This window comes from Girardinichthys multiradiatus, chromosome 22 (genome assembly GCF_021462225.1).
Source record: "Girardinichthys multiradiatus isolate DD_20200921_A chromosome 22, DD_fGirMul_XY1, whole genome shotgun sequence".
Taxonomy (NCBI): domain Eukaryota; kingdom Metazoa; phylum Chordata; class Actinopteri; order Cyprinodontiformes; family Goodeidae; genus Girardinichthys; species Girardinichthys multiradiatus.
Window position 1 is genome coordinate 21,839,347 of NC_061814.1, and position 121,896 is coordinate 21,961,242.

At 37.6% G+C, this 121,896-nt stretch overlaps 1 protein-coding gene across 3 annotated transcripts; it reads left to right on the plus strand.

Moving 5' to 3' along the window:
• The first annotated feature begins 1,847 nt into the window (after positions 1–1,847).
• LOC124859212 (cGMP-dependent protein kinase 1) lies at positions 1,848–118,252 on the plus strand. 3 transcript variants are annotated; one of them, XM_047351851.1, is made up of 18 exons: positions 1,848–2,510; positions 16,696–16,862; positions 46,232–46,345; positions 74,708–74,813; positions 84,229–84,292; positions 87,500–87,577; positions 91,493–91,587; positions 100,977–101,042; positions 106,435–106,509; positions 112,174–112,270; positions 112,412–112,551; positions 113,494–113,583; positions 113,732–113,873; positions 115,940–116,103; positions 116,821–116,943; positions 117,019–117,081; positions 117,165–117,231; positions 117,378–118,252. In XM_047351851.1, the coding sequence occupies exons 1-18, from the start codon at positions 2,254–2,256 to the stop codon at positions 117,474–117,476; spliced, it is 2,007 nt and encodes a 668-aa protein (XP_047207807.1). In that variant the 5' UTR covers positions 1,848–2,253; the 3' UTR covers positions 117,477–118,252. The 3 variants fall into 3 exon arrangements, with proteins under 3 accessions (XP_047207807.1, XP_047207806.1, XP_047207808.1); XM_047351850.1 differs by lacking the exon at positions 1,848–2,510 and adding an exon at positions 5,390–5,982; XM_047351852.1 differs by lacking the exons at positions 1,848–2,510; positions 16,696–16,862; positions 46,232–46,345; positions 74,708–74,813 and adding an exon at positions 83,901–83,971.
• The last annotated feature ends 3,644 nt before the right edge of the window (positions 118,253–121,896 follow it).

Genomic DNA, 121,896 nt, shown 5'->3' on the forward strand with positions numbered 1-121,896 from the left:
AAACTGATGACTGGCTGCCTACTAGAAACGCAAAAAAAGGATGCAGCGAACACTTTTGTTGCAAAGATCATCCTTTGCAGAAGCTGTGAATAAGCTTGGATGTAAAAATGTTTTGCCAGTAACCGGTTTTTGGATTAGAAAAACCAAGGTAATCTCAGATTTATGGGAAGCAACCACTCAAAGCTGAGAGATGAAGGCACAACACACTTCATACCACAGCTATGACACTTAGCTTGAGCACGGTCAACAGGCCGACCATCAAGTTAACTGGTAGTGTTATTTGTGAGCATAAAGTTTATCGGGTACAAACATTTTTTTTTACCAGAGCTTTTTCCTTTTTAATGTCTTTGGTCGCTATAGCACATCAACTAATGTCATCAGATTGCCTGAAAATAACTGCAGCTCAATCATTCTGCATTATTAAACATAGTAATTAGCTTAAGTTTTAACAATTGTTTTTTTCTGTTTCTGACCTAAATGAAGAAAAGTGTTTGTCTGCAGCTGCACTCCAATTGCATATCAGTATTTTAACTTCATTACCAACCTCCAAGTGTGCAGAATTAGCTTCAATTGACTGGGACAAACATGTTCTGAGAAAGCTAACGGCAGAATGACTTATAGAGTTTGAATGCCATGAAAGAAAGGTGTCCTCAGAGGTATGTTTTGACTCTATAGTGCATAAACCATCGCTAGTAAAATACATACAGAATATGTGGAGAAAACTGAGACTGGCGCAACCAATGCTTGATTTCCTAATATAAAGCAGGCTTTTCTAGGGACACATTTGTTAGAAGGATTGTCCTAACTCATGCCTGTACACATAAGAGTAACAATGTTGGTCAGAATCAGAGCAAAAATTGCAATAGGTGAAGCCTACCAGAAATGTTGCATTTTAAATCAGAGTACTTGTCCCAAAAACATTATTCCAACCTGTTATGAATAACAGGTAGACTGGGCTAACAACAGACACTTTTTAAATCTCTCCGTAGGGTGCCAGTTTGTTAGTTGTCCAGGCTACTGCTCTCAGACAAAATGTTCGCCTTGCTTTTGTTTCCTCAATTGAAAATGCCATGCACATTTTCATTGTATGGACTCAAACTAGAGCTGGAGAATTTTACTATCACTATTTTCTTTGCATTATGTATTGATGTCCCAATTTGTTGTTCCAAAAATAGCATATTTACTCCTCTGCAAGTTTTGGCAGTTTTTGGTTGCATTGTGCTCACTTTTTTCTTTTGCACTGTTTGAAGTGTTTCTCGGTTTTGTACATAGATATGAATGGTAGTATTATGAGTTATAATCATGGAACACAATTTAAAAAGAATTGCCATGTAAACCAACACTGCATTCATCGCCACCCACCACCTCATTACCCTCCTTGTTCCTGAGTCTCCCAAGTCTAATAGTTATGATGGGAATATCTGGATGTACCCAACCTTGCTTTGGACCCAAACAAATCTTTGAACCGCCCTGGTGTAGAAGGTTTGGACTTTTATTGTTAAACCTTTTGATAAGTCCGAATTGGCTGCAACTTGTAACTTTTTAGTAAAATATTTTTAAAAGACTGTCATACAGATCAATCTAAAAACTACAGTCAATTGGAGTCACTTCAATAAAAACATAATCCAAATTGCAGGTAAATATGTGCACTGGCCATATAGGGGAATCACTTTCGCCTCACTGATTTCTTTTTATTTTACAGACAGGCTTGAGTCCTGTTCTCTGTCCGGTGACGTGACTACGCGTGCGGGACAATTGATTTTCGCTGTTTTGTAATCGGGTGGGTCAGGGAAGTGATTTGCGCGCTACTGTCGCCCTAAAGGTAGGCGCACATACATGATAAACGAATACTGCACAGCAGCAGCAGCAGAGTAGAGACGGCGAGGGCGTCTGTGGTTGGGGGTGCTTCCTGCGTGGTTTGCTGGTGAACTACAGGAGTTGCCTCGGCTCTTTAGTGCCAAGTTCGACGGTGAGCTAAGAAGATCTACTGTAATTGGTTTCTCAATGAAGGCTCACCAGAAGCAGCTGCTCCCTGGAGACTTGGCGGACAGTCTCAATGAAACGGCCGCTCCTCGTCATTAAACGCCAGCTTTGCTCTTCTCTTCTGGTATAAACAAGCTGCCAGTGGAAAAGGACTGTCGGAGCATCATATTATCGTCTAAGAGATTAAAGAACGGGAGCGTAGAGTGGCGCCGATCTGTCCGAGTTGCTGGGAGTTTTGTCATCTCGGAGAAGTTTAACGCGGATTTCAAAATGAGCGAGCTGGAGGATGACTTTGCCAAGATCCTGCTGCTGAAGGAGGAAAGGATACGGGACTTGGAGCGGCGGCTGGCGGATCGGGAGGACGAGATTCATGAGCTGAAGAGAAAACTGCACAAATGCCAGTCCGTCCTGCCGAGCGCGCAAGTTATCGGGCCCCGGACCCGCAGGGCGCAGGGCATCTCTGCGGAGCCTCAGACGCACCAGGACCTCTCCAGGCAGACGTTTATCAAATATCCAAAATCTGACTGGTAAGAGAGACTTTTCACCGTGACATGTGCTTTATGTGTGTCCCATCTTTTATATTTGAGAGTTTTTTTCTACTCACGGGCAAAATCAAATATTTTCCATTAAAGGTTTAAATCAATATAAAGCTTTTAACAGTGTTCAGTGTAAAAATTGATCAGACCTGTTTACACACGTTAGTTTGCAGTTCACTCTGTTTGCCCTAAATAATAATGATAAAAATAAACTTTTCTCGCCCTTATATTTAAAAAATGGGAGATTTGGAGCTTTGTCATGAATGGACGAGCACTTTCATTCTTAGGGTGAATGACGCAGCTCCTGAAAGAGCTTTCTAATTGATCAGATCCATCACTCCTGTCCCAAAGGACACAGACTGGAGGAAGTGCTGTGCATTATTGGCTTTTAGTAGCTGGACGCTGAGGACCCAAAGTGCATGTCTGAGGATATTTAATACTCCATTAGAAAGCGCTTTGTTTGACCATATGCTTCCTTCATCACCTTCAGGCGCTCGTTTTAGGTTCACATGCTCTTATTTTGAGGGGTTTCATGAGGCTGAGTTCATCACCATGCTGCGGCTGGCATCACCTTCACTGACTTTGTCTTTCAGGTCTAACCACAGAATGAAAAATTTGACAATTTCCATCTTTTGAATCCATCAGCATCACCGTTGACTTGTCATGTTGAGGTCTGTCTCACACATACTGCTCACTCAGAAGAAGCATGGCTCTCTTGACACTGCCACAGACAACGGGTTAATTTGACTGAAGCGGCTAGACAATTTCCAAAGTTCATTTGCATCAATAAAGAGCAGGGAAAGTCCACACTGTACTCATTAGTAGATGAGATACACATTAGTATCTATCTATCTATCTATCTATCTATCTATCTATCTATCTATCTATCTATCTATCTATCTATCTATCTATCTATCTATCTATCTATCTATCTATCTATCTATCTATCTATCTATCTATCTATCTATCTATCTATCTATCTATCTATCTATCTATCTGCAACCAGCTGTTTGCACTCTTTCTTTTGCCTTTTTTCCTTTTTAAATCAGCGAGCTGATGAGTCACAGGAAATGCTCAGGTGGCTTTTCAGTAAACAAACAGGTTAATTGCGTGTAATGAACATGCCTGCATGTTTGTGAAGGTGACCACTCCTGCTTTGTCAGGAAGGAGGTTGAGCACCAACACGGGGCCAGAGACGGTGTGTGACCTCCTCCCTCATCCTACCCCATTAAGCGTCAGGACGTGGCACCGTGGTGCCGGCGGACCGCCCCTGTACGCTTTCTTGAGTTTCAGTAGCATGGAGATACGGATCCTATTTCTATTGATCTGTATAGGAAAAAGGCTGAGCTGGGTGGCTGGAGAGGTGAAATTTAAAGCGCAGAGGAGCTTTGAAGGACACAAGGATGGCCTTATTATGCAGGGTTGGATACGGGGATGCTAAACGGAACACAGAGGGCCTAAACACAGCTGCAAACTTCCTGATATTGGAAGTCAAATTTGCTGCTTCTAAAGATTTGTGCCAAGGATAAAAAACTTTTTTTTAAGTAGCTTAAAGGCAATCAGCTGTTGGATTAATTAAAATTGTGTGCTGTTTTATTTGTGGACCAGTGCAAAGAAACAAAGCTTTTGGGAGATTCAATCCAGACTATTTACTGATTTAAGAAGACAGTCTGGTGCGCTGCTAGTTGAACAGATGTTCCTCATAGATGCTCCTACAAAAGGCTTTCATTTAAACTCTGTGATTTCTGGCAACGGTTTTGTAACACTTAAAAATCACACATTTGTTTTGAGGAATTTCCTTGAGGCTTCACATACCACTTTCTTGTTTACTGGTTTACCCTGCAATACAGGATGACACATTTTTCCTACAAATACTAAATGAACAAGTCAATAGTTTACAAGCAGACTATTTATTTTTTCTTTTATATTCGGTCTACGTTTTATTTTATGGTATTATTTTATTTTATTTCATATAAAGTTATTGTTTTATTTTTTGCCACCAGACTGTAGATAGATGCTGTTTTAACATTTTCCCTGGTCGATCCATTAAGTCACCACTAGAGGGCAGCTGTGACCTTTTATTCCGCCATCTGTCTCAGTTCTGAATTGTTTACATGCCTTGTGTCATAAAAAAAATATGGCTTACTCACACAGGCGTAGTAATTGCTGTTTTTACCCTGAGTAACCCCCTCGCCTCCCCTCTCCCCCATCCTATCAGATTGTCCTTGGCAGTTTATTCTCTCTCCGAATTTGTCGAGGTCACACGGGGCTAAATTACTTTCTCAGAGCTCCAGATGACTCATTGGGATCATATGGACAGATACCAGAAGCATTCGGATTGCACACCACATTAGATTAGATGAGGTGTGTGGAGGATGCTCCTTGCCTCTTGCTTCCAGCACCTTTTACTTGCACCAGTTGTCATAACATAATATTTGTGGGGTGTGAGCTGCAGCATGGGTCCGTTTCCATAAACCACGTTAAGTTTATGCTTTAATATTCATCGGTTGAGTTAACAAGTGCAGCACTGGGGCCAGTTAAATTTATTTTTCAAATTTTGACAAATACAAGCAGGCAAACACTACATAGATAGAAGCAGCTGTTCATTTCTGCACAGAGACTCATTAAGTTTTCTATCACCTCCAGCTTCCATTAAGATTCATCTATTTGTAACTCGGCGGCCTCGGGGCAAGTTGCTGAGATGTGATGACCGAAGTATGGCTTTCTCACTGACTTCATTATTCATGTGAGACAAATCGCCGTTCTCTCTGGTGTACCAAACTGCACTGTGCCACAGATTCCTGTAGGCGCCCTTCTCGCCATGCGCTCTCTCCGGGTCCCAGCTTGACGCACCCGGGGAGGACGGTCCTCCAATGTCACATCGCAGAGGGAGGGAGTGGAGCGAGAAAGAGGAGGAAACTTTGCGCAATTTCGATTGGAATATTTTATGGCAGTAGGGGGAAAGCCCCAACTACGCCGACAACCTTTAAATGCTCAGCATCTGCCAGGAACCGAGGACTCCCCCCTCAGTGGAGACAGGAGCTGCATCCTCTCGGGCTGTTCATGCCGGAGAAAGTTTGCGCGCAGCTTGGTAGAGGAGATAAGACAAAGATTCGGCTGAACACGTTTCGATAAACTTGTAGGAAAGTCGCACTGAAATGGGGACTCTGCGCGACCTCCAGTACGCGCTCCAGGAGAAGATCGAGGAGCTGCGCCAGAGGGACGCGCTCATCGACGAGCTGGAGCTGGAGCTCGACCAGAAAGATGAGCTCATACAGAGATTGCAGAACGAGCTGGACAAATACCGCTCCATCATCAAGCCGGCGACCCAGCAGGTCCACAAGCAGACCGAGCTGCAGGAGCAGCAGCGGACCAAGAGACAGGCCATCTCGGCCGAACCCACCGCCTTCGACATTCAGGATCTCAGCCATGTCACCCTTCCTTTCTACGCCAAAAGCCCACGGTAGGTTTTCAAAATCTACTTGTACTCATAAAAATAATAATCATTCTACAATGTCGCTTTTTGTTTGTGTGCGTTACCCTTTTGTTCCCACCTGTGGGATTCTTGTGCATAATAGTGGCGTAGCAGGTGCTTCACCTGTAGCGCACAGAGAAACGCACATGCACGCACAAACTCATTGCGCACATTAACATTAACATTATATTTGCAACTTTTACCGAAAAATAGGAAAATTGGGAGACACAAAAGGTTTTTTGACCTCCAGTGGTCTAAATTCCCTATATTAAAGCCATACGCAGCAAATGAAATGCCCAAACCTGGAATAATATCTTTAGATATGGCAGCTGCTCTGTATAATATAAATTCTGAATGCGTGACAGCCAGTTTAATGGCACCCCTGTGCGTGTTTACTCTACAGATCTCATTAGTCTTCTCAAACTCAAGCAAACAGTGTCCGCTGCTCCACCTTATCTGCGAGAAGAGGTCTGAATATTCCAGCTGTGTGTGTGGTTTCAGCCTACGTGCACTTCCTGATAGAAGGTGGACAGGAAGAGCCTTCTTCATACTTCAAGCACACAGCATGAAAAATATAACTTTCAACAGTGAAACTGCAAGAGAGGAATCACATTTTTTAATGAGATCATGTTGAGATCAGATGCTGGGATGCCTGCAAACAATGCTTCAAGGATATTATCAAAGTAGATTCAAAAACGAAAGGTATTATTTGTTTGAACACCAAAACGGCAATTAGTCTTTGTCACACCTGTCAGCTCTGTTGGAGAAACACAAACCAGACTCTCTTTGTCTCTTCTCCTTTCTATTTTTGTGTCTGCCTGTTCCTGGACAGTGGTTTGGAGTGGCAGATGCAGAAAACTCACTCAAGTGACCATTTCATTATGATAATTAATCTTCACTCCAAGCCTTTCATTGTATGAGTATGAGTGCAGATGTGTATCCATTCAAAACATTTTACTGAGACTCTTAGTGAGACAATGACTTTAAGCTCGCCAGTTTACCATACGAGCAACATGGCTTAACACCCAGGGCACCATTTTGCTTGGGGGGATCAGCACAAAAAAAGAAAGTTATATGTCAATTCCACCCGACACAACTTTCTAGTGCTTACTGGAATGTTTTTTCAGATGGGATTGGATGTCCCCATGTATTTTATACAATCTAAGCAAAGAAAGTAAATATGGCAGTAAATAATGTCTGGCTAATGAAGATGGTATCTGGTTGAGAAATTCTGATTCAGAGCTAAACCAAACTGTTTTTCACATTTATTTAAGGACTCTCGGCTGCATTTCATCCCCTCTAGTTCAAAATATAAAACACATAAACCATCCAAATCTGAGTTTGATTAATCTACACAGAATGACATTTTTTATAGCAAAGTCTGAAATTCTATTAAACCTTCATTGTTTTTGTGAAAACAAAACAAAACAAAACAAAGAAAAAAAAAACATTTTCCATGCGCTTGTGGAATTAGCACTACATTATGTTGAGAAAGGCTTAAAAACTGTGGTCAGAAGGAGGGTCGCCCCGGGAGCCATTCCTGCAAGAACTCCCACTGCTTCACCTTCAGTGAATAAAAGAATAGATTAGAATTTAATAGTAATAAACTCTAAAGAAAAACCTTGCTTAGAGTTTAAGCATTCTGACAGCCTTTGCTTTCCATTTCTGTTTGTGCAGCTGGCACAACCATCTATTGTTAATTTCCATCAGTAATTCAAACTTTTGAATTTCTGCAGTCTACCTTTAATGTGGTTTATTTCAATGAAACAAAAATTATGTTGGTGCAAATGCAGTATAAATGTTCATAATACTCTGAAATTTCAAAGAGTTACATAAAGTTCCTAAAATCAAAGCTTTAAAAGTAAAATAGCAAACTTTTATAATATTAATGCACAATTAACAATTGTAGATTGTCACATTAGAAGGCTGCATTTGAAGTCAAAACCCAAACTATGTTCCCTTTTTAGAAATAAATCTTGTTTTTCACTCCAGTGTGAACCTGGCCAGCATCTAAGGAGTTTCTGTGTTTGTGCTTTGTGTTTTATTACTGTATGTCTGCAGACTTCTTGGTCTATAGATATAAATCTCTAGCTTGGCTGTTCCCTTTGTGTCTGTGTTTGTGTCAGTACCACATATGTGCTGCTCTCTGCGAGTGTTTGACTAATGACTGTTCAAAGAGTCAGATCAAAATTCGAAAAATTGCATTTAAATATGCAGGGCCTGTTTCCTAGAATGATAAAAAAAATGGACCTTAAATTGTAAGAACTGGTTACCATGAGGACATTTAAGTCTGTTATATTTAGAGACGTACCAATCAAGCTTTTCCTGGTCAAATACCGATATCTGGTTTTCTTTGAGGTGATTCTGACTTTGACTGGTTTGGATGTTTAGCCTAAGAGCTATAAAACATGAATGAGGCGGTACTTTGAGTCTGACAGAAAATGAAGGAATTACAAGATTTCCTCCCTTCATGCATCAAAAGATATATACCTCACCTTTAACTGATTTTTGTGAAACTCAAAACCATTGTATAAAAGTTTTTGTTGTTGATTGATGTGTTTATAGCTTGAAGATGGTGGGAGTTTGTAGTTTTGACACATTTATTGATAGTAAAACAAAAATCAAATCATTTTAGTGTTTGACCTGCCACTCACCGATCAGAGCAGATCAAAGGAAAATAAGGCGACTATGATCTCGGGCAGTTTGAGTCATGCTCCTCTTATTTTAATAGAGAAAGATAATAATTCAGTCATCAAAGTGACTGTTTTGGATGTTCATAGTTCAGTTTTTTTTTTGCACATGGTTTGGCTGTTTCCTTGCTTATGCTAAAAAATAGTTATTATTTTGCATAAATTCTTTAAATATTGTCGCAGTTACTTTTTGTACGATTTACTGCCTTTGTGATTGTGTCTCTTTAAAAAGATGTTTTAATTTCTATTAGTTCAGCATCAATGTTATATTTCAGTTTTGTTTGGAAAGTTTTGTTTAAAAAAACGTACTATAGTTTCACATTTTGCCAAATAGACAGCTAATTTTTACTTCTTCGATGTAAAGAGACCATGCTAGCATTGATTTTAAAAGTAATCAACAAGCAATGCAAGTGTCCCTTATAGGCAAAAGCAGCTCTATTGTGTTTCCATCATGGTTTTGGTTTTTTTCTGTTTTAGGCGTGTAGTGATATTGCCTGTTTCATTTGGCTAAATGTTTGTGTTTTTTTTCCCACTTTTTTCCCACTTCATCTTGTTTATGAGGCCCATGAAGCATTCTTTACACATACGTTATCCATATATCGCTCTTTGCCTGTCTCATTTCTGTCAGCCTCTCACACTTGTTTTCCTTTTTTTTCCTCTTAAAAGAGCATAGTTTCTCCTTTTAAGGAAGCCTGAACTTGCTCAGCCTAAACTTTTCTGGTAGATGAAAGCAAATATGTCATTCTCACAAAGTAGAGGGAGGCAGATGTTTTTATTGGGTCTGGTTGGACAGGTTTGCTCAACAATGGCTGCAATTAAGACCACAAGGCTGGAGGTCTCACGGATAGAAATATAACAGAGACAGGGTCAACAAAACTCATTTTTAGACCACTGGAGGTCAGGTTTGAAAAAAGGAAGGGTTTCCAGCTGGTCCTGGGTAATTTAATTTGTTTTATTGTAAGTTTACAACAGCATGAAATTAAAAGTATTTTAAGCATCACCTTCTTGGCCAGTTATCAGAGTCCAAAAAGCAGTTTTTATTAAAGTTTTCTCCTGAAAATTTAATAGGAAGTTTCAAGATTAAACAAGACAAAGGTTTTAACAAAGACTGAGGAGCAAGAATATAAAACTGCTGCAACACATCAGTCCTTTCTTATTAAATTTCCTGCAGCTGCATGATCAGACTTTCAAAATCAAATGAAAACTTTTTAAGGAGTATTTGGGGTCATCCAGGTACAGTAGTAGTAGCAGTCCTTCACTTTGCTGTGAAAGTGTTTGCCCCAGTAACATATTTTTTCTGTTTTTGATTTTTTGTCACTCTTCAAAGTTTTAGCTAATCAAACTAATTGTAACGCTAAAATAAATAATTTTTTTCAGAGAGAAAACGGGGATTAAATTTGAGAAAGGGACTAAAATAGGGCTGAAATAATTGCTTGGATGATTCCAGTATCTTGATAACTAAAAATCCTTGATGCAAATGATCAAATTGTGTTTAACTATTCAGTGCACGGTGTTCCGGGTGGGATGTTGTGTCTGTTGCACAATGCTAATGATAGCCCGATGCAGGGATACCAAGTGTGTTTATTTACTAAGGAGGGAGATGGTGAGGGGGAAAAAGAATCGCAGAGAAAACAATTGAAAGTGTCAAAAGTGTGGGATCACTGAATTAGCATTCCATAATAGCATAATTCCTCAAGGCTGCAACACCTGAGCAGGACACATCCGCTGTAGCAGCGGACCCCCGCAGTGCCATTTATTATCAATTCACACTTCGAAAGCACACCAGAGAGAAAGTGAAGTTTGATATATAAAAGGCAGTTATGCCTGAATTTAAATTTGCTGTTTACATTTTGATAGATTGTGTGCAATTATTTTTCATTCCTTCTTTGGTTTTGCACTAAAAAAAACAGGAAGAGTGTAACTTGGCATGTAAGTACACAACAAGGGTTTTTATTTATAACGTAGTGTTTGTGATGTAAAAAACCCAGAGGGCAATATGCAAGTGACACTTAGTGATGTTAAGACAACCAGAAAGGGTTGACATGTTTATGTTAGACCCTTTTTGTTTTAGTTGCAGATGCATCCTTCGCTACAAATGTTCATTTGTACAATAAAGGCGTGCTCTGTTATTGCATTTTTAGAAATAAAATGCAGATTTGATTTTAATAAAGTAATTTAATTATTCTTTTACATTTATTTTCTCTGTCATGTATTTGTATTACTCATAAAATAAGTTTAGTTAAATGAAAAATCTGCATAATATGCCACATTTTTATCTGATTACTCAATTAATTGTCAGAATAATTGATAGTCTTATTGTAATAATTATTCCCACTGATATTCTTCCCACTGCACCATTTAAGAAAGTTTTGGACACAATTGGGTCCACTATTGTAGAACTCTTTAATAACTCACTCTTGAGGTGTGTGGTTCCTAGCTTTTTTAAACATGCAGTTGTTGAACCAGTACTCAAAACGCCTAATTTGGACCCAAAAGAATAACTTCAGGTCAATTCCTAAACTACTACTTTTATCAAAATAAATGGAAAAAGTTGTTGCAGAGCAATTTTCCACTTCTTTAGAAAAACAAGACATCATTCACAAATTCCAATCAGTTTATGTGAGATGCATTCTACAGAAACTGCCTTACTAAAGGTTTCCAGTGATATCATGATGTCAGCTGATTCAGGAAATTTGCCAGACATTACCAAGTTGTCTTGTGGTGTACCTCAGGGCTCGGTTTTGGGACCGACTCTGTTTAACCTATATATACTCTCCCTTTGACAGGTGATTAAACAGTTTATGTTGATGACATTTCAGCTGTACTGTTCATTCAATAAAAACACATTTTGTTTTAATGTGTTGAGGTAGGACCCAAATGCAGAGCCTAGTGGAAGATGAAAAATTGTTTAATAACAAACAGACTTACAAGACAACCAGGTACAGGAACACAGGTAGGTGTGAGACATGGGCAGGAGGATAGCAGGAGCATGGGATCAAAAGACATGGAGCCAGGCAACAAACTGGGTAATAACCAGGAGGAACCAGTGGAGAAGAATGAAACCAGGGAGTATTACAAAACAACTAAAGAACAGAATTAATCTAATAAACCTGAATGAACTCAAATACAGCAAGTGTTTAGAACAACACAGTGCAGAGAACCTACACAAAACTCAAACTCAAAACCTAACACAAGCAGATTATGACTAAGTTTTATGAATTAAGATCCTTAATTGTTTGCTTGGCTAATGGTGGTGCTTGGCAAAGCAACCAACTGTTTGCAGCTTAACTCAGATAAGACTGAAGCTCTGATTATTGCTCCTTAAAATGAGAAAACAAAAAACAGTCCTTCAGTTTTTGGCTCTTCTGTTCAGACCAGCCTTAGAAACCTGGATATTGTTTTTGATTCTGTGATGTCTTCAGAGCAACACGTAAAGCAACTGACCAGAAACTGTTCCATCTCAAACTGTGTAAACTGAGGAGTTTCTTATCTAAAACTGAACTTGAGATGACTATTCTTGCTTTTATTTCTCTCGCTTGAAGTACTGCCTTTTTATATATATGTTTAAACAAGAAGTAGCTTGATCTTCAGATTGATCAAAACTCAGCTGCTAAGTTTTCAACCCACATGAATAGCTTCACTTCACTGCTTCCCAGTTCACTTTTGAATTCACTTTAAAGTGACTTTTAGTGCTTTGCACAGACAAGCTCCCCCTTACATTTCTGATCTGATCCAGCTCCACAATATATCCTATAAGTTAAGATCATTGGGTCAGATGTTGCTAGTGGTACAAATTTTAAATTTTGAGGGGGATAGGTCATTCAGATTTTTGAATGACTGATCCCCCTCTAGTCTAAACTCCATTGATGGGTTTTAAAAAGCACTAAAGATATTCTTTTATAAGCAGGCTTTATAATTCAGACTTGTGTTTGTTAAATTTTACACCTTGATGTGTTTTATGTAATTGTTTAATGTCTAACTGTAATACTATAAGTACAATTTTTATTTTATTTTATTTTATATTATTTTATTTTATTTTATTGTTAAGCACTTTGTGATGCTTTGTCCGTGAAAGGTTTACTTAACTTTACTTATGCTCTACCTGGGCCAGCTCACTCCCAAAGAACCCAGAACAACGTATAAAGCACAGCAGTCCTTCCTTGCCTCAGTTAAGGTCAATGTTCATGATTTAATAATTAAAATGAGGGACTGGGCATAAATGGCAACCATGGGAAAATTTTTAAGGCAGAAACTGATAATGAACAAAAAAGCCTCATCTGCAAAGCAAAACAAAAAACATATTGATGATCACCCAGACTTTGGGAAAATATATGGTAGACTTTTGGGAACGCGTGCATCATATTATGTCTCGCATAAAATTCACAATTAGACAATTAGAAAAAGATCATACCTACAGTTGAACCTTGAAGCACATTAGCAAATGCAGCTCTGAATAATAATAATAATAATAATAATAAAAAAAAAAACAGAATGAAGTTTTTGAAATAGTGTAGTCCCAACTTAAATCCAACTGAGATTCCGTGGCAAGACCTCAGTGAAGCCATTCATGCTGGAAAACCCTCCAGTGTGTCTAAATTAAAACAATTCTGCAAGAAAGATGAAGCAAAAATATTCCGCCACGATGTAAAAGTGGCAGTAAACACAAACACCACATGGCGGTTTTTGCTGCCAAGGGTGGCACAACCAGGTATTGGGTGAGTTATTAGGGAATTACTTTTTCACATAGGCCCAGGTGGGTTTGAAAAGTGTCGTTCCTTCATAAATCATCATTTATAAACTGCCTGTTTAAATTACGCAGGTTATTTTGTTTGATATTAAAATGTGTTTGATGATTTTAAACAACTTTGCTCAATCTGCACAGTATCTGTAAAATTACAATTTGGATTTTTTCAAAAATTTCAGTGGGAGATTTTGCTTCTCCAGTAAAAAAGGGGTGTACAGGGGTACTAAGGAGGATTGCTATTGATGAATTTTACTCTTGAAATATTGTTTCTTGATCTAAAAGAAAAAAGTCGGGAAATTTCTAAGCTTAAATTCTCCAAAAGGAAAAGCTGGTTCTTTTGACCTTAAAAGTTCAACATAACAGTGAGTAAGACAGTGCCTATAAAACACTGTATCATAAACACATGAATGTGCAGAGGAGTTTGTTTTAAAAACATAGACTCTGAGCTCAGTACAGGCCTGGATATAAATCTGGGCACTGCTGATATGGTAGCTTGACGTTCTGTTTGTATAGCTGTGTGGTTTCTGCTGCTGGCTGGTATTTCGGAGACCGCTGTCCTCTGGGTTGTTTGCCCTTTTATCTAAAAGTGGTCAAGGTGATCGGGCTCAACAATGCACAAAAAGTGGCATCAAGCTAAAAAAAAAAGCAAGATGTGGTCCACATTCTCTATTAAATCACGTACACACACTGGATAGGTGGTGTTTATCTAGGTTACTAGGGTGGAAAGACTTCATTTCTCAGTGGGAGTGGTCTCTTCTCTGGATTAGCACAGATGCTTATTAACCTCATTCATTTAGCCCACATGCTGTCAGAAGCAGCCATGCGTTGCTCAGCTGAGCAGCTCAGAAGCTGGTGATGGCATACTTCAATAAACGACTCACGTCATCTCTCCCATCTCTCCTCACCTCTTTCAATTGGAGAGAATCAGACCGGCGCTTTCTTTGAGGTTTTATATTTCATTGCACCTGGCCTGCATTCACCGACCGTCGGCACGGACATGCTTTATGAAGAACTGTCTCCCCTTAGCAAGATCAGCTGGGTTTAAAGTGTACTCTCTGATTTTCAACGATAATTTTCCCATTCATCACAGATGCATGTTAGTTTTAATGTTAATTCTATTCAATTCTTCCATATTGATTGGATCGAGGCAATGCCTCTGCAATTTGAAGGCTAATTTGGCTTTCAGGCATGCCTCCTGAATATTTACCGGTCTTCTACCTTGAGGCTTCGATTTTGCCCCTTTATCTTGCATTTGAAAGGAACTAAAAGTTATACCTTGGCATCATTGTAATGAGGGTTTGCTTTTGAAAAGCAGCTATGCTGTTTGATTTAGACAGCAATTATCTAATGAAGGTAAAGTCCTTGAGAGTATTTCAATCGAACAAGCCAATTGTGCTATTTAGATCTTTTTATTCATGGCCATATGAACCTGTTACTGTGCCTTGCAAAAGTATTAATAACCCTTAAACTATTTCCTATTTGTTACCCTCCTACTAGAAATTACAATGTACTTTAGTGGGATTTTAGGGTGTCAACCAACACAAAGTAGAGTAAATTGTACAACTTAAACAAATGGACACATGGTTTTCAACATGCTTTGCCATTAAAAATCTAAAATGTGTGCATCTGTCATTTTGTTTGCAATAGATCTGACCCACATACAGAAAACACTCCGGAGAACAGAATATGTAAAGGATGTTTATTGTGACAAAGATAATCAGGAATGGAGGATTTTCCAACTGTATGGAAAGAAGGGAAGAGAAATTGTGAAAATAGGGAACTGAATGATTTCAAACTAAGAATACATTAATGCAATCAAGAGAACAGCTTACTAAATAGCTGTGGTCAGGTCACCAGGGGAAGAGGCATTCAGGATTCAGGTTTGAAGAAGGTTCTTAGGTGCTGTTCAGTGTGAGCTTGGAGCAAAAACAGGAATGAGTTCGGTGTGCAGATGTTTATGTTGGAGGGTGGACAGGGTACGCTTACGGCTCCAGGAGGCGAAGGTAGCAGGAAAACTGCCAGCTAGATGTGAATCCAAACAAAAACGGTAGATAGGAGATGAAATCCTCAGAACGTAGATAGTCTTGATCATCCAGAAAGAAATGTGGACACGTAGTCAGTATCCAGTGACATAAATCCTGGATTCAGGTTTACTTAGCCTGCAAAGGAGCATAAACAAAGTTACACAAGGTCAAAGAACATAGCATAGACTTGTGTTTGGCTTGAGCTTGTTAAACTGTGGGCAAAACACTCCTGCTTAAGTACTCCTCAAAGTAATCAGTAGAATAAGTCGCACCTGTTTTTCAGCACACTTGAGAACTCCAGCACCGTCTGAAAACACTGAAGCCATGTAGCAAGCACAAAACACCAACACAAACTCAACACAACCCAGATCCTGGCAGCATCACTTGTATGTAATTCAATTCAATATAAATGCAGATGTTCTGTGAAGGTAACAGGGGTTTTAAGAGAACATTAGGGAACACAAGGCAGAATGAAGACCAAGAAACTAAGTAGACTGGTCAGGGATAAAGTTGCATAACAATTTAAAGCAGGGTTGGGCAATAAAAGGATATTCCAACTTTTCTTTAGTTAAAATCTCTAGATAAAATTTGTTAGAGACATAACCATCTGTAAAGGCAGTGATCTATCTATCTATCTATCTATCTATCTATCTATCTATCTATCTATCTATCTATCTATCTATCTATCTATCTATCTATCTATCTATCTATCTATCTATCTATCTATCTATCTATCTATCTATCTATCTATCTATCTATCTATCTATCTATCTATCTATCTATCTATCTATCTATCTATCTATCTATCTATCTATCTATCTATCTATCTATCTATCTATCTATCTATCTATCTATCTATCTATCTATCTATCTATCTATCTATCTATCTATCTATCTATCTATCTATCTATCTATCTATCTATCTATCTATCTATCTATCTATCTATCTATCTATCTATCTATCTATCTATCTATCTATCTATCTATCTATCTATCTATCTATCTGTCTGTCTGTCTGTCTGTCTGTCTCACACTGTATATAAACACATCTCCTTTTCCTTTCACTTCATGATTATGCACAGGGCTATTTTGGTCTATTATATAAAATCCAGAGAAAATATGTAAAGGTTTCCGGTTGTAACGTGACATAATGTGAACAAGCTAAAGGAGCTTGAATTCTCTTGCTAGGCACTGTAACCAATCTCTCAATTTTTGTTCTCACTTTGTTTTGCTTTGCTTCCAGGTCCAAGGATCTGATCAAGGAAGCAATCTTGGACAACGACTTCATGAAGAACTTGGAGCTGTCGCAGATCCAGGAGATCGTGGACTGCATGTACCCTGTGGAGTATGGGAAGGATAGCTGTATCATTAAGGAAGGCGACGTGGGCTCACTGGTGTATGTCATGGAAGGTAAAGTGATATTTCTGCAGAAGTAAATCATTCATCTTGAGATCTAAATTAGTTTAAACAAAAAAAACAAAGAAGTAAGATTGTGTAGAAGTGTAGAAGTACTCTTTAAAAAGCTTAACAAGGTTCTGGAAGTCTCTCCCCTTTGTTCAAAGACATCCGCCTTGAAAACCTGACAAGGAAATTAAATACTCAAGCGCTGTGTCACGAAATATAATTCACCTGTATGTTTTGCTGATTTTACTTCATATGATGTGCAACCACTGGCCAATTAATTTTAGGCATCAATTTTGAGGTCTGTTTTATTTCTAAAAATGTGTGTCATAAGCCAATCATACATGGCAACAACAGCATAAAGTCTATTTTAAAACTAAAAGGGCAGTTTTCCCCCATTAGTTTTGATTAGAGCTGCTGCAGTTAAATGCTCATGAGCCTTTGTCACTGACGATTTGACCTAAATGAAAAGTGTCTGAATGAATGATTGAAAGTTGAGAAATGGATCATTATGGGGAGGTGAACTTGGGGGACATTGACAGACATGAAGACATAAAATAAGATTGAACACCCAGCACTAAAGCTTCGGTTACTGTGACTCACTTAGCCAAGACTACTTTGCAGTTTCACCCTTAACTCTTTCAAAAAAGATTGCACAACATACAGTGTGTGTGGGGAATTTAAAAACTCTAGCCAAATGGACATTGCACTGGGGCAGTCACTATATGTTGAGTGATTATGTGGCACTGTGGACCACCAGAGCACAGGACTATATTGATTTAGTGGTGAATAATGAAACTATACTATTTTGTTGCAAAAAATAAAATAAAATAATTGGGACATATAAAATATCTGTTAAACTGTCGAGTGTTTATTCATTGTTTTGTGAACTTTTGTGTGAGGTGTCTTGTAAATGTGCTTTTTGTTTTCAGGACCTGCTTTACAATTGCTGATTAAATTTAGCTATTGTGCTAATTAAATTCTGCATACTGTTGATATGTTTATTACTGTGTTCTGTGTTAATTAAGATAAATTATAACTTCACTGCTTAATATAAATAAATGAGGCAGGAGTTCTGCTCACCTACCAAAGTTGTTGTACACTTTCAATACAAAAAGTCGGATGACGTCCACGGATTGTGTTATGAAATAAATCAATAAATACTCTCCCCAAATACTCTCCTGCATGGGTATACCAAAAATCTGCTGCAGCTTAAAGTAAAGATTCACTTTTCGGTGTGGTCAGCCCATGACTCAGCTTGATCTCCCACTAGCTATTGTTGGTGTTCTCTGTGATCATGTTAGACACGCCTCCTGCGAGATATGCAGCTGCAATTTGTGCAGACACACTTTAACAATCCCAGTTTATTTACACTTTGCAAAACTGTAGTTTAGTTCATCCATCTTATTTTGTTTTCCTTCTAGAATCTAAGACTTTTAGATCCTTTACTTAGGCATTAATTGAAATAGATTTAGCACAGCTCTGCCTGCTGCATTCATGTAAACACGGGCAGCTATCAATGCAGCAAGAGCAGCACTTAGCGCAGTCATTAATTTTTACTGCTTTGAAAACAAAATGCTTAGTTTGTATAGCAGAAAAACATTATTATTTCTTCCACACCAGATTAACTGGAACTACAGTCAAACATGTTTCAAGACTAATTATTAACGAGGCATATCAAAACATAAACATGCTAACATTAGCCAAACATTTCTGCAATCTTCTTCAGGTGTGAACGACGTCAGGAGAAACAAGACATAAGTTTATTGAAGAATGTAGCTATATATGTTGAGTCAGACATACAGTTCAAAACCAGATATTTACATATGTATATAAAAAGCACAAGGATAGAGGTGCTACATTCACCTGTAGCACCTACTGTATCTAAATCTAATTGAGTTTCACTTTTGTTTTATTTAGAGTTAATATAGGTTCATTACATAGAGTAAAATATTTCAAGATTTCTTTTCTTGATATTTTGATGATTATGGCTTACACATAATGAAAACCCAAAATTCGGTGTCTCAGAAAATTTAAATATTACATAAGATCAATAAAAATTATATTTTAAACAGAAATGTCATCCTTCTGAAAAATATGTTTATTTCTATGCTCTTAATACTTGGTTGGACCTCCTTTTGCATTGATTACTGGATCAATGCGGTGTGGTATGGAGGTGATCATCCTGTGGTTTTCCTGAGATGTAATGAAAGCCCAGGTTGCTTTGATTGCTTTGAGTCTGGTGTATCTCATCTTCCTCTTCACAATACCCCATCTATGGGATTCAGGTTAGATGAGTTTGCTGGACAATCAATCACAGTAACAACATGGTCTTTAAACCAACTTTGGGTACCTTTGGCAGTGTGGGTAGGTGTCCTGCAGAAAAGTGAAATTAGCATCTCCATGAAGCTTGTCAGCAGAAGGACGGAAGAAGTGCTTTGAAATTTCCTGGGAGGTGGCTGCGTTGACTGTGGATTTTCAGAAAACACACTATATGAACACCTTCTGGACATTTGACAAGACAGCAGCTTTCCCCATGATGGTGTAACCTACTGACCCAGTTTGAGAAACCACTTAGAGGCTCAGAAAACCTTTGTAGGTGTTTAGCTGATTGGGGTGTAACACCATGAGTTTCCTACATTTAACTTTTTCATGATATTGTAATTTTCTAAGACACTGTATTTAGTTTTTTATTATCTGTAAGCCATAATCATAAAAAATACAATAAATTAAGGCTTGAAATATTTCCCTCTAGGTGTAATGAATCCATTTAATAGATATTTCATTTTCTGAATGGAGTGGCAGAAATTATTCAACATTTTCACAATTCTCATTTTTTTAGTTGTACCTGTGTTGAAGTGATGGTTTAGCTCTACATTTTTTTGCTGTTGGAAAACTAAGGAGTGTGAAAAACCAAGTTCTTGGAGTAAACCTTTTACTGCTACCTTACTGTAATGCACTTAAGATTAGTGTTTAATGGCCCACGGACAGAAGCAGTTTGCCAGTCTGTTTGTCTCTCTTTTGGTGCTCCTATACCACTTTCTAGAGGGCTGTAGGCTGAACAGATGGTGGCTTGGATGGAGGTGATCCTTGAAGATTATCCTTTGTACATTTATCAACAGCTTACAGTTTCATCCAGAGAGGTTAAATGACAACCTATAGTCTTTTAAGCTGATCTTATCACTCTCTGTATTCTCTTCTTGTCAGCCACCGTACAGCCAGTGTACCACACATACCAACGGTACAGTACAGTTTCAATTGCTGAACAGTCAAAGGTCATCAGCAGCATCTCCTCCAGATTATTGTTCCTTTGGACTCTCTACAAGTGGAGCAACACTTTAGCACTGATGTATTTGCTGACCACAAAATATCCTTAGATTCTCAGATGGCGGAGGAGGTGTTGGTCCCGATCTTTACAGTCTGCAAGAAAGTCTTTGATATGATACAATATAAGCATTTCAAAGCATTGTGTGACCGCATGTGTTCAAATGATGGGTATATAGTCACTGAAGCTGCTAATGTTTGAATCCTGTGGGGCAGGGGGTACAGTAGCAGATTTAAGATTAGTTGGTACCTTGGTAAATAAAACATGGACTTATTATGTGTAGGAAAGTGAGATGCTTAGCTGTTTCTTTTCTCTGATGCCATTGTTCACACAACCTGCATGGCCTGCTAATAAGCTCTTCTGGTGGAAGTATTTCAGACACAAAGCCGTATGAATGTACAGAGTAACAATGCTGGCCAGAAATTACAACCATCACGTGAATGCTACGAGAATTCTAGCCTTTCAAATTAAAATGTTATTTAAAAGCAGCCCTTCTCCACTCTTTGAATACATGCAAGAAATGTTTTCTTGTGCTGACTGATCAAGTGTTATAGTTCAGATGAACAGTGCACATCCACTTCAGAATCATCTATTTATAAAGGTCTTTTGATTTCTTTACTTGTTTTCCTAATTCATTCAAGGTTTGATTTCTTTGCCTTCCAGAATATTACAATCTTTTTATTTTTGTGTGAATTATTATTTTTTACCATTACATTTTAATTGTGTCATGTATCTTGTGCTTATTGCTGTGGATTATTAATTCAAAATCCATATGTCTTAGAAAGTTTTTAAATTTGAAAAAGCCCTTACTAGTCAAATAAGACCTGCAAATAGAAACTTAATGAAATGTCTAAGGGCAACTGATAGTGGTCTTTCTTTCCTTTTTTTCCGAAGAAACATGCTGAAAATAATGTTTGACATTTTGGTTTGCTTTTCTGAGCCAGATTTGGCTGACAAAGCAATTACGCAGTTAGCCTTGTTGATTGGCGTGGAGACAGGGACATTTAAAGGTTGGTATTTTGTTTAGAAGAATCAGTCACATTAACTAAGTGCTCCGGTCAAATGAGATCCACATTAAACTTTTTGGCCTACGTGCAAAATGCTGAGTGTGAAGGAAAACCAAAGCTGCACATAACCCTGAACGCACCATCCTCACGATTCTCACTGTGTGTAAGCTTCTTATTTGTACAGATTGTTAAGATGGTCAGAGTTGATGGGAATAAGGATGGAGCCAAATATACAGGTCCTTCTCAAAATATTAGCATATTGTGATAAAGTTCGTTATTTTCCATAATGTCATGATGAAAATTTGACATTCATATATTTTAGATTTATTGCACACTAACTGAAATATTTCAGGTCTTTTATTGTCTTAATACGGATGATTTTGGCATACAGCTCATGAAAACCAGAAATTCCTATGTCACAAAATTAGCACATCATTAAAAGGGTCTCTAAACGAGCTATGAACCTAATCATCTGAATCAACGAGTTAACTCTAAACACCTGCAAAAGATTCCTGAGGCCTTTAAAACTCCCAGCCTGGTTCATCACTCAAAACCCCAATCATGAGTAAGACTGCCGACCTGACTGCTGTCCAGAAGGCCACTATTGACACCCTCAAGCAAGAGGGTAAGACACAGAAAGAAATTTCTGAACAAATAGGCTGTTCCCAGAGTGCTGTATCAAGGCACCTCCGTGGGAAGTCTGTGGGAAGGAAAAAGTGTGGTAGAAAACGCTGCACAATGAGAAGAGGTGACCGGACCCTGAGGAAGATTGTGGAGAAGGGCCGATTCCAGACCTTGGGGGACCTGCGGAACCAGTGGACTGAGTCTGGAGTAGAAACATCCAGAGCCACCGTGCACAGGCGTGGGCAGATAATGGGCTACAGGTGCCGCATTCCCCAGGTCAAGCCACTTTTGAACCAGAAACAGCGGCAGAAGCGCCTGAGCTGGGCTACAAAGAAGCAGCACTGGATTGTTGCTCAGTGGTCCAAAGTACTTTTTTCAGATGAAAGCTAATTCTGCATGTCAGTCGGAAATCAAGGTGCCAGAGTCTGGAGGAAGACTGGGGAGAAGGAAATGCCAAAATGCCAGAAGTCCAGTGTCAAGTACCCACAGTCAGTGATGGTCTGGGGTGCCGTGTCAGCTGCTGGTGTTGGTCCACTGTGTTTTATCAAGGGCAGGGTCAATGCAAGTAGCTATCAGGAGATTTTGGAGCACTTCATGCTTCCATCTGCTGAAAAGCTTTATGGAGATGAAGATTTCATTTTTCAGCACGACCTGGCACCTGCTCACAGTGCCAAAACCACTGGTAAATGGTTTACTGACCATGGTATCACTGTGCTCAATTGGCCTGCCAACTCTCCTGACCTGAACCCCATAGAGAATCTGTGGGATATTGTGAAGAGAACGTTGAGAGACTCAAGACCCAACACTCTGGATGAGCTATCGAAGCATCCTGGGCCTCCATAAGACCTCAGCAGTGCCACAGGCTGATTGCCTCCATGCCACGCCGCATTGAAGCAGTCATTTCTGCAAAAGGATTCCCGACCAAGTATTGAGTGCATAACTGTACATGATTATTTGAAGGTTGACGTTTTTTGTATTAAAAACACTTTTCTTTTATTGGTCAGATGAAATATGCTAATTTTGTGAGATAGGAATTTTGAGTTTTCATGAGCTGTATGCCAAAATCATCCGTATTAAGACAATAAAAGACCTGAAATATTTCAGTTTGTGTGCAATGAATCTAAAATATATAAATGTTAAATTTTCATCATGACATTATGGAAAATAATGAACTTTATCACAATATGCTAATATTTTGAGAAGGACCTGTAGGGTGTTCCTGGAATACTGTAGTAGGTTTAAGTTTGTGGTTGCAATGTGACAAAATGTAAAAAAAGTTTGATACTTTTTTAGTCGCTGTAGGTACACATTGATGTGAACAGTAAAATCTCTCAAAATAATGAATATTCAGTGGGACACTTTGCAGCAAATGTAAGTGCATTTTGTGCTTACTTTAGTGCTTAAGCAATTTAAAGGCATGGCTAAAGTATTTCCAGAAAGTGCACCCTGTACTTTCATTCACATTAGCCTTCTTCCCTATACTTTTGGAAAAAAAATACATTATCAGCAAACCCCAAGACAAATATGCAAAAAGTTTATGCAAATCTCATGCAAAATCCTTCTGTGGATTGAACACCTGCAACCTGATATGGAATATTGGCATAAGGGAAAGAGTTGGGTGCTATAACAAAATGAGATATGGAGTTTTTATGTCCCCCCGCCCCCTTTAAAAGCAATGAGAAGCAACATTATTGTTAATTCTCAAAAAGAAACACTTTGCATAAATTGCCAGATCTTCAATATCAGGCCTTTGGATCTGATGTGAGTGTATTTCAATCTCTCCCCATTATGAAGGAGATGACTGTGGCAGAGGGGACTTGTCATGCTAGGTCACCAAGTATCACACTGGCATGATGAATTGGTTCCTATCAAGCGCAACAGAAAGAGAGAAAAGAACGGTTCAAATCTGCAAGGGAAATAATTGTAGAGGGGCTTTGTGGTTTGGTCTTTGACAGAGATAGAATACTGAACTGTAACATAGCTGGAAACAAAGCTTTAAACTCAGCTGTGGTCATTTACCATTTGATATTAATTGTTTGGTTAATTGTTTTTCATTTCAAAATTCCCAGGGTGGGTTTGGGATATTTATCTCCAATGAACACTCTTCATCTCTCTTCGACAGCCACTACGTCGTTTTCGTTTCTCTGTTGGGCTGCTTTTTGTCCGTCTTTCCTGGCTGCTATGTTTGCAGTTTTTACTCTAACTGTCCCTAGCCTTGCTTTGCATCAAATAAATCCAAAGAGCATTCACAGCCCAGAGGTGGTTGACTTTGTATCAAGGTCTTTAAGAGTCGCTTTTAAATACATGCTGACAGGATGTCTGACTATCAAACACACAGATGCGTCATCTCAACACTGTACATCATTTTCCTCGCAAATGAAATGAGCAACGCTGAAGCAGTTGTGTCATTTATGGCCTGATAACCAGTAATGTCTGGTTATGGAGCTGATGGTTCATTATCTGTCACAGAGCATCTACAGCTGGGCTAAATTTAGCAAACAAAGGTACAATGAAACTGCTAACATGAGTGGTGTATGAAATAATTATGGTGACTAAGAATGTTGTAATTGAATAAATGTTTCTATCTTTGTGATCATCTGAATCTGAATCCAATATGAATTTATTGGACTATCAGTGCTCTCCACACTTATTGGTACCCTGGGTAAAGATTTGTAAAAATAAGCCATGTTATTGCCAACACAATCATGGGGAAGACAGTTGTCTGGCCAATTATCATTGACCCCCTCCTCGAGGAGGCTCAACAACAAATTATCATTGATAAAGAAGCTGGCTGTTAACACAAACAAAAAAAAATTGTGGATGGAAAACATGTGGCACCAAAAAAAAAGCCCACAAGAGTATCAGCAAGCCCTCATGCTTATTAGTACCAGTGTAAAAAGCCTTAATATAGATTCATATTCAATTGTAACAGCATGACCTTACAGAGAAAATTCAACCTTTAATTATTTATTAATTAAAGCCATTAATTTAGTAATAAAAATTCCAATGTGAAAAATAGCTTTGGCGAAATCAATGTTGCCACACCTATTAGGAATACTTTTGTATAAAACACATTCAACTAAGGCAGTTTTGTCTTTTATAATTTACTTTTGAAGCTCATCCCACCTCAGCACATGCATGAAGCTGTTGCATCCTAGGTGCTCAAAGGAACATTCTCAGAGGTCCTTCCTCCTAGCATCTGTTAGACTTTAAAACCATCACTGCTGCCAGCAAACTCAACTCAATAAGTGTTTTTATTCCTGCTATTTTTTTGCAGTTTCTCAATTTCTAAATAGTCTGTTGTTGTTTTTATGCACAGACATACATGCACATTTTGTACATTTTGTGCATATTAAGTACATTCATTTATAACATTTATTTCTGTTAACTTTGATTATTATTGTTTACTGCCAACAAAAACTCCAATTTCAGTTTCTTAGAAATTTAAAATATCCTGCAACACCAAAAAAACACCTAAAAGTACTACAAAAATCTACACAACACACAACCATGTCCAGCAGACTATCATTTGCAACATCCTGATTAAGGGCAGGCCACAAAAGATCTTTGCTGAGGAAGCTGGCTGTTCAAAGAGTGCTGCATCCATCATGGGTTTCTGGTTTGTCAATGCAACAGTCAGCATAGCAGTCTTCCTGGAAATGTTAGATAACTTCATGCTTTCCTCTGCTGGGACATTTTATGGATATACTGATTTCCTTTTCCTGCAGGAGTTGTCCGCACAAAAATATCTACTGTAGTGACCATGGTATCACTATGCTTGACTGGCCTGCAAACTGGCCTGACCTAAACCCCATAGAGACTCTATAGAGCGTTGTTAAGAGGAAGATAGGGGACACCAGATCCAACAGGCCTTAACAGATTAGCTGAACCGCAGAATGATCTCCTCCATGACCCGCCCCATTGATGCAGTAATTCATGCAAAAAGAGCCTTGACCATACCTGATGATCAGACAAAACATTGAAAGTATACCGGTATTTGCTTGTTACTATGCTGACGCAGCCTGCTAACAGTTGCTGAAATGAAAGTCTGTTGTATTTTGCCTGCATCTATTGGGTTGTAACAAGCATCTGTCCTTTTTAAAATACTGATTACAGCTGAGACAAAGGCTCACATTTCCATAGAGATGAGATTGGTTTTTGATTGGCAATGTCATCCCCAAAGACACATCCAGGTGGCTAATGATGATGATAATGACTAGTATAATCACATCCAATTACTATCACGTTTTTTTATCCACAGTGAAACCCCCACAATTTCCTTTGAAGCAATTATCCAACTTAATTCAGTAAAAGTGTGTTTTCTAAAACAAATAAGTGTACTGCAGAAACACAACGCAATACGGTAAGAGTTATCAGATATACTCTTTAGTTGTTTTTTTCTGCTTGTATTAAGTTTTAAATTCCTTCAGTGAATATAGCAGGAAAAATGTGTAATTTTGGCCTGCAAAAATGCTTCTCTAAATTAAATAATGGCCCACTCAGTTTTCAGTTAAAGATTTAGATGATTTAGTGAACAAAGATTTTTCACATGTGTTTTTTAGATGTGTAAGATGTGTGGTAATAATTTTTGTTTTAAATTAGTCACATTTTGGAGATTACTGTCCTTTTAAAAGACTAGAATAATACCCAGTTTCAGTTTTTTTTACAGATGCCATTTGATGTATTTTAAAATGTTCTGGTATTTCAAGGCGTCCATGACATGCCAATTAAAATCTTATTGTTCACAGGGCTTTTGGCCCACAGCATCACTGATTCTCCCTAATACTTAATAGTGGGCAAACTGTATTTGCACACATATATGTTTTTTGTCTTGTGCAAGACCTCAGCTGTAGTGTTTGTTGTTAAATATCTAATTGTCATCTGATCTACTAAAACCCACCGCCACAGATATTTTCTTCCCCCATGCATACTTGGACTGATCTCACATTATATTCTATTGTAAAGTCAATTGTCTATATATGTACATTTAAAAAGATATTTTCTATATCCATTATTATATATATAATACAAAAAATCCTTGTTTGTCTGTACAAACTTGGCAATAAAGCTGAGTCTGATTCTGATTTTGAAAGCACATAGTTTCAGATAAAGTCTCAATAGCATTTAGCAAACTATGCATATTTGTGTCTAATGGTTGTTAGACTTAATGAACCCAAAAGGCCACTTTTGAAGAAGTTCTCTAAAGGTGAGCTTTGAAGATATTTTTGCTTACTTTGCCATCCTCCTCACTCAGACTCTTTAATTATTGTTCTCACTGTAGATATGGGCAAGTTTAGGTGAGCAGTTATTTCTTAGCATCTATTTCCCGTCTTTTTGAGGATCAACACACATGTTGCTTTACTTGATTTTCATGTTCTCTTTTCTTTCCCATTTGAAGAGTGGCTAAGTTAAGTGTCTAAATGACATTGGGAAAATAGAAACTTGTGGATCACTAGTTTAACGTTTTTAAGCACTCTTATGAACTTATAATCATTAAGTAGAAATTAAACCACAAACAAGTTATTACATATGAATTGCTAGAGGTGCACATAAATGTGGAACCAGGGAATTTGTATTAAAGGCAGTTTAAAAACATTTTGGTAAATCCTTTTTTATTTGGGTCACTTGATCTATAAATTGTTTCTTTCGACATATCATTTCCACTATTGCTATGTTTTTATAGTTTTTATCTATAGCATGGTTCACAGCTATAAAGTCTGAATACAGTTTCTTTTTGGCAATTTTGATATCGTTAATTTAACCTTAATGCCTTCAACTTTGTCTGAAAAGTGAATGGAGTTAATCACAGAAAAATGGAAAGCCAAGAAAAAACAAAAAATGTATATTTAGATTTTATTTTATTTTTTGTGAAATTCTTCTTTTTTGCTTACTGTAAGTCAACAGGAAGGGGAGAGAAAGAAGCAAAATGTAAAGGAAGAGGCTTTGTTAAAAAGTCAACTCCAAAGCTGGAGTGTTCACGGTACATTGGCAGCTTCTTTGACAGCCTGCTATATTCAGAGCAACTGTAGACCAATTCACTCAGGTGGAGGTGTTCTGGGAATTCAAGCCTACACCCAGGATTTGACAGGTTCTTGACACAAATTAGACTGAATTCCAATTAATTTATTGACATGCTGCCAGGAAAGACAAATACAGTGTTGTCACAGAGGTTTAAGTGAAGCTTAAATGGCATTTTTTTTATCTGACAGAGAAAAATGTCAGTGTGTTGTTTTGAGACTTAAGTTGAACTTCGCCTGGCGGCCATCTCCCTCACTGCTTCAGAGATAAACCACTGAATAACAATGAACTGCATTGTGTACCAACAGAGGCACCCAGGGTGTTTCACTCTGTAAAAGAATTACACCAGTTTATAATGGGGTATTTGAGAATCTTCTGTTTTTATTCAGAGGTGTGTGGATCATCGCAAGACAAGTAACTAAGCTAAGCATGAAGGGAAACAAACAGAAATGTCCACTTAACTGAGGTTGGTTTAGAGGACTGTGGTCTAGAGGTAGACTTAAATTTTCTAAACATTGATCCAGATTTATCACTAATCAGAATAAATAATAGGAACAAAATTATCTAAAATATTTTTTTACTTATTATATTTACAATTAGTATATAATTTAATCAATTGAAAAAAAAATATGGTAAATAAAATAATTTAAAGTCAGTGAAAACATCAGTTCACATCAGTACATGCCATGATAAACTCTTTGAATTTCCAGCAGATTTTAAATGCAAATCGCCACGAAGCACAGTGAGGACGAGGTGTTAGTCAAATGCAGCAAATATTTCATAGTGAGATTCTGATGCAGTGAGAGAATAATAAAGTTTTTTTTTAAACACATCTTCACCAGGTGTGCTTCAGACTGTAATAATATCCTTTAGCCACTACAGGCACCTTATCTCCTTCCTACCACCTTCTCCTCCATTCTCCATTCACTAGCAACATTTTAAAAACATGACCTGAAAACATTCTTCTGTCTGTTTTAGATATTTCATCTTGCCCTTAAATAATCAGCAGCATGTGTACAGATGACCAATTTCCCAACAAAATTCATAGGAGACAGTATTATTGTTTCTGCCTGAGATTCTGATAGCTGTTCTAGGCTAAAGGACCTCTTCTGTGCCATAGGCTGAAGTGCCTGGTGTAGCAGAATAAAGAAAGATGGACCCCTCTGCTGTCTGGAGCACGGAGATAAAATCACTTGAGGCACCTATGTGTGACTCACATCCAAAAGTGTGCAAGAACACAATGTGTAAAGCAAATTACGTGCACTACAGTATGGGTACAATTCCTCGTACCTTTAACAGTACCTACAAGAAGAGCAGCTGCTGCTATTAAACTATCAAGTAATTTTTTTGTGTCATAGTTGCATATTCATAAGGAGGTGTGAAAACGAAAAATGCACTTGGTTACTGAAACGTGAGCTCCCAAACACATTGCACTGCATTGTTGCCTGGCAACTTAACTTATGCAGACTTCAAATAGATGCTGCACTTGCTGTCAAAGTAGCATCGTGGGGAGAATAGGCTCTGCAAATTGAAATGTTGAGGCTCACAGATTTTAGTTTTATTGGGCCCTCAGAACCCTGCATGGAGCTGACACTGACACGACAAGCGCTGCACTTTACAGCAGCCAATCAAATTAATAATGAACCATAACTTTCTGCAGGGGCTCAGACTCACAACGTCTACTTTAAAGGCATCTCGGGCAACTAAATATAAAATTACTTGGAACTAGAAGAGGCTATAAGACTGACTCTGAGTTTGTTTGGGTTTGTCTTCACAAGTACGCAAGGAAAGAGTCAAACTTGCCTTAAAAATGCAGTGTTACAAGTAAAATGTACTTTTAATCATTTTCAATTTAAAGTTTAGGAGAGAACAAGTAAAGATGTGCCTTGAAAATGGTCCCTAAGAGGTTTGAGTGCTAAGGAATCTTGCCAAGCTCAACTGTTTACAGCCATCAATAAAAAACACAACGGGAAGCAATTTCAAAACTGACACTGTGAAACCAGTCCAAATGATCATCAGCCAAAGAAATTTTAATAAATGGTGCTTAGCAAACAAGAAACATCTATACAGTTTTTGTATGTTTTTCATATTGTTTTTTTTTTTAAAGAAGTAATAATTAAAGGGGTTAGATTTGGAAAAGCATTGTCTGTGTCATGTGTTAAGTTTCTTGCATTTAGAGTTTTCTTTTGGTTCTTCTTAGTAGCTTTCTGTTTTAGTTTGGTTAGTCTGACACTTTCTGTTGTGTTCTCTTTACTTCCTGGTTTTTTACTGTTTCAGGGCCTCCTGTCTCCTGTTGGCTTTGAGTGTTTCTTATATCCAGTTGTGTTCTGTTTGTGGACTGCTGTGCTGTCTGTAAAGTAGTCGATTGCAAACTCTAACCAAAAGAATGCCTCTCATATTTACCCATGCCTTGCTGCCACCCATCAACATTTAGAAAATTGTGTGCCTCCATCATAAAATTCTGTTTGCAAAATAATTTTAAAATGCACAAAATTGTATTTAAAACATGATGAGCCATTGCGTTAATTTTCAGGTCTGCCAAATATTTGTCTGGAATAGAAATGGAGTAGATGTTATCATTTGAACGTTTCGGTTCTGGGCTTATTGTTTGATTTCATTCTTTAAGTAAATCATGGATTGGTGTTTACATTATGAGTGCATTCTTGTGTTGTTCTGTGTTTTGTTTATATGAAGATACTGTTCCTCTGTTTTCCTTTGCTCTTCCACTCCTTTTCACAGCTGTTACCTTTTAATTAACTCCCCTGTTCTCTACCAGTAACTCTCCTCAGTACATAAAACCCTTTGTTTCTTAGTCTCCTTCTCAGATCCTCTTTTGCCTGGCATGCCTGTTTCCTTGCCAGTTTCATGTCTTACGATACCTGACACCTTGATGTAAGTTTGGAGTCTGTCATGGAATTTAGAGATTTGGTTTATTCTTAAGATTTTATGCCTCACACCAGCATAAACTTTGCTCCCCTGCCTGAGTTCTCCATACAAGCATTTGTGACAGGAGAGTTTCGTCAAAACAAATTGGTCAGAGTTTTGGTTGCAATGTTCCTTTTATTGTTATGGAAAGGAAAGACTGGATTTAACTTTTCACTGTTTGGGAAAAGCTAAACACAAAAAGAAGATGGCTCTGTCCAGCTGACAAAGAGACTTAAAAATTAACTCACTAAACTGTTCAAGCTCAAAATCATACCATTGGCTTTTACAATTCTCTGACCTGAATGTACATGAATATTTCCAGATGGACCTCAAAAGTGCAGTACATTCAAATGACTTTCACAGAGGTAAAATTATTTTGTAAAGGAAGACTAGCAAGGAATTAAATATGAGTAAATGTATTTACTACCCACCTCTTGACACAAATTGGGTTCTCCTTGGTACATCATTTGAAAACCATCATCAAGACAGATTCACTGAGGTCTTTATGCTTCAGACTTTGTAAGGGAATGCATAGGTATGCAAAGCAAGTTTGTTAAAGGTACCAAAACTTTGCATATTTCCAGGTGTGTAGTTACATTTTGGAACATGACACAGAGCCTCGCCTGACGTCAGCTCCCATGATGAATTTTAACAAGTGCTCAGTGGAGTCTCATTAAGGTGTCACCAGGGGCGGCAAGGTGATGGGGAGTCTGTAATTGGAATTATGGTACACACAAAAGGACAGTTCACAATACAGTTATAGTAGCGCTGCATCAAATTCCCCAGTGCGCTGAAAGTGTAGAATCTAGTTAGGTGAATATGTGTGTGATGACATTTTTTCTGTGTAACTGCTGCTTCGGGTGTCACAGAGAAATAGATATTAACTTGCTCACATCATTTCAAATGCCTATAGCTGCTTTTGTGTGGGTAATATTCTTGTTACTCATCTGATTGATGGCATTGCCAGTCCCATATTGAGGTAGTATTGAGAGAGCGTTTGCTGAGAATGGCTTCACTTTCCGCCATCTTGGAAATGTATTTTCTAATTTAATGATGAGATTGTAGCTGTGACTTAGCCAAGCATAAACCTTCTGAAGGTTTTAGATATGAAGTGGATGATTTTATTCTGCAGCGAAAAAAGGTGAGGAAAGAGTGGGAACGGAAGCGAGAAAAGTAAATAGAGGTATATTTGAATGGCACCAAATACAAGTGGATCATTGACCGAGAACTGCTGGCTTTATAGGAACAATGAATAGCTCAACTGTATAATATGCGTCAATTTAGAAGAATGCAGCTTCACAGCTATTTGCACATTATTTATGTGCAAATAGTTTGACAGAGCGTATCACAAACCAATAATCTCACCTACAGTCAGAAGAGCCCCATCTGCCTGTAGCACACGGCGAAAATACTCTTACTCTGGTGTGTCTTGTCTGATTTGCTTCCTCTGCCAGTGAGAACTTCTTTTTGCCACTTTTTTTTCTTTAATTCCCTCCTGTTGTCACAGACACAGTTCCACTGCTACAAGTTATCAATTCAAAATGCCCAAGCTTGAAATTGCAGATATCCCCCCCCCCCCCCCCCCATTTTCTTGGCTTTGACCCCAATCTGTCCCCTTGTCACTATCACACTTCTCTTGCTCATCAACTCTTTTTCTCTTCTATCTTATTCCCTTTCTTACTCTTCACCTATCTGCCTACCTGATTTCTAATCTGGCTTTTGCTTGTATTCTAACTACATTTTCTCCTTTTCTTCCCTTTTAGTCTTTCTTCCAGTTGGGGGTCTTTGTTTTGATTTTATAATTTTTGAAATAAATGATCCACAGTGTCCCTCCACAGAGGCCAACAAATAATTCTTGGCTCAGGAATTAATGAGTTATTTGCGAATGATCCTTGAGACTAACACTTCTTTTGCAAGTTTCTCATGTGGAAAGACAATAGCAATGAGTGTATGCATCCCATTAGAGGAGCAGAGGAAGAAGAAGTGAAGGCAGACACTGAAAGTGGCAGGAAAAACAGCTTAAAAGCATTTTATGAGTTGAACATTATGCAAATGTTTCAAAAGCCACTCTTTGTTTAGACTGAAATATGTATTGCATTACACGTCCGCTGTCGTGAGTGAGACTGTGGGTTTGTGTGTGTCTGTACAGTATGTGGAGGTGTCGCTCACAGACTGGCAGTAATATAAAGAGTCTGCTGTGACTGGATAAGCTGTGTTTGCTGAGGTTCAGACGGTGGATACAAGACGGCAAAAAAGTAATCTGTTCTTTTACAGTCACAGACGAATCCTTCCCGGCATTGCAAGACCAGCAAAGCCCACTAGAGACATAGTATAAATGCACATGCTGTGCACAGAAATGAAAAAATATTTTACAGCTTTGGCTTTAAACTGCATTTTACCTAAAGAAGTGTATAAATAGCAAGCTTTGGTGCAGAAATGAAGGTAGTTCTTGTTTTCACTGACTCTCTTGCAGTAGAAATCCATATTTTAGTGAGGTTGTAACAGCTAGTTTAATCAAGAAATGCCTCTGGAGTCAGGTGTTGCACACCTTTTTGAACAGGGTTAATTTTGAGTTTCTTCTCTCTTGCTTGAGACCTTTTCTTATGAAGTCCCCTTTTGTTAAAATCCATTTCTTTGTTCTCTTTTTTTTTACTTTATCTCTGTCAAATACCTTACCCTGGGGAGTTTTCTCCGTTCTGTTATAAATCATATATGTGTGTGTGTTGTATGTGTAGGTTGAGTATACAGTGGAAGAATGTCCTCTTTTTTCAAGAATTAATAAAAGAGGCTAGTTTTAGCATTATCCAAACTGAAATATCTCAGCAAATATTGGGGAGATTATCGGGACAGTTGCTGCATTTGGAAAGATAACCTTTCCCTGGCGTCGGAGCATGATCACAGTGACTGTTCACTAACTCGGTGCGTACAAAATCTTGAACAAATATTGACTAATCCCACAAATTAGTATGTTGAGCTTCTCATTTTCCATCAAGTTTCTATAACAGCTTGGAGGTGAAATGTTTCTGTATTTATGGTTGTCCACATTCAAGCACTAGTTCAGCCACCAGTTCAGATTATAGCAATGAAAAATGGCTTCATCTTTGTTACAGTTTGGGACAAAGATAAGGTTCCAGTCCCAACCCTGGAGACCTATGCTTCGTGTCTTCCCTCTCTCCACCCCACATCCTTTCTGCCTACTTTGGAAAAATAACAAAAAATAAAGGCCACTAGTGCCTCAAATAAAATAAATAAATAAATGGCTGGACTTTTATTTTCTGTTTGAAAAACAAGAACTGAATCATGGCTTCCTTTTTTATGGCATACTTTTCATTGTTCAAAGTTTGTTTTAAGTAGACAGGGACAATTTTAGGATGTTTCATATAAAACAATGCAAGCACTGGTCTGCACATTGGCCCTTTTGCCAAAAGCAAATTTCCACACCTAATACCATTTTTTTGTTTTTTTATAAAAACAAAAAAATGAACACATGCACACCATGCTAATCATGATGCCACAAAGCAAAATTTACCAGCCTTCCTAAAATAGATAGTTAGCTAATAAATAATTTCAATTACTGTTTTAATAGATGAACAAGACGTTGAAGCCAAAGTGAGAAGATCTGCAATGAAATGTATGTTGAGGCCACATTTGCAGCATTTAATGCAGTTCTTTTGTACACTGCAATTATTTCTTAAGAAATAAAATGACCAAGATCATGCCAAAGTGTACTTGATAAAGCACACCCTGATAGGACACGAGCTCCTAAGAGCTTGGGCTTTTGGAAGGTCTCTGAAATCTTGACAGTGTGACATGGTACTTCCTTTTTGTTAAGATTTATGCACAAAATTAATCAAGACTAACAGCCAACTTGTTCTTCTCCTGCTCTTCTTCATCTCTCATGTTGTTCTAGATAGTACTATTTATTTTACTCATGGATTGATCAACAACTGCGAAAATATGTCCTAAGTAGAAAGTACAGTGTGTCCTAAAGCTTGTCCTTGCACCAGTGCATCATGGTCCTTTTCTCCCTCTTTTTGTTGTCATTGTTCTGTACATCTCATGATGTTTACCTTTGTGGTCTTATTGTTATTGCTAATGTGAGAGACAAAAAGAAGTGTTTGTTTACAGTATTCTCAGGTTAGAAAGGATTGTTGGATGTTTGCCATTCTACCTACCTGAATTGAATCCCCTTTGTCAGTCAGTCATTTTCTACTGCTTATTCCATAGTGGGTTGCAGGGAAGTTGGTGGCTATCCAGCAGTCTATGGGCGAGAGGCAGGGTACACCCTGGACAGGTTGCCAGTCCATCGCAGGGCAACACACAAACAACCATGCACACACTCATTCATACACCTAAGGGTATGAATGAGACTGACCAATTAACCTAACAGGCATGTCTTAGGACTGTGGGAGAAAGCCGGAGTACCTGGTGAGAAACTCCATGCTGAAAGACCCCAGGCTGGGAGTTGAACCCAGACCCTTTTTGCTGCAAGGCAACAGTGCTACCAACTGCACCACCGTGAATCCCCTTTGTGTTCCACATTAATCACTGAGGAAATAAATAGAACATTTGTTTGTCCCACAAGACCAGTGAAGATAGGAGAGGCTGAAAATTATTAACATTTGTGAAATCAAACCATTTCTCTATCAGTAAAAATGCCATTAAAAGAACTGTATGTGTTGGAAAACTTAATTGCAATGTACTTATTTTTAATTTCAGATTTTAATACTACCGTAAATAAATAAACCATGGTTTGGTTCTACTGCATTGTCACCATAATTGTATAACCTTGTCAATTCACATCATCGATAAACCATCGCTAACTCTCACTTATAAAGCAATTCTGAACATCCTTTCTGTGTAGTAATATAGCTGGGGATGTCTGTGCTGAAGCCATTATATTCAGAACACAAGTTAATTATTCTCTTCTTAAGATAACATCGCTTGTTTTGTTTTGACGTTTTCGTAATTTCTGTTGTCATCTTTGTATTAATTTGATTCAGTATCTATGCCTCAACTAACTCCTCAGTTATGGACCCCCACCGCCACCCCACCCCCTGCGCCCCTCAACCGTCATGGCATCCATTTAGAAATCTGCATAGGATCAAATGAAGGAGACACTCATTTTCAAGCTAATTTTCTACAAGATTATTGGATAATTATGGAGGATTCAGCTCATTTCAGGAAAAAACAAAAGGCGAATTTCTCAGTATGATAAGATAAATTAGTCTGATATCAGTTTTGAAGAAGATATTTTTGTATTAAAAAGGGAGTTTTATTCTACTGCAAATTAACTCTCAAGTCTTCAGTGACACAGCAAGATATTTGAATTGAGTGGGTGCTAAAATTAAGAGGCACTTTCATTCTTATGTTGCCATATTAATGTGTTTACTGTTGTTAAAGCTCTTTAAATTGGCACATTTGCATAAAAAAGAATGCTGCACATATGATTGTTAGCTACTAATTACAAGACTGTATTTTAGTGTATGAATATAAAGTTAGAATTTTCAATAGCCCCCCCTGCCTAGCCAACTAATCAACTTATCAATGGAAAAGCCATAATCAGTTTGATGAGAAGAAGAGCAGCAGGCATAACATCAGGCCTTTCATAAAGTTTTAATGGAAGCAGAGGGAGAGAGAAAGAGAAGCCACAGACAAGTGGACAGCTGTGACATCTTCCCCCATATGTCCTATCACTTCCACAGAATGGAAGTAACTTCACATGTGAAGATGAGTAAAGACCTGAAGAGCTACAGTGTATTCATGTTGAATTACTGTCTCTGAGGTGCAATGATGTAAAAATGGTGAAACCAGCTGCCCTTTCTTTCCCTTTGACAAGTCATTGAATATGGTCTTTAGGTCTCTCTTACCCTCTCTACATAGCTGCGGTGTAATTTTCCTCTGTGCTGGCAGCATGGAGCTCTGCGGGAATGGTCCTCGGTTGAAGTAGAACAGATGTGAAGTTCTCTCATCTTCAATGACGGGATTTTAAGCTGTGTACATCTGTAGCATCAGGTGTCCCTGACCCGCTCACAGAGTCTTCCCTCACCTGCTGTTCCAGTGTTCTTACTATCCTCCTTCAAGTCTGACTTCTAGTGTCTTTCACTCTGCTACTTTTGCTATCAGTCCACCACCCTGCTATCTTTCTTCACCCTTTCTTCTAGCTTCAAATGGATTACATTTAAGAGAGACTGTTTGACAGCAGCAGGTTTACTCTCCGATCTGATTTAGAGAGAGGTGCTGATCGGCTCTGCTGCTTCTTGACAAAACACACAATGTCACAGTGAGGATTTTGCCTACAAGTTTTTGCATGTTTGGCAGTGGCAGAGGCAAACAAAATGTGGTATATGTAAAAAAAAAAAAAGATCATAATGATCTCTGTATTGAGCGATTTTTCTACTTATCAGGACACTATCAATCATTAACTAATGATGTTTTTTTTCAAGACTTGAAAAGACTATTCCCTTAAGCATCACGGTTCATTATGAATTTCAAATCAAGAAGTGAAAACTAAATTTCACTTTCTCAAATAACAATACATTGATGTACACGAGCCATTTGCAATACTGTATAAAAGTGCAAATATTTTTTAGGGCAATCGTAAAATTAGGCAAATCAGGTGCACAGGTTGCAATCTCTTTTCCATCTTATAAAAATGATAACAAAAAATATTGGCTCTACCCACATAATGCTTGACAGGCCACATGTATTTCCTATCTTATTAGATTTTAAAGCCTGTTTTTGCCATTGATATTGACTCCCCAAAAATGAAAACATGAAACTTTGGAATTTATTCACTGAAATAAATGGCAAAATATTACCCATCTGCCAGTTGCACAAGTATGTATACCTGATACAAGTGTATGTTTTCAGCATGTTTTGTATCACTTTAGTTGGGATCATAGAGATTTTGCATATTTTAGGTGTAGAAGAAAGCTTCTAGAGGACAGAAACGTAGGGTCAAGTCAACTGATTGCTCAGTTTCAAACATTTCAGCTGCCCTGGGCTGAAATCTGATAATTACATATACTATATAAGAGAAACAAATGAGCAATTTCTTTTACTGTCTGATATTAATTTAGCAAAAGCCTTTCATGGTTTACATTAGTGAGGATTAACAAAATTATTTCTATTTGCTAAAAGCCAGAATAATAAGAAAGACAATTTGTATTGGTAAGGATTATGATTATTGATTAATATTTATCAAGAATTATAATTTAAAATCATAATTTGAATTTGTTTTTATTTCTTAACCAAAAATCATTACTTACAAATAGAAATCAGAGATGTCCTCTGGTGTTGTGATTATGGGCTCAAAGCTTTTTAATAATTACAAATTATTAACCAAAACCACAAAATGTCTATTCAACCGCTGCACCGAAGGTGGGGGAACTTTGACCTTGTTTTGACAGATAAATCACTCTTGCACGGAATAAACACAAACGCTTCTCTTAATTATATATATGAAGATTTATTGAAGCCAAATAATCCTGATATACCCTTATTCTGGTTCAAAAACCTTCACCTAACTAACAAGCACTATTTTACACAAAGGGAATAAAAATGACCACCTAACAATAATAATAAAAGAAAAATATATGCGCATTGAGTGCCTATAAAGATCAAACCAGCAGTTTTATGGACAAAACGTGTAATTTGGGTTAAAGGAAAGAGAAGTCCTCCTGGTGCTGATGTCTCGATTGCAGCGATCAGCTGGTAAAACGGTGGGGCCTCGCCCCTTTAGCCGTACAGCTGATCGCTCCAAATCTCGAACAAAGAGTCATAAAACTCTGAGGCGGGAACTCAGTGGAAAAACTCCAGTAATAAAATTGGAACAAAGGAGTGGTCAGGCGAGGCCCAGACCGCAGTTGCTTTGAATGAAAAACTTTTAAAAGTCCAACTTCTAACTCCTGGCTGAATTGGGATCAGCCGGACAAAACATGAACATGCACAATTCAGCAACGCTTACGCATGAAATCAAAACACAGCTCAGCATAAAACACTTCAATCAGTATTGCATGCAACAAGTTAATACCTTAGATTAACCACTGGCGATTCGAAATCTAAATTGTTCTTTGAGCAAGGTGATGTTCATGTACGGCTCACTTTGTGCACCAGTAAAAAAACATATCCCTATGTCTTAAATTTGGAAAACAAATCATATTTTATTTATCACTAAAGAAGGGTTCATTGAATGCGCGTATAAAACTGGTGGGTTCGGTACCTCAAAAAAGGTTAAGAACCACTGCTCTAGAGGGACTGTTGCAAATGTGTCTAAAGCAAGAAAACTATTTGTTCTCCTAAAGATTATCCTGTCCAGAAACATAACCTCAACTAGATGGACAACAAACTTGCACACTGTTGCTGTTCTTGTGATAATACAGTTTTACAGCCACTGCTTTGAGAAAAAACAACTGGTCCAATAACTATTACCCAGGGTTCCACCCTGATGTCTCAGACTGTCACAGACCTGTCATTTATAAAGATTGTTGATGGTCAGTCACTCTTTGAGAGGCTAGGAGTTGTCCTGAATTTTCTCCAATTGAACACAATCTGTCTAAACGTAGGTGCAGGCGAAACTCTTCAGAAGTTCAAATAGGTTTCTAACATTTTCTGATCTCTTCAGCATCAAATCCTTCTCTTGAGATTTGAAGTTATTGAGCAATTGTTTTCCAATATGCTGCAAGAAGAGTTAAGACTTGATCCTGTTTTTGTTTCCAAGTAAAGAAGTCAGACACTAAAATATGTTAGATGGAAAAAACCTTTGAACTTAATTAAATTCTTTGAGACATATGCTTATCTTTACATGGCAAACCCTCCAGTTAAGACATTGTTTACTGGGTGTTACATTTATAGCAATTTAATATTAAATCTGTTATTTTGGCTTCATTTTTTTTTTTTCTCTCTTCAGGTATTTTTACCATGTATCCATCCATCCATCCATCCATCCATCCATCCATCCATCCATCCATCTTGCAGCTTACAGATAGGATTGCAGTAGATGTATAGAAGAAGACATGCAGCACATATGGATTATTTTTGGTGATCAGAGACAAGGTAGCAGTCTGTTACAAAAGTAATTTGGGTTACAGGATTGAGTTAACTCCTCATGGTTAATGAATCCTTTATAGTTAAAAAGTATTTTGTTTAAACTTCTTCAATGGCACTCTATTGAAGCTCTGCTTCTCCTTGGTGTGCAACATCCTGCAGCTATACTATTTGTCAGTCCATTGACACACACAGACTTGCTAAAAAACGTGTTTGTTTTTTTTCCAATAGTGGTTTGAACTCAATTTATGTCATTCACATCCCCCCCGTTCTGCATGATTAAAAAAACTGTAACATTGGCAACAATTTTTCTAGCTGCTTATTGTCTTTGTATGCTCTTGCCCTTGGCTCATATTTGCATTGGTATTTTCTTAAATTTAGGGATTTATTCTGTTTCTAACTGGAGGGTGGTGTATAATAATGCCTGGCAACGTCTTGTCCTTGCTTTTGTCACAGCCCTGTGATGCAGGGGATTTTAATTTTTTTTTATTTTAATTAATTTAACATATTTTCCAGTTAATTAGCCTCAAACCTTCATTCAAATGTTGACCATTTTTGACTAATTGTTAATTCAGTAAGATTTCAATTATCTTATTAATGTTGAGAAAAATCTATCTCAGAAATCAGGATTCGCCGCACAGCTACCAGTAAATAGTGGCTAAATCAGGAAAGTTACAGCTGAAAGTAGACATCATCTTTGTCTTTATTGGAGTCAAAGGTGAGCACATTATAAGAGAAAGTAGCATAGGTGTACAAGCATAAGGGTTAAGTCCAGTTGTTCAGACCATCGATGGATGTAGTTTACCTCATTGTTCTCTAGCCACACCCCTCACCATTTTTTTACTGCAATTTTTGCACAATCTCAAGAACTGAGAACAGCAGTTAAATCATTAGTCGTAGTAAATGTTTTGCCCAAACCTTTACCACAATTTGTAGTTTTAATTGTATTGTTGCTAGTTGTGTAAGCTACATAAATAAGGATGTCATGATGACCTATGCATTTTGCTTAGATAGATAGATAGATAGATAGATAGATAGATAGATAGATAGATAGATAGATAGATAGATAGATAGATAGATAGATAGATAGATAGATAGATAGATAGATAGATAGATAGATAGATAGATAGATAGATAGATAGATAGATAGATAGATAGATAGATAGATAGATAGATAGATAGATAGATAGATAGATAGATAGATAGATAGATAGATAGAATTTTAAGAACTAATCATGTCAGAGTTGGAACAGTATTTTTTTCGTAATAAAGAACAGATTTTCTAGGCACATTTCAGTGCAATTGAATACATCCTATTCTCAAACCAAATACATGGGTTCCCAGCTTTACGCTGGTGTTTTACTGTGGTTTTAACCGCTCTGAACCATTGAGGCTGCAACAGAGTGTAGAGTGCACAGTGAATCTTGTTTGTTTTTTATTGCTGAATTAAGGTCAGAAGTATAAACTTGAGTGCTGTACAACCGAAAACTTTGGTTGTTTTTGGCACCTGGGGCAGGATGAAAAGATGCTCTTCTTCATTTACTTTTTCTTGCATTGGTGAAATTGAAAATATAAGCATTGAATATTTGATCCCTGAACTGTGCCTGAAGAATATGGTCCATCACGATGAGATACTGGTTGTGTTATGTCCCATGAGATTTGAACTCCCCAACATCCTGTTTCCCTATGTCCACTTTTTGCCCATTGAATGATATAGTAAATGAAAGGTCAGGAGGGAGATAAATAGTGTCTTGCTTCCTGACTTTAACAACTTTGTTTCTTTGGCAGGCAAATGTTTTGGTTGGAAATAATCAGTCAGTCAGTCATTTTCTACCGCTTATTCCATAGTGGGTCGCGGGGGAGCTGGTGCCTATCTCCAGCAGTCTAAGGGTGAGAGGCAGGGTACACCCTGGACATGTCGCCAGTCCATCGCAGGGAAACACACAAACAACCATGCACACACTCATTCATACACCTAAGGACAATTTTAGAGTGACCAATTAACCTAACAGGCATGTCTTTGGACTGTGGGAGGAAGCCGGAGTACCCGGTGAGAACCCACACATGCACGGGGAGAACATGCAAACTCCATGCAGAAAGACCCCTGGTTGGGAATTGAACCCAGGACCTTCTTGCTGCAAGGCAACAGTGCTACCAACTGTGCCACCGTGCACATTTCCTCTATATTTACTTTAAATAATAGAAACTGTGTACCTCATATTTCCTTTAAGAAAATGAGGTTTTGTCAACAAGACAAAATTCCATATATAAATGATTCATAATTTGGTAAAGAGATTCTTCATTACAGAAGAGAACTCAAACCCTTACTGATAGAGTTTTGCTGTTTCTCTTTATATTAAAAGTCAGTGGCCTGAGATGGGGTTTGGCCTTTTAATCTGAAATGCAACCAGAATATCATCTGATCTTGAGCCAAAGAAAAGTGTGCTCCGTGGTGTGCTCCGATGCCCCACTATGTGACACACACTGCGACTTGCATTTAAATGATCATCCATTGAATCCAGTCAGACAGCCTCGAGGGGAAGACATGCTGTCGTTCACTGGCAGTGACAACCTAATAATAGTAAATATTGTACGTATGTAATGCATGTTGTTTTTTAATATATCACATTTCTTTGCTTTTCAACACCACATCCAGTGATGGCGGTACATGTGCTGCATCATATCAGCTTCTTTGCATAATGTGATCATTTGCTTTTGTGTGTGCCTTAATTTGAATGAGGCTTCAGCCTGAGAGAGCTACATTTCTGGTGAATTCTGAGTTCTGTTGGATAACAAAGCAGAGTGATAAAGCAGGTATTATTAGATGCAAAAACAGGAAATGAACCGGACCCTGTGAGTGTGTGTATGTTTGTCAGAGGGGTGCGTGTGAACTTCCGGGCGTCAGTTAAAAAAAAAACCAACCAAACAAACATAGCATTTGTAATATTTCAGTAAATTAACAATGTAATCATTTCTATTCCTGGCAATTCCCTTGAAGCCTTAGCGAGCTTTCCAAATCCAGGTTTTTTTGTCACCACTGACGTCTATCAGGATTTTATTTAATGACTCTCAGTCTACACAGAAAATCTGTAAAATGTTTTTTTTTGCTTTCCAATGTAAGCATGTCTTTGTCTTTACCAATCTACAATACAGACTGACAAAACACAAATGAACTACAACAAATGATGCCTTGAGGACATTCCTTGTGAACTCTAGGCAAATGGACGGTAGATGTCTGAGATGAGTTTACATGATTATTATAATACTGAAAAAGGAATAGGTTTGTTATTCACTGTTTAGTGGTCATTGTAAATTATTAACACAGTTGTAAAAATTTATGTAAAATAATGATTTAAACTTTCCCTGTTTATAGATCCAGTGCAACTAAAAGAATAAAGGAATTAATTTGTCAACTGAATGACTCTAAAGCTGCTTATCATCTATTGTCATTTGTTTGTTAAAGCAAAGAACAATTTATTAGCCAAGAGTCTTTTAAAAGAAGCAAATGAGTAATGCCATCTGCTGGACTGATGTTGTTGCGCAGTTTTCTTCACAACTTCCTCATATGTCATTATACCAGGGCTTTTCTGAGCATTGGAAACAGAAGGCACCCAAATTCCCAAGGATTCTTTTGCCCGGGTAAAAGAAATCCTGTGGCTTTAAATTGTGGAGCTTTCAGTGGAAAAGGGGCTATTATAGCTAAGACAAGGTTGTGCTTTTGTTTTTGACTGGTTCCATAGCTCCCTCTCTGTACTCTTGCTTGGTGTGTTAGGATTTCTGGTATAATGAAACACTGGCCTTGCTACATGTCTCTCTTGGTAGTGTGCAGACATAAATTTAAACCCCAACCACCAATTCTTGTTCTAGCAAACTTGGAGTTATACCTAAAGGTTCCTAAAAATTAAATAATTTTCCATAAATCTATGGTTGGGGTGAATGTTTTCAATATGAAAAAATGCTAATTTAAAATATTTACCCTATTCCAAAATATGCACACTTTTGTTGATTTTGTTTTCTGCTGAAAAAAAACAAAAAACAAAAATGATGCATCATCTTTAAAGACTAGGCTCCTTCTTCTAGAATCAGGAAGTAGCTTCCCTTCAGGCATAAATCTTGTATTTAATTAAGCAGGCAAGAATGATATTTAGTACTTGATAAGTTTAGTCTGATTTTACACCTATTTCAGCTATATCAGTTTGAAATATTTTGTCTCTATAAAATGAGAATGAGGGGTTTCCATTTTCCCTTGAGAAAGCCCACGGCGCACAGGAATGGCTGATGTTATTACCATCAGTTTTTCCAAAAGAGCTAAGAATTGAGGAAGCAAATTTATTTTGTTTTGTTATTTGACTCATACTGAATCAAAAACTGATGACATTTGACATTTGAACAGTAAGAAACGTTTACTAGGCGACTGTTAGAAGCTGTTTTTAATACTTCCGCTGATAATGACAGAAGCATACCTTGTGTTAACATGTGTTAATGGCTTCTGGTAGAAATACTTTTTCTTATTTCTCTACATTTACATCTTTATGTCACATAAATTGTCTTACAGGACACAGGGCTGTTAAATAAGAACAGTGAGAGCTGCAGGAAGGCACCTGGTGAGATGGTGACACTTAAAGACTTTCTCTCAGAGTATAGCCTCATGCTGGGTGGTGATAGATAACATGCTGCTGACGGGGGTCAAAAAATGTACAGTACTCTTTTAATACAATTGGAAAAAAACAGCAAATAGAGAAGGGACTGGCTCCTGAAATTAGGTGTGTTTTTCTCGTTGGCATTCCATGAAAAGGAGGATATGGGTTTCTGAGGAAATAACCCGTCAACCTGTGTATTATACGGCCGGTCACATCCTATTGCTGTGTTTCAATTGTTGTTGGCATCACACTGTAACTGTTGTATTTTAGGTTTGTGCTCTTTGAATCAGAGTTCCAGTCCTCCTGGAATGACGAGCTTCCAGGAAAGTATTCATCCTAGATGAAGCTTATGAAAAAGCAGTGACAACAACCCCCAACTGAGTCACAGGGGGTAATGAGCCTCTTACAGTGTGGGATGAAAATTTTAATTTGTTTGGTGAAAGATGGAGCCCCTACAGCTCACAGCTGCATAAAATCATTTTATAATTAAAATTGTTATATAGTGTTGTGCTGGGTAGCTTTTAAGGTTTACCCTCAGGGATGAATAAAAGTTTATCTTTTTAGTTTGATTTTCCAATGTAATAAAATAAGTTAAGAAGTTAGGTAACAAATACAGCGTTGCAACTGGCATTGCCCTACAAAGGATTTCTTGAAATGTTAAGGCCACAAACTTGTGTAATGTATTGAGATTTTACATTAAAAGACCATCATAAATTAATACAAAATTGAGAAGTGGAAACTATATTTTGGTGTGGATGGATGTAAGCAAATTAGGAAGTGGATTTATGATTTTATTAGCAGATCCAAATGGGAATTCAAATTATCGACCTTCAACCCAACAACACACCTTCAGAGGCATGATGCGCAAACAATAATTACATTTTACATGATAAACAAACTATTTGAAAGATGTATGACCCATGCAAAGTGGACCAAGAAGTGTCCTCTATGACATAATTGGAAAATAGTTGCTTGATTCTGTGCTCACATTTACTTTTTTAATGAGTTAAACAGAACTGGACCTCGCTCGTCTCCTGTAGAACTGAATAAGTGTACATTTGTACAGCCGATCAATCTTGAATAAATCCTCGTGAATTATCATATAAATTGTCAAAAAAATATGACATTCAAATAATATTTAATTACCAGTGGACAATCGTTTGGCAGCTGGTTCATATAATTAAAACAAATGTAATTAAATAATGATACATCTCAAATAAGAAACGTTGACTTTAATTATCTTCATAATTATCTGACAATATGTTGAATATTATAAAAAATGCAGCTTTTTACCTGACAGCAGTGTTAAATGTCTGATTAATAAAATATCAATGAACTAAAGTTGAAGTGGCATCACTTCAGTCAATATATCACAAATGAATACCCGTGTACCAGTGTGAGTGTAGGTGGAGCATCGAGGTGAGACAAATAGTTTTACAATCACAGCATTGTTCTGTGTCAGCTTGCAAACATAAACTACTACAACTACTACTACTTTGTGTTGGTTGCAAATGGTGAAGGCTGCAAAAAATCCCATTGGGGTATATTAAAGTTTTTGGTTCTTATGGGTGATTAATACTTTTGGAGGTGGGTAAATTAACGTAAAAAAATAGTGAATATTGCCAACGATGCCTTCAGAAGCAGAAATATTCAAACACTTACCTCCACTCCATTTCCTCTGAGACTTTGCTGCATAAACTGAATTTAGTGACGAACTTGGCTAATCAAACATGCAAGCTGAACAGTATTACTTTAAATGTTTCTTTTTGTGCATGTCTGTGCCTGTTTCAGATGGGAAGGTGGAAGTGACAAAGGAAAGCTTGAAGCTGTGTACCATGGGGCCAGGAAAGGTGTTTGGAGAGCTGGCTATTCTCTACAACTGCACCAGGACGGCCACTGTCAAGAGTGAGTTTTCACAGACACCTTAAAAGATTTCTACACAAGTCTGTGTTGAATGTAGAGACGTTGCCAAGGTGACACTATTCCGTCTATTCCACACATACATTCACTGAAACACGCAGCCTCACTGTAAAAGACTTCAAGTTCACCACATTAGGAACATTTGTGTAGTATTGTTCCTGACTTATCGATGCTGTTCATCAGCAGTGCGGGTTTGCACAACACTTCAGCTAAGTGTGCTGTGAGACCCGCAGTGAGTCGAATGTCAAGCTTTACTGCCTCTGCTCTTTCATGTGTCAAAGCCCCAACTCAAAGAGATGCACAGTGGGTGAATAGGTGTTCCATCAGACTGGCAATTTGAATAGTCAGCCTGATAGAGTACAGGGAGGACATTGAGAAAGGACAGGAAGATGGTGGATTACACACATTTGAAACTTTGTAAGATAGCATGTCAAGATGAAAAATGTGTGTTTAGGTGAGGCAGGAAATAGGAAATAGCTCTGCATTTGCGTTTGGGTGGAATAATAAATAGACAAAAGGTGAGATGAGGTGATGCACGATCTAGTGGGTGAAAGAATATTTGTGTGCATGAATGCAGTTCCTATTAAGACGGATACAAGTAGGTCAGAGTTTAAAAGAGTTGGAACAAAGGAGAATTCTTTATGATGATTTGGATGACCTGGGAAGAGATATCAGTGTATATATATATATACATATATATCACAAGATTATTCATATTTCCAAGCCATGTATGAGAATCAATAAGTGACCTTGGTATAAATGAGTGCATGAAGGGCCGAAGTTCCTCAAGCTCACTTTAGGATGAGTTAATGTGTGGAGGAGGAGGGGTGGACCATTTCAGGTTTGGAAACTTGCTTAGCCTGTTCTGACCCTTCCCAAATCCAAAGAACCAGCCAAACCAACCAAACTCCCAGCTCTAGTTACTATGGCAACGGGTGTCCACGGGGAGATGAGCCAACTCTTACGGGATAAAATATTCCCCTTCTCACTGGCGACAGAGCGTCTGGCTTTCTCTTTTTTGTTTTATTTTGCCCATCTACCAGCCCATCGGTCCATACTTCCTGCTTTAATAAAAACCCATGCATGGAACAAATGATGTAATTGTCTACATGGGCAGAAGTGTGTTTGGTTTAACAGGGTCACTGGCGCTGTCTCTTAGGATGACTGTCTTTACTTTGATGCATGTCGCTACACATGAATCTACCAAGGAATTCAGCTGCCAGGCTGGTTATTAAAGGTGATAGTCTCTAATGGAAATCATGGAGCTAGTAGCGCTTACAGAGGCTTACATTCCAATCAAGCCGTTTAATTGGATCTGTGCATGCAGCTCTGTTGGAGGATGTAACCTCACTTAATTTTAATCACATTCAGTAATCTCCTAAATCTCCTCCATGAGTAATTAAATACTTACAATTTGGATGAACAACCTGTTTGGGGTGAGTTAAGGCTTTTAGTTAGGAGTATAACTTACAAGCTCGTGAGACCATAAACAATATTGGGTTTACATAAACGAGAGGGGAAGAGATTTTAACAAGATTTTGAGAAAACCATGACTCTACACACAGAGTAAAGATTTTACAAATCACAAACTGTGCTTTAAATAATCAGTAATCTATATAAAATATTCAAACTTCTCCCTTTTGGTGCTTTGACTAACAGAATAAATGTTTTAGAAAAGTCAAACTAATTTTCAATCAATAGAAACGTTTTTGGGCTAACGATGGTATGGGCAATGCTCATCCTGTATAGACGTAGCCGACTTGAAAAGTTAGTGCAGCATAAGTTGGCAAGATGTTCATGTAGCTGCAAACAGTTCTAAGGCTACATTTTGGGGATTCTACAAAAGCATAAGTTCATCCACATATTGCCAGAATTGGTTAAATTTACACTAATTGTTTCATTTGCATCATAAAATCTTCTTAAGGGGATTGACAAGAAAATTCCCATATCTGCCCTTTCCTCCTTTTGATCATTTCTTGCACCGACATTTGCTTTGCTAGCATTCTCCCTAAAGAAACAAGCCCTTAAAATAACTTACACAGACACTGAGCAGCATTATACCTTCCAGACTGTGTAGTGCCCCAGAATGCTCCTCTAATCAATATGTTATGTTCAGTTCAGATATAGACACTTAAGTGTGAAGCTATGGTCTCATTTCTTGTTTTGGCTCAGTCAGTTTTGGCAAATGAGGTAAGACTTTCCTGAGACTCAGAAGACTTCCCTTGCCATCAAAGCCGTATGGTATTATTTCCGCATGACAGCAGTCAGGCAGATACAAGCCGAAGAAGAAAGTGTAGAAAAAAGGTTGGAGTGAGAGAAAAATAGAGATGATAACAGGACAGCGGTGACAGCAAAATGAGAAAGCAACATCAAAAGGCTAGAGACAAAATAGTTTTTGGTTTTTTACAAACAAGAGGAGGACAGTTGTGTTTTGGGGGAAAAATACACACCTAAAGCATCTAAATATCAAAGTATATTGAATAACTGAATTGCATATCAAAACATAATTTGGCAAAGTACCACAAAAAACATGCACAAATGTCAGAAAAAAATATATTTTTCAATGATATTCTTGTTATCAGTGGTAAATTAATGAAAAGGAAACAATTTAAAATAAGAAAAATTATGCATGCCCTCAGGTTTTGTTTACAGTGGCCCCTTGAGCAAAGTAAAAATGCTTATATACAGATATTTTCATTTTGACAGCAATTCTCTGTTTTCACATCCATTTTCACGTCATAGAGAACCCTTCCTGAACTGCAAAACTAGATATTTGTGAACAGCTGACTGCAGCTAGGCATTGACTTGTGTATGATTTGAACTGTGTGTCTCAACAAAATATCAGTGCAGTTTATTGGTCCTCCACACCTCCTATTTCTTTTAAAACAATGAATTGTTGTTTTTGGTCTTATACTTATTATCTGTTTTCTTTACGTGCTGCATATCTGGCCCCAGCCTTTGAATGGTACCTGTTTTGTCGCCATTGAGGCACGCATGCAGAGTGGTCACAAAATTCTCAGCTGCACATGGACATCTGCGGACATCCAGTAGGACGATACAAATGAGGAAATTAATTAATTTATTTATTTTTGTGCAATCGAGCGGACAGTAGGGCTAACTTTGAGATATGAATTAAGTATAATCATGTGATTGGTGGCGCACCTTTAGTCTCCACAGGATGATTGTAGGAGCTTTTTGTGACCAGAAATATTTCAAAAGAGCTAAATTTCTAAGCAAGGGAGAACTGTAAGAACCTTATTTCAGCCAACTGATCCACTGTGTGCAGCAACATATGGGGGAGGGGCAACACTGTATTAATTTCAGGATTTTAAACCCTTGAAGCAATATGACATACTTTTTTCTGTGGATTTGAAACCAGTCAGTCCTTTTCTACCACTTATTGGGTCACAGGGAAGCTGGTGCCTATCTCCAGCAGTCTATGGGCAAGAGGCGGGGTACACCCTGGACAAGTCGCCAGTCCATCGCAGGGCAACACACAAACAACCATGCACACACTCATTCATACACCTAAGGGCAATTTAGAGAGACCAATTAACCTAACAGGCATGTCTTTGGACTGTGGGAGGAAGCCAGAGTACCCGGTGACAACCCACACATGCACAGGGAGAACATGCAAACTCCATGCAGAAAGACCCCTGGATGGGAATTGAACCCAGGACCTTTTTGCTGCAAGGCAACAGTGCTACCAGCTGCGCCATCGTGCAGCCCCAGATTTGAAACCATCTTTTTAAAAATATAATATATATTAGTTGACATCTGAAACCAGCTTTTAATGCTTGCAGCACAATATTACGTATTTAATGCTTTTGTGGTAAATACTCAGAATGAGATGCAGATTTGACCAAGAATAACTTATTTCTAAATTTAAAACTCCTGGTGCATACATGTAAATGAGCATGTAGAAAGTTTCATCATAATGAATTTCTGTAGTTTCAAGTTCAGAGCATTTCAAAGTTAGCCATAATCTTTTCCACTTATAGTCAGTTTACCATCATAGTAAATGATGGCAGCATATTGCCAGCCTTTTGTCAAAGTTATGAAGCCATTTTATTGCAGCAACAGTGAAGGAAAAAGATCAAATTTTAAGCAGTAATCTTTATGAGGTATATCTTATTTCTCTCTGACAGGAAATATAGTATGAATGGATGGTTATCATATGAACCACTGACTGTGACTTGCTGCATTTATATGCACATAAATAGCCTAATAGAGTGGATATCGTAAAGCAAAATGGCTTCTCAAAGATCGTGTTAGTAATACTTGCACTGCTATCAGAATAACAAGGAGGGATGACAGGGTTTTGTACAATGTTGATCACAACCAGAGACTTGTGCTGAATAATATGAATTCACAGCTTAGTATACACAATTCTGACATGAAATGCCTGAATGCACCCTGTACTATGTTACAGGCATAAATATGACTCCAGACACAGAGGACAGACAAACATACTGATTGATCAGTAACACTGTGCATAAATGGTTGTTGGGAATCTGGCTCTGGCATTTGGACCATTCATCTCTAAGAAAGTGTTTTCAGTGCATGTTACTCCAATTACAATCAGTGAGAGAGATTATATCTGTTAGCTCCATCTCTATGGCAGTGATGGAAAAGCCCGTTTTTGTCTTCATCTCTCAGAGGATTAAATCTCGTGCACATGAAGATTTTAGCTTGTAAACGATGACAATGTCATAAATCAGTGTGGTTACTACCAGGCTTCTTTGAGCAGCCAGGTGATGTATGGGAAGTATGTGTTTAAAAGAAAACCTTAGTGATCTGCTGGGTATTTCCAGTTAGCAGACACACATTCACACAGGCTCGTGTACATTTTCTGGCTGTCTATGTATGGATGGTGTAGTGTGTGTAGCTTTTTGACCTGCAGCTCACTCCATACATGAATTATATGATAAAAACTGAAGCTTCTGCTGTCTTTGAACATTGTCCGTCAATACAAAAATCAGGGCTCACTGTTGCTTGTCCTACTTTAGGACTCTATTGCAGATTCCCAGTGAGGGGTATGTGCACTCTAGTGAATACTTCTTTTTTTGCTAGTGGGTTGCTGGACTGTAAATGGGTTATCTTTGAGCTAACATTTACTAAAACTGTTTCCAGATACTGATCTGTTCTGACGTTTCTAGAACAGAAGAAAACAACAATTAGAAAAACCATAGCTGTTAAGTCCTGTTAAATGAAATGAAAGATACCTTCCCAAATCCACTTTTAATTGGAAATTAAAGTAGATGCATTTAGTGATTATTTAGATGAAATTCTGATTTTTGAGATTGCTCTCACCAGTCAACATCAGTAATGGTGTTAGGGAACATTCATCTAAAGGGAATAAAAACCACTGATGCCCAGATGCATACAGGTATTACATGCAAAGCTGTGCCAAGCATTATATATTTGTAGTTCATATCCTCAGGATCAACATCTGACATTTATCCTTTGAGTCTCTCTTGACTAACGGGAATTCTCATTATGATGAAAGATTTTTTTTTCCCTCTACTGATGACCAACCAAGTTATGAGCAAATCTATTCTTTAAGAATAAGGGCTCCATTTTACAGATATGCATGTTGGCTCATGGGACTCTGTACTGTGCAGCAGTGACTTAAGGTCTTAGAAATATAAGTTACCTGACTCTATTACTTCCAGATGTAATAGAAGTTTAGGGCCCGGAGGATCATTCTTGTTACACAGCCTTTGATCAGTTACAGTGAGTGCTTTTTACTTTATGAAAGTCAATTTAAAGAAATGTTTGCAATCAAAAAAAAAAACAACAAAAAAAAGTTATTTACCCTCTAGGAAAATGTAACATAATTCTTCAAAGTAAAAATATATATATAGTGCTTTCCAAAAGTATGTTGTCCAAAGGTAAATTTTTAAATTACAACCTCAAACCTTAATGTATTTTTGGAGGGGGCATTTTACATGATAGACCAACACAAAATACCATGTCTTTTAAGTAGAAGAAAAAGAATAAATGGTTTGTCAACAAAAAAATAAAAATAGAAAAGACAATTGTGACCTGCATGTGTTGACAAGGAGGGCATCAATTCAACAAGGATCCAAAAGTCCCACGATAAGCTGCAGAGATCCACACCTCAGGTTGGAGAATCTGTTAAAATGACAACTGTTGGTTGTCCTTTCAGATGTTGCCTTCATAAGAGTAACAAGGGGTCCAGTTTATTGTCATAAGGCATGTAAGGGACACAGCAAACATGTAGAAAAGGTTTTCTGTTCAGAGGAGACCAAAACTGAACTATATGGCCTACCTGTTAAACAATATTGGCCTAATGTTCAAAGATCCCAAATAGGGGGTGTTAGATTGCTTATACAAAAAAAATTGCACATGCGCAATGAGCAAGTTGCGTACGGTTGTGCATGCAGTGGATAGGGTTACTTAACTTTTGTCTTCGCTATTCACAGCAGCAGGTTGGTCATCTCAGCCTCTGCCCTGAGGCAAAGAGTACATTCTGCTTCGCCTTTAGTAAAAATATTGGATTACAGGCTATTGCGCAAGAGCACAGAGCTGTGTCCCACTCCCTCCGTCATCGGTGTGCACACAGGGCACCTGGTCAAGGCTGACAGCACCACAAGAGGGCGCACAGCTTGTTAACTGTGTTGCTCAACATAACTCACAACAAATAGATATTAACAATATAAAAGACAAACATGTCTGTCAATTAATTTATTAAAAGTTTTTCTCCTTTGATCTTTTAATTCTTTTCGGTTTGTTTGTTGTAGGAGTTGGCAATTTGTATGTTAGAGCTTTGCTAGTTTTAAAAAATAATGTCACATCACTGTCCTGCAAAAAATTTCAATTGAGTGTATAAACCCACACCTGGAATATGTTCACATGCTTTTCTTTAGCACTGAACACAATGCCAGTCAGAGTTTGTATGAAGATGGCTGGTGGTAAACACAGGACAGTTATGAAAATAAATAAATAAATGTTTTAACTGTGATAGACCAGAGACTGGGACAGGTTCATCTTCTAGCAGAGCAACAAGAATGGTTGGATTAAAGCATATCAATAGGTTAAAGTGGCCTAGCCAAGACCACACCTAAAACCAATTGAGAATTTGTGCTAAGACCTGAAAACTGATGTTCGCAGTCAGGATTCAGTTTGAGCTATTCTGGAAAGAAAAATGGATAAAAATTCAGTCTCAAGTTCAAAGCTTGTTGAGATATACCCCAAAGGACTTGCACATGTAGCTTTGACTTTGGGGGGCTGGAATACCAAATATTCATTTCCTCCCACTTGATAATAATGCATTACTTTGTGTTGGATTTATCACATACACAAAATAACATACACTGAAGTTTGCAGTTATAACGTCACAAAATGTGAAAAAGGTCAAGGGATACTGTATTTGCCATTTCGACACACTCTACACTCTGCTCTCTTTCAGACTCTAACCCTGAAAACTGGCTCAGAGTTTATCTGTTCTTTCTTTCTAGGTGAAACGACTAAAGGAGCTACATCCACTAACATTTACTTTTCCTTCCCATAGAAAGGACTCCTGGATCAGTGCTTCTTTGTTCTCTTTATGTCTCTGCTCTGTTCTCTCAAACCCCCAGTCAGTCGTGGCAGATGGCTGCTCACACTGAGCCTGGTTCTGCTAGAGGTTTCTTCCTGTTAAAAGGGAGTTTTTCCTCTCCACTGTCGCTACATGCATGCTCAGTATGAGGGATTGCTGCAAAGTCAACGCCAGTGAATGTCCACTGTCTCTACATGCTCATCCAGGAGGAGGGAATGCTGCAAGTCACTGACTGGATGCAATTTGCTGGGTTTCCTTAGATAGAAAAACGTTTTATCCAATTTGAATAAATAACTGAATCTGACTGCACTGTTCAATTGTTAGGATTAATTGGAATGTATGTACCTGACTGTTGTGAAGTGCCTTGAGACGACATGTGTTGTGAATTGGCGTTATATAAATAAAACTGAATTGAATTGAATTGAACTAAAGGTGAACATTGCATCTTTAGTGCCAGTTTGTGTGAACTATACTGGTGTAGTGAGTAATGCAGAGTGTTTCAACGGAAGAAAAAGTGAAGAAAAAGGTAGGCTATTTTCTACAATTTTGGTAAAATGAAGGGATCAGAATGTGCTTCAAGGCCTGCAGTGAGTGCAATAACACGTTGTTTACAGTGCACAGATTACCGTTACATTCTGTGGTCCATCTTGACAATTTTACCAAATACACAATCTTATAAAATAGTGTTTTTTTTAATCCGTTCAACCTTGATGTTGATGAATTAGTTTTTTACATTTTTAAGTTGCCTGTATTTAATAGAGATGCATAATGCAGCTTGAATTAAAACAACATGATCATATCACATTATCACAGACGGACTATGAAGCAGCAGTAACTGCATTGTTCCGGAGAAGTCTTTGACTGCTTAGGTGTTTTACAACACTTCCTTCCGCTGTGAGTGTGCCAACAGTTGTCTTTGTAATCGGCCTAAAGTGCAGAAAATGTGCATGTGTTAATGTGTTAGCGTGTGTGCAGTACACTGTGTGTACAAGTGTTTAAAAAAAAATCACCCTGTCCACAGAGTACGTATCTTGTAAGTAAAAAAGAGCGACTTCTAGGAGAACCTGGCTCAAAGTTAAGCTAGTGTTGAAGGCTGAGAACAGCAGCTTTTGTTGTCTTTAAATAATATAACACAGGGCTTGTCAGACTTTCAGTAAGACTGGCTTTCTCTCTTTCCCTTGGCTCTACTGGCGATACTACTCCATTGTTCTCTGGGGGAAACATTATCTACCTGTTGTAGCCATGACATGTCTGCTTCACATATGAGCAGTAATAAACAGGTGCTACAAAATGTTACATTTTTAACATTTTTCACCAGTAATTTGGTCATAAGCAGTGAGCTTTCTTCTGTCTACCAGATTCCACCTTTTCATTGTGCATGAGCCACAGAACACCAATTTGCATGTGCAGAAAGTAAATATCAATGTTTTGTATAACGTTTTCATTGTAATTAAATTTGTGTGATTGCTGAAACAAGCCATTAGCAAAATCCATTACTTTTTGTCTCTGGCTTAAAAAAAACCACTTTCAGTCTGCTCTTCAAATTAATTTTCTTAATAGTTGTGTTGAAAGTAAAAAGTGACTGAGATGCACAGAAAGTCATTATTTGCAAGAAAATATGTTGCATGTAATTGCTTTTTTGGTTTATTTATTTAGATTATTAGAGACTGCTCTTAACTATGCTTGGCATATTTTGCATTTTGCAAGCAAATTTGTCTTGCTGCAGAAAACGGATACTGTTTGGTTTGAGGAAACATTTTTCTCTCATCTTTGTCTTGAGGATATTCCAGATATTTTCTCTGAGGTTTAGGTCAGATCAGCTTGATAGCCAAACAAACACAATGATACTACTGTCATTAAACCAGGTTGGATACATCTGTGTATCCAACCTGTATCCAACCTAAAAGGACTGACTCCAAACTCTTTGCCTCACTATCCTCTCAAAGCCGTGGTTATTCCTGTTGCGTGTCCACCCTTTTCTACCGCACTTCTTTCTTCCACTTTACTTTCCATTAAGCTTAACTAAAGCACTCTATGAACAGCAAGCTTCTTTAGCAATGGCCTTTACCTTCTTGTAGGGGATAGCAGTGGTTATCTGCTGGAGAAACTGTCAAGGCAGCACCATAATTTTGTGGTCCATAAGTTAACATAATAAAATCCTTTCTTTTCGGTCTTATGTAATATTAAAACATATGTTTTGGGTTTTTACTTGCTGTTTACAACAATCATTAAAATATATGAGTTTCACTACTGAATTAAATTAAGTTTTTCATAATATTCAAATTTGTTAAGAAGCACCTATAAGAATGCATTTTTTTCTACTTGGACCTCGATCTCGTCTTGATTTTGTTTCAACTAAGACTTAAAGTGACAGAAAAATGCTTACATGTTGGTGAGATAAATCTATAAAAAAAGTCTAAATATGCATTAAATGTAAAATATTGGGAGATATAGGTATACCCTGCACCTTAAAAACATGTTAACGATTTTTACCAAAAAAGATTTGACCTATAAGGCATCCTTCATGACTAAGTAGTAAAAAGTTGATGATGATTAGAGGGGCAAGTTTAATAAAAGTTTAAAGATTTTAACCCATTGTGAAACATTTTATTTTCCAATTTTAGGGAGCTGGCCCTAATTAGACACTCAGCCATATTTTAGGGACATAAAAGGCTGATGAGAAAGACCCACAGACACATTAAAAGATAATGATGCAACTGCAAAATTGAATAAAATTGAAATTGGCTGCACAATTTAGCCTGGCACTCTAACAAGCAATTAGAAAGGCAGAAAGGAGTGGAGATAACATTACTGTAGTTGTAACTGAACTGTAAGGAGAGCTACATGAACCATAAAATAATTGCTTAAAGGACAAATTGGAACATTTTTATCTCGAGATGAGATAAAAAAATATGTGAAAGTTAAAGCTCAGTCATTTTCTTTCTTCATATTATACATGCAGAGTTTTAGGATAATAATTGTCATGGGAGAAAGGATTTCAACAGATAACCATAAAAACCAGAACAGAGAGACTGAAAGAATGGATTTGGCAGATAGAAATCCAGTGGGATGAAGTAGGAAAGAAATCCTCTCTGTTTCCATGGCTGCCATGGTAGCACTGTTTCCAGTGTGCAAAAAAACAAAACAAAAAGAAAAATGGTGTGGTGACATGGTGAGGGTAGCATCGTATCCCTCCCCCCGCTGTTTTAAGTCGCTTTAGAGTTAACATTTTGCTTTTTTTCTGTCAGCTACTTCCACAACTTAACGTTGCCACTTCTCAAGATGTTGTTGAATTTTTTTGTGTTTGTAAGTACTTCGACTGAGGGGCCCTTGCTGCTGTTTTTGTCCCTGTTCCAAGTTGGAGCGCAGGTGTGAGCCTGGAGCTAGATGCTCTTCTGAGGCTACAGACAACTTGAAAGGTTAAAACACCCAGAGAGGCAGTATCAGACAGCAACGCTATAGAAAACAAGCCTGCAGGTGCAGCTGCTTTTCTTAGACATTTTTACGCTTTCTCATGAGACAATGAGGAAAGCCTAATGAGATAATATGCACTGGAATTTTTCCATTAGGGGACATTGAGCAGCTGAAGACGGCTCTATAAATCCTATTGGTTTAATTGTGTCTCTGAGGGCAATTGCAATACATTTTTTTATTTGAAAACCCACAATAGCTTTTGAGGATCAAGCAAAAAGTAAAAAGGTAATTTAAACATACCAAAATGTAGAAAATGATCTGTATTGCACACAGAAAGTACAAACTAATGAGCAATAATTTAAAGTCGAGCAACAATTGGTTCTGGATGAGTACCCATGCAGTGAAGATGGTACGGAGAAAAAAGTCTAAATTTTGATTATTTTGTTTCAGTACTGGACCAAATCTTTTACTGTCCATGTATTACATAAATGGGAAAATACATTTTAGTGTCAGAAATTTGAAAATTATCTTGAAAGTATGAAACGTTTATTTTAAAATCACAACCGGCCTTTGCTTTGTTTATTTTTTAATAAAAAAATGTCACCTAACAGAAAAGGACCTCTATATATGGATGAAAATTTGATGTCTGTATTACCACTGTCTTGAAGCCTGTGGATTGTTTTCTTTATAAAAATAATTTTTTTTATTGGAATATGTCAAATGGATGGATAAATAGCGACAGAAAAAGGATGTAGTTGGCTCTTCAAAAATCATCGACACTAAAAACACGGGTGACCTTTTTGAAGTAAAAAGGTGAAGAGGCCCAGGTCTCTGAGCCTGCAAAAGACAGTGTTGGTGTTTCAAATGACAGATTTGTTAGAGAGCTTTAAAATACCTTTTTTAGGGTGCCAGTTTGTTAAGGGTCCAAGCTACTATTCACTTCTGACTTCTTCATTCTCACTGGTTTACTCACCATATAAATATGAACGTTATACATTTAACTTGAATCTGCAGATTTTGTCACCACTATTTTTGTCTTTCTGATTCAAAACGTAAGGCTTTGCCCTTTTGGCAACTTACAACTGCCTTGTTTTTGATTTTTTTTTCACTTTTTTTTTCATTATTCTCAATTTTGGACATCAGACTGAATATAACCATAGTGAGCTGCAGGCCGGAACACGACTGAAAAGGAAAATTTGCAAAAAATGATTATGTCAGAGGGTGACAGAGGGTGCTGTAACACTAGAAAGGGTCTTAAGTGAACAGGCATACCACTTAACAATATGTTTTCAAACTGATACAGTTAGTAATTGCTGATCAAAGGGAACATATGGTGTCTATTCAAGAGGACTGATTGCTGTTTTTTGTAACAGTTTGATAAAAGATGAGAGCAGCAGAACATGCTGTGAGTCCTGCAGTGAATGCAATAACACTGTGAGAAAAGGACAGCACAGTACTGTGTTCTGATAGCACACCAGTTGGTTTTAGATATTACATGCCACTCTGTCAAAGTTGTTTTATTGTGATCTTTTTCAAACTAAATCTTAGTGTCTGCTTCTAAATGCCGTACACAGGTTTGACAAGTGATGAAAATTGAAACAGATGTGATCATATTGGACAGGAACCCTAAGGTAACTTGCTATATATATATATATATATATATATATATATATATATATATATACAGTACAGACCAAATGGTTGGACACACCTTCTCATTCAAAGAGTTTTCTTTATTTTCATGACTATGAATATTGTAGCTTCACACTGAAGGCATCAAAACTATGAATTAACACATGTGGAATTATATACTGAACAAAAAAGTGTGAAACAACTGAAAATATGTCTTATATTCTAGGTTCTTCAAAGTAGCCACCTTTTGCTTTGATTACTGCTCCGCACACTCTTGGAATTCTGTTGATGAGCTTCAAGAGGTAGTCACCTGAAATGGTTTTCATTTCACAGGTGGGCCCTGTCAGGTTTAATAAGTGGGATTTCAAGCCTTATAAATGGGGTTGGGACCATCAGTTGTGTTGTGCAGGAGGTGGATATAGTACACAGCTGATAGTCCTACTGAATAGACTGTTAGAATTTGTATTATGGCAAGAAAAAAGCAGCTGAGTAAAGAAAAACGAGTGGCCATCATTACTTTAAGAAATGAAGGTCAGTCAGTCTGAACAATTGGGAAAACTTTGAAAGTGTCCCCAAGTGCAGTCACAAAAACCATCAAGCGCTACAAAGAAACTGGCTCACATGAGGACCGCCCCAGGAAAAGAAGACCAAGAGTCACCTCTGCTGTGGACAATAAGTTAATCCGAGTCACCAGCCTCAGAAATCGCATGTTAAAAAAAACAAAATTGTAAAATAGCTGCTAGGAAACCACTGCTGAGGACAGGCAACAAGCAGAAGAGACTTGTTTGGGCTAAAGAACACAAGAAATGGACATTAGATCAGTGGAAATCTGTGGTTTGGTCTGATGAGTCCAAGTTTGAGATCTTTGGTTCCAACCACCGTGTCTTTGTGCGGCGCAGAAGAAGTGAACGGATGGACTCTACATGCCTGGTTCCCACCGTGAAGCATGGGGGAGGAGGTGTGATGGTGTGGGGGTGCTTTGCTGGTGACACTGTTGGGAATTTATTGAAAATTGATGGCATACTGAACCAGCATGGCTACCACAGCATCTTGCAGCGGCATGCTATTCCGTCCGATTTGCGTTTAGTGTGTAAGGGCTATTTGACCAAGAAAGAGAGTGATGGGGTGATGCGCCAGATGACCTGGCCTCCACAGTCACCGGACCTGAACCCAATCGAGATGGTTCGGGTTGAGCTGGACCGCAGAGTGAAGGCAAAAGGGTGAACAAGTGCTAAGCATCTCTGGGAACTCCTTCAAGACTGTTGGAAAACCATTTCAGGTGACTACCTCTTGAAGCTCATCAACAGAATGCCAAGAGTGTGCGGAGCAGTAATCAAAGCAAAAGGTGGCTACTTTGAAGAACCTAGAATATAAGACATATTTTCAGTTGTTTCACACTTTTTTGTTCAGTATATAATTCCACATGTGTTAATTCATAATTTTGATGCCTTCAGTGTGAAGCTACAATATTCATAGTCATGAAAATAAAGAAAACTGTTTGAATGAGAAGGTGTGTCCAAACCTTTGGTCTGTACTGTAAAGGTATATATATATATATATATATATATATACCTTTATATATATATATACCTTTATATATATATATATATAAATATATATATATATATATATATATATATATATATATAGGCTGCATGGTGGCGCAGTTGGTAGCACTGTTGCCTTGCAGCAAGAAGGTCCTGGGTTCAATTCCTGGCCTCAGGTCATTCTGCATGGATTTTGCATGTTCTCCCTGTGCATGCATGGGTTCTCACCAGGTACTCCGGCTTCCTCCCACAGTCCAAAGACATGCCTGTTAGGTTAATTGGTTACTCTAAATTGACCTTAGGTGTATGAATGAGTGTGTGCATGGTTGTTTGTGTGTTGCCCTGCGATGGACTGGCGATCTGTCCAGGGTGTACCCTGCCTCTTGCCCATAGACTGCTGGAGATAGGCACCAGCTCCCCCGCGACCCACTATGGAATAAGCGGTAGAAAATGACTGACTATATATATATATTGCCCATGCAGTAACAACAGTTCCTTGCTTTGTACCATTTCAGTTGTCAACTTTAGCTTTTTTCTGTTTTGAGAATGTGGAGGGGTCTGTAGGGTAGAATAGGTAACAGTAACTGGCGACATTACAACATATTTTTTTATTAGTGCCATTTAAGAACCATGCGGCAATTTAATGGGTAGTTGGTAGTAAAAGTAAGGAATCATATAAATATCATACCCTTTTAAACTGTCAATATCCTTTAGAAAGCGTGCATAGAACAAAGCAAATTATTTAATCTGTCTGAAATCTTACGTTACATTAGGTGAGGATAGGAAAATCTTCTCGCTTTGATAACACCAATCGGTTTTCTCAGTTTCCAAAAGTGAGGAGTGTGTGAGAGTTTTGCAGAATGAAGAGGTGATGCAACCAAGTGGTAAATATACACTTGACCAAGCTTTGTTGGAAGAACTTGCTGAAATCACTAACATATATAATATATTTAATGAAATTCTAGTTTATATCGTTAGCACGTTATTACATCATGATTTAAATTTACATTCTACACATTATCTTTAGAAAACGTGATTATAGTGGCGGCATCTCCAAATGGGGTAATATTTAAAGATATACCTTTTAGTGGTTGTAGGAGAAAAAACATGAAAATGCTTGTGGACAAGTGATAATTCTCCTTGAGTTGAGCATTAGTTTGCAAATGTACCAAACAGACATTGTCATGTAAATAAATTCTCAGTCAAATGTAATATTATTTGAAACATCAAAATAATATTTTCCATCAGAAACCCAAACAGAAAAATACATTTACCATCTCGGGGCCCCCTACTGGTTTGGCTAATGTTTATATGATTAGTCTTCTGAATAGCTTAGTCATCGATATTATATAAATTTAGCAGAACACTGGAGTCCTACAGCGTAAAGGCAATTCTTGTCAGAATGATTGAAGTTTCATCAAAACAAAAAAATAATCAAAGGTTTGTTCAGACTTATGCAATGGCGCAAACCAAGCAGTGGGTGGGAAATTCTCTCTGGATTCTTGAGTTATTTTTGGATGCAGAGATTTGAATTTTTTTTTTCTCTCAGCAGGAAGCAAAGCATCTGTGTTTACTGACAGAAGGCCTCATGACATGCAGCAACAAGTTATGTTTGTGCTTGTTTTTGGAAGAGCTGAAAAGCGAGATTCTCTTGTACTTGCTGAATTCTGACATACAAATTATAATAGTTTCACTCTGTTGCATGCTATTTTTTTCATTGCCTTACATTTGTGCCTTTTTCTAGCATGCAAAATTGGTAATTCAGCACTTTTCTGTATGGGTTTTGAATTATCCACAGAGCAAGGCACGTATAGAAAGCTTCACCTGATGCAACATGGAGTTGGACCTAAAAATAACCAGCCTGCTGATGAATAGTAAACACGCTTCATTTCCTCCATTTGATTTTCTGCAGCTGGGCAGGACTGAAATTTATAGAGTTATTCAAACTGATTTCCTCTGTGGAAAATGGTTTATGGTTGAATATCCATTATAACGAGGACAATAAATAATTGAAATTTATCTCACAAACCAATAGGAGAGCAATTTATATAGAACAAGACAAGTTTTAGATTAATGTTCAGGTACAGTAGAAAGTGGAAGGAAAAGTGGTTTTCCTTTTTTTCCCAACAGTTATCCTTATCGCTCACAGCCCTGCACACTATTTTTATCACACAACTATAGTAAGAAATGCTTGGTAAAGCTTTGGTTATTTTAAATGAAAAAAATCTTTACAGAAAAAGGATCAAATTCAAATTCTCTTAGATTTTTTTTGTATTTTTTACTCATCCTACTTATATAATGTCATTCTTCTCATATACGAATGCATAGAAATATGCCAAACCACTCCTGTTAACACTTCTTACATTTGCAGTTGATCCCATTCCTTGGAGTTTGATTGCCTCTGCATTTTGGTTATGCTTGAACAGTGCACCATTAATTGGATTTATCATTACAATCTAAATCTAATTATTGTGGTTATAGCATTCTTCTCATCATCATTTAATTAAAAAAAATCATGTCACTCTTGCTTCTTCCAAAAAGTCAATTGCACAAGTTCCATTAGCTTTTGGGAAGATTGGATCAATTCTAACAACTTCTGACTTTTTCATTTGACTTTTCCTCAAGCAGCAACATAAGGTTAACATTTATATCTAATGCTTACATTTCTGATGAACTTTGAGATTGATTTATGTGACATTTGGACCTGACTCTCTTGTCCCCAGATGCAATAACCAGTATGTACACTTAACCTTTCAGGCCCATCGCACTAAAGATCCAGTTAAACTTTAATTCTGTTCTATATTTCCATTTATAGACAAGTCCCTGCAACATAGTTACACTTGATTAGCCAACTGTTATTATGGCCATGAGTATCATGTTAAAGGTTGATCTTTTAATGGTGTGTTTAGACCCTTTTTTTCATGGTGAAATGATTATTTTCAACTTAAATTAATTTTGATAACAAAAATTCTGTTTAGATTTATCATGGATTTTCTCTAATCTACACATATTAAAATTACCCCTAATTGAATCTGACTTTGTTCCGGGTCTGCTCCGTCATCTATCGCAAATCATACCCTGCCGCAATTCACACTGGATGCATTTTAGGATCTATTCAGGCATCCGACAGTAGCTCCTTCATCAGTAAATTTTACCTCTATTGAAATTCAGGCATTTGGGCTCCATCATTAATCAAAAATAGATTCAGTCTGTATCTCTGATGGACAATGGAGAAGGGCGCTCCATCATGCCACAACTCCACAGGACCACAGTACCACATTGACTAGAATGGTCTCTATTTGCGACGGGGAGCAAAACACACGGATGACAGAGTCAGTATGAATTAGGGGTTATACATTTAAGCTCTAATACATATTTGCTTAGATGTCCTATAGCAAACAAAAACTTGACGTCATGAGTTTTGTGGTCAGACTTCTGGCAAAATATTGTCTCAATATGTGACCATTCTTCTTGACAGATCCATTTAAATTGTTTCGTTTCCTTCCATGACTCTGCTTTGTAAGCAGAGCCCCTAAATTTTTAGGAATAAGAGGCAGGCATTTAAGAATGTCATTGTAACCCTGTTTTACTAATTCCAAAAAACTAATGTGTGGTGAGATCAGTGTCCTGTTGGAGCACTCAGTTGTGTCCCCGTTTTCACCTTTTTGATCAAGGGTGTCAAAGGTGTGGCCCGTGGGCCCTGACCACAATTCAAGCATGGCGCAAATGTTCCCCTCAGACACAAAAAAAACAGATAAAGATTTCTATTGATGTGATGCCTTGTAAAAAGATGCAGAGAAATACAAATCTTCTTAAAATGTAAGATATTAGTAGATAATAAGTCGAGCACAAAGTATTTATAGCCTAGTGTTTTGCCTTCATTTTAATGTTGTAGTAAATAGGAACCCAAACATCCAGTCACTTTTACTCGAAAGCAGACCTGGGTGCCACCCATTTATTAAGCTTGGCTAAATAAAGCAAGTGTTTTGAAAGAGTAACTTCAAAAATTTTATAGAAAGAGAAAATAAAATGATCTTTTGGAAATTGTAGTTCTGTTTAAATAAGGCAGCGACCATTTTAGATGTTCTTCTATAAAGATTTGCAGAATCCTATTCTACAAAAAATCACTACTTTGTGAATGTAGTTTATTGTTGAACAATTAAAGGAAAAAAATTCACCACGACGTTTGGGCACCACTGAATTAGATGTTGAGATGACGTTCTTTATTATTCCACCCACTGCAATGCACATGTACCACAGTGAAAACAGACCCTTAGCATGCTGCTATCATCACCGTGCCTAACAATTGCTTCACTGTTCTTTGATTTGAAAGCCTCAGATTGATACTTCAAAATGTAGCTCTTGTCACTGTGGCCAAACAGCTCAGACACTCTCTACTCTGGAGGTACACATTTTTGCCAGAAGGTGTTTAGCTTGCTCATTTGGGAATAGCTAAAGTATGCTAACATTAATCCTCTGGATACCCCCAGTCTTAGCTGTATTGAAAAACTGTGGACTGTGTTTAAAAACTGAGTTTGTTTCAAGAAACCAGCCAGTTTATATAAACTGTACCATTTCTGCCAAGAGGAGCTGTCAAACAACCAGCTAGAATTATATCAGAAGCTTGTTAATCGCTACCAAAAGTGTTGGGTTGAAGTTAAGTTGGCAAGGGACATTTAGCCAAATAGTGTCAAAGGTGTAATGCTTATATTTGAGCCTGTATGCATATATTTAAAACATATGGAATAAAGAACATCAACCATAAGTTGTGCTCCCAGTTTTTGTTTAAATTATTCGAGTTTGTTGATCATTTCAGCCTGAAAAACATGGTACAACTGCATCATTAACACCCAAAATATATATGACGTTGACACCCATGAGAGGTGTAGGTAAACTTCTCCCCAGAACTTTAAATAGTGAACTTTCAGTGACAATCTTAAAGGAAATGAATATGATCACAGCTCTGGGACAGTAAAACCAAACTAGTGAAGGTAGGATAACTACCTCAGAAATTGTTTGCAGATTAAATAACATGGTTCTTCTTTAACAGTACACAATGTTTCTCTTGCATAAAATTAGAAATTCAAAACTCAAGATGTTAAAGACTGAAACCTTAAAATAAAATAGATTGTTTACTGCTTTCAACAAATAAAAGCAAAAATGCAATTTCAACACCAATTTTACAGTGCCCTTTCAGGATAATGGAATACTAATTAAATCCCTTGAATTTCAAATGAAGATCTGCTGAAACTGTTGCTCTTTGTGCATTTGAATAAAATGGCTATTGCTATTTTTACACCTTGCCCATATTGCATCAGAGGACATTTTTTATGGGTCAGATTGATGAGCTCAAAAAGCTGCAGCTCCATGATAAAGGAACTGATGGTTGAACTGACAGCTGGAGATTAAGTCTGATTATATGCAAACTTTTGCAAAACAGCTGTATTTGTTGGTTTCTTGTTGTTGCAATTAAAAATTTATAATAAAAATTTTAGCAATGCTTAAGTCGATAATTTTTGCCATTTTTCTTCCCCCAAGGATTTCTGCTGTTCTTAGTAAATGACCTGTCCTGCTTTCTCACGCTCTAAAGAGCTCATGTAGATATAATCAGACTTGGCTGATGTTATTAATGACTTTAGGGGAAAGGAGATTACTTTCTTCCACAAAGCACCCCCCCCCCCCCCCCCCCCACACACACACACACACACACACACACAGCCCTGACAGCTGTATTCCTATGAGACTTTGCAAAACAAAACAGAGTTCACTTCGTGGCTTTGTGTGCAATTGTTTGTTTATGTCAGTTCAGGAAGGAAATAAAAGACTGATGTCGATGTGTTCTTTATAAAGAGAACATGGTGAAAAGACAATAAATAAAAAGCAAGAAGAATTTATACCTAAGCTGTTTCAGATCATCTACAGCAACTATTTAGCAGAATTTAGAACCATTTGAGCCTCAGTAAAATATTTCTGACTGGAAACTTTTATGGTTGATGCTCTCAGTAATCAGAGATGAGAACTGTCTCTCAGAGCCATGTAGCTCCATGTTTTTAATCCACAAGTACAACATGGATCATTCATGTCCAAATATCAACATACCAACCACTCATGTTTATAACTAAATGTAAGATTTTGCTATACATTTTCTTTTCCAGTCAAATGGATAATCTCCATAGTAACACTGTGAAATCAGGTGATGCAGCAAGCATCATTTGACAGCAGATTCTGTGATGAGGAAGTGTTACAGAAATCTATTTTCAGGATGTATAGTTTGCCTGTAATACAGTATGATGTGAAAGTCATTTTTTTTTATATTACAGTTGAAATAAACAGGATCTATTTTTTGTTCAACATGAAAAATAGCAGTTTCATCCATATACCATAATATTTTACCACCAACAAGATATTTCACAAGGGTTTTAGCAACTGACGAATACCCGACTAATAATTTGCTAAGAACTAAGGGATAGTGTATCTCTGAGATCCTATGTCAGATCTTTTTGTCTCTAAAAGACATAATTTTCATGTACTGTAGATCCTTTCTAGATCTAACATTTCCTTCATTCTGTGCTCCAGTTTAACTTGAAATAAAAAGGTGAAAATTTTATATATTGTCTTTCCAGGCAAAAAAAAATAAATACAAAAAAATAATATATAAAGCATGAATGGTGTCAGGAATATGTTATTTACTATCACTAAACTCTATGGCTGTAAACTGTCAGGAGTACAACATAAATAAATAAAAGTGTTCCTATTATATTTATGTGATTTTAGCCATAATTAGATTACAAGAACAAACACACATAGAGCATTTGCATAATAGCCTTATCTTAAACAAAATTACAGTGAGTTATGATTGAACTGAATAAAGGAGTCACTACTTCCTCTGCATTTATCATTTTCCTGCTTCCTTCCTTTCATTTGCAGTGTCTCCTATATTTACAATTGAACACAACATGGGCAGGAAGATGACAATTTTAGCAGTATTAACGTTCGCATTGGATATAATTAATCTTTTACCCATTCTAAGGCAAAACAATGTTTGATTTAGATAAACTTTCAGGAACAGAAGGGAAATACAGTAGATGTTGAACACTTGTTAGCAGGTTGGAGTTAAGATGTAAGTACGTTTTTACATGGAAATACCAAAAGACTCTAGATAGAAAGAAATGGCACAGGTGAATTAACTTCAGTGAGAATTCTGACCTCATATAAATATCTGGTTTAGCTGGAAAGGAAACAAAAAGAGAACCAGAATGAGCACATTGTAGAAAGCCAACAACAACATTCTAGCAATGAAAGATGGAGATCAAGGTGAACAGATACACATGGAAATTAGAACATATGTAATAATGTCTAAACTATATCCAGCGCAGATGAAAAGGTTATGTGTGATAAATAATTCTAAATAATTACTAAATGATTTCCATTTTTTAAAACACTTATATTCAACCACCTGCTTCAGAATCTCTCTGAGGCACCTTATTCCCAGCAAAACGTTTGCATTATTCCATATTTATTATTGAATAAATGTAACTGTCTAAGTCTTGATCACATTTATTTACCCAGTGAAATATGATGGAATCTTGTACAATACTCACATGGATTGACTTATACTCTATGTTTTGCATGCATGGTATCCTTGGAAATTTAGGAAATACTGGTGTTGCACACCTTCATATTTGTTTTGCACAAGCTATGCTGACACAGCTCAACAGGTGCAAACTCTGATGTAATGGCCAGTAACCCTTGAGCACTGATATTTATCTGTACCTTCAACACAAGCTAACTAGCTCCCCGAGTCTCACCGCAATTTAGCCAAGTCCTCAAATAATACGTTTACCTACTGCCGTGCGCTGCTGGCTCCCTACATATATTATTTCCCAGTGCTCTACACTCCCACTTTCTTCCCAAATACTTCCTTGCAAACACTACACATTTGACAATAATGTCTGACTTCCCACACACGTTGCTTCTGGGTCAAATCATGCCTCTCCTCGGACCTATTTCTATACACAAATTTGTTGGGTCTGTGCTTTGAGTTGGGGCAATTTGTCCCCATTTTGCTGATCCCAAAACTCCAAATAACCTTTTTGATTAGAAAATGTGTAACCAGATCCAGTTATAGCTGAAACTAATAACACCCTGGTAAGACTCGAGAAAGAGAAGGAGGAATGCAGTACAGGTCTTTCTCAAAATATTAGCATATTGTGATAAAGCTCATTATTTTCCATACTGTCATGATGAAAATTTAACATTCATATATTTTAGATTCATTGCACACTAACTGAAATATTTCAGGTCTTTTATTGTCTTAATACGGATGATTTTGGCATACAGCTCATGAAAACCCAAAATTCCTATCTCACAAAATTAGCATATTATTAAAAGGGTCTCTAAACGAGCTATGAACCTAATCATCTGAATCAACGAGTTAACTCTAAACACCTGCAAAAGATTCCTGAGGCCTTTAAAACTCCCAGCCTGGTTCATCACTCAAAACCCCAATCATGGGTAAAACTGCCGACCTGACTGCTGTCCAGAAGGCCACTATTGACACCCTCAAGCAAGAGGGTAAGACACAGAAATAAATTTCTGAACGAATAGGCTGTTCCCAGAGTGCAGTATCAAGGCACCTCAGTGGGAAGTCTGTGGGAAGGAAAAAGTGTGGCAGAAAACGTTGCACAACGAGAAGAGGTGACCAGACCCTGAGGAAGATTGTGGAGAAGGGCCGATTCCAGACCTTGGGGGACCTGCGGAAGCAGTGGACTGAGTCTGGAGTAGAAACATCCAGAGCCACCGTGCACAGGCGTGTGCAGGAAATGGGCTACAGGTGCCGCATTCGCCAGACTTGGGCTACAGAGAAGCAGCACTGGACTGTTGCTTAGTGGTCCAAAGTACTTTTTTCGGATGAAAGCAAATTCTGCATGTCATTCAGAAATCAAGGTGCCAGAGTCTGGAGGAAGACTGGGGAGAAAGAAATGCCAAAATGCCAGAAGTCCAGTGTCAAGTACCCACAGTCAGTGATGGTCTGGGGTGCCGTGTCAGCTGCTGGTGTTGGTCCACTGTGTTTTATCAAGGGCAGGGTCAATGCAGCTATCTATCAGGAGATTTTGGAGCACTTCATGCTTCCATCTGCTGAAAAGCTTTATGGAGATGAAGATTTCATTTTTCAGCACGACCTGGCACCTGCTCACAGTGCCAAAACCACTGGTAAATGGTTTACTGACCATGGTATCACTGTGCTCAATTGGCCTGCCAACTCTCCTGACCTGAACCCTTTTAGAGAATCTGTGGGATATTGTGAAGAGAACGTTGAGAGACTCAAGACCCAACACTCTGGATGAGCTAAAGGCCGCTATCGAAGCATCCTGGGCCTCCATAAGACCTCAGCAGTGCCACAGGCTGATTGCCTCCATGCCACGCCGCATTGAAGCAGTCATTTCTGCAAAAGGATTCCTGACCAAGTATTGAGTGCATAACTGTACATGACTATTTGAAGGTTGACGTTTCTTGTATTAAAAACACTTTTCTTTTATTGGTCGGATGAAATATGCTAATTTTGTGAGATAGGAATTTTGGGTTTTCATGAGCTGTATGCCACAATCATCCGAATTAAGACAATAAAAGATCTGAAATATTTCAGTTAGTGTGCAATGAATCTAAAATATATGAATGTTAAATTTTCATCATGACATTATGGAAAATAATGAACTTTATCACAATATGCTAATATTTTGAGAAGGACCTGTATGTGTTTAGACACTGCCAAATGTGTAACCCCACATAACCAGTGGCTTTTAAATTATCTGTGTTTAGTTAAGGACCCAAAGCATTGTGTGTAATTTTACTTATAAAAACATGTTGTTGGAATGCTTGTATGTCTACATAATTCTATCTAAGATTTATGTCTGTGCATGCATGTTATTCATGCTCTTTGTGTCTTAGAATTTCTGCTCCAGGAAAGAGTATCTATCTTAAAGCACTGTCATTTTTTGTAATGAGGGCAGTTCTCATGTGGTTTTGTCTGATTATAATGTTCTGCCGAACTTTGGTCCGCAGATAGTAAGATTCAGGATGTGAATGAGGCAGCAAATTTATAATTAGAGGGTTTATTTAATTTCAGCAATTTGATTCAAAAAGTAAAACTCAACTATAATATAACTTTATTGCACACAGAGTATATTTCTAGTGCTTTTCTGTTATGATTATAGCTCATAGCTAATGGAAACCCTTAATGCAGAACTCAGAAATTACAATATTGCATAAGACCAATGAAAATGATTTTATTATATAAATGTGAGCTTACTAAGAAGTATGTCCAGTATATCCATTATGCATGTACTGTATAGTACAGTCATATATTCAATAATTTAGAATATGCATAGAATAGGTTGTTAATCAGATTAAAGGTACCTTTGTACTGATATTAACCATACTTTACATTAAGCCCAAATTTCTCTATTAAAAATATCTTTTTTCATTGGCCTGATGTAATATTCTGATCTTAAATTTTGTGTTTTGAATACTTGTAAGTGGAAAATCATCACAATTAACAGCTAAAAAACATAATCTGTAAGTAATTGTGCTATATAATGTGTTTCATTTACTGAATTGAGTTACTGAAATAAATTAACTTTTCAGTAATATTCTAATTTATTAATTGGGCCTGTATATGCACTCTGTACTTGGTCATGGCTCCTTTTGCAAGAATTTCAGCATTAGTGCAGCTTGGCATAGAGGTGATCAGCCTGTGGCAAACTAGGCTCCTCTAAGGGGAGCCTAGTTTGCTTTAATAGTGGCAATCAGTTTGTCTACATTGTTGGGATGACTCTAATCTTCCTCTTGGCAAAGCTCCATAGATCCTCTATAGGTTTTAGGTCAGGAATGTTTTGTGGCCAATCAAGCACCATGATACCATGGTATTAAGGCAGATAATGCTACTTTTGGCAGTAAGGTCAGGTGAAGGACAAAATCATCCGCTATGACTATGCTTACTTTGGGTTTGATAAAACACAGTGGACCAACACCAGCAGATGACATGGCTCCTCAAATCATCGCTGAGTGTAGAAACGTCACACTGGAGCTCAAGAAACCTGGATTCTGTGTCTCTCCACTCTTCATCCAGACTTTGGGCACTTGAATCTTCTCCAATCTCATCAGCCAGTTTTGCTTCCAAATCCTCTTTAGATTGTAGTTATCCCTTTTGCTCCAACAACTTTTTCTATCACACCTTTTCCTTCCACTTTCTATTAATATGCATGGACATAGCTCTCTTTGCACAGCCAGCTTCTCTGACAATTTTGTTTTCTGGGTTACCCTTCTTGTAGTTGTTGTCAACAAATGTCTTTTGGGCAATTATCAACTCATCAGTCATTCCCCATAACTAGCAGGTCTATGGTAAAATTCCTTTCTTTTAATGTGGTCTTCTGTAATATTGTAATTTACTGATAAAACAAAGGTTGCCGTTTTCATTAGATGCAAGCCACAGTTATCCAAAGTACCTTAACATAAATGCTTGCAATATTGTATATTCCATTTCATATCACATGTGTTTCACTTTTTGATCTGAATTATTCAAATAAAATAACTTTTTTTTTATGCATTTGTGTATGCCAGTACCTTGCCTTTGGTTCCCCCGATTCAACTGTGCAGTGATCGGATGAGGTGGAGGTTCCATTGTGAAAGTATTTCATATACCTAACCCTATGCAAGTGTGGGTTTATGTATAGCCTTTTCTAAGATTTAATTGAAAAACGTTTTTTATTTTTAACACATTATATACTAAAAGGAAAACCTACATGTGAAATACTATTATAAATTAATGGGTTCGGCATGTGTACAGCATGTTTAATGCCAGACACACTCTCTTTTGAAGTATTGTATTGTAAAACAATCCACTGCTTCTCTATCTCCTGCATGATGACTTCAATCTAACAGCCAGCAAGAGAAAAATAATCCCTCTTAATCAATATAACCCAAAGGCTATGAGAAAGAAAAGTGATTTTTATCGTTAAATGTGTGAGAAATTTCACACCTGGAGGATGAGATACGATGCAACAACACTCAGACAAAATAAAAAGTAGTCTGTAATATCAACAATTTTTTTTTGCAATATAACCTATTGTCCTTGTGCCCATTTGTACCCCTGGGGTATTCAATATTCTTTGGTGGATTAGTTCATAAATTCATTTCACTTTATTGCTCACCCACTGTTGAGCAGGTTCACAATTGAGGTACTGAAGCTGAAATAAGAGCCTTTTTTCACAGAAGATGATGCTTATATACTAATGTTGATAATTTATAATAAATAATAAGATGAAGCACTGAAATCTGACACCTTTAAATCAGCTAAATTAATATTAAATTTTTACATTTTGTTATTGAGGTTCTGCCTCAACAAGCCAATCTCTTCTTTAAAATATGATTGAATTCAGATAAAACAAAAAACGACATTCAGCTGTGGGTTAGAGGTCCACTGCTTTGATGAAACTCCACACGGCCTAGCTTTCAATTGAGGCTGAACGTTACGCCAGCGATCTGCTCAGGTGAAACATTTTCTAATCACAAATGATCACAAATGAGGATTCAAAAGAAAGAACAGCTGCCATGGCTTAAAATTTCAAAAAGAGTCATAAAAACTGAGTTTTTTACAAATCTATGCCTGCGTCAGTCAGCAACAGATGAAAAGATGAAAAGTGGATGAGATTCTGACAGCATTTTTACTAGATGTTCTGCAAAGATTAAGGTTTAGTACTGTTTAACGTTTATGTAAGGGAGTATTAGGTATTCACAAATACAGTAAACAGTTAAAGCCGTAAACTAATATATGGTCCCTGTTCCTAGATGGGTTCCTTGCTATACAAAAACAGAAAGAATATTAGACAAACTTTATAATGTGAATAAAAAACAGAATAAAAATATATCACCCATTATTGAACATAATGCCAGTCGGAGTTCAATGTTACTTATGCTTGGGGGAATTACAAGTTAACCCTCCTAACAGAACAGGCTGTTTCTCGCAGAGAAGTTTCATACAAAGCCACCTTACAGTTTCCGCTGGATGCTTCAAGATCTACAGAACCACATGACCCTAAAAGGATGCAAAAGGTCACTGAGCAACTGAGGACTTGGAAGTTTGAGAACTTAAAGTTCATCATATTCAGTTTCTTAGGATCAAGACAGTGATTTGATCTGATGGGCATCCTGTCCACAATCTTAACCGCTTGATTGTATCTCCTTATTAGTGACTTCTTTGTTGTAGTTACTACCGGTGACCAAGAGGTTGCAAATTAATTTAAACAAATCTAACATGACACTAAAATATTTTACTTGTGAGGCTTGTTGCATATTGATCTTTAGATTTTTATTTTCTTTCACCTGGCCTGTCGTGGCATTCATGCATAGAGTCTAAAAACCACAAACAATCAAATGCTGTTGCTTCCCTGTAAAGGAAACAACAAGTTTTAAAGCATTAGATTATCTGACCAACTAGTCCTAAAATGCTGCAGAAAATGTGACATAATTTGAATAAGAAAACAACTCACCTTAACATCCATCTTTGTATAAAGGTCTGTACTGTTCTGCTTCTGCCTCAGGGCCGGCACAGACTGCAATGAGTTTGCAAACAATTTTAAAATGGTACAGAAGAACTTTAAAGGGACAGTGATTGTTAACCTTAATTCACTTTCTGTCACACATTTTGATAATTACTCATAGAACAAAGCGTAATTCACCAACTCAGGGACTTAAACTAATAAAAATGAAATTCTCGAGTCAAATCCATGACCCCGAACCAATTAAAATGTTGTAGCATTACTTGAAGCAAGCTGTAACACCAATTAACTCCCAGCTGCTGAGTAAAAAAAATAATTGTTCAGAGTAGCTTCTTTTTGTGCCAGAATTATGGCAAGATAAAACACATTTTACACACTACGATTGAACTCCAAGGTTAACACCTACGGGGAGTGGTTTCAGTCTTCTTACTTTAAACTATTAACACTATCTTTGATTTCTCTCCTTTCTTAAGAGCACAGGATATCCACTACTTTCATCTTGTAAATGCATCAAACATAGCGCTCTTCCACACCATGCATTATGCATAAACTGTACATACCTTTGTGTTATTCTGGTTCCCAGAGGACATAAATTGTCTTTCATGGCCTTGTCTGTGTGTGGTCTTCTTTCCAGCTTTAACAAATGTGAAGCTGTGGGCCATCGACCGACAATGCTTTCAGACGATCATGATGAGGACGGGGCTCATTAAACACACGGAGTATATGGAGTTTCTGAAAAGGTGAGCAACCACAGCGTATTGTCTCACAGTGACAGGAAATGGTCTGAATAGGTCTTTGATCTGGAATTCAATGAATGAATTAACAAAATGAAACAGGATAGTGTGTGTGAGCTGTCTGTCAAACACTTTGTAATTCTTAATTTTCTTTGTAAAAACTAAGATTACTGACTTTGGGGACAGCATCATTTGACCATATAAAAAGCATCTTTCTTCTAGAACTCCAGTGTTCTTATCTCTAAAAGAAGCGTCAAAGCAGAAACCAGTTTTCTAAAGAGGAACTTATTATCATTTAAAAAGGTTTTGGAGCATGAAGTATGAGATAAAAGAAGTAGGCATCAAAGGACAGACGCACAATTAGTTTACAAATCAATTATATACCTGCTTTTTCTTTTCAGATTTGATTCGCTTTGATTTTCAAGCTAATTATGGTAATTAGGTACTACTCAAATTGTTTTTTTTACCTCATTTATACACACTGCTGCTCATATTTGTTCACATCTTGCAAATCATAACAGCACTTAGTCTCTAATAATCTTAGTAAGTGAGGTGTAGGCGCAAGACAAGTGAAAAGACACAGTACACATTAAAATGGCTTGAGGGCTCTTTTTTAACATTGCAAACAATGCTATGATGTCTGTAGCCCACAAAACTGGTCTTTTGCTGTTTAGTTTTTCCTTACATGCAACATTTACAGCAAACTAACATTTAGCTTTTAGTTAAATCAGTTCTTCCTAAATGTATACTCTAATTTATGTAAGCCTGTCAACTTTTGGCATTCTGAGTGCACTCATTTTTTCACACAGGGAGCTATTTCTGTAATCTTAAAAAACACAGACCTTCAAACATTGAAAACAAATACCATGGGATAAATTCACAGAGCTAGTTGCGCACTTCAAACCTGCAAAAACCAGAGTTTCAATGTCTGTTAAAATTTGATTGTAAAATAGTGCTGTTCAGCAAATAGTATCTGTCTGCACTGAGACAGTTTGCCCAAACTTGGGCATTATGCGTTTAGGTCCAAATACGCAAATACTGATTTATGTTTATGCAAATTAGATCCAGAGCAAACATGTCTGCATTCTTAGAGTCCATGTTTTGCAATATGCAAATTAAATTAAAAAAACTGTAATTTTGATGCAGAGAAAGAAACTTGAAAAAATGTCAACAAAAACAAAGCAGAGGTGTCACAGAAGGAGTAATTAATGCTATCTTCTAGTGATGCATGCTGTAATTTAGAATATAATCATTATGACTGTAGACCATTCCAACAGATACTGGCTTCACAAGCAGAGGTTAATGAACAGAACTCAAAAACAGGAACTCTGTAAATGAGACTTTTTCATATTGTGCATCCCACATCACTGAGAATGAGTGGAGACCCAAAGGAAGAAATTAAAATAACAGAATGTGATCACAGCCATGATAACACAAGTGTTTCCTTTTTCTCAAATTAGTGCACTATATATTTTTTTTAGAGTACATGAATATTTTTACCATCTGAGGTTTCATCCATCTGTTTATTGTCTGTACTAGCTTACCCTTGCAGGGTGGGTGTGAGTGTGTGTGTTTGTGTGTGTGTTTTATTTTGGGGAGGGGGGCTGAGTGCTATCTCAAGTAAGTATTGGACAAGAGACAGGGTTCACGCTGGACAGCTCACAGTCCATTACAGGGCAGCACAGAGACACACAGAAAGAATAACCATGCATGCACACAATCATACTAAGGTTTACCTAACAGTCATGCTTTTGAACTGTGGGAGGGAGGCAGAGTTCCTGGAGAGAACTCATGCATGTACAAGGAAAACAAGTAAACTCCATGCAGAGAGACCACAGGCCAGGATTCATTCCCAGGATCTTCTTGCTGCAAAGCAACTGTGCTAGGAACTGCACCAATAATATATTTGAACTTAATTTATTTGCCGGTGCCCTGCCGGTTTTAGATGTGTCAGTATACAATTGGTTGAATTACCTGTGTGAAATGGCTGCAATACCTCCTTGGCAGGTCACCTGGCTCTGCAGAGGCTGCTAATAAACCATTCAAGTGATTCAGTTGTCTGTGCAGGACACATGCGAGGACTGTCTTTGGACATCAATGACTTAAATGGATAAAAACATAATTATTTACCTTCTGGAGGGGTGCATTTAAACCATCCACATCACTTTTTAATTTCAAAACACCATCCTGAGTTTCATTCCTCTCTGGTTCAGTCATCTGGCCGTACTTTTATACCTGCTTAAAGTATGCAAAGTTGGGAGGAGGGCTGCTGCCTATCTTCAGCGGTTAACAGCCGGGAGGCGATTTACATCCTGGACAGGTCATCTGTATGTCACAAGGCAACACAGCGACACACAGGATAAATAGCCTTGCATGCACACACTCATCTCTAATTTCCACACAGCCTAGCATGCATGTTTTTGGATTGTGTGTAGCAGCTGAAGTATTTGCAGAAAAGTCTTGGCTAAATGGACAGAACATGCAAACTTTACACCATAAGGCCTTGACCGGTTTTAACCCAGGTCCTTGACACTGCAAGGCAACACTGCTAACAACTGCACACCTCCTAAGGGTCTAGATGTTGTCAGGACCTGGAGCTCACTGTTAGGAGATACCTTTTTCTATTTCTTTGATAACATTTGCATGTGATGTTTTTATGGCTGATGAAAGGACAACTGCAACCTGATGCAAAAAATATGGGTAGATTGCTCACATTTGCTGGACGCCATGAGTCTGTTTTTCTTTGTGAAAATGGTGCAGAAAGGAGCCAGTTGCATGCACAAAGAAGGAGCAAAACAGAATGAGCAAAAAGCACTGTTTTGTGATGTTCTCCCTTTGTATTTTTTGTTGTGTCACATTTGCTTCAGATGATTATTTACTTAATATCAAATGCTTTTGCAATATTTTTTTTATTTATTTCAGACAATGATTTCAGACAATGACAAACAACAGTAAATAAATAAATCAATTTCAGAAATGCTTATAACAAACAAACAAATATCCAAATACCATACAAAGAAATGTTTGGTAAACATTAAATTAAATTAAATTTCCAAATAAATTAAATTAACTTAAACACAAATAGAAACCAGTAAAATAAACATTTTCCAATATCAGATCAATACACACATTGTGTAGAAAACAGTATATAAAAATTGACATGGTCTAAAACAGTATTTCCTTTTACCACTTTGAAAACTTTTATACCCCACTCTTACAAAACTCTACAAAAAATAAATCTGTTTCTTCAACCTGAGAGTCCCATAACTGCACAAAAAACATTCCCTCAATTGATAAATGATAAAATTACAGATTTTCTGAGAAAACAGAATGTAATCTCTTCTATCACCTTTGCCTTAGATTCCATTTCTTCGAAGTTAAGTTGGCTCAGTCTCTTTCTACTGTGTATTTTTACCATGAAACAAGACGAACAATCTTTTCTTTTTCTAAGAAGTTAAAAGACCACTTTAATACTTTATGCATAAAGGAGTAGCTCTTTGAGTGATATATTTTGCCTCCAAAAAACTCAAAACACTTATAGCCTATCTCAGTTTCAACAAGAAAATAGTGTATGGCAGCTTTCACCCCCTTACAGGTCTTACATAACAATCCCAGAGATGAGTAAATATTTAATAGATCTACTCTGTGTTGGGGGGGGGTTGGGGGATCTGGGTGTCTCGGGGGAAATCAGAGATTAATGGTAGCATTTGTCAATGAGATCTTCTTGCGCTACTCGGAAGAAGATCTCAATAAAAGAGCTTATAGGTTTTAGCGAACAACAAAAGCAGACTGGTTTATATGAGCCTACACCCGCCCTTTAACTACTGTGAAAATTACACATTTGCACTTATAAGTTGTGGAGGAGGAAGACTCAGGAAACATTGATCCCACATGGTTTCAAAAACAGTAGTTAAGTGTTCTCGTGAAAAGCTATTGTCTCTTGCAGTATTTTGAAATTGCTTTAATGCATTGCGAGAGGAAAGGTAATGGGGATACTTGGTGAACAATCGCTCACAGACTTATAAATGCATTTTTTCTGTTACTGACATTTGTAGAGTTGGTGGACTAACGCTCAACCTCTTTCCCTCTTCTACTTTAAACAGGAGCCTAGTTATACGGCATATGATAACAGACTGCATATTTTGCTTATTTTAGAGGTACAGAGGCAATGTTATTTGATGCTTTAAAATAATCTATCACTATAAGAGTAATTATGTTAAGATTGTTCAAATAAAATAAACAATTGCATTAAAAGAAAAAGATCAGTGTTGTACAGCTAGTTACCCATACCAAAATTAGGCTGTTGGATCAGAACTGCTTCTTATTTGTGTCAACATACTTCATAGTTGAGTGTTTGAAACTCTGTATAATTCATGTAGAGTGGGGCCTCGTTAGTAATTCAGTGCCTCTGTTGAGGAACCGACAACATGCAGATCAACAAAGTGGCCACGGTCTGGGTCCGGAGGCCGAGACAAGATGGTTCAGATTAATGTTATAAAAACGGAAAATGACCACAGGGTGGGGGTGACTGGGAGCTGGAGAAACTCAAAGGGAGAGATGATATGGGAAGATAAGGCTTTGTTCAGCAACATGCTTTATTTTCTTTCCATCTTGATAAACATTAGCCCAGTTTTATTTGGTTCGCTTGATAACAGACAGATTGCATTCATATTAGCTGCCTGGAAGCACCGGAACAAACAATACACCCTCATGTTAATTTATTTATTCTTTGCAACTGATGGCATACACTATAAGTATACATCTTGCCATGTTCTGCAATATTTATTTCAGCGTACAGCATGTAGGACGGCAGTCTAATGAAAAGGTTTGTGCTCTAGCTTCCTGGTGTCGGTGGACTGCTTTGCTAAGCCAACTAACTTGTTTACATTTTGTGAAATTTTGTTACAACCACTAATTTAGGGCTGCACGGTGACGCAGTTGGTAGCACAATTGCCTTGCAGCAAGAAGGTCCTGGGTTCTACTCCCAGCTGGGGGTCTTTCTGCATGGAGTTTGCATGTTCTCCCCGTGCATGCGTGGGTTCTCTCTGGCTACTCTGGCTTCCTCCCACAGTCCAAAAACATGACTGTTAGGTTAATTGGTTTCTCTAAATTGCCCTTAGGCGTGAATGAGTGTGTGCATGGTTGTTTGTCCTATGTGTGTCTGTGTTGCCCTGCGATGGACTGGCGACCTGTTTAGGGTGTACCCCGCCTCCTGCCCGTAGACTGCTGGAGATAGGCACCAGCTCCCCGGCGACCTACTACGGAAGAAGCAATAGAAAATGAATGACTGATCACTAATTTAAACATATGTTGGGGGATTTTATGTTAGTTAGTTAGTTAGTTAGTTAGTATAGGAAAAAGACAGATGGTTTTAAATTTTTAAAACTTAAACTGGAAAAACCTTATGTGCATTTGAATTTAGCTCTCTTTACTATGATACCCCTAAGTAAAATCTAATAGCAACCAAAGGTCACCTAATTAGTTAACAGAGTCCACAGTCTTAAGTATAAATACTAGGTGTGTAACTGTACGTGCTTTTGTACTGAAAATATCTGTAACATCCCTGTCGGTCCAGTATCCACATGTACCAAACAAATACCAGTGCATTGTTTTGTACCTGAACACATGCAGAATGTTTATGTGCAGAACTAAGTGCACATTGTAACATTCTGTAGGGCAAGTTTAAAAAGTGACACCAAAACAAAACGGAGAGGACTCCCAGCTATCACTAAACTCTGCAGTGGAGAAAGAAAGGTGGATCGAACCAAAATCTTATGTAAACATACAAATATTTTACAGCAATAAGGTACATAGTTGACTCTGCATTTAACTGAATTACTCACCTTAAACAATCTTAGGCTGAATGTAAATATCACTGGTACTGGAGAAAATCAGCTGAAGTCCAAATCTAGCTGCCTGCAGCATTCAACCACTCTAATGCCAATATTTTAAAGCAACTACAAAGTGAAAGTCTTATTAAAAATTCCTTAATGACAACACTGGCCAGTTTCAAGTGGTTTTATTGTTGTTAAATCCATCCATTCTTCCATCTGTCTGTCCATCCATCCATCCTTGATTTTTGATTACTGTTACACCTCTAATAAATAAAACTGCTCTGAGAAGGTTTCAGATGGTTGTTAGAGAACATCAGTGAACAAACAGCATCATGAAGATCAAGAAACACAGGAAAAAGGTCAATGATTACGTTGTAGAGAATTTAAAACTAGAGTTAGAGCATAGTCCATGCTGTGAACACCGAGCACTGTAAAATATTTTCTGGAAATAGAAAACGTATGACACTACTGTAAACCAACCGAGACATGAACATCCACCTAATCTGACACCCTGGCTTGGAACGTGTTATTCAGAGAAGCAGCCACAAGGCCAATGGTAACTCTGAAGGAGCTACAGAGATTCAAGGCTCAGGTCTAAGAACTTGTTAAGGTTAATGTACTCCACATTCAATTCAATTCAAAATTACTTTATTAATACCAAAGGGAAATTAAATGTTGTTGTAGCTCATATTATACATTACTAGGTTTTAGTGGCATGAAGGGATTTGTTTTCAAATCGTTAGCCTCATTGCACCATTGCCTAACTTAGGCAATTATGTTATGATGCTAACGGAATGGAAGCTAAGTTTGGATTTCTGTTCTGCCAAAAGTCATGCCAGCAAACATGTGGAAGTCATCAGCGTCTTCCTCTTCATCTACACTCCTGGATCAGTCATCGCCACCTTCCTCGTCATCATCATCATCATCTTCACTTCTGGCTCAGACATTATCATCTTCACGGCTGAAGGTTGGCCAGTTGCTCCAGATCCTGTTCCCGAGTTTCGAGAGTGGTTCGAGGGTGAACCATCTCCAGTTCCTGTTCCCAAGTTTCGAGAGTGGTTCTAGAGTGGCGCCGGCCTCCCAGACTTCTTCTCTGATGCCGCCAGCCTCCAAGACTCCTGCTTCGAGGGTCCTCTACTCTACCCGGCCGACCTCCTGACCGAGGGTCCTCTACTCTGTTTGACCCCCACTGGACATCCAGGTTAATGCCTGATTGTCGCAAGCCGCATGGCAGACAGCGTCTTCGCCGTCGGCTTCCTGACAGACATCTCCTTTGCCATCGGCCTCCTGACAGACAGCTCCTTCGTCGCCGACCTCCAGTTCGTCAGCTCCTTCGTCGCCCGCTCCTTCGTCGCTGGCCTCCTGATCGCCTGCTCCTTCGTCGCTGGCCTCCTGATCGCCTACTCCTTCGTCGCTGGCCTCCTGATTGCCTGCTCCTTCGCCGCTGGCCTCCTGAACTCTACCCAGTTTGGACTGCTCTTGTGGCTTATGTTTTGTTTCTTGGACTCTAGATGTTCCCCTAATGGGTTATTTTAGTTTTTGAACTCTTCAGAGTGTTCATCTGCATTATGGTCCAAAACAACCCAGCATTATCACAGGAAGGAGTTACATTAGGCAGATGAGACCAGACTAAACCTTTTTGCCTCCAAACATTATGATATGTGTGGTGTGTGGTGGCAGTATCATGCTGTCCAGATGCTATTGCAAAACAGAGTTAGAAGAAAAACATCTAGACCTGGCCGTTGATTAAGTTTAGTGCCTTCCATTTCTTTTTTTAATCAGTCCTTGGTGGAGCTACAAGTATGTTTGGGGTCATTGTCATGTTGCAAATTGTCCTACATTTTTCTTATGCACCAGCTGATACATGGTAGTATTAATGATGGATTTTATAATGGCGCAGTCATCAAGGTCCAAGTTCTTTTCAACAAAGCATCCACAAATTATGACACTACCACTTCCATGCTTCACATATGGTATGAGGTTATTTTCCTGGAATGCTATATTTGGTTTATGCAGAACATGACATCTATTCTGCTGTCCAAGTAATACAATTTAATCCTCATCTGTCCAAAGAACATTACTGCAGAAAGCCCTTGTTGGTCTCTACATCTGAGGCAAACTTCAGTCTGGCTTCCATGTTTTTCTTCAAGAGCAAAGATTTCCTTCCATAAAAGGTGAACTTGTGCAGATTTTTTTCTGATTGTACAGACGTACGTTTATATCAACAGTAGCAAGAGCCTGCTGTAAGTCCTTTTATGACATTTTCAAGATTGTTTAAAAATTCTTTAAGCATCCGACGGTCTACTTTCAGGGTGTATTTAATGGGGCGGCCATGTCTGGGCATATTAGCAGATTTTAAATTCCCTTGAAACCTCTTTAAATCCCTTACCAGTCATAAACTGCTACAATCTTATTTCTGAAGGCATCAGGCAGATCTTTTATTCTCCACTTGGTTTTTTCTCATACTGCAACAGCCAGGAGCACAACAAACTAAATGTCTAAACAGGGCAAACCTCCCTCTAATGCTGAGTAATAATGTGCTCTGTGCTCTAATGTGTAATATTTGCCATTTTAAGTGGGAATACATGTGAGGCCATCCTATTTTATTTTTAAAAGAAATACATTTTTTTTCTTTTAATTAAATTTAAAACTAGGTTTTAAGATATCTTTTTGACAAAACAACGCTTATCACTTGAGTTAGATGACAATTCTTTTGTGCTTGAATGATTCATAGGTCAGTGGCTTAAGAAGCACTAAACTGATTTCTCTGTAAATAAGCCGCTGCTAAGACTGGACCAAAAATGGGTTGCCTAGCAATTTATAACCAAAGAAAAAGTCTGAAAGCTCCAAGATAAAGGTCCAATTGACTAGTACTCATAATTGATTTCAATGATTAGACTTGTGTATAAAAAAGAAAAAAAAAGATTAAACTATCGTTACACACATATGCAGGGTACTTTGATATCAAAGTTGTGGTATGTCCGTCATTGTCTAAATGACACTATTACAAAGGCCTGGTCTTTGCCAATAGTGATAAATTGCACTTTTGCTTTCAGTGTCATTTTGGACAGAGCAATCGTATTCCCTGGCTCACCTCCCATGCTGGGTTTATTTGTCGACTCTGTTTGACTGCAGATTTATGTGCTTTCACATCATCAGTTACCACAGTTACCTGGAAGTTCAAAAATGAATAACGAATTTAAGGTCTTAGAGAGCTGTTTTACATCAAACAATCTCCCCTCAGGCCAAAGTTGCTAGGGCAGCGAGTCCCAAATACACTAAGAGACATTTAGAAAATATGCTGCTGGGAATTATTTTCCATACAGAGGAGTAAGTGATTTAAAATAACATCTTTAAATTATTGATCAGAATGAGAGTCACAAGTCTTAAGGTTCTCCTTAGGTTTATATGTGATGGCATCACTCATTATAATGACAAAAGAGGGTGCTGGATTTCAGAGGATTAAACAATGCTTGGTTTAGCTGTCACTTTCTAAGTAGATTATTATTAGCGGGTTGATGCACATGACAAACACATAAGACTTTTTCACTAGGCTGTTAAAGAAAATCCTTCTTTTTCTTCTGCAGTGTCCCCACGTTTCATGACCTACAGGAAGACATCCTGAGCAAGCTTGCTGATGTCCTTGAAGAGGTATGGGGTTTCTATCTTGAAGCACACAAGTGATACTTTTATTTTAGCAGATTTTTATTCACACCCATGTGTTAATCCAGTGAATAAAACCAAACTTCTGATCATGTTACTTGTTGAAAGCAGTTGGGGATTATTTAGTAGCTTTATTGGAAAGATTTTCCACCATTTGAATGACCTAGTAACTGTTGCATTTAAGTATGTGCTAAGTATGGTGATATTGCACTAAATTAGGTTAATTTCCCAGACCTGTTCAGGAATTCAGTGTGTTGCAGCCAGGTGCCATTCCCGCTTTCTAACAATGATGTTTAGTAAAATGAGTCAAATTGTTCTGCATTTCATTCAGTGTTGTGTTTGGGCATCCATTATTTTTTAAATGTTACTATAGTAACATGCTTTTAACGCCTTGTCTTTCTGGAGTGTGATGTATGAGGAAAGCATCGTCAGTGGCTTTCAGTGGAGTTGTTCTCATGCTGCTGCTTTCCTATTAATTCACACTGATGAAGAGATTAGCTCAGACTTAAATTATGCATGAGTCATATAATCCATAAAAATAAAGTAAAAACGTTGCATCATGTGGTAAAGCAGATTAAATGCATTTTGATTCATTTTAACTTTGTCCCAACTCAAAACACTGTATATAAAAAATATTAACTATACCTTTTCTTGAAGATTATTTTGTCTTTGTTGCATATGCAAATAAGTAGTGAATGATACCTGCCGAAATAAAAACAGAAACAAGGACTCCACAACCTGACAAGAAGGGTCTTATTTGATCACAAATGTGAACAAGTATTATGTTTAATAGATTTCTTTATTGGATATTGTATATTCATGCTCCGCAGCGGACTCGTCCTCTCGTTTTGGTCCAGGCAGTCTGATTACAGGCAGTTGCTCTCTTCCTGCAGATGCTGGTTCGCTAAAGGACCGTCAGTAAATGTCTGAACGAAACATGACGTTTAATGGTGGTATTTGTTTTGTGTGTTTTGGGGGAAATGTTTGTGCCTCTGAACAGCTGATTTTATGTGTGATCAGCTGATTTAGGATGTTATTAAATACAGCGCTCTGCCTGCATGTAATTCAGAAAGAAGATTTGTTCTTTTTCTTTTCTGTCAGCCTTCAGGCATGGTTTATGATCTGTAAATGGTAAAATTACATGTTTGACGTGCTCCGGCCACTGTAGTCCTCAGTATTATTGTAGTTGCTCTTGAGTTTTATTAACTTTTCCCTGCACTGTCTCAACGAAAACCTTCTAATTTCTCCTCCTCCCATGGCCAATCAGTGAACAGCAGTCTGTTCACGTCACATGTAGTCCGTACTCAGCCCCAGTCAGACCTGCTCAAGAGCAGGGACCAAAAAAGTAGGCACCGGTACGGAAAAAACTGTAATGGAAACGCTTGTATAGTGAACCGGCTGGAGTTGAGCAGGGCCAAATGGAGCCAGTGGAAAAGGGGCATTGGGCTCAGTAAACCTTTGCAGGTGTTTTTGGGTAAATTAGCTGATTATATATATATATATATATATATATATATATATATATATATATATATGTGTGTGTGTGTGTGTGTATATATATATATATTTATTATTATTATTTTTTTTTTACATGTATGCCTTAGGAAGAGATGCACCAATTGTAATTTTGTGACCAGTCTCTAATCTAGGTTTTTATAAGGCTTTGATACAGATTTATGCAAGTTTTGATGTCTCTTTAATAACTATAATTTAGGAAGATATAAGAACAGTATTCAAACTGCTTTTTTTAGCTTTGCTGCCATGAGTGGTCATTAGTTGATTAAATTAATTGAAGAGGTAATATAATGCTGCCAAGGCAGAGTTTTACTATGTTTTAAACCATAAATAAAACAAATACAGAGTTCACATTTTAAACTGGCTTTAGTTTTTTTATGTTCATTATTAGTCTGGTTAACACAGTTAACATTACTGCAATAATGTGTTTCCCGAGTTTGAAAAACAAAAGCTGAAGCATGTCAGAATGCTGAATGTTATTTCACTTGTATGAAAGTGTTTCACCACTGAAAGGCTAATTCAGAAAGCTCATTATTGTCATAATTAGTAATGCAACTCTCAGGAGCTAGTTGCTTCACAAAATCATAAATCACAAAAAGTTATTCTGTCCACAAGCATTCTTCCAGGGTTTGGCTGACAGAGAAACAGTATTTCAATAAAAGGAGAACAGGATTTTTTGATGGATCCAGAACAACACGTCCCACTATATCACTATATACCTATGCCAACTAATATGTTTAAAGTAATGCCTCAAGCCCTAAAAAGCAAATTACTAATATGTAAAATTTATGTAACTTAAAGAATATGTTTAATTACTCACCAACATATATATCTTAAATACCTAAAATACCTTTTCATTGTAACCGACCTTTTGCAACTTCAGCACTGTTACTCATGCCTCTACTGCAACACTGTTCAAAATGTTTTACTAGCCAAACGTTGTATGGAGCTAGAACTGGACTTGACTAAAGTTAGAACTCACAAGTGAAGCATGAGGGAGTGTAAAGTAGAAAGGATCATTACATAATGCTAAAAAATGCATGCTCTGCTTGCCCCCTCTATTACTTATTTGTTTACGAATCCAAGAAATATTAGAGAAGCCTAAACTACTGGTGGAGATTTTTTTTTGCAAATGTCAGTGCTCTACTATTTGAGTCTGCTCTGCTTTATTTGGTTTTGCTTTGATGTCTTTTGATGTGTTTTCCTACAATAATCCAGAAATTATTTGATATTTATGAATCTAGGTAAAATTTTAGCAGACATATGGCAGCAGTGACGTTATTCTCCTTCACCATCTGTGTGGTTAACTGATGGACATTTCGAAACACTGTGCGTACTGAGATAGGCTCCAGCACCTGCCCCCAGAGCAGGATTGCTGAGGGTGTTGCAAATTGACTTCTAGATGGAAATCTTGTGTTTATTTGACTCTTGATATAAAACAGTGATATACCCTCTATGCCAGATTCAATACATTTCACTTCTATGTTGTGTTTACCTCACTCAGGGTTGCATAGGTTTATGAGAGAGCCATTGGTGGAAGACAGCAATGCAGCATGGCACTGTTTGGTTGAAACAAAAAAAAGAAATTACTGGTTTAATAAATGTCTTAATGACTTATTCTCCCGTCCTTGAATACTACTCTTCTATGTTCTTCACCTTTATTTTCTTCTTTTCTGACAGACACATTATGGAGAAGGAGAGTACATCATCAGACAGGGTGCCAGAGGAGACACCTTCTTTATTATCAGCAAGGGAAAGGTAAGGACAGTCACATCAGGTCATGTGCTCAAGACAATCCTCATCACAAGGCAGGGCATCATGGCACAAAACACACAGCAAAGGATGCCAATCTTTTAAGTGAAGGCGTGGCATTTTTGGTTGGAAGTTTATTATCATCAATCATCTTCAGTTGAAGGTTAGGGAAAAGTGCTGCCTTTTTCATCATCCCTTGCAGCAGTGATGGGAACATTTAGAAAGGGGGGAAGAGACACTTTGATTTCTCATTTCAGTAATCAACATTGGCTGTTATACTGGAGTCAGTTCTGTGGGAGGGCTTTGAAATTGTTTTCTTCTTCATTTTCTTACTGGCAATTATAGTCATCTTCAACATTTTTCCACCCATTTGCTTGATATATGTGTATATAACAGTAACCAGGTCATATCTGTTTTGCACCCTTCATGGGTACGACTTTGGTGATTTCATTTTTTTTCAGGAACCAGTTACTGAAAAACATTGCTAAAAGACATTTAATTTCAATTTTGAAATAATAAAGGATAATTAAAAAATTTAAGAGATTTTTCTTTTTTGTGCTTCAAAAGTCTGATGGTATTTGAAAATGGTCTGTTGTATTTAAAAAATCAGTGGAAATCAGAAACAAACAACAAATTAACAAAAATTGGATCAATTTTGTCAAATTCTGACACCAAAATCATCATCAATGTATGAGCTTTAAATTAGTATCTTATAGGATATTGCTCCAGGAAAACTTTCTTTGACACCAATTTCTAAGATGGCTTCAGACATGGCAAAACAGGGAGAGACAAATAAATCTGTAGCTATTCTTGGGAATTAGAGCTGTAAGAGGATTTCATGAAGAATTGTCTAAAAACATCTACAATTTGAGAGAAATCGCCAATGAAAATTTAGAGCTAGAGGTAATAAAAACGTTTGAGCAGATTTACTGCTGTACTTAAAGGTTATCAGGTCATATACACACGTTTTGGATCTTACAAGGTCCATCACCTCTTTCTTCTTACAACGCTCATACGAATATACCAATCAGCTGTAAGATTATAACCGCTGACGGGTGAAGTCAAGAAGATAACTTCCGCCAGGAACATTAGTTCAGTTTTTAGCTGGGAAATCTCAGACCTGGCATTTCTGTGGATGCTGGATGATATGTAGAACCCATCTAAAGTTGTTAAGCCAAATACAAATTACTCAGCAGCACATCCGACTGATAGGATAACTGTTTTAAAATCTTGCCTTGATGGTGACATAGGAAAATAAACTTAAACTATTGTCAACATTCTATTCAGTTCCTTTATAACAGCACAACAGAAAATGGCTTATATTTGAATTTAATTCTTTATATATTTGAAACAAAACACCAGCACCTGCTTACTCACTTCAGTTTGATAAAAACAGACGTAGGTCCAAAGCCAAAAGAAAAACAAAAAGTACTGTATACTGGCACAAAATGACATCAAGTCTAAGCCTCCTGTTGTTCCACATAATAAAAAGAAGCCTAACTGAACCTAATGCAGGGTCTGTTACTGATAAAATGGTTATTTAGAGTCCAACAACCTGCAAATAAAACTGTACATGAGATTGTTCAATGCAGCATAACAGAAATGCACAGCAACACTAATAAACATTTTGCTTACATTGTTCCATCTTGTCCGCCTCATTCCATCATTATAGGCTACAGGGAGTTTCCGCAAACTGCTTTTCCTGTAGCACCTCCACAAAATGGCTGTATGCATAGTGCTACAGCATGCTTTACAAAGTGCATTAATTCCACTAGTAAAGAACACACAGGAACCTTACTTATCAGCATATTAGCTTGTGCATACATTGTTGCCACTATAACAATATTATGTATCTGCCTTGCATTTAAATGGCAGGAAGATACTCAGCCTCAGGTAAATAATGCTCCAGAATTGCCTCCATATGCATTTGACACTGTAGCATACACAATGGGATCTCCAGCAAAACCAACCCAAGCAAATTTTTGGAAATGTAGAAATATTTTGCAGCATCAGTGTCCCAACTTTGAGATCCTATATTTCCCACGTGTACTATGTGCCACTGCAACAGAAGACATGCAAGTGTGAGTCAAATGTCACAGCAACGACCCAACAATGACACTGCTTAATCTTATGCTGTGCTATACAGATGCTCTGTCTGCACTAATCCAGATTTACATACCTCTGCCTGACAAATGCTCAGAGCAGCTTAAAAGTTGATTGATTTAGCTAAGGTTTTTGACAACTTAGGAGAACTCATAGCCATTTAATTTTTATTTCAAGATAATTAAGAATAGAAAAAAAAAATAAAAATAGAAATTGCCATAGCAAATATAACACCAATCCTGATTGCAAACACTGATTTTTAAGCTCTTCATCTCAACACACAAACACTGTACTAACAGGACACTCATCAAAAGCAGAAAACATGCTTCATAGACAGGACAGGATGCAATGTTTTGAAAAAAGTCTTCTTATTTAGACAGACGATAAACACATTAATTAATTCACGAGTATACATGGAAAGGCAGGAAACAGAGTGACAGAGGCTTAAGTGGCACTTTCAGTGATGTCATAATTTATATACAGTTGATTCTAGATACTTAAATAGTCTGTATAACAAGATATTTACTATTTTGTATCACTGTCTGACATTAGATCAGATTAAACATTTCCTATTTTAGGTCTGTAAGGACTGCCAAAAGTTATTTTGAGAATTATGTTTTGCTATCCTTATTGGCAATCCAGAATTATAACAATACACTGTTTAATAGAGAATGAAAGGTTTTGACTGATTTAATGTCAGACAGTGAGAAAAATACTGTTATGTATCTTTCTATGCAGTGTGTGTGTTAATATCGGGTTTAAACTGTATAGTGTCTTAGGTATTTACACAGTACACACTTTAAGAAAGATACCAGTACTTTACCAGTACCAGTATAGGAAAGTACGGAAATTGTAGTTTTTGACCCTCCTTCCTTCTTAAAATCAGAATATTAATCTTGTATTTTAATTAATATAAAATTATAAGTCACAAAGTCTGTGATTTTGATGTTAATATTGCTTTGAATCAACTAATTGCACAAACGTTGTTGTAATAACAAATTGTACTGAAAATATGTTGGAATCAATGATTCACTCTCAAGGTGACAAATTCCCAACACCATTGCCTGTAAAACAAACAGATGTGCTGTGTTCCCTGTGCTTCCTGTACCACTTCTTGATCCGAAACAGATGCAGCACAACTTATGACACAGTGCACTACACATTGATTCACTCATGAATATCCAGACAAAGACACAAACAAACAACTTACCAATACTTTCTGCTTCTCACATTTCTCATCGTGTTGGCATTACCATCTAACATACCTGTGTGACACACAGTTTGCTGTTTGGTTTACATTTTCACCTCCTCTACTTTCTCTCTTTGCATTTTCTCTGCCACGACAGGATAATACACGATCACGGGTAATTAGGCTGTCACTCAGCTGTTCACTGCATTCCACCACACTGACGCTGGATTTATGTTGCTCCATCTAATAGATGAAGACGAGAGCCCTCATTAGGCGAAACAATCATCTCCATCCGCTTCCTTGAAAATGTACTCTAGTTCACAGCAGAGTGCCATCACATATGTGCCATCTAGCTAATAAAGTAGTCAGCAGTGCCTCTAATGTCCTGCACCAAGAGAATAAATACCTGCTTGTGACAGAATATGCTCAAAGATATGTTACTGTTTTTTTCAATGTGATCAGAGCTAAACAATGTTTAGATTTGACTTTATATTGCAAGTTATTTGATCAGATGTTTTCTGTCTTCCTTTAGTTGCAAGACATTTTTCAGTCTCTAGTTTTTACCCATCTTCTTCTTGCTACATCCTGCTTACCTTTTACTCTCCCCTCTTATGCCCCTCTTATGGCAGGTTAATGTGACCCGGGAAGACTTACCAAATGGAGAGCCCCTCTACCTCCGCAGCCTTGGAAAAGGCGAATGGTTTGGAGAGAAAGCATTGCAAGGGTACAGTTATTCCCCATAACTCTGCCACTCTGAATTTTTATCTTCTGTTTTGCATTTCACCAGTCATATCCCTCCAATTTCCACTCATTCTCATAACTTTCCTCTCAGAATCACCTGCTTGTCGATATGTATCAGTACCTAGTACAGTCAGCCATGGCAACTGAGTGACAAAGCAGTGTTGTAAATGGTTAAAGGTGAGGGAAAGAAGCTGCATATTTGTCCACTTCTTATACTCAAGGCTCTTTGGCACTGAAACGTTTAGGCATTTGTCACAAATTGCTTCCAGTTTTTTATGTGTTGCCAAGTATTTTCCCATCTTGCTGCCTTCTTCTTGAGAGAAAGATACTTTTCCATCCTTTCTGTTCGTTAAAATACATTCCAGTACTTTTTGTGACTTCTTCCAACCAGTCTGTCATGGATGTGCATAAGACAGACTAAATGAGTGCAGTTTAGAGAAGCATTAAGAGCTCCTGGAGTAGACCATACTCCCTCAGTTGCAGAGGAAAGTACATGCTTTGCTGGGCCTTTTGACAATGAAGTCCACATCAGGTATTGAGAAATAAATGTTACCAAAAGTTTGGTCTCCAGCGTTGACACAGGGCTGGTGGATATTATCAGGAGAAGCATTGTTGACGACTTCCTTCAAAAGTTTGACTATCATCCCTGCAGTATTTTATGTGTTCAGCTCCTAGTTCTGACTGTACCACAGCCCAAGTTGCATAAACCCCTGTAAATATATAAACACTGGTGCTCCACATCCCTGTGGATGAGTATGTTAGGTAAAGCTTTGGAGGAGAAGTCTTCTAGAGTCATAGGCTTAACCACTGATCTAAAGTCTATCATTATATAAGCCCTTATGCACCTGAAAGGTCCTGGAAAATAATGTATCATTCAGTGCCCTTTTGGTCTCATAAGCAAACCAGAGACTGTCCATTGGGTGTCCTCAGATGTTCACTAGGTAGAACCAAACTAGTCCACCAAAAGACCTTATGACCCCAAATAATAGAGGACCTGACCTATAATCATTCTTTCAAGTGTTGGATGAATTCTTTAAGACCACAATGATGGTAAAACATTTGAAGCAAGATGGGACATCAGTCAGCTCCAATCATCTGTTATTGATCTTGGCGAGGACTGGAGTCAGGTGGTCTGTCAGTTTTGTATCAGAGGGGAACACTCCTTCTAGACCTGGGGCTTTGCTGATTTTTTTTGTCCAAACTTAAAGTATAAGTTAATTTATCTTTATCATGAATGTTGTCTGAGTGTATGGGAGTGAGAGGAGGGGAAGCACCAGAGGTGTGTTGCTGACTGCCACTGTGCGGCTTAGGGGTGTAAACGTTTGCACTAGCATTTTTCATGTCAAATTTATAATCAATGTACTTTATTTTCTATAGCTCTCTTCTTCTGGCCTTCTGTGATAAACTGGTAAATGTTATTGTATTGCTTATGGCCGGGCACATTTTTTTAAACCATTAAGATTTAAAGCTCTGGAGTGTTTGTTTTTATACCATCCATCTTAAAATGTTCTTACATTTGGTAAACTGTCAAGCAAACAAACAAAAACAAAAAAATAAATAGCCTTGTGCTTTATTGATTGAGATATACATCAGGGGAAATCCTAAAATCCAGTACAGTAAAGTCTGATTCCACAACACTGGAGTGAGATTTGAGTTTGAGTCCAGCAAGAAATGACATTTCTCACTCACGCTTAGTAAAAAAAAGAGTGCAAATAACAGCTCCATAACATTGTCAGGGATTATTAGTCTTGAATCTGGTCTAAAGATCTTCATCTGCAAGTCAACCCAATAAAGTGTAATAATGATGAAGCACAGAAAATGCTTCAGTCCTTGGTGTAAAATCCTAACAGCACGTGGCCTTGACTGTCTAATGAGACTTGATATTGAAAACTCTTTTATACAATGTGTTGTGTTTTAAAAATCTGTTGATCAAAGTTCTACAACTGATTTCCGGTTTTGTCTTATTTCAGCCAATTTGGATTTCTCTTACAGAACTATATTTAAAATAGAATATTTCTAACCTTCCTGCTGTGGATGGTAATTGATTTTTAAATTTAGTAGCAGAGGCGATTTCCCACTGTGTGAGAAAGAAGTCAACAAAGTTTTACAAATATTTTTAATTCAAAATAAAATCTTCAAAAGGTTAATCTATTTGTACTGTAATTACTTGTGCTGAAAAAATATTGGGGCGGATGTATCTTTTCATTACTTTTCCCCACTACATGTCAATATCAAATTTTATTGAGAACATTTTACAATGATTGCTAAGAGAAAACCTTTCCTGTATTTTTAAACAGTACAAAGGTGTAAAAACACAGTTAAATTCATCCCTTTTGGCGAAAAGTCAAAACAAGTGCATAATCATTGCACAACACAGATCTTTCTCAACCTCTGTCCTATGCCTAAAAATATAATTTACTACAGATTTAGTGACTAATCTGTACTGTTTTGCACCTACTACATCTATTTGATACAAACAGAAACACACAGGAGCAAATCATCCATTATGTTTTTCTGACATTCAAACTGCGTGCCTTCATTTGAAGATATTTTATTTGGACAATCTTTTCTCCTTTTTCTCACTTCCTTTCTTTATCGCGAGACCCTTGTAATAGCAGACATCTTCAAGCTGTCCTGGACTATTGTTATGGATTTACGATCTTTGCATTTCTGTAATGAACATGTCTAGTAAATATTTCATCAATACTGCTTTTAATAAAGAGTAGCATTATGTATCTGTGGGGGAAACAAATGCATAAAATATTCAGATATAAACCAAGATTTCCAACATTACACATGCCTGTGTCAGCGATATCTGTTATATAAACAAAGAACTTCTCACACATGGTTTAACATTAGGTTTATTTTAACATCCAGATACTTAGAGAACAACTCAGTGTTAAAAAATATATATATATATTTCAGATCATGTCTGACACTGAAGACTGATGTCTTCTCTTGCAATTTGTCCTGTGTTGTTATGATGGGGCTTTTCTGTGTTTAATGTTTTAACCAAACAGAGTGTAGAGGTAAAAAATAATCTCAGGTTTATTTTCTGTAACTAGTCAGACAGAAGAGGAAGATATGCATGCATGGAAATAGCCTCCATTATAAAAATCAATGGACATGCTGCCATCTGGTGGCCACTGAATGCAACATTTGTATAAAATGGGTTTCAAAGGGCTGCACGATGGCGCAGTTGGTAGCACTGTTGCCTTGCAGCAAGAAGAGAAGGTCCTGGGTTCAATTCCTGACCAGGGGTCTTTCTGCATGGAGTTTGCATGTTCTCCCCGTGCATGCGTGGGTTCTCACCAGGTACTCCAGCTTCCTCCCACAGTCCATGACATGCCTGTTAGGTTAATTGGTCACTCTAAATTGCCCTTAGGTGTATGAATGAGTGTGTGTATGGTTGTTTGTGTGTTGCCCTGCAATGGACTGGCGACCTGTCCAGGGTGTACCCTGCCTCTTGCCCATAGACTGCTGGAGATAGGCACTAACTCCCCCATGACCCACTATGGAATAAGTGGTAGAAAATGACTGACTGAGGTTTCAAACATGCATGTCTTTAAAACACAAGAAGCTTAGGCCAAAGCTAAAGAAGGATTATGTGGGGAAAAAATACCAGTTTATGTGGTGGTAAAGCACAACAGTGTTTACTTTTACCGGGAGTCCTGGAGCTACTGGAAGCAATGAGCTGACAACAGCTGGAGCTACACAGATGGCTAGACTTTCCCCATATGTTAAAAACTAATGACTGCAGGATATAAAGATGGCTAATTATTAAAATGTATGTGAGTCAGAGGAAGCATGATCTGGCGCAAGTGGGAGTAACATGTACGCAACACAAATATGATATTCTTTATATGAATGAATATGTAGTACTTGCTGTTAAATAAATAAAAGGATAGCAGCACTCCTGTCAACGGTGGACATTGTGAAATAGTCGATCCTAATGTAGAACTAATGTAGAAGTCTTTGTTGACTAACCAAATAGTATAAAACTGACAAGGCACAAAGGAAACAGGTGGAAAAAAGGACAAAAATCCAAGAGAATAAATACCTAGGAAATGATGTCAAATGAACATCAAGTGACTGCCATCAGCAACCACAACAAGATTATCATCTGGGATATCCAAAATTGTTTAAAGGTCAAACTTATCTTAGTTAATGTAAGCTGAATTTGAAAAGAAAAACAACAAAATATAAAAATATCTCTCATTACTGTAGCATTTAACATACAGGAAGTCTGAAAATGTTATATGTCTGTAAATGTAGTGTGTGTTTATATCTTATTTCATGTACAATCATATTTAATAAATTAGAATATTATTAAACGTAAATTTTAAACACAATTCAGTAGGTGAAGCATATTATATACATTTATTGCTAACAGACTGTTTTCAAGCCTTTATTTTTGTTAATTATGACAAGCCTTATCGGAATGTATATGTTTTTCGAGTGTAAGTGTAGTACTTACTTGACAAAAAAGATGTAAACTACTCTCTTCCACTGCCGGCTTTTCAAAGCATCTGAAGGCCTCCCCAGTCTTTGTTTAATGAAGGAAATCATACCATTTGCTTTTTTTATCCCAGCATCTACTTGATATTATGTTCATCTGACAGTCATCATGTCTTTTGTCGTGGAGTGTCTTGAGTGAGAGAAGCTTATTCAACGCTACCTTTGATAGACAAGCATGTCTTGGTTTATTAAATGGTGGAGATGCTGGCCGTCTTCGCAACAGGCTTTTGATCAGAGGGCTCTTCCAAAGAGTCATCCTCGTAATTGAGAGTTAACCGTGTGTGTTCTCGCTCATGAAACTGAATAGCCCCTACTCATCCGCTTTTCAATCTTTCTGAAGATTTTGTCTTTGATTTGTGAGAACAACATATTTACAAATCAAAATCTATTCTCCTGCTTGCTTTAATAGGTTAAAGCTTATGCCAGTGCTAGTGTAGGACACATCGGAAGAATAAGTAATGGTTCGTACTTTCTGTCATGAAGGAGTGAAGTTTAGACTGCAGAACAGATCGGTCAGTACTTCAAACAATATGTCCCCTTCTGCTGCGTGAATACTGTCTGTGTCTGCTGATCTCATTGACAGAAATGCGATGTCAGATTATGTTCAGACCAACAAAAGCGATCTCTTTAATTATCACCCTTAGCCAGGGTTAGTGTTGGTTTGTTGCCTCTTTCAGCCAAATTATTCTTTTTTGGATTCAAATCAATCAAAAATAGTTTACGATACATGTTGCCTAGTGCTCAGTTGGACACAAGGTGCTGAAAGGTCAAAAATAAATAAAATATAGCTGCAATGCTGATCTTATCTACTCCCTCTCAGAGATTTATAGATTCCAGCTGGCCCTGATGCTTATAAATACTCATTTGTGTCAAAATAACAGTTTTTGCATGCAAGACCAACCTATCTGTGATAAAAAAATAAAAAAAAGACATAAATTTAATGTCAGAGGTGAAGACAGTCAAAAAACAATGCTTCTTTTCCTTTGGCTTTTTAAAGTCTGATCAGGTTATGGTTATGTTTTAATACATTTTTTAACATACTAATAAAAGTTATGGCATTGTACTGTAGCAAAACATAAGGCAGAATCTCAATGTTTTTTCAACAGTCATGGAGTGCTTGTAACATTTTGCTAAGGTTTCCTAATATGGGCTTTGTTTGCAGCACAAAATACATTGCTCAAACATGTGAGCACAGCTGTATAGAATTATCTCATTCCTTTTGCTCCAAACCGTTCCATCTTATAAATCAAACTTCTGCTTTCTGCTGTTAACAACACTTTATATTTACATTCCTATTTTATGTCCCTGTCTGTAGCTCCTGGGTGTTAAACAGTTTTCTAAAACATCCCAAATATTTTTAGAGTGCTGAAGGCATTTGTTTGCATAGCGATATACACTGAGAAAGGGTCAATTCAATAGATATGCAAAATAAGGAATTAGGATTAAGATAGTTAAAACGTGGTCTTACATTGAATTGAACATTACAGGCGAAACTTTACAGATGGGGCTTTTATCTGTTATGGTTTAGATTCTAGGAAGCACATGAATGAATATAGCATTGTTTTAAAGCTGAACACATGTAGAATGTTTATGCGCACAAAGCTATGATTTGTTGCACAACTTTAAAACGCAACAAATCCTGCTGTTTGTAGTTGCATTTAACCAGCCTAAAATGCTGCACAGCAGCAGACATGTCAGCAGAATTCCCGATAAACAGTTTGGTCAAATATCAGCGCAGTCTGAATCAAACTAGATTTCCAGTCCGTTCAAAATAATATCAAAATATTTTCACAAATTTGAATATTTCTTTGCTTACTGCTGAATAAAGTAACAAAACATTATTTGTTTCTCTTGGTCAGAGCATACAGAAAACGTACCTACCTCTAACTTTAAAACAGAAGTACATACTGAACTGAGAATTAATTTTAGTTCAGTCTTCATCGTTTTCTTCATCTTCACATAGACATCTTAATGTTCAACATATCTAAAAATTCTAAATTAAAAAAAATCTCTTGCGTTTTTTGCTGATTTAATTTATTTTGTTTGCAAAAGTAGACATTTTGAAAAAAGAGGACAACATATGTTCTTTAAATAATGATAAATCAACATATGTTCTTTTGTGCCTAACTTCTGACCCCAGCTTAACTTTCCACCCTCCTGCCTTTGTGCTTGTATTTTCATAACCCTCTTTTCAGGACACCAGATCACCATCCAATTATCATGTTCATTGCAACCATGTGTGGAAATCCACACCACAAGCTCCTGTGTGAGTCTAAAGGGCATTTCGGATACAGCTGCTTTTAATGTTCTGGGTTCTTGTGCAAGTATGTTTGTCACCTTCCTAGTGCATTTCAATGAACGGATCGAAAGCCATTGAGGTTGCCTTAGACTCAGTAGTATTCAAATTAATCACAGTGACAGATATTGTTTCAGGATTATATTTCATAAAGAACATTGCCAGCATCAGTGCCAGGGCGATTCAGAGTTGTTTTCCTCAGCTGCAGTTGAGCAGCAAGGGACAGGTGTAAAACATATCTTGGTAATATGAATCTCTTATGGTCTCATTAGGTTCATACTCTAATGAACACAATTTCAAGATATCCATTATGTTACATTGTTTTGCTCTGTCACCATGGTTCAGTTTCTGATGACAATTAATTTACATAGTCAATCGTGGGTGGAATTGTTGCTCATTATGAGAAAGTAAAAATGTGTGAAGTGTGTGTGTGTGTGTGTGTGTGTGTTCTAGCATTTGTAACACTGTAAGGCCCATTTTTCCAACATATTCTACCTTGTGAGGACCCACTGCTCTTTATGGGGCCCAGGCTTTGGGCACCATAAGAAAAAGTGTGTGAATTGGTGTGAATCGAGTTTAGGTTAGGTTTAGGTTTAGGTTTAGGTTTAGGGTTAGGCCATAGGAATAAATTGAAAATGAAGGGAAGTCAAAGCAAAGTCGTTGTAAAGATAGACATACACAATATGTGCGTGTGTGTGGGTGTGTGCGAGTGATACATTGAATTTTGTATCAATATGTTAGCATTTTAAAAAGTTACCAGTGGTGGTTCCTGCATGAATGGTGCCCAGGGTAAGACCCCCCTTGTATTGCCCCAGTGCACAACTGCAGTTAAGACAATTTAAGAAATGCTGAAAGAGCACTTTGATTTAAATCAGATTACAGTATGTGAATCAGACACCAACTTGAGCATAGTCTCCCACTTGTGGTGTACAGTGATATTATCTTAGCTTATAGGGCTTAGACTATGTATATCTAAGCCCTATAAGTATCTTTGAATTGAATTGAATATCACAGAGGTGTGAACATTTCCATTATCTTGAATATGCAAACGAACAACCAAAACCCACCCAGCGAACAAGTGACAGGTAACTTTTTTATTTTGTTATTTTTGTTGTTTAATCGAACCTCTAAACTGGACATGCCAATCAAATTTTGGGCACAAATAAAAGGTAACTTTTTTTTATTTTTGCTTTATTTTTCTTTTATATTCCGTTTTTTGTGTTTGATTGGTTTAGCCTTTGTGGTGCCCCCACGCCTTGTCGCTCTGGTCAGAGAGTCATTTCAGAAGGCCCCTACTTACTGTCAGTTACTATACAGTTGTTTACAGCCATCTTAGCCTTTCAAAACTATTTAATTTTCAGCTGCTTTTGTTGTTTTGTTTCTATAGTAATGTAAATAGTGGCATGGGTGTGGAGACCAGACTCTGCAGAGTATTGTGTTGAGAACATAGATGCAGGTCACAGAAGCTTATCAGAAGTCAATATTCCAGAGTAGGCCGCATGATAGCTGGAGTACCCGAGTGGTCATCTGTTAATATATCCTTTATCCCTGACAAAGGCTGCCTGCCTCCCCTCTGCTCTGTTCTTCACTGACATCCTCACATTTTAAAATCTGTTTCCCTCACCAGCTGTGACCTTTTTCAACGGGGTCAGCAGAATGAGTGAGGCAGAATCTCTGTGTGTTTGAGAGTGGACAAGGAATGGGGTGGGGGGTGAGGTGGGGAGGCTGTGCCTGTGTGTGTTTAGACGAGGAAAAGCAGAGGCATGGGAGATGGCATGAAGAGGGATTGTCACCTCAGTTCATTGAAATAGGTCGCTCTATCTCTGGGAGTTCACAGCAAACACAGACAATGATTGTCAGTTACTGGTAGTACTTCAGCTGAATTGAATTTGCTCCCACTCAGTCAGGAACAACACGTGTTTTAACTTTGGATTTGCTGCCCATTTGGGATATTAGCTCATACCAACTACCTTAAACCTCTTTTTTAATCTTTTTTGGAAAGCGAAAGAGAATATTATAATCTGCTTATGGGACATTATCTGAATTCCCTATTTGTTGGGATTCCTACAGTTTATAATAGAGCTGACTCCTCTTCACCTGGACTGAAGATTTTTAATATTAGAGCACAGAGGTGTCTTTTGTTGGAGGGCTGCCCTTGGCTCTGTTCTGCTTTAAACTTAGAATTCATTGTTGTGGTTCTCCATGCACTGAAAATATTTCACTGTGAAAGATGGATTCTTGGAATACGGACTCAGAAGATTCATGTGACTGGGGCGACTCTTCTGAAGAGGAAGATGAACTTGGTGTCAAATATAATAAAGAGTAATGCCAGTTCTTCAGGGATGTGTGATGCCTGTTGCATACTTTCACTGGGTAGCAATTTAACTTGGAGTGAATGTAGTTGAATTAGACAATACATTTTAACTGTGTCCATTGTCACAGTTCTAACAAAGCATTTAATATTAAAAACAGTTATTTATTATTGGCCTTGCATTTTGTTATATATATAGCTGATTAAAAATGCTAATTTTGCTTTCTTTTTATTTTATTTTCTCCAGGGAGGACATCAGAACAGCCAGCGTCATTGCAGCAGAGGCAGTCACCTGTTTGGTTATCGATCGAGAGTGAGTTGTAATCTTTATTCTCTTTTGCACTGTTGGGCCCTTGAAAGAAGAAGAAAGTTGTGGTTATTCATGTAGGAATTAATTTATGCCATCTCTGGCTAGTTCATAAATTCTGCTTCTTCTTCTTCTAAGGTCAATAATCTGCATGCCTTAACCAATAGAAATCCTCTGTATACCCCTGTTAATGACCATACATTTCAAGAAACTAAAAAGGTGCATCTCGAAAAAAAATCACAATGATTTTCTTAATTTAATTTGGTTGATTGTGCCTTAAGTTCCACAGAAAAGTAGAAAATTACATAAAAACAACAAAAAAAGACTTTTTCATATAGCAATGTTATGTTGTGGTCAACAGAATCTTGACAAGGAGGGTAAGCCGTTAAAATGTCATTAAGAAGCTGTCTGCTAAGCTTATTAATGGAAAGTGAAGTGGGAAAGTTTGGTAGAAAAAAAGTGCACAACCAACATGGGTAACCACAGCCTTGACAGGATTTTGAAGCAAAACTTATTCAGGAGTTTGGAGGAAAATCACAAAGTTCGGACTGCAGTTATAGTCAGTGCTTTAGGAGCCACCATATCTATATCTATCCAAGACATGGATACTTATATATCACATTGCTGATGTTAAGCCACTCTTGGGCTAAGGAGAAAAATGACTGTACTGTTGCCTGATGGGCCAGATATCTATTTTAAATAGAAGTAGATGTTGTATATTATTTTAGTAATTAGGATCTCTCATTCTGGAGAAAAAAGTGGAAAGGCACAGAATCCAAGTTGCTTGAGGTCCAGAGAAAAGTTTCCACAGTCACTTTGTTTTATCAAGTACAAGCTATTTCCTTGTGCTGCAAAGCTTTATGGAGATGCTGATTTCCTCTTCCAGCAGGACTTGGCACCCACTGACAAAAGTACCAACACCTAATTTAATTACCATGGACTCACTGACTGACCAGCAAATGGAGTTTACCTATATCCTACAAAGAATCTGTGGAGTATGAACAAGAGGAAGATGAGAGACACCATGGCCAATAATGTTGACAAGCTGTAGGCTGGTATTAAATTAACCCAGGCTTCCCTATCACCTCAGCAGAGCCACAGGCTGATCACCACCCTGGCACGCATTGATCCAGTAATTCGTTTAAAAGGAGTCCCAACTGAGTACTGATGCATGTAGTGTACAGTACATTTAGTAGTCTGAAATTTTTGGATTAAAAGTAATTTTTTATTGGTCTAAAGAACTCTTTTTCTTTTCTGAGAAACTGAATTTGGGGTTTTCATTAGCTGTAAGCTGCAATCATCTAAAGTAAAAGAGATGGACAGCATACAACTCTGTGTGTATGAATCTATATTATTAATTGGCTTTAATTTTTGAATTGAGCTCTTAAAATAAAAGAACTTTTTAATGATATTCTAATTGACTGAGACTTCTCAGCTTCTGTGAATGACCAGGAAGCATAAAGCTCTAATTGTTCTCAATTTTAAACTCACAAACATCCCTCCAGTTTTGGTAGGAAGTATTACAGGTCACAATTGTTGTGTTTTTATCATGAATAAAAAGCAGATTTTTGAAATAAAGCCATATTAGTGTCATTAAATGTAGTGCATCTAAATCAGAACTTTTACTGTAGAAATTCTTTACTTTTCCTGGTTTGATTCTAGATAATTTGTGATATTTAAAAGAAGCGGCTGGCAAATGTGTTTGCAAATTGCAATATTTATAATATAAAAATAATGATAAAAAACATTTTTCTCATCTTTTTATTCTATATTAATACAAATGTTCACTATTAGTAATGTCAAATTGTGATTATGGCTACAACCAAAAATTGTGAACATGACCATATTTTTATCCCCTTTAGTCATTTCCAGTGTCCTGTGACTGCAAATAGCTAAACAAGTGATGATATTTTTTAGTGATATGTTGAATCCCCAAGCAGACTTGAAGACTCAAGGCAGCACGGTTGGACCATTGTAGTCTGAGCTAAATATGTGACATCACAATCTTCTGCAAATCTGACCAGCTCATAGATTAGATGTTTTTTAGCTCTAGTTGCCTTCTATTTCCAGTTTTATTTCTCCTAATAACAAAAACAAAGGTGCATTTTTTATTATTATTCTGCCTCTTTCAATTGTTGAGAATAGAAAAGCAGAGTAAGTTGGTGTCATCTTACCCAATACATCAACCTGGCCTTAGAAAACAGGGGCATAGTAAGGAAGTCATCTAGCATGAATGATTACCGCTGCCTGTCACACAAGTAGCAAATGCTTTCATAGCTCACAGAGCCAGACTTATGCCTGTGTCACCCACCTGTGTCACCTAGCTAGGCCGATTTTGGTGCAGGATAATTGTTTTTCAATCTCTGTAATTCTGCACGCTTTTATTCATTTTCAGCACACCCATGGATGCTTTAAAATGAAAGCAGCACAGCTTGAGTGTTAAGACAAGAATAGCAGCGGTAGTTGTGGGAAAGAGAGATGTTATAAACACAAGTGGCAGGGAGCTGCTGACTCCCTGCAATACACACATCGATCAGCCAAATATTAAAACAAAAGCTTCTCTTAGACAAAGTCGGCTAACAGGAGGTTTGGTCTTAAGAGGAGAAGATTCCAACCTTTTCTAATTAACAGTATGCAAACGAGCCTTGCCTTAAAACTGCCTAAGTTAGATGCATTTTATGATGATTCTTAATGATAATTTAAAGAGAAATATGCTGACAGAAAAATGGACCAGAGATATATGCAGCAAATATTTCCAAAATTGCAAGTGTGTGGGATTTTATTAGAGAGGAAATAAATTTTCTGGTCCAGAGTTAAACCCCTCGCTGCATTTATTGTTATAAGACATTAAAATAAGATTGTTGTCTTGTTTCTTTTAGTTTCATAGAATGTTTAATCTTAGCAAACAAATATACAAACAAACTACTGTGATTTTAAACCTTATGATAATTTACATAATGCCTACTGGCCTCGTCGCTCAACACTGCAGGTTTTTAATCATATAATTCAATCAGTCAAAAATGGATGTGCTCTCTACTTTTTGTCTCTTGACTCACTCACTCACTCACTCACTCACTCACTCACTCACTCATTCACTCACTCACTCACACATTCACTCACTCACTCACTCACTCACTCACTCACTCACTCATTCACTCACTCACTCACTCACTCACTCACTCACTCACTCACTCACTCACTCACTCATTCACTCACTCACTCATTCACTCACTCACTCACTCACTCACTCATTCACTCACTCACTCACTCACTCATTCACTCACTCACTCACTCACTCATTCACTCACTCACTCACTCATTCACTCACTCACTCACTCACTCATTCACTCACTCACTCACTCACTCACTCACTCACTCACTCACTCATTCACTCACTCACTCACTCACTCACTCACTCACTCACTCATTCATTCACTCACTCACTCACTCACACTCATTCACTCACTCACTCACTCATTCACTCATTCACTCACTCACTCAGGATTTTTTTTACCTCTTTGGCATAGATGAGCCTTCTCTACTCTTTTTAGAGGATCGTCTCTAAAAGCAGGCTGATGAATTTTTAATAGTAACTGTCAGTATTTTTATGGCTGTCTGTTCATTTATTGCTTGCAGATCACTTGCACAATACAAACTATACCTTACTGTTCCCTGTTACCTGAAGCTGTTAAAATATTACAGGTCCTTCTCAAAATATTAGCATATTGTGATAAAGTTCATTATTTTCCATAATGTCATGATGAAAATTTAACATTCATATATTTTAGATTCATTGCACACTAACTGAAATATTTCAGGTCTTTTATTGTCTTAATACGGATGATTTTGGGATACAGCTCATGAAAACCCAAAATTCCTATCTCACAAAATTAGCATATTTCATCCGACCAATAAAAGAAAAGTGTTTTTAATACAAAAAACGTCAACCTTCAAATAATCATGTACAGTTATGCACTCAATACTTGGTCGGGAATCCTTTTGCAGAAATGACTGCTTCAATGCGGCGTGGCATGGAGGCAATCAGCCTGTGGCACTGCTGAGGTCTTATGGAGGCCCAGGATGCTTCGATAGCGGCCTTTAACTCATCCAGAGTGTTGGGTCTTGAGTCTCTCAACGTTCTCTTCACAATATCCCACAGATTCTCTATGGGGTTCAGGTCAGGAGAGTTGGCAGGCCAATGGAGCACAGTGATACTATGGTCAGTAAACCATTTACCAGTGGTTTTGGCACTGTGAGCAGGTGCCAGGTCGTGCTGAAATATGAAATCTTCATCTCCATAAAGCTTTTCAGCAGATGGAAGCATGAAGTGCTCCAAAATCTCCTGATAGCTAGCTGCATTGACCCTGCCCTTGATAAAACACAGTGGACCAACACCAGCAGCTGACACGGCACCCCAGACCATCACTGACTGTGGGTACTTGACACTGGACTTCTGGCATTTTGGCATTTCCTTCTCCCCAGTCTTCCTCCAGACTCTGGCACCTTGATTTCCGAATGACATGCTGAATTTGCTTTCATCCGAAAAAAAGTACTTTGGACCACTGAGCAACAGTCCAGTGCTGCTTCTCTGTAGCCCAGGTCAGGCGCTTCTGCCGCTGTTTCTGGTTCAAAAGTGGCTTGACCTGGGGAATGCGGCACCTGTAGCCCATTTCCTGCACACGCCTGTGCACGGTGGCTCTGGATGTTTCTACTCCAGACTCAGTCCACTGCTTCCGCAGGTCCCCCAAGGTCTGGAATCGGCCCTTCTCCACAATCTTCCTCAGGGTCCGGTCACCTCTTCTCGTTGTGCAGCGTTTTCTGCCACACTTTTTCCTTCCCACAGACTTCCCACTGAGGTGACTTGATACAGCACTCTGGGAACAGCCTATTTGTTCAGAAATTTCTTTCTGTGTCTTACCCTCTTGCTTGAGGGTGTCAATAGTGGCCTTCTGGACAGTAGTCAGGTCGGCAGTCTTACCCATGATTGGGGTTTTGAGTGATGAACCAGGCTGGGAGTTTTAAAGGCCTCAGGAATCTTTTGCAGGTGTTTAGAGTTAACTCGTTGATTCAGATGATTAGGTTCAAAGCTCGTTTAGAGACCCTTTTAATGATATGCTAATTTTGTGAGATAGGAATTTTGGGTTTTCATGAGCTGTATGCCAAAATCATCCGTATTAAGACAATAAAAGACCTGAAATATTTCAGTTAGTGTGCAATGAATCTAAAATATATGAATGTTACATTTTCATCATGACATTATGGAAAATAATTAACTTTATCACAATATGCTAATATTTTGAGAAGGACCTGTATATGCAGTTTAACATTTTAGCCTGAATTTTAAGCAGTGTCACAATTTCACCGAAAGCAATTTTAACATTTATTATCACTGTTTCAGTTCATTCAAGCACTTGATTGGAGGTTTGGAGGATGTTTCTAATAAAGGCCACGAGGATGCTGACGCCAAAGCCAAGTAAGTAAAATATCACTAATTGGTATTCAAAAATATATTAAGATACTCACCGTGTATACAGTTTATGTAGCACTGCTGTAAGCTTCCTTTGCTGCCCTGAAATAAACAGTGGTAGCCCAGTTAAGTCCTGCAAAGGCGTAGACATGTCACCGTGTTTGGGAAGAGAACTGCAGCCAAAAACACTGAAAGTTTTTTAGCATCATAATTTTAATATGAATGATGAGATGTGTTTACATTCTGTGAGTGTTACTAAGTTCATGTTTTTCCATGAGCAGTTATAAAGAAACCTCCTAGTAAGGAGTAAGGAGGTGAACCTCTGGCCCCGACGGGGGAGTAAGGGGGTTCACCTGAACTGAGGTTAGATGTAAAAGAGTTTTCTTGCCAGGCCAAGCTGTAAGTAAAGTTTAGTATAACAAGGATTTAGGAGCCGTTTACGAGATGTTTAGATACCAGGAGTGAGATGTGAAAAAAAGATAAGCCGACAAAACCTCCATGTGGACCTGGCCAACTGCTGAAAATGTGAGTCATCCTCTGAAAGTTGGTAATATTAAGTCTGCCAAGTATCGTAAAAGGCACCGGATAATGATGTGGTAAGGGCAAAGAGACTGGCTAATATGTGCCGATGTGAGGGTAACAAAAACCCTGCTGTGCACATTTCTGACCCCATTCTTTCCATCCCTCACTCTTCAGGGGAACAAGTTTGATTCAGTGCAAGTCAATAACATCCCATTCTTTAGTATGATTTGTATGATGACTTCTCTTACAGAAGTTCAGCCTAAAATAGAATCAACTGCTTCCTTGCCTCCCTCAGATCTGTCACATAAGAGTGGGTTTACCCTGATTAAAGCTGCTCTCCCTGCCGCGTGCTGTCTCATGTCTTTCTGGCGCTCCCTTCCCAGCAGAGAACATTTGTGTCTTTGTGAGGATGCCTGATTCGAGATCCCACGGTGATGAAACTGCCTTTAATTGGTCGCAGAGAATTGGCACATTTCAGCAGTACTATACAGGAAGCTGCGTCTGCTCTCTGTGAGGTTGACAAGTCTTTTCTTCAAAGACTACCAACCTGCTATGTGCCGCATGCTGACATTGTTTTTGATTGAACTCATTCTTCTCTTAGTAGGAGAAGCTACGTGTTCACAAAATAATGTAGATTATTTTTACTATTTTACTACACCATTTCTACAATAATTAAAACTGGTTTTCTGAAGGCAAGGTGAAAATATGTGCATATTCAATGAAGCTTTCTTTTGGCCCATTTTCTCTGCTGTTGACTGTTTTGTCAATTCAAAAAGATCTAGTACAAAGGATAATAGAGGACACACACATGCACACACACACGCAAATCTTCTCACACACTCGCCATGGAGATTACGTTGTCTTTATGACCTCATCCGTTCAGTGATACATTATTCAGCACTAGGGTCCCAATTGACCTGTGATGAAATTCTATGTATTACTGTCCCAGTAATGGATTTTGCTGGCAACATTAATAAGTAACATGTTGTTTTCGTTTAATGTAATGGACATTTAAACTGTGTTTGTACCCAGGATTACTTTATATGTCTTAATGCCACTGGGCTTTGTGTTTGTTTTTATTCTATTTTAAGTTGTGGTTTTGTTCAAGGCTAGTTAGATTTGCTCACTAATGTCAGTTCTGAATTTTGGTTATCTTGTGCCTCCATCTTAAAAACCAACATCTGCTCTTTTTTACTCAGAACTCCACCTCTCTGCATGTTTGTATACTAATGAGAAGGCATCATACCAAAATGTTAGGATGAATTTGTCTGATGTGGGCTGAAAACATATTTAGTATGTTTTAATAAAGATATATATTGCCTTTGTTTTGCACACAGTTTCAATGTGATAGTGTTACTTTTTTTATGGATTTGAGAGCCTCTTTTTGATAGAAATGCAGAGTGGGAGATTAACCGTCAGTCTATTAATCAACATTTTGGAAATTAACTGCCGCCACACAAAAAGAGACTACATTGGGATATTATTTTGTTAATCGGTTATTATAATTGGTTATTTTAAACTTTGAGTTGTTTATAATGTTTCTTCAGCCACTTGTTCTGTGCTTTCAAAAGTGGAAGTGCTTCCATCTGCTGGACAAATAATGCTATTACCGGTATACCCCTTAAACAAAAATCTCAGATTTTTGATCTTTAAAGCAACATCCATTTTTTGTTTTGTTTGTGACTTATACCCGTTATCTATGTTGAATTTAATTTGGATCTTTCAAATGTGTACATTTTACACGTTTGCCCTTGTCAACTAATTTTTTTTTTATATACAGAATTTTGGCACATTTTGACCACAAATCTCAATGCGTTATATGGGTGTTTTATGTGATAGACCAACACAAAGTAGTGGAAGGAAAATGTTACAACCTTAAATGTGTTGTGGGCACTTGTACTGACCCCCCTATCTTAGACCCACCAAACAAATCCATTGCAATCAAGATGAAATTTTGTCATTTAATCTTGGTATAAATACAACTGTTCTGTGAAGGCCTAAGAGGTTTTTAGAGAACACTGGTGAACAAACAGCATTATAAGACAAAGTAAGTAAGTAAACTCTATATAGCACCTTTCACAGGTCAAATCCACAGTGTGCTTTACAATAAGTACAAGCATAAGAAAAAACTGAAGATAAAACTAAAACAGCATACAGTTAAAAGCCAGTCTGAATAAAAGAGTTTTCAACTACTTTTTAAAAGAATCGACAGAGACAAGACAGCACAAAGATGGAGGCAACACATTAAAACGATCTGGGGTACCACAGCCCTAAGGATTTATTCCCTCCGGTCTTAAAATGTGTTCATGGAACCATAAACAGCCATTGACTGGAAGAAGAGGTGTGAGGTCTCGAAGGTCAGAGATATATGCAGGGGCTTAGCCACATAGGACTCTAAATGTAAAGACTAAAATTTTAAAATATACCAGTAGCCAATGAGAAGAGATTAAAATTGGAGTAATGTGCTGACTTTTTCATGTATTGGTTAACAGCCTCGCAGCAGCATTTGGAGCTGACTGAAGACGGTCAAGATGTTTTTTATTAGAACAAAAAAAGGCGAGATGAAAAAAAGCATGAATAATCATGTCTAATTCAGCTTTTGACACCAGAGTTGGAAGCTTAAAAATATTTATTTTCTAAAAAACATTTTCTGATTAATTAACAAGAATGTCACTCCAATAAGATGGCAAAAACATAAATAATACCAAGGTTTCTGAAGTTTGGCTTGAAAGAAAAGGCCAAGATATAGCTTGATTTTAGTAATTCGATTCTTAGGGGCAATAATTCGAGAATTCAGTCTTATCAGCGTTCACCTGCAAGTATTTGTCGCAGAGCCACTGTTTAATACTACTAAAACAGTTTATCAAGGTGGACAACTTGAAATTCAATATTATTCAATATATGCAATTGGCTAAAAAGAACAGTAGAGCTGAACATCATCAGCTAGAAATTTAAAGACACAGAAAACTGCCTGATTATTTGGCCTTGGGAAAAAATATATAAAAGAAAGAGAATAAAAAGATTGGACCCTGTGGAACTTCACATGGCTCTTGGAGGCTGCAGAAAGATAAGAGGCAAACAGCTGTAGAGCCACACCAGATAGAACAACTACTTCTTGAGCCTGTAAATCAGAATACTGTGATTCCAGTGTCAAAAGGAGATGTGAGATCCAGGAGAACCATGTTACAGTGGAGTCAGCTGACATCAAAATGTCACTGGAAACTTTGAGTAAAGTAGTTGCTCAAACTGCTTTACTCAAAGAACACACCAGGCTTAAACTGATAGGGTGGCCAAGAAGGAGCCTTATTTAGAGAAGATGCCAAAAGGCCCATCCCCCTAGCAGAGGTGCAGAGATCCACAGCTCAGGTGGGATAATCTATCAACAGGACTACTATTAGTTGTGCACTCCACAGTTCAGGACTTTATTGGGGAATGGCAAGAAGAAACCCAATATTAAAGGACTGCCATAAACAGTACAGTGTAAAGTTTGCTACAGCTCTTGTAGAAAGCACAGGAAATATGAGGGAGAAGGTTCCCTGGTCATGTAAGAAAAAAACTGAACTTGCCGATTCTTTTAAAAAGTAGTTGAAAACTGAATCTGCTGGGTTTCCTTAGATAGAAAAACTTTGTATCCAATTTGAATAAAAAGCTAACTCCGACTGCACTGTTCAATGGTTAGGATTAATTGGAATGTATGTACCTGACTGTTGTGAAATGCCTTGAGATGACATGTGTTGTGAATTGGCGCTATATAAATAAAACTGAATTGAATTGAATTGAATTGAACTTCATTAAAATAGTAAAGTGCTATGTGGGAAGGACACTCCCTCCCCATAGTTAATCATGGTGGTGGCAGCATCAAACTGTGGAGGTGTTTTTCTTCAGCAGCAACAGGGAAGCTGGTCAGAGTTGATGGAAAGATGGCTGGAGCTAAATACAGGGCAACAGAAACTTGATACAAGCTGCAGAAGATGATCTTCCAGCAGGCTAAATACGAAAGCACAAATGCATACCTGAAAACTAGATATTATCTTCCTTCCACTTCACATTGATGCAGAATTGTGTGTTGGTCTGTCACATAAAATCCCAATAAAATACATTGATCTTCTTGGTTATAACATGGTAAAACATGTAAAAATGTAAGGTGTATGAGTATTTTTGCGATCTGCTGTAGTTTACGCTTAGCTAGTTCCTTCTCTTACAGCTGAAATAGTTTTTTGACTTGCAGGGCTATCTGGGACACCCTAGATGAGGGGAGGGGGAGGGAAAGACAGAAGGATCACATGGGAATGTCACACGATAGTAATAGTGCCTACATAGACACAAACAAAACGTGAGTCTCATGGTAACCTGGTATGTTTTCTGAGAAACATCAGGCTTAGTTACCTGCCAACACATGCCACCAAACAACATTTTAAATATCTGCTTGTATTAAAGTAACCTTTAAGTAAACAAAATAGTCAATATCTGCTGCTAGTGGGTTCTTTTTAATCCCCATCAATCACACTGCTGTCAAACTATTTTGAGGTAAAAACAAAACTGACACTAAGGCGATACTCTGCTCTGAGTTACCCAGGAGGCCTGTCCAGTCTCAGATCTGTCCTGAGCTCACTGATCCAGAAACCGAGCTGATGATTCTCTGTCTGGATTAAACAATATCCTGAGAAGACGGGGAGCGTTTGGGGGATAAGGCTCGGACATGAGGAAACAATCTTTGCTGCCAGCATGTTTGGGTCATCAGTGGCATACTATGCTCAGTAGCAGAGGCAAAGCATGTCTCCAGTGCTATCTGAGAAGCGAGTGGCTTGTGCGACACATATTTCAGTTTGTTCTTTCCTGTCGAGAATGGGGACGGGCTGGGGACACTTAGTCTGTGTTCAAACGGAGGTTGAAGCAATTTGCCAGAGGACTAAACTCAAACACATCCTGTTCATGTGTTAGTATTTATCCACTCCACATCCTTAATAACATCCTTGATAGATTACTGTGATTCTAATCCCCTAAGATTTACAAACAAATGAGCTCAGCGAGAAACGGATATTTTTTTTCTCAGGTTGTTAAGAGTGGATTATGTGTTCTTTCATCCTTCAACTCATCTGTAATCCTGTTCCCATGTTTTCTTTCCTTCTTTCTTTTCTGGCACAACAGGTATGAAGCAGAAAATGCATTTTTCTTCAATCTTATCCTGGCTGACTTCAACATCATAGACACTTTAGGGGTTGGTGGCTTTGGACGCGTTGAACTGGTAGGGAACAGTGTGCTGTAAGGTTGACATAAAGGATGGAGAGCCATAATAATTATTTTTGAAATTGTTGAACATGCTGTACAGGTCCAAAAGTAGCCGCGTATTAGTACTGTAACATTACTCAATTCTTTTTGGCCACAGGTTCAGCTCAAGAGTGACGAGAACAAGACCTTTGCCATGAAGATCTTGAAGAAGCGACACATTGTTGACACAAGACAGCAGGAGCACATTCGATCTGAGAAGCTCATAATGCAAGAGGCTCACTCTGACTTTATTGTTAGGTATATACACTGAAATCTTTTTTAAAGCAATGTAGATTATAAAATACCTATGGTTGATTTGTCTTTGAGATCTAATCTTTGTAAACTTGGATTACTCCTGATCTGAGTCAGGATATCCATAATATAAAAAATAAAATTAAGCTAAAATTAAAATAGTCCATCAGAATGCTCTAAAACAGAGGCACATCATAAGTAACACATAAACTTCATAGATGTAACAGAACTTAATTTTTCAGAAAATGGATTTAATTTCCTTACTTTTAGACTTGCATAAATTGTGTCGTTACCAAGGCAAGAAAAGAAACATTGTGACAGCAGCTTTACTGTTTCTGATTTTGCACAAGACAACACTTGGTATAAAGGTATGTTTTCAGACCTGCTCCAACATTTAGGTAAAAATTCAGAGGCAATATCCAGGAAAAAAAACAAATGCCAATAACCATAGCAGATTTTTTAGGATTAAACTTTGTTGAAAAACGTTCATTTCAGCAGCCTAGAAGGTTGGAAGAAACCAACTGGTTTGGATCTTTTTATTACAAGCTTGTCTTGGTTTACAGCTTGCTGGTAAGTGCAAAAGATGAAGCAGCTGATAGAAAACTTTAAAACATGAAAAAAGTATATAACTTAGAAATGGCAGTCGTTGACCTATTTAACTTGATCTATTTGGGCCTTTTTCTGTTTAAAACATACCCCCTACACATTCCTTGAACAACCTAAACTTTGTTTTTAGACATTTAAAATAAGCTTGCAACATTAATATTTTTTAATGACTGAATAGGAGGACATTCATTACAAGATCACAAAATTTTTCTTTTATCAACTGAATTCACATTAAACCAACACTGTATTGTGTGTTATTTGTGTTAGCAGCAGTAAGCTTTTGCTGTTCTCAAATTAATTAGTAATTGGGTATTTAGAAACAGTTTCATTTTTATTTTTCAGATTGTATAGAACGTTCAAAGACAGCAAATACCTCTACATGTTGATGGAAGCATGTTTAGGAGGGGAACTATGGACCATACTTCGAGACCGGTGAGACCTTTTCCACCTGATCCAATTAGCTTGAATCTTACATAAAACACAGAATGAGTCTTGCAATGTCATTATTAAGAGCCCTTTAAATTTTTTGCTGTGTTTGCAAACCTTTTCTTGATGATATCTTGTCCTGCTATGTTATTAGGGGGTCTTTTGAGGACGCAACCACCAGGTTTTACACGGCTTGTGTGGTGGAAGCTTTTGCTTATTTGCATTCCAAAGGTATCATCTACAGAGACCTGAAACCAGAGAATCTCATATTGGACCACAGGGGTTATGCCAAACTGGTAAGAAATCAATATGTAATGTCTACTATAACTATAACATTTCTCTCTTTTTTCACATAAATGAAATGAACTGGAGAAATGTCAGATTTTTCAAATAGAATTTCAAAAGAAACATGAACCCTCCCTCAAAGTGGCTGAAAAAGAGGAATGACTTCAATATAAATTAACATGTTAAGCCCTAAGGGGTTTTAGAGCAATTTCCGCCTGAAATTACATACCTTAAATAAATCAAGTATGGCTCCACAACTACATGGACTACATGCAAACTTTTGGTACCTGTGTAAAGGTAAGACATAAATGAATATGTTTTAGTGGAACCGCTGTTGCAACCGTTACTATGTCTGATTTATTCATGATTAAACACAGAACATTTTCAATTTTTTGGCCCTCGCCCTAATTTTCTTCTAAATAAACATTGCAAAACACCATGAAAATCCTTTGGAAATCCTAGAAGAACCCCCAGGTTGTATTCATCAACATATTGGCTATAACTGCATCAAATTTGGACTGAATCAGTTGAAGCATTTATGTTCTGCAAAGGTTTTAGTGGGCAATGTGGCAGGCGGAGCTGGGATTTCGGCACAATTTAGCCAAATGTGCCAAAACTGTGCCGAATGTGTTTTTCAGCTCATAAAAGGGAATCTGGTCAGATAAAAGTACTGATTACCATTGTAGGAGTCATTCTGCATACAACATAGCCTTTGGGAATGACATTTATCCTGTGTATCATCAAAATGTATTATTGTGCACAGCATAATATCAATATAATGAATAAAAAACAAGTTGAATTGTATAGTTTTGTCAGTTTTGAAAACAAGAATTTTCAATGGAAAACAATGTCAACAAAAGTGCAAAAAGCAGTTATGTATAAACAAAATATAGAAATAGAAATATAGGGTGTAAAAATATAGAAATTGATTAGTTCATAGCTAAGTTTTCTCTTCACAATATGATAAATTATTTGCTACTGTACTCCAAAAATAGACAAATAACACAGAACAGCAATGTTATAAAACAGTAGAGTAATTGGTAAAGTGTAAATAATAAAACAGATTCATAACAAGCTTTCAGCCAGTCACCATACAGGACAGGTATGTATTTCTTTGTTGTGCTGGAGTGGGGGGAGGGACGCCATGTAATATAAAGACACTTGAAATAAAAAGTATCGGTATTACTTACTAATGAATCGGGTGAATGAGAAGAAGTTGCTCATCTTCTTCCTCATCAAACTCCACAGCTGTATCTGAAGAATCCACTATGTCAATATCGCTCAACCTGGTAATTTCCCCCAACGCTTCCAGAGCAGTCATCTTCCTCTTCTGTGCCATTATTATAAAAGAAATCCAACAAAAGAAAACTCCGACAAAGCAGAACAACAATCTGACTTGGACTACAGCTATGTGTAATAACGTCTGTGCGCAAAGCAGCTGAGAATGCCAATTTTATAACCTCCGTTGCGCACTTAAATTACGCCACAGGAAAACGTCGAGCAAACACGTGACATACCTCGTTCGAAAGGTGAGGGTCTCTAGTTTCCATACATACTGGTTAACTGGGCGCGGACCATACTATGTCTGTGTACAAAAGCATTTTCCCAAAAGAAACACCACTTCCAGTAGGACCTTAAAACAACTTCCTGTGTTTTTAAAGTGCTGTAAAACCAAAATAATTTGTGTAAAAAAATTTGACGACTTGATCTATCAACATTAAAGCCTCATCCTCCGAGATGTTTAGAAAAATAAAATTTAACCATGTTTTAACCAGTTTTACGGCCGGAGAAAAGTGGGCAGGGCTTAACCATCCCCGTACCGGGACGCTCGGGCTTAAGGGTTTAGATAAAATGTGGATTTATATAGATTGGGAAGTTTCCATCACAATCCTCTATCTCCACTTGAAGAGAGACAAATATTTTATAATACTGTAATTAAAGCTCCAAGTTGCTTTCTTCCCATGATGCCAACAGCATCTACACAACTGCATTGTGATACCTAGCAATATATGTGATCTACTCAAATTCTAGTTATGTAACTAATAGCAATTGACAACATTTTTTATTTTCTCATTAGGTAGACTTTGGCTTTGCCAAAAAGATTGGGTTTGGCAAAAAAACTTGGACCTTCTGCGGGACACCGGAGTATGTAGCACCAGAGATAATTCTAAACAAAGGCCATGACATTTCTGCCGACTACTGGTCTCTTGGAATCCTCATGTTTGAGCTCTTGACTGGCAGGTACATACATGCCTGGGAATGTTTGTCTGTTTTGTTCGTGAAAAGAGATTTTTAATGGTTTTTGTAAAGCTTTCTCCTGCTTATTAATTATTTAATATAGGAGCAGAAGCAATGCCACACTAAGTATGCAAGAGAAAGAAAATAAAAAAGAGAGTTAAATAGTTTAAACTCTCTTTTGCAACTGGTGTCTTGTGTTAGTTCTACAAATGAGACTACCAATCTCTATGCAATTACCAGTCTAAATAAAAGTAAATTAAAAAAAGTTAAAATTAAAAAAATAGCGATTAACACAGTTAGCATTATTAATTGTAAACAATAGTCTCTATGACCATATGTATTGCCTAGATAATGTTTTTAAACACCACACTGATACAGAAATTATATAACTCGGAGTCTTTTTCCCACTGAAGCAAAATTCCACGCTGAAGAGTGTTGTGGTTAGCGATACCTGGTGCCACTTAAGTATTGTGTCTTTATTAATTGAAAGAAGTTTAAATAACTACACATTTTCTCATTCTAGTCACCACAAGATACCTCTTCGCATACAGTCATATTCTAATTAATTGAATATGATTGCAAATTACCATGCAAAATGCTATTGGAACGTATAAATGTAAACCTAAAAACTCAAATTTGACATTTATGTCCACAAACAAATTCTCTATTTTGATGTACTTCTTTTAAAACAAAACTAATATGTTGGCCTCTGTTATATAGTCCCCCTTTCTCTGGCCCTGATCCAATGAAAACCTACAACATCATTCTGAGAGGTATCGACATGATTGAATTTCCAAAGAAAATCACCAAAAACGCTGCCAACCTTATCAAAAAGCTATGCAGGTAAGTGTCTGTGCCTCCAACAGTTTTTATTTGTTGTTTATTTATATGCAGAATCTTCAACTTTTTCCGTTTTAGGGATAATCCTTGTGAAAGACTTGGAAACTTGAAAAACGGTGTCAAAGACATCCAAAAGCACAAGTAAGCAAACTTTCAGAGACGACTTGTCTTTGTAGTGTTGTGTTGATCTCTGTAATTATAACTTCTTGCTGTTTTTCTTTCAGATGGTTTGAGGGCTTTAATTGGGAGGGCTTGAAGAAAGGGACATTGACACCTCCTATTATCCCTAATGTGAGTATGCATTGCTGACATTGATTCTAATGAATGCATTTCCCTTGCTTGCTCGCTTGTCCTCTCACACAGCCTCATATCCTTAAAATCTATTAAATGTATTGTTGCTTTCATGCAAATTATTGTTTTTCTTCTGTCTTGTTAAGGTCACATCAGCAGTCGACACAAGTAACTTCGACAGCTTCCCTGAAGACAATGAGGACCCACCTCCTGACGATAACTCTGGCTGGGATGTCGACTTTTGAAGTCCACCTCTCGCCACTAAAAACCAAAAGAAACTCTTCTTTTGTAGGCTTTTAATGGCTTGGAAGCCATCTTGGAGGACATTGCTGTCTGTAGAAAAAATAAACCGCATTAAAAATTAAAGAGAAGATATGGAAATGATGACGGATGACAAACCCTCTGGGTCACCGATATGCCTTTATTTCACTGTGGCTATGGATAAAGCATTTATAATGGGACTGCTGTAGCACTTCCTCAGTGTTGTCTTATACTCAAGTTTAAAGGTGAAGAAAGCACAGGGATACTCTGACATTAACATTCACATAAAACACAGACTGATTCTCGAGCCAGGTTTTCCCCTGTAACAGGGGAAGGTGTTTAGTGGATGTATGAATGTGTGATAAACTATCTGAGTTTGGATTCTAGGACAAATAGCAATGTGAAAACATGTAAGGTTGTTCAGAAATAGAGCAATCTTATTGTCGATTTTCTTTACAATGTCTGTTTCTTTGCAGATCTACTTGCTGGTCTTTGGGATAGGTTATTGCAGCTGCTGCCTGATTTTTGACATGCAGCTACTTGCTACAATCTATGATACTTTCCACAGATGTACACATTATAGTTTTCAGTTATCAACTGCTCAAGACAAACCTGAATGTCAAAATTTCTCTCCTTATTTAGCATACCTACATAGCGTATCGCTACGTGTGGCACATTGTATACATTGTCATACATGAACACAACCGTGTTGACATAAAACACTTAGTCCTCTTCCTATGAGATCCATCTACCTTGAGAAGCACAAGGTGGAAAGAGACTTAACTCTTTAAGTGCCCTGCTTAAAGCTTAATGAATCACACACCTGCACATACGACAGCTTGGCTAGCATCTACATGAAGCAATGTGTCAGTATGCATTTAAGACCATTAACTGAAAAGCTAGCAGTTATAGTCTGTTTCAAACTTCAGTATGAGTCAAATACTTTGTTGTTGTTTTAATGTGCGTCACAGCTGCAACCTGGTTTTTGTTTTTTAATCAATTAAAATGCCTATTGCCACTCACCCAACCCTGATGTACCCTGTACGCTCTTGTACAGCTCTGAAATAACTGTGAACCTGGTTTCCGTGTCTTTGGTGCTGTTGGTGAATTATGATCAGCAATGTTGAGATGACAGTACTGGTTATTGTTTTTGTATTGTGATTTTTATTTTTTGTGCCAGATTATTTTGTAATGTAATTTATGTCATTCTTTAGAGGAGTGAAGACTTGTGTAAGTTTTCAAACTTGAGGGAAAAATTTGACACCATGTTACATTGTGCTAAGTGGTATTTTTGAACTAAAATTAGTTAAATTTGACCAAATTCTCTCTTATGGCCAGCTTTGTGCCACCTTTAAGGAGAATTACACAATACATATGCAGACACCTTTGTTGGCACTCCTAATAAAAATGTGTAAAAAGCCTTAAAAGAAAATCATAATTTATTTCATCATAATCTCGCACGGAAAAATTCACAAAAATCCAACGTTGACTGCATTTGTTCAGTTAAAAAAATACTCATTAAGAGATAACCGTCTTTAGCACAACTGTTTGCACCATCTGCCAATCCTTTATACAAGCCTCTTTTACAATAAGACGGCATCTAGTCTTCTCCAATAACAATTCCAACAAGGTTGGAGCTTACAGAGAGGGGGGTCTTTGACCATTCCTTTTTGCACAATATGTCTTGATTGTCTAGAGTCCTGAATCCTCACCTATACATTCTTCTCTTCAGCTCACCTCACAGGTTTTCTATGTGATATAAGCCTGGTCTCTGTGTTGGTCCTGGACGGATGTTGATTTCTGGGTTTTTGTTGCCATATGCTTTGACTCATTATCCTACTGAAAGACCCAAAGAAAACCTGTTTCAGTTTTCCTGCAGAGTGCACCAGATGTTCATTTAAAATATCCTCGGATTTCAAAGAGTCCATGATGTTGTGCATTGTAAAAAAGGCTCAGGCCTACAATATTATAGATCTTCAACTTTACAGTGGGCATGAGGTGTTTTTCCTCATATGCATACCTTGTTTCACATAAATCCACCCAGAATGTTTGCTGATGGAATACTGAATCTTAAAGCCCAAGTAAATGTTACCCAAAGTCCCAAAGATGGCACTCTTTGTGGCAGTTCACTAACAGGTGAGCCTTCTCGCTCACCTTTCTGCTTAATATTTATGATGGCAAAGTAAACAAAGGGTCCTTATCTACAATATTTTTACCCACAGAAACGAAACATCATGGTTTATGAATTACAAAATCTTAAAAAAATAGATGTATGAATTTTAAAAATTCCTCAATGCATTTACTTTTTTTGCCTACTGTGATTACTTTAAAAACAACTATTCATTAACATGTTTTTTTTTCCAAATCAAATGAAAAGTTGGATTTTTCTTAATTTTCCATTTCATAATTTGTAAAATTGTGCTGCTGCAATAGAAGATAAATCTATTTTAAGGCCTTCTTACACATCTTTACCAAAGATGTGAACATTTTTTTCACATCTGTATTTGAGACAGATAGCAAAAGAAAAAAAAAATATATATATATATATATATATATATTCTACGAAGACTCAGCTTTGGATCACAATCCCTCAGTGGTCACCCAGCAAGCTTCACCTATCACATTCAAAAATCCAAAAATAACGTCAAACAGATTGTAAGTGCCTTAAGTCAATGGCATATAAAATAAACATCACATGACCTTTGCAATGCTGCATGAACAAATATACACCTCAGAACCACATGTTCTCTTAGACTGCTGCTTTTCACCCTTTGTTAGAATAAACTGCTTAATACCCAAGGATAAAGGAACTAATTGTTTGAAATGAAAGAAATTTCCTGTTTATGAACTTTAATTTATTTTATAAAGATATTAATTAATATTATCTACCTGACTCAGCTGCAATGACATGCTTTTCTCTTCTTCTGTGATATGAAGAAATCAACCACCTATGGCCTGATATGAAACACCAGTGAACATTAATCGTAATTCAGAAGGTCCATCCATAACCGTTGCCAGAAATTAAATCTTAACAATCAGAGAGGGCAAGAATGATTTGCAGTTTTCAGCATAAGACACGTAATTTAAACTCTTGGTTTTTTGTTAGAAAATGTAATATCAGACTTGCCTGATGGAAGTCAAAGACATTTCATTTTTTTAGAGTGATGGGAAGTGAAAAAAAGAATGGAAATCTTAAATGTGTACATATGTTTTATGTACTCTGATGTTTATGTTTGTCACAAAGCCTTATGTTTGTCACCTCTTTCCAATCCAATGGATTAAAGTTTTTTCTCAAATGCCTTCTGCTATGTTACCTGGTATCAGCCTTGTGTTTTGTTGTTTTATTTTCTGCTGTTATTCACTTTTGCAGAAAATATAAAGTAAAAAAAAACCAAAACATTTGTTTTGAGTTGCACTTGTCTGTTGTTATTTTTGTCTTCACCGATTGGGCATAACATTATGACAAGGAAATGAAAACCAGTGATTATGTCTTCATCATGGCCCCTTTTAGCTGGTGGTGTATATTTGGCAGCCAGTGAAGCCTGATGCATTAGAAGTAGGAAAATGGACAAGGGTAAGGAATTTTCTGGAAGTTTTACAGGGCCTTATTTGTGATGGCTAGATGACTTGGTCAGAGCATCTCCAAAACTACAGTTCTTGTGTGGTGTTCCCGGTCTGTAGTGGTCAAACTGGTGATGATGCTGGTTCTGATTGAAAGTAATCAAAATGCTCAGTGCATTCACAGTTTGTGGCATATGGGGCTGCACAGTCACAAACCAGTCAGGGTGTCCATGCTGACTAATATCCACCGCCAAAAGCAGCATCGAGCATCAGAATTGTACCCCAGAGCAATGGAAGGAGGTGGCCTGGTCTGATGAATCATGTTTAACTGGATGCCTGGATGAGTGTGAATCGCTTACCTGGTCGTATATGTGGCACTAGGATGCCCTATTGGAAAAAGGAAGGCAGATGAATGCAACTTAACGTTTTGGACAAAGTTTTTCTGGGCATTGCTACAGATCACCTTTGATGGAAAGGGTATTCCTTGCCTGTGATCTCTTTCAGCCGAGTGACTCATCTTGTCATAAATAAAAAATGGTTCAGGAATGTTTGAGGAGAACAATAACACATCTGAGGTGTTTATTTAGTTTTTAGATTCCCCAGATTTCATTCCAAACAAGCATCCGTGGGATGTACTGGGCAAACGAGTCCAATTCATGGAGTCCCCTCCTCACAAAGCACTTAAAGTTTCTGCTGCTGACATCTTTGTGACAGATATCACAGCACACCTTCATGGGGTCTGATGGAGCCCATGCCTCAACAGGTCATGGCTGTTTTGAAAGCAAATACAAAACAGAAATTAAAATGTTAGGAAAATAGGATCTACCAATTGACTCATATTAC

What these genes read in the sequence shown, in the direction of transcription:
- LOC124859212 (XM_047351850.1), top strand. Translation starts at nt 5,678, where the DNA reads ATGGGGACTCTGCGCGACCTCCAGTACGCGCTCCAGGAGAAGATCGAG. An exon ending in TGTTTGGTTATCGATCGAGA is followed by an intron (nt 101,043 to 106,434) that starts GTGAGTTGTAAT and finishes TCACTGTTTCAG; the next exon opens with TTCATTCAAGCACTTGATTG. An exon ending in GCTTTGGACGCGTTGAACTG is followed by an intron (nt 112,271 to 112,411) that starts GTAGGGAACAGT and finishes TTTTGGCCACAG; the next exon opens with GTTCAGCTCAAGAGTGACGA.